The sequence below is a fragment of the Mobula birostris genome, chromosome 3, assembly GCF_030028105.1.
Source record: "Mobula birostris isolate sMobBir1 chromosome 3, sMobBir1.hap1, whole genome shotgun sequence".
Lineage (NCBI taxonomy): Eukaryota > Metazoa > Chordata > Chondrichthyes > Myliobatiformes > Myliobatidae > Mobula > Mobula birostris.
The window spans coordinates 143,289,387-143,433,565 of NC_092372.1; positions in this window are offsets into that span (position 1 = coordinate 143,289,387).

Consider the following 144,179-nt stretch of genomic DNA (forward strand, 5'->3'; position numbering starts at 1 on the left):
GAAAGGTAATTTAAGGTGTTTCCATCAGGTTTGCACTCAGCACTTTGGTGGAAAATTGAAATGTACACTATTTGTAAAGTCAAAGCATTGTATGCACTGAGAAAAGAACTTTTTTCTCTTGACGAACAGAGGCATGAAACAAATTTTAATCTACAGAGAATCATGTGGAAAGATTATTTAAGATGTTTCCATTAGGTTTGCACTGAGTACTTTGGTGAAAAATTGAAATGTACACTATTGGTAAAGACAGAGCATCGTATTCACTGAGAAAAGAACTTTTTTGTCCTGCTGAGCAAAGGCATGGTGCAAGTTCTAATCAACTCAGAATCATGTGGAAAGGTAATTTAAGGTGTTTCCATTAGGTTTGCAGTCAGTACTTTGGTGGAAGTTTAAAATGTATATTATTGTTAATGTCAAAGCTTTGTATGCACTGAGAAAAGAACTTTTTTCTCTTGATGAACAGAGGCATGAAAGAAATTATAGACAACTCAGTATCATGAGGAAAGATTATTTAAGATGTTTCCATTAGGTTTGCACTCAGTACTTTGGTGTAAGATTGAAATGTATACTATTGCTAATGTCAAAGCATTGTAAGCACTGAGAGAACAACGTTTTTGTCTTGCTGAGCAAAGGCATGGTACAAGTTCTAATCAACTCAGAATCATGTGGAAAGGTAACTTAAGGTGTTTCCATTAGGGATCCACTCTGCACTTTTGTGTAAAATCGAAATATATGCTATAGGTAATGTCAAAGCATTGTATGCACTGAGAAAAGAACTTTTTTGTCTTGATGAACAGAGACATGAAACAAATCGTAAACTACAGAGAATCATGTGGAAAGATTATTTAAGATGTTTCCATTAGGTTTGCACTCAGTACTTTGGTGGAAAATTGAAATGTACACTATTGTTAAAGACAGAGTATCGTATTCACAGAGAAATGAACTTTTTTGTCCTGCTGAGCAAGGGCATGGTACAAGTTCTAATCAACTCAGTATCATTTGGAAAGGTAACTTAAGGTGTTTCCATTCGGGATCCACTCTGTACTTTTGTGTAAAATTGAAATGTATACTATTGGTAATGTCAAAGCATTGTATGCACTGAGAAAACAACTTTTTTGTCTTGCTGAGCAAAGGCATGGTACAAGTTCTAATTAACACAGAATCATGTGGAAAGGTAATTTAAGATGTTGCCATCAGGTTTGCACGCAGTACTTTGGTGTAAGATTGAAATGTATACTATTGGTAATGTGAAAGCATTGTATGCACTGAGAAAACAACTTTTTTGTCTTCATGAACAGAGACATGAAACAAATCTTAAACTACACAGAATCATGTGGAAAGGTAACTTAAGGTGTTTCCATTAGGGATCCACTCTGTACTTTTGTGTAAAACTGAAATATATACTATTGGTAATGTCAAATCATTGTAGGCACTGAGAAAACAACGTTTTTGTCTTGCTGAACAACGGCATGGTACAAGTTCTAAACAACTCGAGATCATGGGGAAAGGTAATTTAGGGTGTTTCCATTCGGGATCCACTCTGTACTTTGGTGGAAAATTGGAAAGTACACTATTTGTAAAGTCAAAGCATTGTATGCACTGAGAAAACAACTATTTTGTCTTGATGAACAGAGGCATGAAACAAATTATAGACAACTCAGAATCATGAGGAAAGATTATTTAAGATGTTTCCATCAGGTTTGCACTCAGTACTTTGGTGGGAAATAAAAATGTATACTATTGGTAAAGTCAAAGCATTGTATGCACTGAGAAAACAACATTTTTGGCTTACTCAGCAAAGCCATGGTACAACTTCTAATCAACACAGAATCATGTGGAAAGATTATTTAAGATTTTCCATTATGTTTCCACTCTGTACTTTTGTGTAAATGATTACTACTGGCACTGTCAAAGGATTGTATGCATTGAGAAAACAACTTTTTTGTCTTGCTGAGCAAAGGCATGGTACAAGTTCTACTCAACTCAGAATCATGTGGAAAGGTAATTTAAGTTGTTTCCATTCGGTTTGCAGTTAGTACTTTAGTGGAAGTTTAAAATATATACTATTCGTAATGTCAAAGCTTTGTATGCACTGAGGAAACAACTTTTTTGTCTTGATGAACAGAGGCATGAAACAAATCATAAGCAACTCAGAATCATGAGGAAAGATTATTTAAAATATTTCCATTAGGTTTGCACTCAGTACTTTGGTGTAAGATTGAATTGTATACTATTGGTAATGTGAAAGCATTCTTTGCACTGAGAAAACAACTTTTTATCTTGCTGGGCAAAGGCATGGTACAAGTTCTAATCAACTCAGAATCATGTGCAAAGGTAATTTAAGGTGTTTCCATTAGGTTTTCAGTCAGTACTTTGGTGGAAGTTTAAAATGTATACGATTGGTAATGTCAAAGCTTTCTATGTACTGAGGAAACAACTTTTTTGTCTTGATGAACAGAGGCATGAAAGAAATTATAGACAACTCAGAATCATGAGGAAAGATTATTTAAGATGTTTCCATTAGGTTTGCACTCAGTACTTTGGTGGAAAATTGAAATGTACACTATTGGTAAAGACAGAGCATTGTATTCACTGAGAAAAGAACTTTTTTGTCTTGCTGAGCAAAGGCATGGTAGAAGTTCTAATCAACTCAGAATCATGTGGAAAGGTAACTTAAGGTGTTTCCATTAGGGATCCACTCTGTACTTATATGTAAAATTGAAATGTATACTATTGGTAAAGTCAAAGCATTGTATGCACTGAGAAAACAGCTTTTTTGTCTTGCTGAGCAAAGGCATGGTACAAGTTCTAATCAACACAGAATCATGTGGACAGGTAATTTAAGACGTTGCTATTAGGTTTGCACTCAGTACTTTGGTGGAAAATTCAAATGTATACTATTGGTAATGTCAAAACAGTGTATGCACTGAGAAATGAACTTTTTTGTCTTGATGAACAGAGGCATGAAACAAATTATAGACAAATCAGAATCATGAGGAAAGATCATTTAAGATGTTTCCATTAGGTTTGCGCTCAGTACTTTGGTGTAAGATTGAAATGTATACTATTGGTAATGTCAAAGCATTGTATGCACTGAGAAAACAACTTTTTTGTCTTGCTGAGCAAAGGCATGGTACAAGTTCTAATCAACTCAGAATCATGTGGAAAGGTAATTTAAGGTGTTTCCATTAGGTTTGCAGTCAGTACTTTGGTGGAAGTTTAAAATGTATACTATTGGTAATCTCAAAGCTTTGTATGCACTGAGGAAACAACTTTTTTGTCTTGATGAACAGAGGCATGAAACAAATTATAGAAAACTCAGAATCATGAGGAAAGATTATTTAATATGTTTCCATTAGGTTTACAGTCAGTATTTTGGTGTAAAATTGAAATGTTTTCTATTGGTAAAGTCAAAGCATTGTATGCATTGAGAAAACAACTTTTTTGTCTTGCTGAGCAAAGGTATGGTACATGTTCTAATCAACACAGAATCATGTGGAAAGGTAATTTCAGATGTTGCCATCAGGTTTGCACTCAGTACTTTGGTGGAAAATTGAAATGTACACTATTTGTAAAGTCAAAGCGTTAAGCACTGAGAAAAGAACTTTTTTCTCTTGATGAACAGAGGCATGAAACAAATTATAGACAACTCAGAATCATGAGGAAAGATTATTTCAGATGTTTCCATTAGGTTTGCACTCAGTACTTTGGTGTAAGATTGAAATGTATACTATTGCTAATGTCAAAGCATTGTATGCACTGAGAGAACAACGTTTTTGTCTTGCTGAGCAAAGGCATGGAACAAGTTCTAATCAACTCAGAATCATGTGGAAAGGTAACTTAAGGTGTTTCCATTAGGGATCCACTCTGCACTTTTGTGTAAAATCGAAATATATACTATTGGTATTGTGAAAGCATTGTATGCACTGAGAAAAGAACTTTTTTGTCTTGATGAACAGAGACATGAAACAAATCGTAAACTACAGAGAATCATGTGGAAAGATTATTTAAGATGTTTCCATTAGGTTTGCACTCAGTACTTTGGTGGAAAATTGAAATGTACACTATTGGTAAAGACAGAGCATCGTATTCACTGAGAAATGAACTTTTTTGTCCTGCTGAGCAAGGGCATGGTACAAGTTCTAATCAACTCAGAATCATGTGGAAAGGTAACTTAAGGTGTTTCCATTCGGGATCCACTCGGTACTTTTGTGTAAAATTGAAATGTATACTACTGGTAATGTCAAAGCATTGTATGCACTGAGAAAACAACTTTTTTGTCTTGCTGAGGAAAGGCATGGTACAAGCTCTAATCAACTCAGAATCATGTGGAAAGGTAATTTAAGTTGTTTCCATTAGGTTTGCAGTTAGTACTTTAGTGGAAGTTTAAAATGTATACTATTGGTAATGTGAAAGCATTCTATGCACTGAGAAAACAACTTTTTTATCTTGCTGGGCAAAGGCATGGTACAAGTTCTAATCAACTCAGAATCATTTGGAAAGGTAACTTAAGGTGTTTCCATTAAGGATCCACTCCGTACTTTTGTGTAAAATTGAAATGTATAATATTGGTAATGTCATAGCATTGTCTGCTCTGAGAAAACAACTTTTTTGTCTTGCTGAGCAAATGCATGGTACAAGTTCTAATCAACTCAGAATCATGTGCAAAGGTAATTTAAGGTGTTTCCATTAGGTTTTCAGTCAGTACTTTGGTGGAAGTTTAAAATGTATACTATTTGTAATGTCAAAGCTTTCTATGCACTGAGGAAACAACTTTTTTGTCTTGATGAACAGAGGCATGAAAGAAATTATAGACAACTCAGAATCATGAGGAAAGATTATTTAAGATGTTTCCATTAGGTTTGCACTCAGTACCTTGGTGGAAAATTGAAATGTACACTATTGGTTAAGACAGAGCATTGTATTCACTGAGAAAAGAACTTTTTTGTCTTGCTGAGCAAAGGCATGGTACAAGTTCTAATCAACTCAGAATCATGTGGAAAGGTAACTTAAGGTGTTTCCATTAGGGATCCACTCTGTACTTTTGTGTAAAATTGAGATGTATACTATTGGTAATGTCAAAGCATTGTATGCACTGAGAAAACAACTTCTTTGTCTTGCTGAGCAAAGGCATGGTACAAGTTCTAATTAACACAGAATCATGTGGAAAGGTAATTTAGGATGTTGCCATCAGGTTTGCACTCAGTACTTTGGTGGAAGTTTAAAATGTATACTATTGGTAATGTCAAAGCTTTGTATGCACTGAGAAAAGAACTTTTTTCTCTTGATGAACAGAGGCATGAAACAAATTATAGACAACTCAGAATCATGAGGAAAGATTATTTAAGATGTTTCCATTAGGTTTGCACTCAGTACTTTGGTGTAAGATTGAAATGTATACTATTGCTAATGTCAAAGCATTGTATGCACTGAGAGAACAATGTTTTTGTCTTGCTGAGCAAAGGCATGGTACAAGTTCTAATCAACTCAGAATCATGTGGAAAGGTAACTTAAGGTGTTTCCATTAGGGATCCACTCTGCACTTTTGTGTAAAATCGAAATATATACTATAGGTAATGTCAAAGCATTGTATGCACTGAGAAAAGAACTTTTTTGTCTTGATGAACAGAGACATGAAACAAATCGTAAACTACAGAGAATCATGTGGAAAGATTATTTAAGATATTTCCATTAGGTTTGCACTCAGTACTTTGGTGGAAAATTGAAATGTACACTATTGTTAAAGACAGAGCATCATATTCACAGAGAAATGAACTTTTTTGTCCTGCTGAGCAAGGGCATGGTACAAGTTCTAATCAACTCAGTATCATTTGGAAAGGTAACTTAAGGTGTTTCCATTCGGGATCCACTCTGTACTTTTGTGTAAAATTGAAATGTATACTATTGGTAATGTCAAAGCATTGTAGGCACTGAGAAAACAACGTTTTTGTCTTGCTGAACAACGGCATGGTACAAGTTCTAAACAACTCGAGATCATGGGGAAAGGTAATTTAGGGTGTTTCCATTAGGTTTGCAGTCAGTACTTTTGTGTAAAATTGTAATATATACCATTGGTAATGTCAAAGCATTGTATGCACTGCGAAAAGAACTTTTTTGTCTTGATGAACAGAGGCATGAAACAAATTATAGACAACTCAGAATCATGAGGAAAGATTATTTAAGATGTTTCCATCAGGTTTGCACTCAGTACTTTGGTGGGAAATAAAAATGTATACTATTGGTAAAGTCAAAGCATTGTATGCACTGAGAAAACAACATTTTTGGCTTGCTCAGCAAAGCCATGGTACAACTTCTAATCAACACAGAATCATGTGGAAAGATTATTTAAGATGTTTCCATTATGTTTCCACTCTGTACTTTTGTGTAAATGATTACTATTGGCACTGTCAAAGGATTGTATGCATTGAGAAAACAACTTTTTTGTCTTGCTGAGCAAAGGCATGGTACAAGTTCTACTCAACTCAGAATCATGTGGAAAGGTAATTTAAGTTGTTTCCATTAGGTTTGCAGTTAGTACTTTAGTGGAAGTTTAAAATGTATGCTATTGGTAATGTCAAAGCTTTGTATGCACTGAGGAAACAACTTTTTTGTCTTGATGAACAGAGGCATGAAACAAATCATAAACAACTCAGAATCATGAGGAAAGATTATTTAAAATATTTCCATTAGGTTTGCACTCAGTACTTTGGTGTAAGATTGAATTGTATACTATTGGTAATGTGAAAGCATTCTTTGCACTGAGAAAACAACTTTTTATCTTGCTGGGCAAAGGCATGGTACAAGTTCTAATCAACTCAGAATCATGTGGAAAGGTAATTTAAGGTGTTTCCATTAGGTTTTCAGTCAGTACTTTGGTGGAAGTTTAAAATGTATACTATTGGTAATGTCAAAGCTTTCTATGTACTGAGGAAACAACTTTTTTGTCTTGATGAACAGAGGCATGAAAGAAATTATAGACAACTCAGAATCATGAGGAAAGATTATTTAAGATGTTTCCATTAGGTTTGCACTCAGTACTTTGGTGGAAAATTGAAATGTACACTATTGGTAAAGACAGAGCATTGTATTCACTGAGAAAAGAACTTTTTTGTCTTGCTGAGCAAAGGCATGGTACAAGTTCTAATCAACTCAGAATCATGTGGAAAGGTAACTTAAGGTGTTTCCATTGGGGATCCACTCTGTACTTATATGTAAAATTGAAATGTATACTATTGGTAAAGTCAAAGCATTGTATGCACTGAGAAAACAGCTTTTTTGTCTTGCTGAGCAAAGGCATGGTACAAGTTCTAATCAACTCAGAATCATGTGGAAAGGTAATTTAAGGTGTTTCCATTAGGTTTGCAGTCAGTACTTTGGTGGAAAATTGAAATGTACACTATTTGTAAAGTCAAAGCGTGTATGCACTGAGAAAAGAACTTTTTTCTCTTGATGAACAGAGGCATGAAACAAATTATAGACACCTCAGAATCATGAGGAAAGATTATTTCAGATGTTTCCATTAGGTTTGCACTCAGTACTTTGGTGTAAGATTGAAATGTATACTATTGCTAATGTCAAAGCATTGTACGCACTGAGAGAACAACGTTTTTGTCTTGCTGAGCAAAGGCATGGTACAAGTTCTAATCAACTCAGAATCACGTGGAAAGGTAACTTAAGGTGTTTCCATTAGGGATCCACTCTGCACTTTTGTGTATAATCGAAATATATACTATTGGTAATGTCAAAGCATTGTATGCACTGAGAAAAGAACTTTTTTGTCTTGATGAACAGAGACATGAAACAAATCGTAAACTACAGAGAATCATGTGGAAAGATTATTTAAGATGTTTCCATTAGGTTTGCACTCAGTACTTTGGTGGAAAATTGAAATGTACACTATTGGTAAAGACAGAGCATCGTATTCACTGAGAAATGAACTTTTTTGTCCTGCTGAGCAAGGGCATGGTACAAGTTCTAATCAACTCAGAATCATGTGGAAAGGTAACTTAAGGTGTTTCCATTAGGGATCCACTCTGTACTTTTGTGTAAAATTGAAATGTATACTACTGGTAATGTCAAAGCATTGTATGAACTGAGAAAACAACTTTTTTGTCTTGCTGAGCAAAGGCATGGTACAAGTTCTAATCAACTCAGAATCATGTGGAAAGGGAATTTAAGTTGTTTCCATTAGGTTTGCAGTTAGTACTTTAGTGGAAGTTTAAAATGTATACTATTGGTAATGTGAAAGCATTCTATGCACTGAGAAAACAACTTTTTTATCTTGCTAGGCAAAGGCATGGTACAAGTTCTAATCAACTCAGAATCATTTGGAAAGGTAACTTAAGGTGTTTCCATTAAGGATCCACTCCGTACTTTTGTGTAAAATTGAAATGTATAATATTGGTAATGTCATAGCATTGTCTGCTCTGAGAAAACAACTTTTTTGTCTTGCTGAGCAAATGCATGGTACAAGTTCTTATCAACTCAGAATCATGTGGAAAGGTAACTTAAGGTGTTTCCATTAGGGATCCACTCTTTACTTTTGTGTAAAATTGAGATGTATACTATTGGTAATGTCAAAGCATTGTATGCACTGAGAAAACAACTTTTTTCTCTTGCTGAGCAAAGGCATGGTACAAGTTCTAATTAACACAGAATCATGTGGAAAGGTAATTTAGGATGTTGCCATCAGGTTTGCACTCAGTACTTTGTTGGAAAATTGAAATGTATACTATTTGTAAAGTCAAAGCATTGTATGCACTGAGAAAAGAACTTCTTTGTCTTGATGAACAGAGACATGAAACAAATCTTAAACTACACAGAATCATGTGGAAAGGTAACTTAAGGTGTTTCCATTAGGGATCCACTCTGTACTTGGTGTAAAATTGAAATTTATACTATTGGTAATGTGAAAGCACTGTATGCACTGAGAAAACAACTTTTTTGTCTTGCTGAACAACGGCATGGTACAAGTTCTAAACAGCTTGAAATCATGGGGAAAGGTAATGTAGGGTGTTTCCATTAGGTTTGCAGTCAGTAATTTGTTTTAAAATTGAAATGTATGCTATTGGTATAGTCAAAGCATTGTATGAACTGAGAAAACAGCTTTTTTGTCTTGCTGAGCAAAGGCATGGTACAAGTTCTAATCAACTCAGAATCATATGGAAAGGTAACTTAAGGTGTTTCCATTAAGGATCCACTCCATACTTTTGTGTAAAATTGAAATGTATACTATTGGTAATGTCAAAGCATTGTCTGCTCTGAAAAAACAACTTTTTTGTCTTGCTGAGCAAGTGCATGGTACAAGTTCTAATCAACTCAGAATCATGTGGAAAGGTAATTTAAGGTGTTTCCATTAGGTTTTCAGTCAGTCCTTTGGTGGAAAATTAAAATGTATACTATTGGTAATGTCAAAGGATTCTATCCACTGAGAAAACAACTTTTTTGTCTTGCTGAGCAAACACATGGTACAAGTTCTAATCAACTCAGAATCATGTGGAAAGGTAAATTAAGGTGTTTCCATTAGGTTTGCAGGCAGTAGTTTGGTGGAAGTTTAAAATGTATACTATTGGTAATGTCAAAGCTTTCTATGCACTGAGGAAACAACTTTTTTCTCTTGATGAACAGAGGCATGAAACAAATTATAGAGAACTCAGAATCATTTGGAAAGATTATTTACCATGTTTCCATTAGGTTTGCACTCAGTACTTTGGTGGAAAATTGAAATGTACACTATTGGTAAAGGCAGAGCATTGTATTCACTGAGAAAAGAACTTTTTTGTCTTGCTGAGCAATGGCATGGTACAAGTTCTACTCAACTCAGAATCATGTGGAAAAGTAATTTAAGGTGTTTCCATTAGGTTTGCAGTCTGTACTTTGGTGTAAAATTAAAATGTATACCATTGGTAAAGTCAAAGCATTGTAGGCACTGAGAAAACAACTTTTTTGTCTTACTGAGCAAAGCCATGGTACAACTGCTAATCAACACAGAATCATGTGGAAAGATTATTTAAGATGTTTCCATTAGGTTTCCACTCTGTACATTTGTGTAAATGATTACTATTGGCACTGTCAAAGGATTGTATGCATTGAGAAAAGAACTTTTTTGTCCTGCTGAGCAAAGGTATGTTACAATTTCTAATCAACAAAGAATCATGTGGAAAGGTAATTTAAGGTGTTTCCATTAGGTTTGGAGTCAGTACTTTGGTGGAAGTTTAAAATGTATACTATTGGTAATGTCAAAGCTTTGTATGCACTGAGGATGCAACTTTTTTGTCTTGATGAACAGAGGCATGAAACAAATTATAGACAACTCAGAATCATGAGGAAAGATCATTTAAGATGTTTCCATTAGGTTTGCAGTCAGTACTTTGGTGTAAAATTGAAATGTATACTATTGGTAAAGTCAAAGCATTGTACGCACTGAGAAAACAACTTTTTTGTCCTGCTGAGCAAAGGTATGTTACAAGTTCTAATCAACAAAGAATCATGTGGAAAGGTAATTTAAGGTGTTTCCATTAGGTTTGCAATCAGCACTTTGGTGGAAAATTGAAATGTACACTGTTTGTAAAGTCAAAACAGTGTATGCACTGAGAAAAGAACTTTTTTGTCTTTATGAACAGAGGCATGAAACAAATTATAGACAACTCAGAATCATGAGGAAAGATTATTTAAGATGTTTCCATTTGGTTTGCACTCAGTACTTTGGTGTAAAATTGAAATGTATACTATTGGTAAAGTCAAAGCATTGTATGCACTGAGAAAACAACTTTTTTGTCTTACTGAGCAAAGCCATGGTACAACTGCCAATCAACACAGAATCATGTGGAAAGGTAAATTAAGGTGTTTCCATTAGGTTTGGAGTCAGTACTTTGGTGGAAGTTTAAAATGTATACTATTGGTAATGTCAAAGCTTTGTATGCACTGAGGAAACAACTTTTTTGTCTTGCTGAGCAAAGGTATGGTACAAGTTCTAATCAACACAGAATCATGTGGAAAGGTAATTTAAGGTGTTTCCATTAGGTTTGCAATCAGCAGTTTGGTGGAAAATTAAAATGTATACCATTGGCAAAGTCAAAGCATTTTATGCTCTGAGAAAACAACTTTTTTATCTTGCTGGACAAAGGCATGGTACAAGTTCTAATAACACAGAATCATGTGGAAAGGTAATTTAAGGTGTTTCCATTAGGTTTGCACTCAGCACTTTGGTGGAAAATTGAAGTGTACACTGTTTGTAAAGTCAAAACAGTGTATGCACTGAGAAAAGAACTTTTTTGTCTTTATGAACAGAGGCATGAAACAAATTATAGACAACTCAGAATCATGAGGAAAGATTATTTAAGATGTTTCCATTAGGTTTGCACTCAGTACTTTGGTGGAAGATTGTTATGTATACTATTGGTAATGTCAAAGCATTGTATGCACTGAGAAAACAACTTTTTTGTCTTGCTGAGCAAAGGCATGGTACAAGTTCTAATCAACTCAGAATCATGTGGAAAGGTAATTTGAGATGTTGCCATCAGGTTTGCACTCAGTACTTTGGAGGAAAATTGAAATGTATACTATTGGTGAAGTCAAAGCATTGTATGCACTGAGAAAACAACTTTTTTTTCTTACTGAGCAAAGCCATGGTACAACTGCTAATCAACACAGAATCATGTGGAAAGATTATTTAAGATGTTTCCATTAGGTTTCCAGTCTGTACATTTGTGTAAATGATTACTATTGGCACTGTCAAAGGATTGTATGCTTTGAGAAAAGAACTTTTTTATCTTGCTGGGCAAAGGCATGGTACAAGTTCTAATCAACACAGAATCATGTGGAAAGGTAATTTAAGGTGTTTCCATTAGGTTTGCACTCAGCACTTTGGTGGAAAATTGAAATGTACACTATTTGTAAAGTCAAAACAGTGTATGCACTGAGAAAAGAACTTTTTTGTCTTGATGAACAGAGGCATGAAACAAATTATAGACAACTCAGAATCATGAGGAAAGATTATTTAAGATGTTTCCATTAGGTTTGCACTCCGTACTTTGGTGTAAGATTGAAATGTATACTATTGGTAATGTCAAAGCATTGTATGCACTGAGAAAACAACTTTTTTGTTTTGCTGAGCAAAGGCATGGTACGAGTTCTAATCAACTCAGAATCATGTGGAAAGGTAATTTAAGGTGTTTCCATTAGGTTTGCCGTCAGTACTTTGGTGGAAGTTTAAAATGTATACTATTGGTAATGTCAAAGCATTGCATGCACTGAGAAAAGAACTTTTTTCTCTTGATGAACAGAGGCATGAAACAAATTATAGACAACTCAGAATCATGAGGAAAGATTATTTAAGATGTTTCCATTAGGTTTGCACTCAGTACTTTGGTGTAAAATTGTAATGTATACTATTGGTAAAGTCAAAGCATTGTATGCACTGAGAAAACAACTCTTCTGTCTTACTGAGCAAAGCTATGGTTCAAGTTCGAAACAACTCAGAATGATGTGGAAATGTAAATTAAGGTGTTTCCATTAGGTTTGGAGTCAGTACTTTGGTTGAAGTTTAAAATGTATGCTATTGGTAATTTCAAAGCTTATATGCACTGAGGAAACAACTTTTTTGTCTTGATGAACAGAGGCATGAAACAAATTATAGACAACTCAGAATCATGAGGAAAGATTATTTAAGATGTTTCCATTAGGTTTGCACTCAGTACTTTGGGGTAAAATTGAAATGTATACTGTTGGTAAAGTCAAAGCATTGTATGCACTGAGAAAACAAGTTTTTTGTCTTGCTGAGCAAAGATATGGTACAAGTTCTAATCAACACAGAATCATGTGGAAAGGTAATTTAAGGTGTTTCCATTAGGTTTGCAATCAGCAGTTTGGTGGAAAATTAAAATGTATACCATTGGCAAAGTCAAAGCATTCTATGCTCTGAGAAAACAACTTTTTTATCTTGCTGGACAAAGGCATGGTACAAGTTCTAATAACACAGAATCATGTGGAAAGGTAATTTAAGGTGTTTCCATTAGGTTTGCAATCAGCACTTTGGTGGAAAATTAAAATGTATACCATTGGTAAAGTCAAAGCATTGTATGCTCTGAGAAAACAACTTTTTTATCTTGCTGGACAAAGGCATGGTACAAGTTCTAATCAACACAGAATCATGTGGAAAGGTAATTTAAGGTGTTTCCATTAGGTTTGCACTCAGCACTTTGGTGGAAAATTGAAATGTACACTGTTTGTAAAGTCAAAACAGTGTATGCACTGAGAAAAGAACTTTTTTGTCTTTATGAACAGAGCCATGAAAGAAATTATAGACAACTCAGAATCATGAGGAAAGATTATTTAAGATGTTTCCATTAGGTTTGCACTCAGTACTTTGGTGTAGATTGATATGTATTCTATTGGTAATGTCAAAGCATTGTATGCACTGAGAAAACAACTTTTTTGTTTTGCTGAGCAAAGGCATAGTACAAGTTCTAATCAACACAGAATCATGTGGAAAGGTAAATTAAGGTGTTTCCATTAGGTTTGGAGTCAGTACTTTGGTGGAAGTTTAAAATGTATACTATTGGTAATGTCAAAGCTTTGTATGCACTGAGGAAACAACTTTTTTGTCTTGCTGAGCAAAGATATGGTACAAGTTCTAATCAACACAGAATCATGTGGAAAGGTAATTTAAGGTGTTTCCATTAGGTTTGCAATCAGCAGTTTGGTGGAAAATTAAAATGTATACCATTGGCAAAGTCAAAGCATTCTATGCTCTGAGAAAACAACTTTTTTATCTTGCTGGACAAAGGCATGGTACAAGTTCTAATAACACAGAATCATGTGGAAAGGTAATTTAAGGTGTTTCCATTAGGTTTGCACTCAGCACTTTGGTGGAAAATTGAAATGTACACTGTTTGTAAAGTCAAAACAGTGTATGCACTGAGAAAAGAACTTTTTTGTCTTTATGAACAGAGCCATGAAACAAATTATAGACAACTCAGAATCATGAGGAAAGATTATTTAAGATGTTTCCATTAGGTTTGCACTCAGTACTTTGGTGTAGATTGATATGTATTCTATTGGTAATGTCAAAGCATTGTATGCACTGAGAAAACAACTTTTTTGTTTTGCTGAGCAAAGGCATAGTACAAGTTCTAATCAACTCAGAATCATGTGGAAAGGTAATTTAAGATGTTGCCATCAGGTTTGCACTCAGTACTTTGGTGGAAAATTGAAATGTATACTATTGGTAATGTCAAAGCCTTGTATGCTCTGAGAAAACAACTTTTTTATCTTGCTGAGCAAAGGCATGGTACAAGTTCTAATCAACTCAGAATCATGTGGAAAGGTAATTTACGGTGTTTCCATTAGGTTTGCCGTCAGTACTTTGGTGGAAGTTTAAAATGTATACTATTGGTAATGTCAAAGCTTTGTATGCACTGAGGAAGCAACTTTTTTGTCTTGATGAACAGAGGCATGAAACAAATTATAGACAACTCAGAATCATGAGGAAAGATCATTTAAGATGTTTCCATTAGGTTTGCAGTCAGTACTTTGGTGTAAAATTGAAATGTATACTATTGGTAAAGTCAAAGCATTGTACGCACTGAGGAAACAACTTTTTTGTCCTGCTGAGCAAAGGTATGTTACAAGTTCTAATCAACAAAGAATCATGTGGAAAGGTAATTTAAGGTGTTTCCATTAGGTTTGCAATCAGCACTTTGGTGGAAAATTGAAATGTACACTGTTTGTAAAGTCAAAACAGTGTATGCACTGAGAGAAGAACTTTTTTGTCTTTATGAACAGAGGCATGAAACAAATTATAGACAACTCAGAAACATGAGGAAAGATTATTTAAGATGTTTCCATTTGGTTTGCACTCAGTACTTTGGTGTAAAATTGAAATGTATACTATTGGTAAAGTCAAAGCATTGTATGCACTGAGAAAACAACTTTTTTGTCTTACTGAGCAAAGCCATGGTACAACTGCCAATCAACACAGAATCATGTGGAAAGGTAAATTAAGGTGTTTCCATTAGGTTTGGAGTCAGTACTTTGGTGGAAGTTTAAAATGTATACTATTGGTAATGTCAAAGCTTTGTATGCACTGAGGAAACAACTTTTTTGTCTTGCTGAGCAAAGGTATGGTACAAGTTCTAATCAACACAGAATCATGTGGAAAGGTAATTTAAGGTGTTTCCATTAGGTTTGCAATCAGCAGTTTGGTGGAAAATTAAAATGTATACCATTGGCAAAGTCAAAGCATTCTATGCTCTGAGAAAACAACTTTTTTATCTTGCTGGACAAAGGCATGGTACAAGTTCTAATAACACAGAATCATGTGGAAAGGTAATTTAAGGTGTTTCCATTAGGTTTGCAATCAGCACTTTGGTGGAAAATTAAAATGTATACCATTGGTAAAGTCAAAGCATTGTATGCTCTGAGAAAACAACTTTTTTATCTTGCTGGACAAAGGCATGGTACAAGTTCTAATCAACACTGAATCATGTGGAAAGGTAATTTAAGGTGTTTCCATTAGGTTTGCACTCAGCACTTTGGTGGAAAATTGAAATGTACACTGTTTGTAAAGTCAAAACAGTGTATGCACTGAGAAAAGAACTTTTTTGTCTTTATGAACAGAGCCATGAAAGAAATTATAGACAACTCAGAATCATGAGGAAAGATTATTTAAGATGTTTCCATTAGGTTTGCACTCAGTACTTTGGTGTAGATTGATATGTATTCTATTGGTAATGTCAAAGCATTGTATGCACTGAGAAAACAACTTTTTTGTTTTGCTGAGCAAAGGCATAGTACAAGTTCTAATCAACACAGAATCATGTGGAAAGGTAAATTAAGGTGTTTCCATTAGGTTTGGAGTCAGTACTTTGGTGGAAGTTTAAAATGTATACTATTGGTAATGTCAAAGCTTTGTATGCACTGAGGAAACAACTTTTTTGTCTTGCTGAGCAAAGATATGGTACAAGTTCTAATCAACACAGAATCATGTGGAAAGGTAATTTAAGGTGTTTCCATTAGGTTTGCAATCAGCAGTTTGGTGGAAAATTAAAATGTATACCATTGGTAAAGTCAAAGCATTGTATGCTCTGAGAAAACAACTTTTTTATCTTGCTGGACAAAGGCATGGTACAAGTTCTAATAACACAGAATCATGTGGAAAGGTAATTTAAGGTGTTTCCATTAGGTTTGCACTCAGCACTTTGGTGGAAAATTGAAATGTACACTGTTTGTAAAGTCAAAACAGTGTATGCACTGAGAAAAGAACTTTTTTGTCTTTATGAACAGAGCCATGAAACAAATTATGGACAACTCAGAATCATGAGGAAAGATTATTTAAGATGTTTCCATTAGGTTTGCACTCAGTACTTTGGTGTAGATTGATATGTATTCTATTGGTAATGTCAAAGCATTGTATGCACTGAGAAAACAACTTTTTTGTTTTGCTGAGCAAAGGCATAGTAGAAGTTCTAATCAACTCAGAATCATGTGGAAAGGTAATTTAAGATGTTGCCATCAGGTTTGCACTCAGTACTTTGGTGGAAAATTGAAATGTATACTATTGGTAATGTCAAAGCCTTGTATGCTCTGAGAAAACAACTTTTTTATCTTGCTGAGCAAAGGCATGGTACAAGTTCTAATCAACTCAGAATCATGTGGAAAGGTAATTTACGGTGTTTCCATTAGGTTTGCCGTCAGTACTTTGGTGGAAGTTTAAAATGTATACTATTGGTAATGTCAAAGCTTTGTATGCACTGAGGAAGCAACTTTTTTGTCTTGATGAACAGAGGCATGAAACAAATTATAGACAACTCAGAATCATGAGGAAAGATCATTTAAGATGTTTCCATTAGGTTTGCAGTCAGTACTTTGGTGTAAAAGTGAAATGTATACTATTGGTAAAGTCAAAGCATTGTACGCACTGAGGAAACAACTTTTTTGTCCTGCTGAGCAAAGGTATGTTACAAGTTCTAATCAACAAAGAATCATGTGGAAAGGTAATTTAAGGTGTTTCCATTAGGTTTGCAATCAGCACTTTGGTGGAAAATTGAAATGTACACTGTTTGTAAAGTCAATACAGTGTATGCACTGAGAAAAGAACTTTTTTGTCTTTATGAACAGAGGCATGAAACAAATTATAGACAACTCAGAAACATGAGGAAAGATTATTTAAGATGTTTCCATTTGGTTTGCACTCAGTACTTTGGTGTAAAATTGAAATGTATACTATTGGTAAAGTCAAAGCATTGTATGCACTGAGAAAACAACTTTTTTGTCTTACTGAGCAAAGCCATGGTACAACTGCCAATCAACACAGAATCATGTGGAAAGGTAAATTAAGGTGTTTCCATTAGGTTTGGAGTCAGTACTTTGGTGGAAGTTTAAAATGTATACTATTGGTAATGTCAAAGCTTTGTATGCACTGAGGAAACAACTTTTTTGTCTTGCTGAGCAAAGGTATGGTACAAGTTCTAATCAACACAGAATCATGTGGAAAGGTAATTTAAGGTGTTTCCATTAGGTTTGCAATCAGCAGTTTGGTGGAAAATTAAAATGTATACCATTGGCAAAGTCAAAGCATTCTATGCTCTGAGAAAACAACTTTTTTATCTTGCTGGACAAAGGCATGGTACAAGTTCTAATCAACACAGAATCATGTGGAAAGGTAATTTAAGGTGTTTCCATTAGGTTTGCACTCAGCACTTTGGTGGAAAATTGAAATGTACACTGTTTGTAAAGTCAAAACAGTGTATGCACTGAGAAAAGAACTTTTTTGTCTTTATGAACAGAGCCATGAAAGAAATTATAGACAACTCAGAATCATGAGGAAAGATTATTTAAGATGTTTCCATTAGGTTTGCACTCAGTACTTTGGTGTAGATTGATATGTATTCTATTGGTAATGTCAAAGCATTGTATGCACTGAGAAAACAACTTTTTTGTTTTGCTGAGCAAAGGCATAGTACAAGTTCTAATCAACACAGAATCATGTGGAAAGGTAAATTAAGGTGTTTCCATTAGGTTTGGAGTCAGTACTTTGGTGGAAGTTTAAAATGTATACTATTGGTAATGTCAAAGCTTTGTATGCACTGAGGAAACAACTTTTTTGTCTTGCTGAGCAAAGATATGGTACAAGTTCTAATCAACACAGAATCATGTGGAAAGGTAATTTAAGGTGTTTCCATTAGGTTTGCAATCAGCAGTTTGGTGGAAAATTAAAATGTATACCATTGGCAAAGTCAAAGCATTCTATGCTCTGAGAAAACAACTTTTTTATCTTGCTGGACAAAGGCATGGTACAAGTTCTAATAACACAGAATCATGTGGAAAGGTAATTTAAGGTGTTTCCATTAGGTTTGCACTCAGCACTTTGGTGGAAAATTGAAATGTACACTGTTTGTAAAGTCAAAACAGTGTATGCACTGAGAAAAGAACTTTTTTGTCTTTATGAACAGAGCCATGAAACAAATTATAGACAACTCAGAATCATGAGGAAAGATTATTTAAGATGTTTCCATTAGGTTTGCACTCAGTACTTTGGTGTAGATTGATATGTATTCTATTGGTAATGTCAAAGCATTGTATGCACTGAGAAAACAACTTTTTTGTTTTGCTGAGCAAAGGCATAGTACAAGTTCTAATCAACTCAGAATCATGTGGAAAGGTAATTTAAGATGTTGCCATCAGGTTTGCACTCAGTACTTTGGTGGAAAATTGAAATGTATACTATTGGTAATGTCAAAGCCTTGTATGCTCTGAGAAAACAACTTTTTTATCTTGCTGAGCAAAGGCATGGTACAAGTTCTAATCAACTCAGAATCATGTGGAAAGGTAATTTACGGTGTTTCCATTAGGTTTGCCGTCAGTACTTTGGTGGAAGTTTAAAATGTATACTATTGGTAATGTCAAAGCTTTGTATGCACTGAGGAAGCAACTTTTTTGTCTTGATGAACAGAGGCATGAAACAAATTATAGACAACTCAGAATCATGAGGAAAGATCATTTAAGATGTTTCCATTAGGTTTGCAGTCAGTACTTTGGTGTAAAATTGAAATGTATACTATTGGTAAAGTCAAAGCATTGTACGCACTGAGGAAACAACTTTTTTGTCCTGCTGAGCAAAGGTATGTTACAAGTTCTAATCAACAAAGAATCATGTGGAAAGGTAATTTAAGGTGTTTCCATTAGGTTTGCAATCAGCACTTTGGTGGAAAATTGAAATGTACACTGTTTGTAAAGTCAAAACAGTGTATGCACTGAGAGAAGAACTTTTTTGTCTTTATGAACAGAGGCATGAAACAAATTATAGACAACTCAGAAACATGAGGAAAGATTATTTAAGATGTTTCCATTTGGTTTGCACTCAGTACTTTGGTGTAAAATTGAAATGTATACTATTGGTAAAGTCAAAGCATTGTATGCACTGAGAAAACAACTTTTTTGTCTTACTGAGCAAAGCCATGGTACAACTGCCAATCAACACAGAATCATGTGGAAAGGTAAATTAAGGTGTTTCCATTAGGTTTGGAGTCAGTACTTTGGTGGAAGTTTAAAATGTATACTATTGGTAATGTCAAAGCTTTGTATGCACTGAGGAAACAACTTTTTTGTCTTGCTGAGCAAAGGTATGGTACAAGTTCTAATCAACACAGAATCATGTGGAAAGGTAATTTAAGGTGTTTCCATTAGGTTTGCAATCAGCAGTTTGGTGGAAAATTAAAATGTATACCATTGGCAAAGTCAAAGCATTCTATGCTCTGAGAAAACAACTTTTTTATCTTGCTGGACAAAGGCATGGTACAAGTTCTAATAACACAGAATCATGTGGAAAGGTAATTTAAGGTGTTTCCATTAGGTTTGCAATCAGCACTTTGGTGGAAAATTAAAATGTATACCATTGGTAAAGTCAAAGCATTGTATGCTCTGAGAAAACAACTTTTTTATCTTGCTGGACAAAGGCATGGTACAAGTTCTAATCAACACTGAATCATGTGGAAAGGTAATTTAAGGTGTTTCCATTAGGTTTGCACTCAGCACTTTGGTGGAAAATTGAAATGTACACTGTTTGTAAAGTCAAAACAGTGTATGCACTGAGAAAAGAACTTTTTTGTCTTTATGAACAGAGCCATGAAAGAAATTATAGACAACTCAGAATCATGAGGAAAGATTATTTAAGATGTTTCCATTAGGTTTGCACTCAGTACTTTGGTGTAGATTGATATGTATTCTATTGGTAATGTCAAAGCATTGTATGCACTGAGAAAACAACTTTTTTGTTTTGCTGAGCAAAGGCATAGTACAAGTTCTAATCAACACAGAATCATGTGGAAAGGTAAATTAAGGTGTTTCCATTAGGTTTGGAGTCAGTACTTTGGTGGAAGTTTAAAATGTATACTATTGGTAATGTCAAAGCTTTGTATGCACTGAGGAAACAACTTTTTTGTCTTGCTGAGCAAAGATATGGTACAAGTTCTAATCAACACAGAATCATGTGGAAAGGTAATTTAAGGTGTTTCCATTAGGTTTGCAATCAGCAGTTTGGTGGAAAATTAAAATGTATACCATTGGTAAAGTCAAAGCATTGTATGCTCTGAGAAAACAACTTTTTTATCTTGCTGGACAAAGGCATGGTACAAGTTCTAATAACACAGAATCATGTGGAAAGGTAATTTAAGGTGTTTCCATTAGGTTTGCACTCAGCACTTTGGTGGAAAATTGAAATGTACACTGTTTGTAAAGTCAAAACAGTGTATGCACTGAGAAAAGAACTTTTTTGTCTTTATGAACAGAGCCATGAAACAAATTATGGACAACTCAGAATCATGAGGAAAGATTATTTAAGATGTTTCCATTAGGTTTGCACTCAGTACTTTGGTGTAGATTGATATGTATTCTATTGGTAATGTCAAAGCATTGTATGCACTGAGAAAACAACTTTTTTGTTTTGCTGAGCAAAGGCATAGTAGAAGTTCTAATCAACTCAGAATCATGTGGAAAGGTAATTTAAGATGTTGCCATCAGGTTTGCACTCAGTACTTTGGTGGAAAATTGAAATGTATACTATTGGTAATGTCAAAGCCTTGTATGCTCTGAGAAAACAACTTTTTTATCTTGCTGAGCAAAGGCATGGTACAAGTTCTAATCAACTCAGAATCATGTGGAAAGGTAATTTACGGTGTTTCCATTAGGTTTGCCGTCAGTACTTTGGTGGAAGTTTAAAATGTATACTATTGGTAATGTCAAAGCTTTGTATGCACTGAGGAAGCAACTTTTTTGTCTTGATGAACAGAGGCATGAAACAAATTATAGACAACTCAGAATCATGAGGAAAGATCATTTAAGATGTTTCCATTAGGTTTGCAGTCAGTACTTTGGTGTAAAAGTGAAATGTATACTATTGGTAAAGTCAAAGCATTGTACGCACTGAGGAAACAACTTTTTTGTCCTGCTGAGCAAAGGTATGTTACAAGTTCTAATCAACAAAGAATCATGTGGAAAGGTAATTTAAGGTGTTTCCATTAGGTTTGCAATCAGCACTTTGGTGGAAAATTGAAATGTACACTGTTTGTAAAGTCAATACAGTGTATGCACTGAGAAAAGAACTTTTTTGTCTTTATGAACAGAGGCATGAAACAAATTATAGACAACTCAGAAACATGAGGAAAGATTATTTAAGATGTTTCCATTTGGTTTGCACTCAGTACTTTGGTGTAAAATTGAAATGTATACTATTGGTAAAGTCAAAGCATTGTATGCACTGAGAAAACAACTTTTTTGTCTTACTGAGCAAAGCCATGGTACAACTGCCAATCAACACAGAATCATGTGGAAAGGTAAATTAAGGTGTTTCCATTAGGTTTGGAGTCAGTACTTTGGTGGAAGTTTAAAATGTATACTATTGGTAATGTCAAAGCTTTGTATGCACTGAGGAAACAACTTTTTTGTCTTGCTGAGCAAAGGTATGGTACAAGTTCTAATCAACACAGAATCATGTGGAAAGGTAATTTAAGGTGTTTCCATTAGGTTTGCAATCAGCAGTTTGGTGGAAAATTAAAATGTATACCATTGGCAAAGTCAAAGCATTCTATGCTCTGAGAAAACAACTTTTTTATCTTGCTGGACAAAGGCATGGTACAAGTTCTAATCAACACAGAATCATGTGGAAAGGTAATTTAAGGTGTTTCCATTAGGTTTGCACTCAGCACTTTGGTGGAAAATTGAAATGTACACTGTTTGTAAAGTCAAAACAGTGTATGCACTGAGAAAAGAACTTTTTTGTCTTTATGAACAGAGCCATGAAAGAAATTATAGACAACTCAGAATCATGAGGAAAGATTATTTAAGATGTTTCCATTAGGTTTGCACTCAGTACTTTGGTGTAGATTGATATGTATTCTATTGGTAATGTCAAAGCATTGTATGCACTGAGAAAACAACTTTTTTGTTTTGCTGAGCAAAGGCATAGTACAAGTTCTAATCAACACAGAATCATGTGGAAAGGTAAATTAAGGTGTTTCCATTAGGTTTGGAGTCAGTACTTTGGTGGAAGTTTAAAATGTATACTATTGGTAATGTCAAAGCTTTGTATGCACTGAGGAAACAACTTTTTTGTCTTGCTGAGCAAAGATATGGTACAAGTTCTAATCAACACAGAATCATGTGGAAAGGTAATTTAAGGTGTTTCCATTAGGTTTGCAATCAGCAGTTTGGTGGAAAATTAAAATGTATACCATTGGCAAAGTCAAAGCATTCTATGCTCTGAGAAAACAACTTTTTTATCTTGCTGGACAAAGGCATGGTACAAGTTCTAATAACACAGAATCATGTGGAAAGGTAATTTAAGGTGTTTCCATTAGGTTTGCACTCAGCACTTTGGTGGAAAATTGAAATGTACACTGTTTGTAAAGTCAAAACAGTGTATGCACTGAGAAAAGAACTTTTTTGTCTTTATGAACAGAGCCATGAAACAAATTATAGACAACTCAGAATCATGAGGAAAGATTATTTAAGATGTTTCCATTAGGTTTGCACTCAGTACTTTGGTGTAGATTGATATGTATTCTATTGGTAATGTCAAAGCATTGTATGCACTGAGAAAACAACTTTTTTGTTTTGCTGAGCAAAGGCATAGTACAAGTTCTAATCAACTCAGAATCATGTGGAAAGGTAATTTAAGATGTTGCCATCAGGTTTGCACTCAGTACTTTGGTGGAAAATTGAAATGTATACTATTGGTAATGTCAAAGCCTTGTATGCTCTGAGAAAACAACTTTTTTATCTTGCTGAGCAAAGGCATGGTACAAGTTCTAATCAACTCAGAATCATGTGGAAAGGTAATTTACGGTGTTTCCATTAGGTTTGCCGTCAGTACTTTGGTGGAAGTTTAAAATGTATACTGTTGGTAATGTCAAAGCTTTGTATGCACTGAGGAAGCAACTTTTTTGTCTTGATGAACAGAGGCATGAAACAAATTATAGACAACTCAGAATCATGAGGAAAGATCATTTAAGATGTTTCCATTAGGTTTGCAGTCAGTACTTTGTTGTAAAATTGAAATGTATACTATTGGTAAAGTCAAAGCATTGTACGCACTGAGGAAACAACTTTTTTGTCCTGCTGAGCAAAGGTATGTTACAAGTTCTAATCAACAAAGAATCATGTGGAAAGGTAATTTAAGGTGTTTCCATTAGGTTTGCAATCAGCACTTTGGTGGAAAATTGAAATGTACACTGTTTGTAAAGTCAAAACAGTGTATGCACTGAGAGAAGAACTTTTTTGTCTTTATGAACAGAGGCATGAAACAAATTATAGACAACTCAGAAACATGAGGAAAGATTATTTAAGATGTTTCCATTTGGTTTGCACTCAGTACTTTGGTGTAAAATTGAAATGTATACTATTGGTAAAGTCAAAGCATTGTATGCACTGAGAAAACAACTTTTTTGTCTTACTGAGCAAAGCCATGGTACAACTGCCAATCAACACAGAATCATGTGGAAAGGTAAATTAAGGTGTTTCCATTAGGTTTGGAGTCAGTACTTTGGTGGAAGTTTAAAATGTATACTATTGGTAATGTCAAAGCTTTGTATGCACTGAGGAAACAACTTTTTTGTCTTGCTGAGCAAAGGTATGGTACAAGTTCTAATCAACACAGAATCATGTGGAAAGGTAATTTAAGGTGTTTCCATTAGGTTTGCAATCAGCAGTTTGGTGGAAAATTAAAATGTATACCATTGGCAAAGTCAAAGCATTCTATGCTCTGAGAAAACAACTTTTTTATCTTGCTGGACAAAGGCATGGTACAAGTTCTAATAACACAGAATCATGTGGAAAGGTAATTTAAGGTGTTTCCATTAGGTTTGCAATCAGCACTTTGGTGGAAAATTAAAATGTATACCATTGGTAAAGTCAAAGCATTGTATGCTCTGAGAAAACAACTTTTTTATCTTGCTGGACAAAGGCATGGTACAAGTTCTAATCAACACTGAATCATGTGGAAAGGTAATTTAAGGTGTTTCCATTAGGTTTGCACTCAGCACTTTGGTGGAAAATTGAAATGTACACTGTTTGTAAAGTCAAAACAGTGTATGCACTGAGAAAAGAACTTTTTTGTCTTTATGAACAGAGCCATGAAAGAAATTATAGACAACTCAGAATCATGAGGAAAGATTATTTAAGATGTTTCCATTAGGTTTGCACTCAGTACTTTGGTGTAGATTGATATGTATTCTATTGGTAATGTCAAAGCATTGTATGCACTGAGAAAACAACTTTTTTGTTTTGCTGAGCAAAGGCATAGTACAAGTTCTAATCAACACAGAATCATGTGGAAAGGTAAATTAAGGTGTTTCCATTAGGTTTGGAGTCAGTACTTTGGTGGAAGTTTAAAATGTATACTATTGGTAATGTCAAAGCTTTGTATGCACTGAGGAAACAACTTTTTTGTCTTGCTGAGCAAAGATATGGTACAAGTTCTAATCAACACAGAATCATGTGGAAAGGTAATTTAAGGTGTTTCCATTAGGTTTGCAATCAGCAGTTTGGTGAAAAATTAAAATGTATACCATTGGTAAAGTCAAAGCATTGTATGCTCTGAGAAAACAACTTTTTTATCTTGCTGGACAAAGGCATGGTACAAGTTCTAATAACACAGAATCATGTGGAAAGGTAATTTAAGGTGTTTCCATTAGGTTTGCACTCAGCACTTTGGTGGAAAATTGAAATGTACACTGTTTGTAAAGTCAAAACAGTGTATGCACTGAGAAAAGAACTTTTTTGTCTTTATGAACAGAGCCATGAAACAAATTATGGACAACTCAGAATCATGAGGAAAGATTATTTAAGATGTTTCCATTAGGTTTGCACTCAGTACTTTGGTGTAGATTGATATGTATTCTATTGGTAATGTCAAAGCATTGTATGCACTGAGAAAACAACTTTTTTGTTTTGCTGAGCAAAGGCATAGTAGAAGTTCTAATCAACTCAGAATCATGTGGAAAGGTAATTTAAGATGTTGCCATCAGGTTTGCACTCAGTACTTTGGTGGAAAATTGAAATGTATACTATTGGTAATGTCAAAGCCTTGTATGCTCTGAGAAAACAACTTTTTTATCTTGCTGAGCAAAGGCATGGTACAAGTTCTAATCAACTCAGAATCATGTGGAAAGGTAATTTACGGTGTTTCCATTAGGTTTGCCGTCAGTACTTTGGTGGAAGTTTAAAATGTATACTATTGGTAATGTCAAAGCTTTGTATGCACTGAGGAAGCAACTTTTTTGTCTTGATGAACAGAGGCATGAAACAAATTATAGACAACTCAGAATCATGAGGAAAGATCATTTAAGATGTTTCCATTAGGTTTGCAGTCAGTACTTTGGTGTAAAAGTGAAATGTATACTATTGGTAAAGTCAAAGCATTGTACGCACTGAGGAAACAACTTTTTTGTCCTGCTGAGCAAAGGTATGTTACAAGTTCTAATCAACAAAGAATCATGTGGAAAGGTAATTTAAGGTGTTTCCATTAGGTTTGCAATCAGCACTTTGGTGGAAAATTGAAATGTACACTGTTTGTAAAGTCAAAACAGTGTATGCACTGAGAAAAGAACTTTTTTGTCTTTATGAACAGAGGCATGAAACAAATTATAGACAACTCAGAAACATGAGGAAAGATTATTTAAGATGTTTCCATTAGGTTTGCACTCAGTACTTTGGTGTAAAATTGAAATGTATACTATTGGTAAAGTCAAAGCATTGTATGCACTGAGAAAACAACTTTTTTGTCTTACTGAGCAAAGCCATGGTACAACTGCCAATCAACACAGAATCATGTGGAAAGGTAAATTAAGGTGTTTCCATTAGGTTTGGAGTCAGTACTTTGGTGGAAGTTTAAAATGTATACTATTGGTAATGTCAAAGCTTTGTATGCACTGAGGAAACAACTTTTTTGTCTTGCTGAGCAAAGGTATGGTACAAGTTCTAATCAACACAGAATCATGTGGAAAGGTAATTTAAGGTGTTTCCATTAGGTTTGCAATCAGCAGTTTGGTGGAAAATTAAAATGTATACCATTGGCAAAGTCAAAGCATTCTATGCTCTGAGAAAACAACTTTTTTATCTTGCTGGACAAAGGCATGGTACAAGTTCTAATAACACAGAATCATGTGGAAAGGTAATTTAAGGTGTTTCCATTAGGTTTGCACTCAGCACTTTGGTGGAAAATTGAAGTGTACACTGTTTGTAAAGTCAAAACAGTGTATGCACTGAGAAAAGAACTTTTTTGTCTTTATGAACAGAGGCATGAAACAAATTATAGACAACTCAGAATCATGAGGAAAGATTATTTAAGATGTTTCCATTAGGTTTGCACTCAGTACTTTGGTGTAAGATTGATATGTATACTATTGGTAATGTCAAAGCATTGTATGCACTGAGAAAACAACTTTTTTGTCTTGCTGAGAAAAGGCATAGTACAAGTTCTAATCAACTCAGAATCATGTGGAAAGGTAATTTGAGATGTTGCCATCAGGTTTGCACTCAGTACTTTGGAGGAAAATTGAAATGTATACTATTGGTGAAGTCAAAGCATTGTATGCACTGAGAAAACAACTTTTTTGTCTTACTGAGCAAAGCCATGGTACAACTGCTAATCAACACAGAATCATGTGGAAAGATTATTTAAGATGTTTCCATTAGGTTTCCAGTCTGTACATTTGTGTAAATGATTACTATTGGCACTGTCAAAGGATTGTATGCATTGAGAAAAGAACTTTTTTATCTTGCCTGGCAAAGGCATGGTACAAGTTCTAATCAACACAGAATCATGTGGAAAGGTAATTTAAGGTGTTTCCATTAGGTTTGCACTCAGCACTTTGGTGGAAAATTGAAATGTACACTATTTGTAAAGTCAAAACAGTGTATGCACTGAGAAAAGAACTTTTTTGTCTTGATGAACAGAGGCATGAAACAAATTATAGACAACTCAGAATCATGAGGAAAGATTATTTAAGATGTTTCCATTAGGTTTGCACTCCGTACTTTGGTGTAAGATTGAAATGTATACTATTGGTAATGTCAAAGCATTGTATGCACTGAGAAAACAACTTTTTTGTTTTGCTGAGCAAAGGCATGGTACGAGTTCTAATCAACTCAGAATCATGTGGAAAGGTAATTTAAGGTGTTTCCATTAGGTTTGCCGTCAGTACTTTGGTGGAAGTTTAAAATGTATACTATTGGTAATGTCAAAGCATTGCATGCACTGAGAAAAGAACTTTTTTCTCTTGATGAACAGAGGCATGAAACAAATTATAGACAACTCAGAATCATGAGGAAAGATTATTTAAGATGTTTCCATTAGGTTTGCACTCAGTACTTTGGTGTAAAATTGTAATGTATACTATTGGTAAAGTCAAAGCATTGTATGCACTGAGAAAACAACTCTTCTGTCTTACTGAGCAAAGCTATGGTTCAAGTTCGAAACAACTCAGAATCATGTGGAAATGTAAATTAAGGTGTTTCCATTAGGTTTGGAGTCAGTACTTTGGTTGAAGTTTAAAATGTATGTTATTGGTAATGTCAAAGCTTATATGCACTGAGGAAACAACTTTTTTGTCTTGATGAACAGAGGCATGAAACAAATTATAGACAACTCAGAATCATGAGGAAAGATTATTTAAGATGTTTCCATTAGGTTTGCACTCAGTACTTTGGGGTAAAATTGAAATGTATACTGTTGGTAAAGTCAAAGCATTGACTGAGAAAACAAGTTTTTTGTCTTGCTGAGCAAAGGCATGGTACAAGTTCAAATCAACACAGAATCATGTGGAAAGGTAATTTAAGATGTTTCCATTAGGTTTGCACTCAGCACTTTGGTGGAAAATTGAAACGTACACTGTTTGTAAAGTCAAAACAGTGTATGCACTGAGAAAAGAACTTTTTTGTCTTTATGAACAGAGGCATGAAACAAATTATAGACAACTCAGAATCATGAGGAAAGATTATTTAAGATGTTTCCATTAGGTTTGCACTCAGTGCTTTGGTGTAAGATTGATATGTATTCTATTGGTAATGTCAAAGCATTGTATGCACTGAGAAAACAACTTTTCTGTTTTGCTGAGCAAAGGCATAGTACAAGTTCTAATCAACTCAGAATCATGTGGAAAGGTAATTTAAGATGTTGCCATCAGGTTTGCACTCAGTACTTTGGTGGAAAATTGAAATGTATACTATTGGTAATGTCAAAGCCTTGTATGCTCTGAGAAAACAACTTTTTTATCTTGCTGAGCAAAGGCATGGTACAAGTTCTAATCAACTCAGAATCATGTGGAAAGGTAATTTAAGGTGTTTCCATTAGGTTTGCCGTCAGTACTTTGGTGGAAGTTTAAAATGTATACTATTGGTAATGTCAAAGCTTTGTATGCACTGAGGAAGCAACTTTTTTGTCTTGATGAACAGAGGCATGAAATGTCTTTTAAGCAACTCAGAATAATGTGGAAAGTTAATTTAAGATGTTTCCATTAGGGATCCACTCTGTACTTTTGTGTAAATTAAAATGTATACTATTGGTAAAGTCAAAGCATTGTATGCCCTGAGAAAACAACTTTTTTGTCTTACTGAGCAAAGGCATGGTACAACTGCTAATCAACACAGAATCATGTGGAAATACTATTTAAGATGTTTCCATTAGGTTTCCACTCTGTACTTTTGTGCAAATGATTACTATTGGCACTGTCAAAGGATTGTATGCATTGAGAAAAGAACTTTTTTGTTTTGCTGAGCAAAGGCATGGTAGGAGTTCTAATCAACTCAGAATCATGTGGAAAGGTAATTTGAGGTGTTTCCATTAGGTTTGCCGTCAGTACTTTGGTGGAAGTTTAAAATGTATACTATTGGTAATGTCAAAGCATTGCATGCACTGAGAAAAGAACTTTTTTCTCTTGATGAACAGAGGCATGAAACAAATTATAGACAACTCAGAATCATGAGGAAAGATTATTTAAGATGTTTCCATTAGTTTTGCAGTCAGTACTTTGGTGTAAAATTGAAATGTATACTATTGGTAAAGTCAAAGCATTGTATGCACTGAGAAAACAACTTTTTTGTCTTACAGAGCAAAGCCATGGTACAACTGCTAATCAACACAGAATCATCTGAAAAGATTATTTAAGATGTTTCCATTAGGTTTCCAGTCTGTACATTTGTGTAAATGATTACTATTGGCATTGTCAAAGGATTGTATGCATTGAGAAAAGAACTTTTTTGTCCTGATGAGCAGAGGCATGAAATGTCTTTTAAGCAACTCAGAATAATGTGGAAAGTTAATTTATGATATATCCATTAGGGATCCACTCTGTGCTTTTGTGTAAATTAAAATGTATACTATTGGTAATGTCAAAGCATTCTATGCACTGAGAAAACAACTTTTTTGTCTTGCTGAGCAAAGGCATGGTGCAAGTTCTAATCAACTCAGAATCATGTGGAAAGGTAAATTAAGGTGTTTCCATTGGGTTTGGAGTCAGTACTTTGGTGGAAGTTTAAAATGTATACTATTGGTAATGTCAAAGCTTTGCATGCACTGAGGAAACAACTTTTTTGTCTTGCTGAGCAAAGGTATGCAACAAGTTCGAATCAACACAGAATCATGTGGAAAGGTAATTTAAGGTGTTTCCATTAGGTTTGCTATCAGCACTTTGGTGCAAAATTGAAATGTACACTGTTTGTAAAGTCAAAACAGTGTATGCACTGAGAAAAGAACTTTTTTGTCTTTATGAACAGAGCCATGAAACAAATTATAGACAACTCAGAATCATGAGGAAAGATTATTTAAGATGTTTCCATTAGGTTTGCACTCAGTACTTTGGTGTAGATTGATATGTATTCTATTGGTAATGTCAAAGCATTGTATGCACTGAGAAAACAACTTTTTTGTTTTGCTGAGCAAAGGCATAGTAGAAGTTCTAATCAACTCAGAATCATGTGGAAAGGTAATTTAAGATGTTGCCATCAGGTTTGCACTCAGTACTTTGGTGGAAAATTGAAATGTATACTATTGGTAATGTCAAAGCCTTGTATGCTCTGAGAAAACAACTTTTTTATCTTGCTGAGCAAAGGCATGGTACAAGTTCTAATCAACTCAGAATCATGTGGAAAGGTAATTTACGGTGTTTCCATTAGGTTTGCCGTCAGTACTTTGGTGGAAGTTTAAAATGTATACTATTGGTAATGTCAAAGCTTTCTATGCACTGAGGAAACAACTTTTTTCTCTTGATGAACAGAGGCATGAAACAAATTATAGAGAACTCAGAATCATTTGGAAAGATTATTTACCATGTTTCCATTAGGTTTGCACTCAGTACTTTGGTGGAAAATTGAAATGTACACTATTGGTAAAGGCAGAGCATTGTATTCACTGAGAAAAGAACTTTTTTGTCTTGCTGAGCAATGGCATGGTACAAGTTCTACTCAACTCAGAATCATGTGGAAAAGTAATTTAAGGTGTTTCCATTAGGTTTGCAGTCTGTACTTTGGTGTAAAATTAAAATGTATACCATTGGTAAAGTCAAAGCATTGTAGGCACTGAGAAAACAACTTTTTTGTCTTACTGAGCAAAGCCATGGTACAACTGCTAATCAACACAGAATCATGTGGAAAGATTATTTAAGATGTTTCCATTAGGTTTCCACTCTGTACATTTGTGTAAATGATTACTATTGGCACTGTCAAAGGATTGTATGCATTGAGAAAAGAACTTTTTTGTCCTGCTGAGCAAAGGTATGTTACAATTTCTAATCAACAAAGAATCATGTGGAAAGGTAATTTAAGGTGTTTCCATTAGGTTTGGAGTCAGTACTTTGGTGGAAGTTTAAAATGTATACTATTGGTAATGTCAAAGCTTTGTATGCACTGAGGATGCAACTTTTTTGTCTTGATGAACAGAGGCATGAAACAAATTATAGACAACTCAGAATCATGAGGAAAGATCATTTAAGATGTTTCCATTAGGTTTGCAGTCAGTACTTTGGTGTAAAATTGAAATGTATACTATTGGTAAAGTCAAAGCATTGTACGCACTGAGGAAACAACTTTTTTGTCCTGCTGAGCAAAGGTATGTTACAAGTTCTAATCAACAAAGAATCATGTGGAAAGGTAATTTAAGGTGTTTCCATTAGGTTTGCAATCAGCACTTTGGTGGAAAATTGAAATGTACACTGTTTGTAAAGTCAAAACAGTGTATGCACTGAGAAAAGAACTTTTTTGTCTTACTGAGCAAAGCCATGGTACAACTGCCAATCAACACAGAATCATGTGGAAAGGTAAATTAAGGTGTTTCCATTAGGTTTGGAGTCAGTACTTTGGTGGAAGTTTAAAATGTATACTATTGGTAATGTCAAAGCTTTGTATGCACTGAGGAAACAACTTTTTTGTCTTGCTGAGCAAAGGTATGGTACAAGTTCTAATCAACACAGAATCATGTGGAAAGGTAATTTAAGGTGTTTCCATTAGGTTTGCAATCAGCAGTTTGGTGGAAAATTAAAATGTATACCATTGGCAAAGTCAAAGCATTTTATGCTCTGAGAAAACAACTTTTTTATCTTGCTGGACAAAGGCATGGTACAAGTTCTAATAACACAGAATCATGTGGAAAGGTAATTTAAGGTGTTTCCATTAGGTTTGCACTCAGCACTTTGGTGGAAAATTGAAGTGTACACTGTTTGTAAAGTCAAAACAGTGTATGCACTGAGAAAAGAACTTTTTTGTCTTTATGAACAGAGGCATGAAACAAATTATAGACAACTCAGAATCATGAGGAAAGATTATTTAAGATGTTTCCATTAGGTTTGCACTCAGTACTTTGGTGGAAGATTGTTATGTATACTATTGGTAATGTCAAAGCATTGTATGCACTGAGAAAACAACTTTTTTGTCTTGCTGAGCAAAGGCATAGTACAAGTTCTAATCAACTCAGAATCATGTGGAAAGGTAATTTGAGATGTTGCCATCAGGTTTGCACTCAGTACTTTGGAGGAAAATTGAAATGTATACTATTGGTGAAGTCAAAGCATTGTATGCACTGAGAAAACAACTTTTTTGTCTTACTGAGCAAAGCCATGGTACAACTGCTAATCAACACAGAATCATGTGGAAAGATTATTTAAGATGTTTCCATTAGGTTTCCAGTCTGTACATTTGTGTAAATGATTACTATTGGCACTGTCAAAGGATTGTATGCTTTGAGAAAAGAACTTTTTTATCTTGCTGGGCAAAGGCATGGTACAAGTTCTAATCAACACAGAATCATGTGGAAAGGTAATTTAAGGTGTTTCCATTAGGTTTGCACTCAGCACTTTGGTGGAAAATTGAAATGTACACTATTTGTAAAGTCAAAACAGTGTATGCACTGAGAAAAGAACTTTTTTGTCTTGATGAACAGAGGCATGAAACAAATTATAGACAACTCAGAATCATGAGGAAAGATTATTTAAGATGTTTCCATTAGGTTTGCACTCCGTACTTTGGTGTAAGATTGAAAATGTATACTATTGGTAATGTCAAAGCATTGTATGCACTGAGAAAACAACTTTTTTGTTTTGCTGAGCAAAGGCATGGTACGAGTTCTAATCAACTCAGAATCATGTGGAAAGGTAATTTAAGGTGTTTCCATTAGGTTTGCCGTCAGTACTTTGGTGGAAGTTTAAAATGTATACTATTGGTAATGTCACAAAGCATTGCATGCACTGAGAAAAGAACTTTTTTCTCTTGATGAACAGAGGCATGAAACAAATTATAGACAACTCAGAATCATGAGGAAAGATTATTTAAGATGTTTCCATTAGGTTTGCACTCAGTACTTTGGTGTAAAATTGTAATGTATACTATTGGTAAAGTCAAAGCATTGTATGCACTGAGAAAACAACTCTTCTGTCTTACTGAGCAAAGCTATGGTTCAAGTTCGAAACAACTCAGAATGATGTGGAAATGTAAATTAAGGTGTTTCCATTAGGTTTTGGAGTCAGTACTTTGGTTGAAGTTTAAAATGTATGCTATTGGTAATTTCAAAGCTTATATGCACTGAGGAAACAACTTTTTTGTCTTGATGAACAGAGGCATGAACAAATTATAGACAACTCAGAATCATGAGGAAAGATTATTTAAGATGTTTCCATTAGGTTTGCACTCAGTACTTTGGGGTAAAATTGAAATGTATACTGTTGGTAAAGTCAAAGCATTGTATGCACTGAGAAAACAAGTTTTTTGTCTTGCTGAGCAAAGATATGGTACAAGTTCTAATCAACACAGAATCATGTGGAAAGGTAATTTAAGGTGTTTCCATTAGGTTTGCAATCAGCAGTTTGGTGGAAAATTAAAATGTATACCATTGGCAAAGTCAAAGCATTCTATGCTCTGAGAAAACAACTTTTTTATCTTGCTGGACAAAGGCATGGTACAAGTTCTAATAACACAGAATCATGTGGAAAGGTAATTTAAGGTGTTTCCATTAGGTTTGCAATCAGCACTTTGGTGGAAAATTAAAATGTATACCATTGGTAAAGTCAAAGCATTGTATGCTCTGAGAAAACAACTTTTTTATCTTGCTGGACAAAGGCATGGTACAAGTTCTAATCAACACAGAATCATGTGGAAAGGTAATTTAAGGTGTTTCCATTAGGTTTGCACTCAGCACTTTGGTGGAAAATTGAAATGTACACTGTTTGTAAAGTCAAAACAGTGTATGCACTGAGAAAAGAACTTTTTTGTCTTTATGAACAGAGCCATGAAAGAATTATAGACAACTCAGAATCATGAGGAAGATTATTTAAGATGTTTCCATTAGGTTTGCACTCAGTACTTGGTGTAGATTGATATGTATTCTATTGGTAATGTCAAAGCATTGTATGCACTGAGAAAACAACTTTTTTGTTTTGCTGAGCAAAGGCATAGTACAAGTTCTAATCAACACAGAATCATGTGGAAAGGTAAATTAAGGTGTTTCCATTAGGTTTGGAGTCAGTACTTTGGTGGAAGTTTAAAATGTATACTATTGGTAATGTCAAAGCTTTGTATGCACTGAGGAAACAACTTTTTTGTCTTGCTGAGCAAAGATATGGTACAAGTTCTAATCAACACAGAATCATGTGGAAAGGTAATTTAAGGTGTTTCCATTAGGTTTGCAATCAGCAGTTTGGTGGAAAATTAAAATGTATACCATTGGCAAAGTCAAAGCATTCTATGCTCTGAGAAAACAACTTTTTTATCTTGCTGGACAAAGGCATGGTACAAGTTCTAATAACACAGAATCATGTGGAAAGGTAATTTAAGGTGTTTCCATTAGGTTTGCACTCAGCACTTTGGTGGAAAATTGAAATGTACACTGTTTGTAAAGTCAAAACAGTGTATGCACTGAGAAAAGAACTTTTTTGTCTTTATGAACAGAGCCATGAAATAAATTATAGACAACTCAGAATCATGAGGAAAGATTATTTAAGATGTTTCCATTAGGTTTGCACTCAGTACTTTGGTGTAGATTGATATGTATTCTATTGGTAATGTCAAAGCATTGTATGCACTGAGAAAACAACTTTTTTGTTTTGCTGAGCAAAGGCATAGTACAAGTTCTAATCAACTCAGAATCATGTGGAAAGGTAATTTAAGATGTTGCCATCAGGTTTGCACTCAGTACTTTGGTGGAAAATTGAAATGTATACTATTGGTAATGTCAAAGCCTTGTATGCTCTGAGAAAACAACTTTTTTATCTTGCTGAGCAAAGGCATGGTACAAGTTCTAATCAACTCAGAATCATGTGGAAAGGTAATTTACGGTGTTTCCATTAGGTTTGCCGTCAGTACTTTGGTGGAAGTTTAAAATGTATACTATTGGTAATGTCAAAGCTTTGTATGCACTGAGGAAGCAACTTTTTTGTCTTGATGAACAGAGGCATGAAACAAATTATAGACAACTCAGAATCATGAGGAAAGATCATTTAAGATGTTTCCATTAGGTTTGCAGTCAGTACTTTGGTGTAAAATTGAAATGTATACTATTGGTAAAGTCAAAGCATTGTACGCACTGAGGAAACAACTTTTTTGTCCTGCTGAGCAAAGGTATGTTACAAGTTCTAATCAACAAAGAATCATGTGGAAAGGTAATTTAAGGTGTTTCCATTAGGTTTGCAATCAGCACTTTGGTGGAAAATTGAAATGTACACTGTTTGTAAAGTCAAAACAGTGTATGCACTGAGAGAAGAACTTTTTTGTCTTTATGAACAGAGGCATGAAACAAATTATAGACAACTCAGAAACATGAGGAAAGATTATTTAAGATGTTTCCATTTGGTTTGCACTCAGTACTTTGGTGTAAAATTGAAATGTATACTATTGGTAAAGTCAAAGCATTGTATGCACTGAGAAAACAACTTTTTTGTCTTACTGAGCAAAGCCATGGTACAACTGCCAATCAACACAGAATCATGTGGAAAGGTAAATTAAGGTGTTTCCATTAGGTTTGGAGTCAGTACTTTGGTGGAAGTTTAAAATGTATACTATTGGTAATGTCAAAGCTTTGTATGCACTGAGGAAACAACTTTTTTGTCTTGCTGAGCAAAGGTATGGTACAAGTTCTAATCAACACAGAATCATGTGGAAAGGTAATTTAAGGTGTTTCCATTAGGTTTGCAATCAGCAGTTTGGTGGAAAATTAAAATGTATACCATTGGCAAAGTCAAAGCATTCTATGCTCTGAGAAAACAACTTTTTTATCTTGCTGGACAAAGGCATGGTACAAGTTCTAATAACACAGAATCATGTGGAAAGGTAATTTAAGGTGTTTCCATTAGGTTTGCAATCAGCACTTTGGTGGAAAATTAAAATGTATACCATTGGTAAAGTCAAAGCATTGTATGCTCTGAGAAAACAACTTTTTTATCTTGCTGGACAAAGGCATGGTACAAGTTCTAATCAACACTGAATCATGTGGAAAGGTAATTTAAGGTGTTTCCATTAGGTTTGCACTCAGCACTTTGGTGGAAAATTGAAATGTACACTGTTTGTAAAGTCAAAACAGTGTATGCACTGAGAAAAGAACTTTTTTGTCTTTATGAACAGAGCCATGAAAGAAATTATAGACAACTCAGAATCATGAGGAAAGATTATTTAAGATGTTTCCATTAGGTTTGCACTCAGTACTTTGGTGTAGATTGATATGTATTCTATTGGTAATGTCAAAGCATTGTATGCACTGAGAAAACAACTTTTTTGTTTTGCTGAGCAAAGGCATAGTACAAGTTCTAATCAACACAGAATCATGTGGAAAGGTAAATTAAGGTGTTTCCATTAGGTTTGGAGTCAGTACTTTGGTGGAAGTTTAAAATGTATACTATTGGTAATGTCAAAGCTTTGTATGCACTGAGGAAACAACTTTTTTGTCTTGCTGAGCAAAGATATGGTACAAGTTCTAATCAACACAGAATCATGTGGAAAGGTAATTTAAGGTGTTTCCATTAGGTTTGCAATCAGCAGTTTGGTGGAAAATTAAAATGTATACCATTGGTAAAGTCAAAGCATTGTATGCTCTGAGAAAACAACTTTTTTATCTTGCTGGACAAAGGCATGGTACAAGTTCTAATAACACAGAATCATGTGGAAAGGTAATTTAAGGTGTTTCCATTAGGTTTGCACTCAGCACTTTGGTGGAAAATTGAAATGTACACTGTTTGTAAAGTCAAAACAGTGTATGCACTGAGAAAAGAACTTTTTTGTCTTTATGAACAGAGCCATGAAACAAATTATGGACAACTCAGAATCATGAGGAAAGATTATTTAAGATGTTTCCATTAGGTTTGCACTCAGTACTTTGGTGTAGATTGATATGTATTCTATTGGTAATGTCAAAGCATTGTATGCACTGAGAAAACAACTTTTTTGTTTTGCTGAGCAAAGGCATAGTAGAAGTTCTAATCAACTCAGAATCATGTGGAAAGGTAATTTAAGATGTTGCCATCAGGTTTGCACACAGTACTTTGGTGGAAAATTGAAATGTATACTATTGGTAATGTCAAAGCCTTGTATGCTCTGAGAAAACAACTTTTTTATCTTGCTGAGCAAAGGCATGGTACAAGTTCTAATCAACTCAGAATCATGTGGAAAGGTAATTTACGGTGTTTCCATTAGGTTTGCCGTCAGTACTTTGGTGGAAGTTTAAAATGTATACTATTGGTAATGTCAAAGCTTTGTATGCACTGAGGAAGCAACTTTTTTGTCTTGATGAACAGAGGCATGAAACAAATTATAGACAACTCAGAATCATGAGGAAAGATCATTTAAGATGTTTCCATTAGGTTTGCAGTCAGTACTTTGGTGTAAAAGTGAAATGTATACTATTGGTAAAGTCAAAGCATTGTACGCACTGAGGAAACAACTTTTTTGTCCTGCTGAGCAAAGGTATGTTACAAGTTCTAATCAACAAAGAATCATGTGGAAAGGTAATTTAAGGTGTTTCCATTAGGTTTGCAATCAGCACTTTGGTGGAAAATTGAAATGTACACTGTTTGTAAAGTCAAAACAGTGTATGCACTGAGAAAAGAACTTTTTTGTCTTTATGAACAGAGGCATGAAACAAATTATAGACAACTCAGAAACATGAGGAAAGATTATTTAAGATGTTTCCATTTGGTTTGCACTCAGTACTTTGGTGTAAAATTGAAATGTATACTATTGGTAAAGTCAAAGCATTGTATGCACTGAGAAAACAACTTTTTTGTCTTACTGAGCAAAGCCATGGTACAACTGCCAATCAACACAGAATCATGTGGAAAGGTAAATTAAGGTGTTTCCATTAGGTTTGGAGTCAGTACTTTGGTGGAAGTTTAAAATGTATACTATTGGTAATGTCAAAGCTTTGTATGCACTGAGGAAACAACTTTTTTGTCTTGCTGAGCAAAGGTATGGTACAAGTTCTAATCAACACAGAATCATGTGGAAAGGTAATTTAAGGTGTTTCCATTAGGTTTGCAATCAGCAGTTTGGTGGAAAATTAAAATGTATACCATTGGCAAAGTCAAAGCATTCTATGCTCTGAGAAAACAACTTTTTTATCTTGCTGGACAAAGGCATGGTACAAGTTCTAATAACACAGAATCATGTGGAAAGGTAATTTAAGGTGTTTCCATTAGGTTTGCACTCAGCACTTTGGTGGAAAATTGAAGTGTACACTGTTTGTAAAGTCAAAACAGTGTATGCACTGAGAAAAGAACTTTTTTGTCTTTATGAACAGAGGCATGAAACAAATTATAGACAACTCAGAATCATGAGGAAAGATTATTTAAGATGTTTCCATTAGGTTTGCACTCAGTACTTTGGTGTAAGATTGATATGTATACTATTGGTAATGTCAAAGCATTGTATGCACTGAGAAAACAACTTTTTTGTCTTGCTGAGAAAAGGCATAGTACAAGTTCTAATCAACTCAGAATCATGTGGAAAGGTAATTTGAGATGTTGCCATCAGGTTTGCACTCAGTACTTTGGAGGAAAATTGAAATGTATACTATTGGTGAAGTCAAAGCATTGTATGCACTGAGAAAACAACTTTTTTGTCTTACTGAGCAAAGCCATGGTACAACTGCTAATCAACACAGAATCATGTGGAAAGATTATTTAAGATGTTTCCATTAGGTTTCCAGTCTGTACATTTGTGTAAATGATTACTATTGGCACTGTCAAAGGATTGTATGCATTGAGAAAAGAACTTTTTTATCTTGCCTGGCAAAGGCATGGTACAAGTTCTAATCAACACAGAATCATGTGGAAAGGTAATTTAAGGTGTTTCCATTAGGTTTGCCGTCAGTACTTTGGTGGAAGTTTAAAATGTATACTATTGGTAATGTCAAAGCATTGCATGCACTGAGAAAAGAACTTTTTTCTCTTGATGAACAGAGGCATGAAACAAATTATAGACAACTCAGAATCATGAGGAAAGATTATTTAAGATGTTTCCATTAGGTTTGCACTCAGTACTTTGGTGTAAAATTGTAATGTATACTATTGGTAAAGTCAAAGCATTGTATGCACTGAGAAAACAACTCTTCTGTCTTACTGAGCAAAGTTATGGTTCAAGTTCGAAACAACTCAGAATCATGTGGAAATGTAAATTAAGGTGTTTCCATTAGGTTTGGAGTCAGTACTTTGGTTGAAGTTTAAAATGTATGCTATTGGTAATGTCAAAGCTTATATGCACTGAGGAAACAACTTTTTTGTCTTGATGAACAGAGGCATGAAACAAATTATAGACAACTCAGAATCATGAGGAAAGATTATTTAAGATGTTTCCATTAGGTTTGCACTCAGTACTTTGGGGTAAAATTGAAATGTATACTGTTGGTAAAGTCAAAGCATTGACTGAGAAAACAAGTTTTTTGTCTTGCTGAGCAAAGGCATGGTACAAGTTCAAATCAACACAGAATCATGTGGAAAGGTAATTTAAGATGTTTCCATTAGGTTTGCACTCAGCACTTTGGTGGAAAATTGAAACGTACACTGTTTGTAAAGTCAAAACAGTGTATGCACTGAGAAAAGAACTTTTTTGTCTTTATGAACAGAGGCATGAAACAAATTATAGACAACTCAGAATCATGAGGAAAGATTATTTAAGATGTTTCCATTAGGTTTGCACTCAGTGCTTTGGTGTAAGATTGATATGTATTCTATTGGTAATGTCAAAGCATTGTATGCACTGAGAAAACAACTTTTCTGTTTTGCTGAGCAAAGGCATAGTACAAGTTCTAATCAACTCAGAATCATGTGGAAAGGTAATTTAAGATGTTGCCATCAGGTTTGCACTCAGTACTTTGGTGGAAAATTGAAATGTATACTATTGGTAATGTCAAAGCCTTGTATGCTCTGAGAAAACAACTTTTTTATCTTGCTGAGCAAAGGCATGGTACAAGTTCTAATCAACTCAGAATCATGTGGAAAGGTAATTTAAGGTGTTTCCATTAGGTTTGCCGTCAGTACTTTGGTGGAAGTTTAAAATGTATACTATTGGTAATGTCAAAGCTTTGTATGCACTGAGGAAGCAACTTTTTTGTCTTGATGAACAGAGGCATGAAATGTCTTTTAAGCAACTCAGAATAATGTGGAAAGTTAATTTAAGATGTTTCCATTAGGGATCCACTCTGTACTTTTGTGTAAATTAAAATGTATACTATTGGTAATGTCAAAGCATTCTATGCACTGAGAAAACAACTTTTTTGTCTTGCTGAGCAAAGGCATGGTGCAAGTTCTAATCAACACAGAATCATGTGGAAAGGTAATTTAAGATGTTGCCATTAGGTTTGCACTCAGTTCTTTGGTGGAAAATTGAAATGTATACTATTGGTAAAGTCAAAGCATTGTATGCCCTGAGAAAACAACTTTTTTGTCTTACTGAGCAAAGGCATGGTACAACTGCTAATCAACACAGAATCATGTGGAAATACTATTTAAGATGTTTCCATTAGGTTTCCACTCTGTACTTTTGTGCAAATGATTACTATTGGCACTGTCAAAGGATTGTATGCATTGAGAAAAGAACTTTTTTGTTTTGCTGAGCAAAGGCATGGTACGAGTTCTAATCAACTCAGAATCATGTGGAAAGGTAATTTAAGGTGTTTCCATTAGGTTTGCCGTCAGTACTTTGGTGGAAGTTTAAAATGTATACTATTGGTAATGTCAAAGCATTGCATGCACTGAGAGAAGAACTTTTTTCTCTTGATGAACAGAGGCATGAAACAAATTATAGACAACTCAGAATCATGAGGAAAGATTATTTAAGATGTTTCCATTAGTTTTGCAGTCAGTACTTTGGTGTAAAATTGAAATGTATACTATTGGTAAAGTCAAAGCATTGTATGCACTGAGAAAACAACTTTTTTGTCTTACAGAGCAAAGCCATGGTACAACTGCTAATCAACACAGAATCATCTGAAAAGATTATTTAAGATGTTTCCATTAGGTTTCCAGTCTGTACATTTGTGTAAATGATTACTATTGGCATTGTCAAAGGATTGTATGCATTGAGAAAAGAACTTTTTTGTCCTGATGAGCAGAGGCATGAAATGTCTTTTAAGCAACTCAGAATAATGTGGAAAGTTAATTTATGATATATCCATTAGGGATCCACTCTGTGCTTTTGTGTAAATTAAAATGTATACTATTGGTAATGTCAAAGCATTCTATGCACTGAGAAAACAACTTTTTTGTCTTGCTGAGCAAAGGCATGGTGCAAGTTCTAATCAACTCAGAATCATGTGGAAAGGTAAATTAAGGTGTTTCCATTGGGTTTGGAGTCAGTACTTTGGTGGAAGTTTAAAATGTATACTATTGGTAATGTCAAAGCTTTGCATGCACTGAGGAAACAACTTTTTTGTCTTGCTGAGCAAAGGTATGCAACAAGTTCGAATCAACACAGAATCATGTGGAAAGGTAATTTAAGGTGTTTCCATTAGGTTTGCTATCAGCACTTTGGTGCAAAATTAAAATGTATACCATTGGTAAAGTCAAAGCATTGTATGCTCTGAGAAAACAACTTTTTTATCTTGCTGGACAAAGGCATGGTACAAGTTCTAATAACACAGAATCATGTGGAAAGGTAATTTAAGGTGTTTCCATTAGGTTTGCACTCAGCACTTTGGTGGAAAATTGAAATGTACACTGTTTGTAAAGTCAAAACAGTGTATGCACTGAGAAAAGAACTTTTTTGTCTTTATGAACAGAGCCATGAAACAAATTATAGACAACTCAGAATCATGAGGAAAGATTATTTAAGATGTTTCCATTAGGTTTGCACTCAGTACTTTGGTGTAGATTGATATGTATTCTATTGGTAATGTCAAAGCATTGTATGCACTGAGAAAACAACTTTTTTGTTTTGCTGAGCAAAGGCATAGTAGAAGTTCTAATCAACTCAGAATCATGTGGAAAGGTAATTTAAGATGTTGCCATCAGGTTTGCACTCAGTACTTTGGTGGAAAATTGAAATGTATACTATTGGTAATGTCAAAGCCTTGTATGCTCTGAGAAAACAACTTTTTTATCTTGCTGAGCAAAGGCATGGTACAAGTTCTAATCAACTCAGAATCATGTGGAAAGGTAATTTACGGTGTTTCCATTAGGTTTGCCGTCAGTACTTTGGTGGAAGTTTAAAATGTATACTATTGGTAATGTCAAAGCTTTGTATGCACTGAGGAAGCAACTTTTTTGTCTTGATGAACAGAGGCATGAAACAAATTATAGACAACTCAGAATCATGAGGAAAGATCATTTAAGATGTTTCCATTAGGTTTGCAGTCAGTACTTTGGTGTAAAATTGAAATGTATACTATTGGTAAAGTCAAAGCATTGTACGCACTGAGGAAACAACTTTTTTGTCCTGCTGAGCAAAGGTATGTTACAAGTTCTAATCAACAACGAATCATGTGGAAAGGTAATTTAAGGTGTTTCCATTAGGTTTGCAATCAGCACTTTGGTGGAAAATTGAAATGTACACTGTTTGTAAAGTCAAAACAGTGTATGCACTGAGAAAAGAACTTTTTTGTCTTTATGAACAGAGGCATGAAACAAATTATAGACAACTCAGAAACATGAGGAAAGATTATTTAAGATGTTTCCATTTGGTTTGCACTCAGTACTTTGGTGTAAAATTGAAATGTATACTATTGGTAAAGTCAAAGCATTGTATGCACTGAGAAAACAACTTTTTTGTCTTACTGAGCAAAGCCATGGTACAACTGCCAATCAACACAGAATCATGTGGAAAGGTAAATTAAGGTGTTTCCATTAGGTTTGGAGTCAGTACTTTGGTGGAAGTTTAAAATGTATACTATTGGTAATGTCAAAGCTTTGTATGCACTGAGGAAACAACTTTTTTGTCTTGCTGAGCAAAGGTATGGTACAAGTTCTAATCAACACAGAATCATGTGGAAAGGTAATTTAAGGTGTTTCCATTAGGTTTGCAATCAGCAGTTTGGTGGAAAATTAAAATGTATACCATTGGCAAAGTCAAAGCATTCTATGCTCTGAGAAAACAACTTTTTTATCTTGCTGGACAAAGGCATGGTACAAGTTCTAATAACACAGAATCATGTGGAAAGGTAATTTAAGGTGTTTCCATTAGGTTTGCACTCAGCACTTTGGTGGAAAATTGAAGTGTACACTGTTTGTAAAGTCAAAACAGTGTATGCACTGAGAAAAGAACTTTTTTGTCTTTATGAACAGAGGCATGAAACAAATTATAGACAACTCAGAATCATGAGGAAAGATTATTTAAGATGTTTCCATTAGGTTTGCACTCAGTACTTTGGTGTAAGATTGATATGTATACTATTGGTAATGTCAAAGCATTGTATGCACTGAGAAAACAACTTTTTTGTCTTGCTGAGAAAAGGCATAGTACAAGTTCTAATCAACTCAGAATCATGTGGAAAGGTAATTTGAGATGTTGCCATCAGGTTTGCACTCAGTACTTTGGAGGAAAATTGAAATGTATACTATTGGTGAAGTCAAAGCATTGTATGCACTGAGAAAACAACTTTTTTGTCTTACTGAGCAAAGCCATGGTACAACTGCTAATCAACACAGAATCATGTGGAAAGATTATTTAAGATGTTTCCATTAGGTTTCCAGTCTGTACATTTGTGTAAATGATTACTATTGGCACTGTCAAAGGATTGTATGCATTGAGAAAAGAACTTTTTTATCTTGCCTGGCAAAGGCATGGTACAAGTTCTAATCAACACAGAATCATGTGGAAAGGTAATTTAAGGTGTTTCCATTAGGTTTGCACTCAGCACTTTGGTGGAAAATTGAAATGTACACTATTTGTAAAGTCAAAACAGTGTATGCACTGAGAAAAGAACTTTTTTGTCTTGATGAACAGAGGCATGAAACAAATTATAGACAACTCAGAATCATGAGGAAAGATTATTTAAGATGTTTCCATTAGGTTTGCACTCCGTACTTTGGTGTAAGATTGAAATGTATACTATTGGTAATGTCAAAGCATTGTATGCACTGAGAAAACAACTTTTTTGTTTTGCTGAGCAAAGGCATGGTACGAGTTCTAATCAACTCAGAATCATGTGGAAAGGTAATTTAAGGTGTTTCCATTAGGTTTGCCGTCAGTACTTTGGTGGAAGTTTAAAATGTATACTATTGGTAATGTCAAAGCATTGCATGCACTGAGAAAAGAACTTTTTTCTCTTGATGAACAGAGGCATGAAACAAATTATAGACAACTCAGAATCATGAGGAAAGATTATTTAAGATGTTTCCATTAGGTTTGCACTCAGTACTTTGGTGTAAAATTGTAATGTATACTATTGGTAAAGTCAAAGCATTGTATGCACTGAGAAAACAACTCTTCTGTCTTACTGAGCAAAGCTATGGTTCAAGTTCGAAACAACTCAGAATCATGTGGAAATGTAAATTAAGGTGTTTCCATTAGGTTTGGAGTCAGTACTTTGGTTGAAGTTTAAAATGTATGCTATTGGTAATGTCAAAGCTTATATGCACTGAGGAAACAACTTTTTTGTCTTGATGAACAGAGGCATGAAACAAATTATAGACAACTCAGAATCATGAGGAAAGATTATTTAAGATGTTTCCATTAGGTTTGCACTCAGTACTTTGGGGTAAAATTGAAATGTATACTGTTGGTAAAGTCAAAACATTGACTGAGAAAACAAGTTTTTTGTCTTGCTGAGCAAAGGCATGGTACAAGTTCAAATCAACACAGAATCATGTGGAAAGGTAATTTAAGATGTTTCCATTAGGTTTGCACTCAGCACTTTGGTGGAAAATTGAAACGTACACTGTTTGTAAAGTCAAAACAGTGTATGCACTGAGAAAAGAACTTTTTTGTCTTTATGAACAGAGGCATGAAACAAATTATAGACAACTCAGAATCATGAGGAAAGATTATTTAAGATGTTTCCATTAGGTTTGCACTCAGTGCTTTGGTGTAAGATTGATATGTATTCTATTGGTAATGTCAAAGCATTGTATGCACTGAGAAAACAACTTTTCTGTTTTGCTGAGCAAAGGCATAGTACAAGTTCTAATCAACTCAGAATCATGTGGAAAGGTAATTTAAGATGTTGCCATCAGGTTTGCACTCAGTACTTTGGTGGAAAATTGAAATGTATACTATTGGTAATGTCAAAGCCTTGTATGCTCTGAGAAAACAACTTTTTTATCTTGCTGAGCAAAGGCATGGTACAAGTTCTAATCAACTCAGAATCATGTGGAAAGGTAATTTAAGGTGTTTCCATTAGGTTTGCCGTCAGTACTTTGGTGGAAGTTTAAAATGTATACTATTGGTAATGTCAAAGCATTCTATGCACTGAGAAAACAACTTTTTTGTCTTGCTGAGCAAAGGCATGGTGCAAGTTCTAATCAACACAGAATCATGTGGAAAGGTAATTTAAGATGTTGCCATTAGGTTTGCACTCAGTTCTTTGGTGGAAAATTGAAATGTGTACTATTGGTAAAGTCAAAGCATTGTATGCCCTGAGAAAACAACTTTTTTGTCTTACTGAGCAAAGGCATGGTACAACTGCTAATCAACACAGAGTCATGTGGAAATACTATTTAAGATGTTTCCATTAGGTTTCCACTCTGTACTTTTGTGCAAATGATTACTATTGGCACTGTCAAAGGATTGTATGCATTGAGAAAAGAACTTTTTTGTTTTGCTGAGCAAAGGCATGGTACGAGTTCTAATCAACTCAGAATCATGTGGAAAGGTAATTTAAGGTGTTTCCATTAGGTTTGCCGTCAGTACTTTGGTGGAAGTTTAAAATGTATACTATTGGAAATGTCAAAGCATTGCATGCACTGAGAAAAGAACTTTTTTCTCTTGATGAACAGAGGCATGAAACAAATTATAGACAACTCAGAATCATGAGGAAAGATTATTTAAGATGTTTCCATTAGGTTTGCACTCCGTACTTTGGTGTAAGATTGAAATGTATACTATTGGTAATGTCAAAGCATTGTATGCACTGAGAAAACAACTTTTTTGTTTTGCTGAGCAAAGGCATGGTACGAGTTCTAATCAACTCAGAATCATGTGGAAAGGTAATTTAAGATGTTGCCATTAGGTTTGCACTCAGTTCTTTGGTGGAAAATTGAAATGTATACTAATGGTAATATCAAAGCTTTGTATGCACTGAGGAAACAACCTTTTTTGTCTTGCTGAGCAAAGGCATGGTACAAGTTCTAATAAACACAGAATCATGTGGAAAGGTAATTTAAGATGTTGCCATTAGGTTTGCACTCAGTTCTTTGGTGGAAAATTGAAATGTATACTATTGGTAAAGTCAAAGCATTGTATGCACTGAGAAAACAACTTTTTTGTCTTACTGAGCAAAGGCATGGTACAACTGCTAATGAACACAGAATCATGTGGAAATATTATTTAAGATGTTTCCATTAGGTTTCCACTCTGTACTTTTGTGCAAATGATTACTATTGGCACTGTCAAAGGATTGTATGCATTGAGAAAAGAACTTTTTTGTCCTGATGAGCAGAGGCATGAAATGTCTTTTAAGCAACTCAGAATAATGTGGAAAGTTAATTTAAGATATTTCCATTAGGGATCCACTCTGTACTTCTGTGTAAATTAAAATGTATACTATTGGTAATGTCAAAGCATTCTATGCACTGAGAAAACAACTTTTTTGTCTTGCTGAGCAAAGCATGGTACAAGTTCTAATCAACTCAGAATCATGTGGTAAGGTAAATTAAGGTGTTTCCATTAGGTTTGGAGTCAGTACTTTGGTGGAAGTTTAAAATGTATACTATTGGTAATGTCAAAGCTTTGTATGCACTGAGGAAACAACTTTTTTGTCTTGCTGAGCAAAGGTATGGACCAAGTTCTAATCAACACAGAATCATGTGGAAAGGTAATTTAAGGTGTTTCCATCAGGTTTGCAATCAGCACTTTGGTGGAAAATTAAAATGTACACCATTGGTAAAGTCAAAGCATTGTATGCTCTGAGGAAACAACTCTTTTATCTTGCTGGACAAAGGCATGGAACAAGTTCTAATCAACACAGAATCATGTGGAAAGGTAATTTAAGGTGTTTCCATTAGGTTTGCAATCAGCACTTTGGTGGAAAATTAAAATGTACACCATTGGTAAAGTCAAAGCATTGTATGCTCTGAGGAAACAACTTTTTTATCTTGCTGGACAAAGGCATGGTACAAGTTCTAATCAACACAGAATCATGTGGAAAGGTAATTTAAGGTGTTTCCATTAGGTTTGCCGTCAGTACTTTGGTGGAAGTTTAAAATGTATACTATTGGTAATGTCAAAGCATTGCATGCACTGAGAAAAGAACTTTTTTCTCTTGATGAACAGAGGCATGAAACAAATTATAGACAACTGAGAATCATGAGGAAAGATTATTTAAGATGTTTCCATTAGGTTTGCACTCAGTACTTTGGTGTAAAATTGAAATGTATACTATTGGTAAAGTCAAAGCATTGTATGCACTGAGAAAACAACTTTTTTGTCTTACCGAGCAAAGCCATGGTACAACTGCTAATCAACACAGAATCATGTGAAAAGATTATTTAAGATGTTTCCATTAGGTTTCCAGTCTGTACATTTGTGTAAATGATTACTATTGGCACTGTCAAAGGATTGTATGCATTGAGAAAAGAACTTTTTTGTCCTGCTGAGCAAAGGTATGTTACAAGTTCTAATCAACAAAGAATCATGTGGAAAGGTAATTTAAGGTGTTTCCATTAGGTTTGGAGTCAGTACTTTGGTGGAAGTTTAAAATGTATACTATTGGTAATGTCAAAGCTTTGTATGCACTGAGGAAGCAACTTTTTTGTCTTGATGAACAGAGGCATGAAACAAATTATAGACAACTCAGAATCATGAGGAAAGATCATTTAAGATGTTTCCATTAGGTTTGCAGTCAGTACTTTGGTGTAAAATTGAAATGTATACTATTGGTAAAGTCAAAGCATTGTACGCACTGAGGAAACAACTTTTTTGTCCTGCTGAGCAAAGGTATGTTACAAGTTCTAATCAACAAAGAATCATGTGGAAAGGTAATTTAAGGTGTTTCCATTAGGTTTGCAATCAGCACTTTGGTGGAAAATTGAAATGTACACTGTTTGTAAAGTCAAAACATTGTATGCACTGAGAAAAGAACTTTTTTGTCTTTATGAACAGAGGCATGAAACAAATTATAGACAACTCAGAATCATGAGGAAAGATTATTTAAGATGTTTCCATTTGGTTTGCACTCAGTACTTTGGTGTAAAATTGAAATGTATACTATTGGTAAAGTCAAAGCATTGTATGCACTGAGAAAACAACTTTTTTGTCTTACTGAGCAAAGCCATGGTACAACTGCCAATCAACACAGAATCATGTGGAAAGGTAAATTAAGGTGTTTCCATTAGGTTTGGAGTCAGTACTTTGGTGGAAGTTTAAAATGTATACTATTGGTAATGTCAAAGCTTTGTATGCACTGAGGAAACAACTTTTTTGTCTTGCTGAGCAAAGGTATGGTACAAGTTCTAATCAACACAGAATCATGTGGAAAGGTAATTTAAGGTGTTTCCATTAGGTTTGCAATCAGCAGTTTGGTCGAAAATTAAAATGTATACCATTGGCAATGTCAAAGCATTTTATGCTCTGAGAAAACAACTTTTTTATCTTGCTGGACAAAGGCATGGTACAAGTTCTAATAACACAGAATCATGTGGAAAGGTAATTTAAGGTGTTTCCATTAGGTTTGCACTCAGCACTTTGGTGGAAAATTGAAGTGTACACTGTTTGTAAAGTCAAAACAGTGTATGCACTGAGAAAAGAACTTTTTTGTCTTTATGAACAGAGGCATGAAACAAATTATAGACAACTCAGAATCATGAGGAAAGATTATTTAAGATGTTTCCATTAGGTTTGCACTCAGTACTTTGGTGTAAGATTGATATGTATACTATTGGTAATGTCAAAGCATTGTATGCACTGAGAAAACAACTTTTTTGTCTTGCTGAGCAAAGGCATAGTACAAGTTCTAATCAACTCAGAATCATGTGGAAAGGTAATTTGAGATGTTGCCATCAGGTTTGCACTCAGTACTTTGGAGGAAAATTGAAATGTATACTATTGGTGAAGTCAAAGTATTGTATGCACTGAGAAAACAACTTTTTTGTCTTACTGAGCAAAGCCATGGTACAACTGCTAATCAACACAGAATCATGTGGAAAGATTATTTAAGATGTTTCCATTAGGTTTCCAGTCTGTACATTTGTGTAAATGATTACTATTGGCACTGTCAAACGATTGTATGCATTGAGAAAAGAACTTTTTTATCTTGCTGGGCAAAGGCATGGTACAAGTTCTAATCAACACAGAATCATGTGGAAAGGTAATTTAAGGTGTTTCCATTTGGTTTGCACTCAGCACTTTGGTGGAAAATTGAAATGTACACTATTTGTAAAGTCAAAACAGTGTATGCACTGAGAAAAGAACTTTTTTGTCTTGATGAACAGAGGCATGAAACAAATTATAGACAACTCAGAATCATGAGGAAAGATTATTTAAGATGTTTCCATTAGGTTTGCACTCCGTACTTTGGTGTAAGATTGAAATGTATACTATTGGTAATGTCAAAGCATTGTATGCACTGAGAAAACAACTTTTTTGTTTTGCTGAGCAAAGGCATGGTACGAGTTCTAATCAACTCAGAATCATGTGGAAAGGTAATTTAAGGTGTTTCCATTAGGTTTGCCGTCAGTACTTTGGTGGAAGTTTAAAATGTATACTATTGGTAATGTCAAAGCATTGCATGCACTGAGAAAAGAACTTTTTTCTCTTGATGAACAGAGGCATGAAACAAATTATAGACAACTCAGAATCATGAGGAAAGATTATTTAAGATGTTTCCATTAGGTTTGCACTCAGTACTTTGGTGTAAAATTGTAATGTATACTATTGGTAAAGTCAAAGCATTGTATGCACTGAGAAAACAACTCTTCTGTCTTACTGAGCAAAGCTATGGTTCAACTTCGAAACAACTCAGAATCATGTGGAAAGGTAATTTAAGGTGTTTCCATTAGGTTTGCCGTCAGTACTTTGGTGGAAGTTTAAAATGTATACTATTGGTAATGTCAAAGCTTTGTATGCACTGAGGAAGCAACTTTTTTGTCTTGATGAACAGAGGCATGAAATGTCTTTTAAGCAACTCAGAATAATGTGGAAAGTTAATTTAAGATGTTTCCATTAGGGATCCACTCTGTACTTTTGTGTAAATTAAAATGTATACTATTGGTAATGTCAAAGCATTCTATGCACTGAGAAAACAACTTTTTTGTCTTGCTGAGCAAAGGCATGGTGCAAGTTCTAATCAACACAGAATCATGTGGAAAGGTAATTTAAGATGTTGCCATTAGGTTTGCACTCAGTTCTTTGGTGGAAAATTGAAATGTATACTATTGGTAAAGTCAAAGCATTGTATGCACTGAGAAAACAACTTTTTTGTCTTACTGAGCAAAGGCATGGTACAACTGCTAATCAACACAGAATCATGTGGAAATACTATTTAAGATGTTTCCATTAGGTTTCCACTCTGTACTTTTGTGCAAATGATTACTATTGGCACTGTCAAAGGATTGTATGCATTGAGAAAAGAACTTTTTTGTTTTGCTGAGCAAAGGCATGGTAGGAGTTCTAATCAACTCAGAATCATGTGGAAAGGTAATTTAAGGTGTTTCCATTAGGTTTGCCGTCAGTACTTTGGTGGAAGTTTAAAATGTATACTATTGGTAATGTCAAAGCATTGCATGCACTGAGAAAAGAACTTTTTTCTCTTGATGAACAGAGGCATGAAACAAATTATAGACAACTCAGAATCATGAGGAAAGATTACTTAAGATGTTTCCATTAGTTTTGCAGTCAGTACTTTGGTGTAAAATTGAAATGTATACTATTGGTAAAGTCAAAGCATTGTATGCACTGAGAAAACAACTTTTTTGTCTTACAGAGCAAAGCCATGGTACAACTGCTGATCAACACAGAATCATCTGAAAAGATTATTTAAGATGTTTCCATTAGGTTTCCAGTCTGTACATTTGTGTAAATGATTACTATTGGCATTGTCAAAGGATTGTATGCATTGAGAAAAGAACTTTTTTGTCCTGATGAGCAGAGGCATGAAATGTCTTTTAAGCAACTCAGAATAATGTGGAAAGTTAATTTATGATATATCCATTAGGGATCCACTCTGTGCTTTTGTGTAAATTAAAATGTATACTATTGGTAATGTCAAAACATTCTATGCACTGAGAAAGCAACTTTTTTGTCTTGCTGAGCAAAGGCATGGTGCAAGTTCTAATCAACTCAGAATCATGTGGAAAGGTAAATTAAGGTGTTTCCATTGGGTTTGGAGTCAGTACTTTGGTGGAAGTTTAAAATGTATACTATTGGTAATGTCAAAGCTTTGCATGCACTGAGGAAACAACTTTTTTGTCTTGCTGAGCAAAGGTATGCAACAAGTTCTAATCAACACAGAATCATGTGGAAACGTAATTTAAGGTGTTTCCATTAGGTTTGCTATCAGCACTTTGGTGGAAAATTAAAATGTATACCATTGGTAAAGTCAAAGCATTGTATGCTCTGAGAAAACAACTTTTTTATCTTGCTGGACAAAGGCATGGTACAAGTTCTAATCAACACAGAATCATGTGGAAAGGTAATTTAAGGTGTTTCCATTAGGTTTGCACTCAGCACTTTGGTGGAAAATTGAAATGTACACTGTTTGTAAAGTCAAAACAGTGTATGCACTGAGAAAACAACTTTTTTGTCTTGATGAACAGAGGCATGAAACAAATTATAGACAACTCAGAAACATGAGGAAAGATTATTTAAGATGTTTGCATTAGGTTTGCACTCAGTACTTTGGTGTAAAATTGAAATGTATACTGTTGGTAAAGTCAAAGCATTGTATGCACTGAGAAAACAACTTTTTTGTCTTGCTGAGCAAAGGCATGGTACAAGTTCTAATTAACACAGAATCATGTGGAAAGGTAATTTAAGATGTTGCCATTAGGTTTGCACTCAGTTCTTTGGTGGAAAATTGAAATGTATACTAATGGTAATATCAAAGCTTTCTATGCACTGAGGAAACAACCTTTTTTGTCTTGCTGAGCAAAGGCATGGTACAAGTTCTAATAAACACAGAATCATGTGGAAAGGTAATTTAAGATGTTGCCATTAAGTTTGCACTCAGTTCTTTGGTGGAAAATTGAAATGTATACTATTGGTAAAGTCAAAGCATTGTATGCACTGAGAAAACAACTTTTTTGTCTTACTGAGCAAAGGCATGGTACAACTGCTAATGAACACAGAATCATGTGGAAATATTATTTAAGATGTTTCCATTAGGTTTCCACTCTGTACTTTTGTGCAAATGATTACTATTGGTAATGTCAAATCATTGTATGCACTGAGAAAACAACTTTTTTGTTTTGCTGAGCAAAGGCATGGTACGAGTTCTAATCAACTCAGAATCATGTGGAAAGGTAATTTAAGGTGTTTCCATTAGGTTTGCCGTCAGTACTTTGGTGGAAGTTTAAAATGTATACTATTGGTAATGTCAAAGCATTGCATGCACTGAGAAAAGAACTTTTTTCTCTTGATGAACAGAGGCATGAAACAAATTATAGACAACTCAGAATCATGAGGAAAGATTATTTAAGATGTTTCCATTAGGTTTGCACTCAGTACTTTGGTGTAAAATTGTAATGTATACTACTGGTAAAGTCAAAGCTTTGTATGCACTGAGAAAACAACTCTTCTGTCTTACTGAGCAAAGCTATGGTTCAAGTTCGAAACAACTCAGAATCATGTGGAAATGTAAATTAAAGTGTTTCCATTAGGTTTGGAGTCAGTACTTTGGTTGAAGTTTAAAATGTATGCTATTGGTAATGTCAAAGCTCATATGCACTGAGGAAACAACTTTTTTGTCTTGATGAACAGAGGCATGAAACAAATTATAGACAACTCAGAATCATCAGGAAAGATTATTTAAGATGTTTCCATTAGGTTTGCACTCAGTACTTTGGGGTAAAATTGAAATGTATACTGTTGGTAAAGTCAAAGCATTGTATGCACTGAGAAAACAAGTTTTTTGTCTTGCTGAGCAAAGGCATGGTACAAGTTCTAATCAACTCAGAATCATGTGGAAAGGTAATTTAAGGTGTTTCCATTAGGTTTGCACTCAGCACTTTGGTGGAAAATTGAAATGTACACTGTTTGTAAAGTCAAAACAGTGTATGCACTGAGAAAAGAACTTTTTTGTCTTTATGAACAGAGGCATGAAACAAATTATAGACAACTCAGAATCATGAGGAAAGATTATTTAAGATGTTTCCATTAGGTTTGCACTCAGTACTTTGGTGTAAGATTGATATGTATTCTATTGGTAATGTCAAAGCATTGTATGCACTGAGAAAACAACTTTTCTGTTTTGCTGAGCAAAGGCATAGTACAAGTTCTAATCAACTCAGAATCATGTGGAAAGGTAATTTAAGATGTTGCCATCAGGTTTGCACTCAGTACTTTGGTGGAAAATTGAAATGTATACTATTGGTAATGTCAAAGCCTTGTATGCTCTGAGAAAACAACTTTTTTATCTTCCTGAGCAAAGGCATGGTACAAGTTCTAATCAACTCAGAATCATGTGGAAAGGTAATTTAAGGTGTTTCCATTAGGTTTGCCGTCAGTACTTTGGTGGAAGTTTAAAATGTATACTATTGGTAATGTCAAAGCTTTGTATGCACTGAGGAAGCAACTTTTTTGTCTTGATGAACAGAGGCATGAAATGTCTTTTAAGCAACTGAGAATAATGTGGAAAGTTAATTTAAGATGTTTCCATTAGGGATCCACTGTGTACTTTTGTGTAAATTAAAATGTATACTATTGGTAATTTCAAAGCATTCTATGCACTGAGAAAACAACATTTTTGTCTTGCTGAGCAAAGGCATGGTGCAAGTTCTAATCAACACAGAATCATGTGGAAAGGTAATTTAAGATGTTGCCATTAGGTTTGCACTCAGTTCTTTGGTGGAAAATTGAAATGTATACTATTGGTAAAGTCAAAGCATTGTATGCCCTGAGAAAACAACTTTTTTGTCTTACTGAGCAAAGGCATGGTACAACTGCTAATCAACACAGAATCATGTGGAAATATTATTTAAGATGTTTCCATTAGGTTTCCACTCTGTACTTTTGTGCAAATGATTACTATTGGCACTGTCAAAGGATTGTATGCATTGAGAAAAGAACTTTTTTGTTTTGCTGAGCAAAGGCATGGTACGAGTTCTAATCAACTCAGAATCATGTGGAAAGGTAATTTAAGGTGTTTCCATTAGGTTTGCCGTCAGTACTTTGGTGGAAGTTTAAAATGTATACTATTGGTAATGTCAAAGCATTGCATGCACTGAGAAAAGAACTTTTTTCTCTTGATGAACAGAGGCATGAAACAAATTATAGACAACTCAGAATCATGAGGAAAGATTATTTAAGATGTTTCCATTAGTTTTGCAGTCAGTACTTTGGTGTAAAATTGAAATGTATACTATTGGTAAAGTCAATGCATTGAGAAAACAACTTTTTTGTCTTACAGAGCAAAGCCATGGTACAACTGCTAATCAACACAGAATCATCTGAAAAGATTATTTAAGATGTTTCCATTAGGTTTCCAGTCTGTACATTTGTGTAAATGATTACTTTTGGCATTGTCAAAGGATTGTATGCATTGAGAAAAGAACTTTTTTGTCCTGATGAGCAGAGGCATGAAATGTCTTTTAAGCAACTCAGAATAATGTGGAAAGTTAATTTATGATATATCCATTAGGGATCCACTCTGTGCTTTTCTGTAAATTAAAATGAATACTATTGGTAATGTCAAAGCATTCTATGCACTGAGAAAACAACTTTTTTGTCTTGCTGAGCAAAGGCATGGTACAAGTTCTAATCAACTCAGAATCATGTGGAATGGTAAATTAAGGTGTTTCCATTGGGTTTGGAGTCAGTACTTTGGTGGAAGTTTAAAATGTATACTATTGGTAATGTCAAAGCTTTGCATGCACTGAGGAAACAACTTTTTTGTCTTGCTGAGCAAAGGTATGCAACAAGTTCTAATCAACACAGAATCATGTGGAAAGGTAATTTAAGGTGTTTCCATTAGGTTTGCTATCAGCACTTTGGTGGAAAATTAAAAAGTATACCATTGGTAAAGTCAAAGCATTGTATGCTCTGAGAAAACAACTTTTTTATCTTGCTGGACAAAGGCATGGTACAAGTTCTAATCAACACAGAATCATGTGGAAAGGTAATTTGAGATGTTGCCATCAGGTTTGCACTCAGTACTTTGGTGGAAAATTGAAATGTATACTATTGGTAAAGTCAAAGCATTGTATGCACTGAGAAAACAACTTTTTTGTCTTACTGAGCAAAGCCATGGTACAACTGCTAATCAACACAGAATCATGTGGAAAGATTATTTAAGATGTTTCCATTAGGTTTCCAGTCTGTACATTTGTGTAAATGATTACTATTGGCACTGTCAAAGGATTGTATGCATTGAGAAAAGAACTTTTTTATCTTGCTGGGCAAAGGCATGGTACAAGTTCTAATCAACACAGAATCATGTGGAAAGGTAATTTAAGGTGTTTCCATTAGGTTTGCACTCAGCACTTTGGTGGAAAATTGAAATGTACACTATTTGTAAAGTCAAAGCAGTGTATGCACTGAGAAAAGAACTTTTTTGTCTTGATGAATAGAGGCATGAAACAAATTATAGACAACTCAGAATCATGAGGAAAGATTATTTAAGATGTTTCCATTAGGTTTGCACTCCGTACTTTGGTGTAAGATTGAAATGTATACTATTGGTAATGTCAAAGCATTGTATGCACTGAGAAAACAACTTTTTTGTTTTGCTGAGCAAAGGCATGGTACGAGTTCTAATCAACTCAGAATCATGTGGAAAGGTAATTTAAGATGTTGCCATTAGGTTTGCACTCAGTTCTTTGGTGGAAAATTGAAATGTATACTAATGGTAATATCAAAGCTTTGTATGCACTGAGGAAACAACCTTTTTTGTCTTGCTGAGCAAAGGCATGGTACAAGTTCTAATAAACACAGAATCATGTGGAAAGGTAATTTAAGATGTTGCCATTAGGTTTGCACTCAGTTCTTTGGTGGAAAATTGAAATGTATACTATTGGTAAAGTCAAAGCATTGTATGCACTGAGAAAACAACTTTTTTGTCTTACTGAGCAAAGGCATGGTACAACTGCTAATGAACACAGAATCATGTGGAAATATTATTTAAGATGTTTCCATTAGGTTTCCACTCTGTACTTTTGTGCAAATGATTACCATTGGCACTGTCAAAGGATTGTATGCATTGAGAAAAGAACTTTTTTGTCCTGATGAGCAGAGGCATGAAATGTCTTTTAAGCAACTCAGAATAATGTGGAAAGTTAATTTAAGATATTTCCATTAGGGATCCACTCTGTACTTCTGTGTAAATTAAAATGTATACTATTGGTAATGTCAAAGCATTCTATGCACTGAGAAAACAACTTTTTTGTCTTGCTGAGCAAAGGCATGGTACAAGTTCTAATCAACTCAGAATCATGTGGTAAGGTAAATTAAGGTGTTTCCATTAGGTTTGGAGTCAGTACTTTGGTGGAAGTTTAAAATGTATACTATTGGTAATGTCAAAGCTTTGTATGCACTGAGGAAACAACTCTTTTATCTTGCTGGACAAAGGCATGGAACAAGTTCTAATCAACACAGAATCATGTGGAAAGGTAATTTAAGGTGTTTCCATTAGGTTTGCAATCAGCACTTTGGTGGAAAATTAAAATGTACACCATTGGTAAAGTCAAAGCATTGTATGCTCTGAGGAAACAACTTTTTTATCTTGCTGGACAAAGGCATGGTACAAGTTCTAATCAACACAGAATCATGTGGAAAGGTAATTTAAGGTGTTTCCATTAGGTTTGCCGTCAGTACTTTGGTGGAAGTTTAAAATGTATACTATTGGTAATGTCAAAGCATTGCATGCACTGAGAAAAGAACTTTTTTCTCTTGATGAACAGAGGCATGAAACAAATTATAGACAACTCAGAATCATGAGGAAAGATCATTTAAGATGTTTCCATTAGGTTTGCAGTCAGTACTTTGGTGGAAAATTGAAATGTATACTATTGGTAAAGTCAAAGCATTGTATGCACTGAGAAAACAACTTTTTTGTCTTACAGAGCAAAGCCATGGTACAACTGCTAATCAACACAGAATCATGTGAAAAGATTATTTAAGATGTTTCCATTAGGTTTCCAGTCTGTACATTTGTGTAAATGATTACTATTGGCACTGTCAAAGGATTGTATGCATTGAGAAAAGAACTTTTTTGTCCTGCTGAGCAAAGGTATGTTACAAGTTCTAATCAACAAAGAATCATGTGGAAAGGTAATTTAAGGTGTTTCCATTAGGTTTGGAGTCAGTACTTTGGCGGAAGTTTAAAATGTATACTATTGGTAATGTCAAAGCTTTGTATGCACTGAGGAAGCAACTTTTTTGTCTTGATGAACAGAGGCATGAAACAAATTATAGACAACTCAGAATCATGAGGAAAGATCATTTAAGATGTTTCCATTAGGTTTGCAGTCAGTACTTTGGTGTAAAATTGAAATGTATACTATTGGTAAAGTCAAAGCATTGTACGCACTGAGGAAACAACTTTTTTGTCCTGCTGAGCAAAGGTATGTTACAAGTTCTAATCAACTCAGAATCATGTGGCAAGGTAATTTAAGGTGTTTCCATTAGGTTTGCCGTCAGTACTTTGGTGGAAGTTTAAAATGTATACTATTGGTAATGTCAAAGCATTGCATGCACTGAGAAAAGAACTTTTTTCTCTTGATGAACAGAGGCATGAAACAAATTATAGACAACTCAGAATCATGAGGAAAGATTATTTAAGATGTTTCCATTAGGTTTGCACTCAGTACTTTGGTGTAAAATTGTAATGTATACTATTGGTAAAGTCAAAGCATTGTATGCACTGAGAAAACAACTCTTCTGTCTTACTGAGCAAAGCTATGGTTCAACTTCGAAACAACTCAGAATCATGTGGAAAGGTAATTTAAGGTGTTTCCATTAGGTTTGCCGTCAGTACTTTGGTGGAAGTTTAAAATGTATACTATTGGTAATGTCAAAGCTTTGTATGCACTGAGGAAGCAACTTTTTTGTCTTGATGAACAGAGGCATGAAATGTCTTTTAAGCAACTCAGAATAATGTGGAAAGTTAATTTAAGATGTTTCCATTAGGGATCCACTCTGTACTTTTGTGTAAATTAAAATGTATACTATTGGTAATGTCAAAGCATTCTATGCACTGAGAAAACAACTTTTTTGTCTTGCTGAGCAAAGGCATGGTGCAAGTTCTAATCAACACAGAATCATGTGGAAAGGTAATTTAAGATGTTGCCATTAGGTTTGCACTCAGTTCTTTGGTGGAAAATTGAAATGTATACTATTGGTAAAGTCAAAGCATTGTATGCACTGAGAAAACAACTTTTTTGTCTTACTGAGCAAAGGCATGGTACAACTGCTAATCAACACAGAATCATGTGGAAATACTATTTAAGATGTTTCCATTAGGTTTCCCCTCTGTACTTTTGTGCAAATGATTACTATTGGCACTGTCAAAGGATTGTATGCATTGAGAAAAGAACTTTTTTGTTTTGCTGAGCAAAGGCATGGTAGGAGTTCTAATCAACTCAGAATCATCTGGAAAGGTAATTTAAGGTGTTTCCATTAGGTTTGCCGTCAGTACTTTGGTGGAAGTTTAAAATGTATACTATTGGTAATGTCAAAGCATTGCATGCACTGAGAAAAGAACTTTTTTCTCTTGATGAACAGAGGCATGAAACAAATTATAGACAACTCAGAATCATGAGGAAAGATTATTTAAGATGTTTCCATTAGTTTTGCAGTCAGTACTTTGGTGTAAAATTGAAATGTATACTATTGGTAAAGTCAAAGCATTGAGAAAACAACTTTTTTGTCTTACAGAGCAAAGCCATGGTACAACTGCTAATCAACACAGAATCATCTGAAAAGATTATTTAAGATGTTTCCATTAGGTTTCCAGTCTGTACATTTGTGTAAATGATTACTTTTGGCATTGTCAAAGGATTGTATGCATTGAGAAAAGAACTTTTTTGTCCTGATGAGCAGAGGCATGAAATGTCTTTTAAGCAACTCAGAATAATGTGGAAAGTTAATTTATGATATATCCATTAGGGATCCACTCTGTGCTTTTCTGTAAATTAAAATGTATACTATTGGTAATGTCAAAGCATTCTATGCACTGAGAAAACAACTTTTTTGTCTTGCTGAGCAAAGGCATGGTACAAGTTCTAATCAACTCAGAATCATGTGGAAAGGTAAATTAAGGTGTTTCCATTGGGTTTGGAGTCAGTACTTTGGTGGAAGTTTAAAATGTATACTATTGGTAATGTCAAAGCTTTGCATGCACTGAGGAAACAACTTTTTTGTCTTGCTGAGCAAAGGTATGCAACAAGTTCTAATCAACACAGAATCATGTGGAAAGGTAATTTAAGGTGTTTCCATTCGGTTTGCTATCAGCACTTTGGTGGAAAATTAAAAAGTATACCATTGGTAAAGTCAAAGCATTGTAAGCTCTGAGAAAACAACTTTTTTATCTTGCTGGACAAAGGCATGGTACAAGTTCTAATCAACACAGAATCATGTGGAAAGGTAATTTGAGATGTTGCCATCAGGTTTGCACTCAGTACTTTGGTGGAAAATTGAAATGTATACTATTGGTAAAGTCAAAGCATTGTATGCACTGAGAAAACAACTTTTTTGTCTTACTGAGCAAAGCCATGGTACAACTGCTAATCAACACAGAATCATGTGGAAAGATTATTTAAGATGTTTCCATTAGGTTTCCAGTCTGTACATTTGTGTAAATGATTACTATTGGCACTGTCAAAGGATTGTATGCATTGAGAAAAGAACTTTTTTATCTTGCTGGGCAAAGGCATGGTACAAGTTCTAATCAACACAGAATCATGTGGAAAGGTAATTTAAGGTGTTTCCATTAGGTTTGCACTCAGCACTTTGGTGGAAAATTGAAATGTACACTATTTGTAAAGTCAAAGCAGTGTATGCACTGAGAAAAGAACTTTTTTGTCTTGATGAATAGAGGCATGAAACAAATTATAGACAACTCAGAATCATGAGGAAAGATTATTTAAGATGTTTCCATTAGGTTTGCACTCCGTACTTTGGTGTAAGATTGAAATGTATACTATTGGTAATGTCAAAGCATTGTATGCACTGAGAAAACAACTTTTTTGTTTTGCTGAGCAAAGGCATGGTACGAGTTCTAATCAACTCAGAATCATGTGGAAAGGTAATTTAAGATGTTGCCATTAGGTTTGCACTCAGTTCTTTGGTGGAAAATTGAAATGTATACTAATGGTAATATCAAAGCTTTGTATGCACTGAGGAAACAACCTTTTTTGTCTTGCTGAGCAAAGGCATGGTACAAGTTCTAATAAACACAGAATCATGTGGAAAGGTAATTTAAGATGTTGCCATTAGGTTTGCACTCAGTTCTTTGGTGGAAAATTGAAATGTATACTATTGGTAAAGTCAAAGCATTGTATGCACTGAGAAAACAACTTTTTTGTCTTACTGAGCAAAGGCATGGTACAACTGCTAATGAACACAGAATCATGTGGAAATATTATTTAAGATGTTTCCATTAGGTTTCCACTCTGTACTTTTGTGCAAATGATTACTATTGGCACTGTCAAAGGATTGTATGCATTGAGAAAAGAACTTTTTTGTCCTGATGAGCAGAGGCATGAAATGTCTTTTAAGCAACTCAGAATAATGTGGAAAGTTAATTTAAGATATTTCCATTAGGGATCCACTCTGTACTTCTGTGTAAATTAAAATGTATACTATTGGTAATGTCAAAGCATTCTATGCACTGAGAAAACAACTTTTTTGTCTTGCTGAGCAAAGGCATGGTACAAGTTCTAATCAACTCAGAATCATGTGGTAAGGTAAATTAAGGTGTTTCCATTAGGTTTGGAGTCAGTACTTTGGTGGAAGTTTAAAATGTATACTATTGGTAATGTCAAAGCTTTGTATGCACTGAGGAAACAACTTTTTTATCTTGCTGAGCAAAGGTATGGACCAAGTTCTAATCAACACAGAATCATGTGGAAAGGTAATTTAAGGTGTTTCCATCAGGTTTGCAATCAGCACTTTGGTGGAAAATTAAAATGTACACCATTGGTAAAGTCAAAGCATTGTATGCTCTGAGGAAACAACCCTTTTATCTTGCTGGACAAAGGCATGGAACAAGTTCTAATCAACACAGAATCATGTGGAAAGGTAATTTAAGGTGTTTCCATTAGGTTTGCAATCAGCACTTTGGTGGAAAATTAAAATGTACACCATTGGTAAAGTCAAAGCATTGTATGCTCTGAGGAAACAACTTTTTTATCTTGCTGGACAAAGGCATGGTACAAGTTCTAATCAACACAGAATCATGTGGAAAGGTAATTTAAGGTGTTTCCATTAGGTTTGCCGTCAGTACTTTGGTGGAAGTTTAAAATGTATACTATTGGTAATGTCAAAGCATTGCACGCACTGAGAAAAGAACTTTTTTCTCTTGATGAACAGAGGCATGAAACAAATTATAGACAACTGAGAATCATGAGGAAAGATTATTTAAGATGTTTCCATTAGGTTTGCACTCAGTACTTTAGTGTAAAATTGAAATGTATACTATTGGTAAAGTCAAAGCATTGTATGCACTGAGAAAACAACTTTTTTGTCTTACAGAGCAAAGCCATGGTACAACTGCTAATCAACACAGAATCATGTGAAAAGATTATTTAAGATGTTTCCATTAGGTTTCCAGTCTGTACATTTGTGTAAATGATTACTATTGGCACTGTCAAAGGATTGTATGCATTGAGAAAAGAACTTTTTTGTCCTGCTGAGCAAAGGTATGTTACAAGTTCTAATCAACAAAGAATCATGTGGAAAGGTAATTTAAGGTGTTTCCATTAGGTTTGGAGTCAGTACTTTCGTGGAAGTTTAAAATGTATACTATTGGTAATGTCAAAGCTTTGTATGCACTGAGGAAGCAACTTTTTTGTCTTGATGAACAGAGGCATGAAACAAATTATAGACAACTCAGAATCATGAGGAAAGATCATTTAAGATGTTTCCATTAGGTTTGCAGTCAGTACTTTGGTGTAAAATTGAAATGTATACTATTGGTAAAGTCAAAGCATTGTACGCACTGAGGAAACAACTTTTTTGTCCTGCTGAGCAAAGGTATGTTACAAGTTCTAATCAACAAAGAATCATGTGGAAAGGTAATTTAAGGTGTTTCCATTAGGTTTGCAATCAGCACTTTGGTGGAAAATTGAAATGTACACTGTTTGTAAAGTCAAAACAGTGTATGCACTGAGAAAAGAACTTTTTTGTCTTTATGAACAGAGGCATGAAACAAATTATAGACAACTCAGAATCATGAGGAAATATTATTTAAGATGTTTCCATTTGGTTTGCACTCAGTACTTTGGTGTAAAATTGAAATGTATACTATTGGTAAAGTCAAAGCATTGTATGCACTGAGAAAACAACTTTTTTGTCTTACTGAGCAAAGCCATGGTACAACTGCCAATCAACACAGAATCATGTGGAAAGGTAAATTAAGGTGTTTCCATTAGGTTTGCAATCAGCAGTTTGGTGGAAAATTAAAATGTATACCATTGGCAATGTCAAAGCATTTTATGCTCTGAGAAAACAACTTTTTTATCTTACTGGACAAAGGCATGGTAGAAGTTCTAATAACACAGAATCATGTGGAAAGGTAATTTAAGGTGTTTCCATTAGGTTTGCACTCAGCACTTTGGTGGAAAATTGAAGTGTACACTGTTTGTAAAGTCAAAACAGTGTATGCACTGAGAAAAGAACTTTTTTGTCTTTATGAACAGAGGCATGAAACAAATTATAGACAACTCAGAATCATGAGGAAAGATTATTTGAGATGTTTCCATTAGGTTTGCACTCAGTACTTTGGTGTAAGATTGATATGTATACTATTGGTAATGTCAAAGCATTGTATGCACTGAGAAAACAACTTCTTTGTCTTGCTGAGCAAAGGCATAGTACAAGTTCTAATCAACTCAGAATCATGTGGAAAGGTAATTTGAGATGTTGCCATCAGGTTTGCACTCAGTACTTTGGAGGAAAATTGAAATGTATACTATTGGTGAAGTCAAAGCATTGTATGCACTGAGAAAACAACTTTTTTGTCTTACTGAGCAAAGCCATGGTACAACTGCTAATCAACACAGAATCATGTGGAAAGATTATTTAAGATGTTTCCATTAGGTTTCCAGTCTGTACATTTGTGTAAATGCTTACTATTGGCACTGTCAAAGGATTGTATGCATTGAGAAAAGAACTTTTTTATCTTGCTGGGCAAAGGCATGGTACAAGTTCTAATCAACACAGAATCATGTGGAAAGGTAATTTAAGGTGTTTCCATTAGGTTTGCACTCAGCACTTTGGTGGAAAATTGAAATGTACACTATTTGTAAAGTCAAAACAGTGTATGCACTGAGAAAAGAACTTTTTTGTCTTGATGAACAGAGGCATGAAACAAATTATAGACAACTCAGAATCATGAGGAAAGATTATTTAAGATGTTTCCATTAGGTTTGCACTCCGTACTTTGGTGTAAGATTGAAATGTATACTATTGGTAATGTCAAAGCATTGTATGCACTGAGAAAACAACTTTTTTGTTTTGCTGAGCAAAGGCATGGTACGAGTTCTAATCAACTCAGAATCATGTGGAAAGGTAATTTAAGGTGTTTCCATTAGGTTTGCCGTCAGTACTTTGGTGGAAGTTTAAAATGTATACTATTGGTAATGTCAAAGCATTGCATGCACTGAGAAAAGAACTTTTTTCTCTTGATGAACAGAGGCATGAAACAAATTATAGACAACTCAGAATCATGAGGAAAGATTATTTAAGATGTTTCCATTAGGTTTGCACTCAGTACTTTGGTGTAAAATTGTAATGTATACTATTGGTAAAGTCAAAGCATTGTATGCACTGAGACAACAACTCTTCTGTCTTACTGAGCAAAGCTATGGTTCAAGTTCGAAACAACTCAGAATCATGTGGAAATGTAAATTAAGGTGTTTCCATTAGGTTTGGAGTCAGTACTTTGGTTGAAGTTTAAAATGTATGCTATTGGTAATTTCAAAGCTTATATGCACTGAGGAAACAACTTTTTTGTCTTGATGAACAGAGGCATGAAACAAATTATAGACAACTCAGAATCATGAGGAAAGATTATTTAAGATGTTTCCATTAGGTTTGCACTCAGTACTTTGGGGTAAAATTGAAATGTATACTGTTGGTAAAGTCAAAGCATTGTATGCACTGAGAAAACAAGTTTTTTGTCTTGCTGAGCAAAGGCATGGTACAAGTTCTAATCAACACAGAATCATGTGGAAAGGTAATTTAAGATGTTTCCATTAGGTTTGCACTCAGCACTTTGGTGGAAAATTGAAATGTACACTGTCTGTAAAGTCAAAACAGTGTATGCACTGAGAAAAGAACTTTTTTGTCTTTATGAACAGAGGCATGAAACAAATTATAGACAACTCAGAATCATGAGGAAAGATTATTTAAGATGTTTCCATTAGGTTTGCACTCAGTACTTTGGTGTAAGTTTGATATGTATTCTATTGGTAATGTCAAAGCATTGTATGCACTGAGAAAACAACTTTTCTGTTTTGCTGAGCAAAGGCATAGTACAAGTTCTAATCAACTCAGAATCATGTGGAAAGGTAATTTAAGATGTTGCCATCAGGTTTGCACTCAGTACTTTGGTGGAAAATTGAAATGTATACTATTGGTAATGTCAAAGCCTTGTATGCTCTGAGAAAACAACTTTTTTATCTTGCTGAGCAAAGGCATGGTACAAGTTCTAATCAACTCAGAATCATGTGGAAAGGTAATTTAAGGTGTTTCCATTAGGTTTGCCGTCAGTACTTTGGTGGAAGTTTAAAATGTATACTATTGGTAATGTCAAAGCTTTGTATGCACTGAGAAAAGAACTTTTTTGTCTTTATGAACAGAGGCATGAAACAAATTATAGACAACTCAGAATCATGAGGAAAGATTATTTAAGATGTTTCCATCAGGTTTGCACTCAGTACTTTGGTGTAAAATTGAAATGTATACTATTGGTAAAGTCAAAGCATTGTATGCACTGAGAAAACAACTTTTTTGTCTTACTGAGCAAAGCCATGGTACAACTGCCAATCAACACAGAATCATGTGGAAAGGTAAATTAAGGTGTTTCCATTAGGTTTGGAGTCAGTACTTTGGTGGAAGTTTAAAATGTATACTATTGGTAATGTCAAAGCTTTGTATGCACTGAGGAAACAACTTTTTTGTCTTGCTGAGCAAAGATATGGTACAAGTTCTAATCAACACAGAATCATGTGGAAAGGTAATTTAAGGTGTTTCCATTAGGTTTGCAATCAGCAGTTTGGTGGAAAATTAAAATGTATACCATTGGCAAAGTCAAAGCATTCTATGCTCTGAGAAAACAACTTTTTTATCTTGCTGGACAAAGGCATGGTACAAGTTCTAATAACACAGAATCATGTGGAAAGGTAATTTAAGGTGTTTCCATTAGGTTTGCCGTCAGTACTTTGGTGGAAGTTTAAAATGTATACTATTGGTAATGTCAAAGCTTTGTATGCACTGAGGAAGCAACTTTTTTGTCTTGATGAACAGAGGTATGAAATGCCTTTTAAGCAACTCAGAATAATGTGGAAAGTTAATTTAAGATGTTTCCATTAGGGATCCACTCTGTACTTTTGTGTAAATGATTACTATTGGCACTGTCAAAGGATTGTATGCATTGAGAAAAGAACTTTTTTGTCCTGCTGAGCAAAGGTATGTTACAAGTTCTAATCAACAAAGAATCATGTGGAAAGGTAATTTAAGGTGTTTCCATTAGGTTTGCAATCAGCACTTTGGTGGAAAATTGAAATGTACACTGTTTGTAAAGTCAAAACAGTGTATGCACTGAGAAAAGAACTTTTTTGTCTTTATGAACAGAGGCATGAAGCAAATTATAGACAACTCAGAATCATGAAGAAAGATTATTTAAGATGTTTCCATTAGGTTTGCACTCAGTACTTTGGTGTAAAATTGAAATGTATACTATTGGTAAAGTCAAAGCATTGTATGCACTGAGAAAACAACTTTTTTGTCTTACTGAGCAAAGCCATGGTACAACTGCTAATCAACACAGAATCATGTGGAAAGGTAAATTAAGGTGTTTCCATTAGGTTTGGAGTCAGTACTTTGGTGGAAGTTTAAAATGTATACTATTGGTAATGTCAAAGCTTTGTATGCACTGAGGAAACAACTTTTTTGTCTTGCTGAGCAAAGATATGGTACAAGTTCTAATCAACACAGAATCATGTGGAAAGGTAATTTAAGGTGTTTCCATTAGGTTTGCAATCAGCAGTTTGGTGGAAAATTAAAATGTATACCATTGGCAAAGTCAAAGCATTCTATCCTCTGAGAAAACAACTTTTTTATCTTGCTGGACAAAGGCATGGTACAAGTTCTAATAACACAGAATCATGTGGAAAGGTAATTTAAGGTGTTTCCATTAGGTTTGCAATCAGCACTTTGGTGGAAAATTAAAATGTATACCATTGGTAAAGTCAAAGCATTGTATGCTCTGAGAAAACAACTTTTTTATCTTGCTGGACAAAGGCATGGTACAAGTTCTAATCAACACAGAATCATGTGGAAAGGTAATTTAAGGTGTTTCCATCAGGTTTGCACTCAGCACTTTGGTGGAAAATTGAAATGTACACTGTTTGTAAAGTCAAAACAGTGTATGCACTGAGAAAAGAACTTTTTTGTCTTTATGAACAGAGCCATGAAACAAATTATAGACAACTCAGAATCATGAGGAAAGATTATTTAAGATGTTTCCATCAGGTTTGCACTCAGTACTTTGGTGTAAAATTGAAATGTATACTATTGGTAAAGTCAAAGCATTGTATGCACTGAGAAAACAACTTTTTTGTCTTACTGAGCAAAGCCATGGTACAAGTGCCAATCAACACAGAATCATGTGGAAAGGTAAATTAAGGTGTTTCCATTAGGTTTGGAGTCAGTACTTTGGTGGAAGTTTAAAATGTATACTATTGGTAATGTCAAAGCTTTGTATGCACTGAGGAAACAACTTTTTTGTCTTGCTGAGCAAAGATATGGTACAAGTTCTAATCAACACAGAATCATGTGGAAAGGTAATTTAAGGTGTTTCCATTAGGTTTGCAATCAGCAGTTTGGTGGAAAATTAAAATGTATACCATTGGCAAAGTCAAAGCATTCTATGCTCTGAGAAAACAACTTTTTTATCTTGCTGGACAAAGGCATGGTACAAGTTCTAATAACACAGAATCATGTGGAAAGGTAATTTAAGGTGTTTCCATTAGGTTTGCCGTCAGTACTTTGGTGGAAGTTTAAAATGTATACTATTGGTAATGTCAAAGCTTTGGTGCACTGAGGAAGCAACTTTTTTGTCTTGATGAACAGAGGCATGAAATGTCTTTTAAGCAACTCAGAATAATGTGGAAAGTTAATTTAAGATGTTTCCATTAGGGATCCACTCTGTACTTTTGTGTAAATGATTACTATTGGCACTGTCAAAGGATTGTATGCATTGAGAAAAGAACTTTTTTGTCCTGCTGAGCAAAGGTATGTTACAAGTTCTAATCAACAAAGAATCATGTGGAAAGGTAATTTAAGGTGTTTCCATTAGGTTTGCAATCAGCACTTTGGTGGAAAATTGAAATGTACACTGTTTGTAAAGTCAAAACAGTGTATGCACTGAGAAAAGAACTTTTTTGTCTTTATGAACAGAGGCATGAAGCAAATTATAGGCAACTCAGAATCATGAAGAAAGATTATTTAAGATGTTTCCATTAGGTTTGCACTCAGTACTTTGGTGTAAAATTGAAATGTATACTATTGGTAAAGTCAAAGCATTGTATGCACTGAGAAAACAACTTTTTTGTCTTACTGAGCAAAGCCATGGTACAACTGCTAATCAACACAGAATCATGTGGAAAGGTAAATTAAGGTGTTTCCATTAGGTTTGGAGTCAGTACTTTGGTGGAAGTTTAAAATGTATACTATTGGTAATGTCAAAGCTTTGTATGCACTGAGGAAACAACTTTTTTGTCTTGCTGAGCAAAGATATGGTACAAGTTCTAATCAACACAGAATCATGTGGAAAGGTAATTTAAGGTGTTTCCATTAGGTTTGCAATCAGCAGTTTGGTGGAAAATTAAAATGTATACCATTGGCAAAGTCAAAGCATTCTATCCTCTGAGAAAACAACTTTTTTATCTTGCTGGACAAAGGCATGGTACAAGTTCTAATAACACAGAATCATGTGGAAAGGTAATTTAAGGTGTTTCCATTAGGTTTGCAATCAGCACTTTGGTGGAAAATTAAAATGTATACCATTGGTAAAGTCAAAGCATTGTATGCTCTGAGAAAACAACTTTTTTATCTTGCTGGACAAAGGCATGGTACAAGTTCTAATCAACACAGAATCATGTGGAAAAGTAATTTAAGGTGATTCCATCAGGTTTGCACTCAGCACTTTGGTGGAAAATTGAAATGTACACTGTTTGTAAAGTCAAAACAGTGTATGCACTGAGAAAAGAACTTTTTTGTCTTTATGAACAGAGCCATGAAACAAATTATAGACAACTCAGAATCATGAGGAAAGATTATTTAAGATGTTTCCATCAGGTTTGCACTCAGTACTTTGGTGTAAAATTGAAATGTATACTATTGGTAAAGTCAAAGCATTGTATGCACTGAGAAAACAACTTTTTTGTCTTACTGAGCAAAGCCATGGTACAACTGCCAATCAACACAGAATCATGTGGAAAGGTAAATTAAGGTGTTTCCATTAGGTTTGGAGTCAGTACTTTGGTGGAAGTTTAAAATGTATACTATTGGTAATGTCAAAGCTTTGTATGCACTGAGGAAACAACTTTTTTGTCTTGCTGAGCAAAGATATGGTACAAGTTCTAATCAACACAGAATCATGTGGAAAGGTAATTTAAGGTGTTTCCATTAGGTTTGCAATCAGCAGTTTGGTGGAAAATTAAAATGTATACCATTGGCAAAGTCAAAGCATTCTATGCTCTGAGAAAACAACTTTTTTATCTTGCTGGACAAAGGCATGGTACAAGTTCTAATAACACAGAATCATGTGGAAAGGTAATTTAAGGTGTTTCCATTAGGTTTGCCGTCAGTACTTTGGTGGAAGTTTAAAATGTATACTATTGGTAATGTCAAAGCTTTGGTGCACTGAGGAAGCAACTTTTTTGTCTTGATGAACAGAGGCATGAAATGTCTTTTAAGCAACTCAGAATAATGTGGAAAGTTAATTTAAGATGTTTCCATTAGGGATCCACTCTGTACTTTTGTGTAAATGATTACTATTGGCACTGTCAAAGGATTGTATGCATTGAGAAAAGAACTTTTTTGTCCTGCTGAGCAAAGGTATGTTACAAGTTCTAATCAACAAAGAATCATGTGGAAAGGTAATTTAAGGTGTTTCCATTAGGTTTGCAATCAGCACTTTGGTGGAAAATTGAAATGTACACTGTTTGTAAAGTCAAAACAGTGTATGCACTGAGAAAAGAACTTTTTTGTCTTTATGAACAGAGGCATGAAGCAAATTATAGGCAACTCAGAATCATGAAGAAAGATTATTTAAGATGTTTCCATTAGGTTTGCACTCAGTACTTTGGTGTAAAATTGAAATGTATACTATTGGTAAAGTCAAAGCATTGTATGCACTGAGAAAACAACTTTTTTGTCTTACTGAGCAAAGCCATGGTACAACTGCTAATCAACACAGAATCATGTGGAAAGGTAAATTAAGGTGTTTCCATTAGGTTTGGAGTCAGTACTTTGGTGGAAGTTTAAAATGTATACTATTGGTAATGTCAAAGCTTTGTATGCACTGAGGAAACAACTTTTTTGTCTTGCTGAGCAAAGATATGGTACAAGTTCTAATCAACACAGAATCATGTGGAAAGGTAATTTAAGGTGTTTCCATTAGGTTTGCAATCAGCAGTTTGGTGGAAAATTAAAATGTATACCATTGGCAAAGTCAAAGCATTCTATCCTCTGAGAAAACAACTTTTTTATCTTGCTGGACAAAGGCATGGTACAAGTTCTAATAACACAGAATCATGTGCAAAGGTAATTTAAGGTGTTTCCATTAGGTTTGCAATCAGCACTTTGGTGGAAAATTAAAATGTATACCATTGGTAAAGTCAAAGCATTGTATGCTCTGAGAAAACAACTTTTTTATCTTGCTGGACAAAGGCATGGTACAAGTTCTAATCAACACAGAATCATGTGGAAAGGTAATTTAAGGTGTTTCCATCAGGTTTGCACTCAGCACTTTGGTGGAAAATTGAAATGTACACTGTTTGTAAAGTCAAAACAGTGTATGCACTGAGAAAAGAACTTTTTTGTCTTTATGAACAGAGCCATGAAACAAATTATAGACAACTCAGAATCATGAGGAAAGATTATTTAAGATGTTTCCATCAGGTTTGCACTCAGTACTTTGGTGTAAAATTGAAATGTATACTATTGGTAAAGTCAAAGCATTGTATGCACTGAGAAAACAACTTTTTTGTCTTACTGAGCAAAGCCATGGTACAACTGCCAATCAACACAGAATCATGTGGAAAGGTAAATTAAGGTGTTTCCATTAGGTTTGGAGTCAGTACTTTGGTGGAAGTTTAAAATGTATACTATTGGTAATGTCAAAGCTTTGTATGCACTGAGGAAACAACTTTTTTGTCTTGCTGAGCAAAGATATGGTACAAGTTCTAATCAACACAGAATCATGTGGAAAGGTAATTTAAGGTGTTTCCATTAGGTTTGCAATCAGCAGTTTGGTGGAAAATTAAAATGTATACCATTGGCAAAGTCAAAGCATTCTATGCTCTGAGAAAACAACTTTTTTATCTTGCTGGACAAAGGCATGGTACAAGTTCTAATAACACAGAATCATGTGGAAAGGTAATTTAAGGTGTTTCCATTCGGTTTGCCGTCAGTACTTTGGTGGAAGTTTAAAATGTATACTATTGGTAATGTCAAAGCTTTGGTGCACTGAGGAAGCAACTTTTTTGTCTTGATGAACAGAGGCATGAAATGTCTTTTAAGCAACTCAGAATAATGTGGAAAGTTAATTTAAGATGTTTCCATTAGGGATCCACTCTGTACTTTTGTGTAAATGATTACTATTGGCACTGTCAAAGGATTGTATGCATTGAGAAAAGAACTTTTTTGTCCTGCTGAGCAAAGGTATGTTACAAGTTCTAATCAACAAAGAATCATGTGGAAAGGTAATTTAAGGTGTTTCCATTAGGTTTGCAATCAGCACTTTGGTGGAAAATTGAAATGTACACTGTTTGTAAAGTCAAAACAGTGTATGCACTGAGAAAAGAACTTTTTTGTCTTTATGAACAGAGGCATGAAGCAAATTATAGGCAACTCAGAATCATGAAGAAAGATTATTTAAGATGTTTCCATTAGGTTTGCACTCAGTACTTTGGTGTAAAATTGAAATGTATACTATTGGTAAAGTCAAAGCATTGTATGCACTGAGAAAACAACTTTTTTGTCTTACTGAGCAAAGCCATGGTACAACTGCTAATCAACACAGAATCATGTGGAAAGGTAAATTAAGGTGTTTCCATTAGGTTTGGAGTCAGTACTTTGGTGGAAGTTTAAAATGTATACTATTGGTAATGTCAAAGCTTTGTATGCACTGAGGAAACAACTTTTTTGTCTTGCTGAGCAAAGATATGGTACAAGTTCTAATCAACACAGAATCATGTGGAAAGGTAATTTAAGGTGTTTCCATTAGGTTTGCAATCAGCACTTTGGTGGAAAATTAAAATGTATACCATTGGTAAAGTCAAAGCATTGTATGCTCTGAGAAAACAACTTTTTTATCTTGCTGGACAAAGGCATGGTACAAGTTCTAATCAACACAGAATCATGTGGAAAGGTAATTTAAGGTGTTTCCATCAGGTTTGCACTCAGCACTTTGGTGGAAAATTGAAATGTACACTGTTTGTAAAGTCAAAACAGTGTATGCACTGAGAAAAGAACTTTTTTGTCTTTATGAACAGAGCCATGAAACAAATTATAGACAACTCAGAATCATGAGGAAAGATTATTTAAGATGTTTCCATCAGGTTTGCACTCAGTACTTTGGTGTAAAATTGAAATGTATACTATTGGTAAAGTCAAAGCATTGTATGCACTGAGAAAACAACTTTTTTGTCTTACTGAGCAAAGCCATGGTACAACTGCCAATCAACACAGAATCATGTGGAAAGGTAAATTAAGGTGTTTCCATTAGGTTTGGAGTCAGTACTTTGGTGGAAGTTTAAAATGTATACTATTGGTAATGTCAAAGCTTTGTATGCACTGAGGAAACAACTTTTTTGTCTTGCTGAGCAAAGATATGGTACAAGTTCTAATCAACACAGAATCATGTGGAAAGGTAATTTAAGGTGTTTCCATTAGGTTTGCAATCAGCAGTTTGGTGGAAAATTAAAATGTATACCATTGGCAAAGTCAAAGCATTCTATGCTCTGAGAAAACAACTTTTTTATCTTGCTGGACAAAGGCATGGTACAAGTTCTAATAACACAGAATCATGTGGAAAGGTAATTTAAGGTGTTTCCATTAGGTTTGCCGTCAGTACTTTGGTGGAAGTTTAAAATGTATACTATTGGTAATGTCAAAGCTTTGGTGCACTGAGGAAGCAACTTTTTTGTCTTGATGAACAGAGGCATGAAATGTCTTTTAAGCAACTCAGAATAATGTGGAAAGTTAATTTAAGATGTTTCCATTAGGGATCCACTCTGTACTTTTGTGTAAATGATTACTATTGGCACTGTCAAAGGATTGTATGCATTGAGAAAAGAACTTTTTTGTCCTGCTGAGCAAAGGTATGTTACAAGTTCTAATCAACAAAGAATCATGTGGAAAGGTAATTTAAGGTGTTTCCATTAGGTTTGCAATCAGCACTTTGGTGGAAAATTGAAATGTACACTGTTTGTAAAGTCAAAACAGTGTATGCACTGAGAAAAGAACTTTTTTGTCTTTATGAACAGAGGCATGAAGCAAATTATAGACAACTCAGAATCATGAAGAAAGATTATTTAAGATGTTTCCATTAGGTTTGCACTCAGTACTTTGGTGTAAAATTGAAATGTATACTATTGGTAAAGTCAAAGCATTGTATGCACTGAGAAAACAACTTTTTTGTCTTACTGAGCAAAGCCATGGTACAACTGCTAATCAACACAGAATCATGTGGAAAGGTAAATTAAGGTGTTTCCATTAGGTTTGGAGTTAGTACTTTGGTGGAAGTTTAAAATGTATACTATTGGTAATGTCAAAGCTTTGTATGCACTGAGGAAACAACTTTTTTGTCTTGCTGAGCAAAGATATGGTACAAGTTCTAATCAACACAGAATCATGTGGAAAGGTAATTTAAGGTGTTTCCATTAGGTTTGCAATCAGCAGTTTGGTGGAAAATTAAAATGTATACCATTGGCAAAGTCAAAGCATTCTATGCTCTGAGAAAACAACTTTTTTATCTTGCTGGACAAAGGCATGGTACAAGTTCTAATAACACAGAATCATGTGGAAAGGTAATTTAAGGTGTTTCCATTAGTTTTGCAATCAGCACTTTGGTGGAAAATTAAAATGTATACCATTGGTAAAGTCAAAGCATTGTATGCTCTGAGAAAAGAACTTTTTTGTCTTTATGAACAGAGCCATGAAACAAATTATAGACAACTCAGAATCATGAGGAAAGATTATTTAAGATGTTTCCATTAGGTTTGCACTCAGTACTTTGGTGTAGATTGATATGTATTCTATTGGTAATGTCAAAGCATTGTATGCACTGAGAAAACAACTTTTTTGTTTTGCTGAGCAAAGGCATAGTACAAGGTCTAATCAACACAGAATCATGTGGAAAGGTAAATTAAGGTGTTTCCATTAGGTTTGGAGTCAGTACTTTGGTGGAAGTTTAAAATGTATACTATTGGTAATGTCAAAGCCTTGAATGCTCTGAGAAAACAACTTTTTTATCTTGCTGGGCAAAGGCATGGTACAAGTTCTAATCAACAAAGAATCATGTGGAAAGGTAATTTAAGGTGTTTCCATTAGGTTTGCCGTCAGTACTTTGGTGGAAGTTTAAAATGTATACTATTGGTAATGTCAAAGCATTGCATGCACTGAGAAAAGAACTTTTTTCTCTTGATGAACAGAGGCATGAAACAAATTATAGACAACTGAGAATCATGAGGAAAGATTATTTAAGATGTTTCCATTAGGTTTGCACTCAGTACTTTGGTGTAAAATTGAAATGTATACTATTGGTAAAGTCAAAGCATTGTATGCACTGAGAAAACAACTTTTTTGTCTTACAGAGCAAAGCCATGGTACAACTGCTAATCAACACAGAATCATGTGAAAAGATTATTTAAGATGTTTCCATTAGGTTTCCAGTCTGTACATTTGTGTAAATGATTACTATTGGCACTGTCAAAGGATTGTATGCATTGAGAAAAGAACTTTTTTGTCCTGCTGAGCAAAGGTATGTTACAACTTCTAATCAACACAGAATCATGTGGAAAGGTAATTTAAGGTGTTTCCATTAGGTTTGGAGTCAGTACTTTGGTGGAAGTTTAAAATGTATACTATTGGTAATGTCAAAGCTTTGTATGCACTGAGGAAACAACTTTTTTGTCTTGCTGAGCAAAGGTATGGTACAAGTTCTAATCAACACAGAATCATGTGGAAAGGTAATTTAAGGTGTTTCCATTAGGTTTGCAATCAGCAGTTTGGTGGAAAATTAAAATGTATACCATTGGCAATGTCAAAGCATTTTATGCTCTGAGAAAACAACTTTTTTATCTTACTGGACAAAGGCATGGTACAAGTTCTAATAACACAGAATCATGTGGAAAGGTAATTTAAGGTGTTTCCATTAGGTTTGCACTCAGCACTTTGGTGGAAAATTGAAGTGTACACTGTTTGTAAAGTCAAAACAGTGTATGCACTGAGAAAAGAACTTTTTTGTCTTTATGAACAGAGGCATGAAACAAATTATAGACAACTCAGAATCATGAGGAAAGATTATTTGAGATGTTTCCATTAGGTTTGCACTCAGTACTTTGGTGTAAGATTGATATGTATACTATTGGTAATGTCAAAGCATTGTATGCACTGAGAAAACAACTTTTTTGTCTTGCTGAGCAAAGGCATAGTACAAGTTCTAATCAACTCAGAATCATGTGGAAAGGTAATTTGAGATGTTGCCATCAGGTTTGCACTCAGTACTTTGGAGGAAAATTGAAATGTATACTATTGGTGAAGTCAAAGCATTGTATGCACTGAGAAAACAACTTTTTTGTCTTACTGAGCAAAGCCATGCTACAACTGCTAATCAACACAGAATCATGTGGAAAGATTATTTAAGATGTTTCCATTAGGTTTCCAGTCTGTACATTTGTGTAAATGATTACTATTGGCACTGTCAAAGGATTGTATGCATTGAGAAAAGAACTTTTTTATCTTGCTGGGCAAAGGCATGGTACAAGTTCTAATCAACACAGAATCATGTGGAAAGGTAATTTAAGGTGTTTCCATTTGGTTTGCACTCAGCACTTTGGTGGAAAATTGAAATGTACACTATTTGTAAAGTCAAAACAGTGTATGCACTGAGAAAAGAACTTTTTTGTCTTGATGAACAGAGGCATGAAACAAATTATAGACAACTCAGAATCATGAGGAAAGATTATTTAAGATGTTTCCATTAGGTTTGCACTCCGTACTTTGGTGTAAGATTGAAATGTATACTATTGGTAATGTCAAAGCATTGTATGCACTGAGAAAACAACTTTTTTGTTTTGCTGAGCAAAGGCATGGTACGAGTTCTAATCAACTCAGAATCATGTGGAAAGGTAATTTAAGGTGTTTCCATTAGGTTTGCCGTCAGTACTTTGGTGGAAGTTTAAAATGTATACTATTGGTAATGTCAAAGCATTGCATGCACTGAGAAAAGAACTTTTTTCTCTTGATGAACAGAGGCATGAAACAAATTATAGACAACTCAGAATCATGAGGAAAGATTATTTAAGATGTTTCCATTAGGTTTGCACTCAGTACTTTGGTGTAAAATTGTAATGTATACTATTGGTAAAGTCAAAGCATTGTATGCACTGAGAAAACAACTCTTCTGTCTTACTGAGCAAAGCTATGGTTCAAGTTCGAAACAACTCAGAATCATGTGGAAATGTAAATTAAGGTGTTTCCATTAGGTTTGGAGTCAGTACTTTGGTTGAAGTTTAAAATGTATGCTATTGGTAATTTCAAAGCTTATATGCACTGAGGAAACAACTTTTTTGTCTTGATGAACAGAGGCATGAAACAAATTATAGACAACTCAGAATCATGAGGAAAGATTATTTAAGATGTTTCCATTAGGTTTGCACTCAGTACTTTGGGGTAAAATTGAAATGTATACTGTTGGTAAAGTCAAAGCATTGTATGCACTGAGAAAACAAGTTTTTTGTCTTGCTGAGCAAAGGCATGGTACAAGTTCTAATCAACACAGAATCATGTGGAAAGGTAACTTAAGATGTTTCCATTAGGTTTGCACTCAGCACTTTGGTGGAAAATTGAAATGTACACTGTCTGTAAAGTCAAAACAGTGTATGCACTGAGAAAAGAACTTTTTTGTCTTTATGAACAGAGGCATGAAACAAATTATAGACAACTCAGAATCATGAGGAAAGATTATTTAAGATGTTTCCATTAGGTTTGCACTCAGTACTTTGGTGTAAGATTGATATGTATTCTATTGGTAATGTCAAAGCATTGTATGCACTGAGAAAACAACTTTTCTGTTTTGCTGAGCAAAGGCATAGTACAAGTTCTAATCAACTCAGAATCATGTGGAAAGGTAATTTAAGATGTTGCCATCAGGTTTGCACTCAGTACTTTGGTGGAAAATTGAAATGTATACTATTGGTAATGTCAAAGCCTTGCATGCTCTGAGAAAACAACTTTTTTATCTTGCTGAGCAAAGGCATGGTACAAGTTCTAATCAACACAGAATCATGTGGAAAGGTAATTTAAGGTGTTTCCATTAGGTTTGCACTCAGCACTTTGGTGGAAAATTGAAATGTACACTGTTTGTAAAGTCAAAACAGTGTATGCACTGAGAAAAGAACTTTTTTGTCTTTATGAACAGAGCCATGAAACAAATTATAGACAACTCAGAATCCTGAGGAAAGATTATTTAAGATGTTTCCATTAGGTTTGCACTCAGTACTTTGGTGTAGATTGATATGTATTCTATTGGTAATGTCAAAGCATTGTATGCTCTGAGAAAGCAACTTTTTTATCTTGCTGAGCAAAGGCATGGTACAAGTTCTAATCAACTCAGAATCATGTGGAAAGGTAATTTAAGATGTTGCCATCAGGTTTGCACTCAGTACTTTGGTGGAAAATTGAAATGTATACTATTGGTAATGTCAAAGCCTTGTATGCTCTGAGAAAACAACTTTTTTATCTTGCTGGGCAAAGGCATGGTACAAGTTCTAATCAACACAGAATCATGTGGAAAGGTAATTTAAGGTGTTTCCATTAGGTTTGCCGTCAGTACTTTGGTGGAAGTTTAAAATGTATACTATTGGTAATGTCAAAGCATTGCATGCACTGAGAAAAGAACTTTTTTCTCTTGATGAACAGAGGCATGAAACAAATTATAGACAACTGAGAATCATGAGGAAAGATTATTTAAGATGTTTCCATTAGGTTTGCACTCAGTACTTTGGTGTAAAATTGAAATGTATACTATTGGTAAAGTCAAAGCATTGTATGCACTGAGAAAACAACTTTTCTGTCTTACAGAGCAAAGCCATGGTACAACTGCTAATCAACACAGAATCATGTGAAAAGATTATTTAAGATGTTTCCATTAGGTTTCCAGTCTGTACATTTGTGTAAATGATTACTATTGGCACTGTCAAAGGATTATATGCATTGAGAAAAGAACTTTTTTGTCCTGCTGAGCAAAGGTATGTTACAAGTTCTAATCAACAAAGAATCATGTGGAAAGGTAATTTAAGGTGTTTCCATTAGGTTTGGAGTCAGTACTTTGGTGGAAGTTTAAAATGTATACTATTGGTAATGTCAAAGCTTTGTATGCACTGAGGATGCAACTTTTTTGTCTTGATGAACAGAGGCATGAAACAAATTATAGACAACTCAGAATCATGAGGAAAGATCATTTAAGATGTTTCCATTAGGTTTGCAGTCAGTACTTTGGTGTAAAATTGAAATGTATACTATTGGTAAAGTCAAAGCATTGTACGCACTGAGGAAACAACTTTTTTGTCCTGCTGAGCAAAGGTATGTTACAAGTTCTAATCAACAAAGAATCATGTGGAAAGGTAATTTAAGGTGTTTCCATTAGGTTTGCAATCAGCACTTTGGTGGAAAATTGAAATGTACACTGTTTGTAAAGTCAAAACAGTGTATGCACTGAGAAAAGAACTTTTTTGTCTTTATGAACAGAGGCATGAAACAAATTATAGACAACTCAGAATCATGAGGAAAGATTATTTAAGATGTTTCCATTTGGTTTGCACTCAGTACTTTGGTGTAAAATTGAAATGTATACTATTGGTAAAGTCAAAGCATTGTATGCACTGAGAAAACAACCTGTTTGTCTTACTGAGTAAAGCCATGGTACAACTGCCAATCAACACAGAATCATGTGGAAAGGTAAATTAAGGTGTTTCCATTAGGTTTGGAGTCAGTACTTTGGTGGAAGTTTAAAATGTATACTATTGGTAATGTCAAAGCTTTGTATGCACTGAGGAAACAACTTTTTTGTCTTGCTGAGCAAAGGTATGGTACAAGTTCTAATCAACACAGAATCATGTGGAAAGGTAATTTAAGGTGTTTCCATTCGGTTTGCAATCAGCAGTTTGGTGGAAAATTAAAATGTATACCATTGGCAAAGTCAAAGCATTTTATGCTCTGAGAAAACAACTTTTTTATCTTGCTGGACAAAGGCATGGTACAAGTTCTAATAACACAGAATCATGTGGAAAGGTAATTTAAGGTGTTTCCATTAGGTTTGCACTCAGCACTTTGGTGGAAAATTGAAGTGTACACTGTTTGTAAAGCCAAAACAGTGTATGCACTGAGAAAAGAACTTTTTTGTCTTTATGAACAGAGGCATGAAACAAATTATAGACAACTCAGAATCATGAGGAAAGATTATTTAAGATGTTTCCATTAGATTTGCACTCAGTACTTTGGTGGAAGATTGTTATGTATACTATTGGTAATGTCAAAGCATTGCATGCACTGAGAAAACAACTTTTTTGTCTTGCTGAGCAAAGGCATAGTACAAGTTCTAATCAACTCAGAATCATGTGGAAAGGTAATTTGAGATGTTGCCATCAGGTTTGCACTCAGTACTTTGGAGGAAAATTGAAATGTATACTATTGGTGAAGTCAAAGCATTGTATGCACTGAGAAAACAACTTTTTTGTCTTACTGAGCAAAGCCATGGTACAACTGCTAATCAACACAGAATCATGTGGAAAGATTATTTAAGATGTTTCCATTAGGTTTCCAGTCTGTACATTTGTGTAAATGATTACTATTGGCACTGTCAAAGGATTGTATGCTTTGAGAAAAGAACTTTTTTATCTTGCTGGGCAAAGGCATGGTACAAGTTCTAATCAACACAGAATCATGTGGAAAGGTAATTTAAGGTGTTTCCATTAGGTTTGCACTCAGCACTTTGGTGGAAAATTGAAATGTACACTATTTGTAAAGTCAAAACAGTGTATGCACTGAGAAAAGAACTTTTTTGTCTTGATGAACAGAGGCATGAAACAAATTATAGACAACTCAGAATCATGAGGAAAGATTATTTAAGATGTTTCCATTAGGTTTGCACTCCGTACTTTGGTGTAAGATTGAAATGTATACTATTGGTAATGTCAAAGCATTGTATGCACTGAGAAAACAACTTTTTTGTTTTGCTGAGCAAAGGCATGGTACGAGTTCTAATCAACTCAGAATCATGTGGAAACGTAATTTAAGGTGTTTCCATTAGGTTTGCCATCAGTACTTTGGTGGAAGTTTAAAATGTATACTATTGGTAATGTCAAAGCATTGCATGCACTGAGAAAAGAACTTTTTTCTCTTGATGAACAGAGGCTTGAAACAAATTATAGACAACTCAGAATCATGAGGAAAGATTATTTAAGATGTTTCCATTAGGTTTGCACTCAGTACTTTGGTGTAAAATTGTAATGTATACTATTGGTATAGTCAAAGCATTGTATGCACTGAGAAAACAACTCTTCTGTCTTACTGAGCAAAGCTATGGTTCAAGTTCGAAACAACTCAGAATCATGTGGAAATGTAAATTAAGGTGTTTCCATTAGGTTTGGAGTCAGTACTTTGGTTGAAGTTTAAAATGTATGCTATTGGTAATTTCAAAGCTTATATGCACTGAGGAAACAACTTTTTTGTCTTGATGAACAGAGGCATGAAACAAATTATAGACAACTCAGAATCATGAGGAAAGATTATTTAAGATGTTTCCATTAGGTTTGCACTCAGTACTTTGGTGTAAAATTGAAATGTATACTGTTGGTAAAGTCAAAGCATTGTATGCACTGAGAAAACAAGTTTTTTGTCTTGCTGAGCAAAGGCATGGTACAAGTTCTAATCAACTCAGAATCATGTGGAAAGGTAATTTAAGATGTTTCCATTAGGTTTGCACTCAGCACTTTGGTGGAAAATTGAAATGTACACTGTCTGTAAAGTCAAAACAGTGTATGCACTGAGAAAAGAACTTTTTTGTCTTTATGAACAGAGGCATGAAACAAATTATAGACAACTCAGAATCATGAGGAAAGATTATTTAAGATGTTTCCATTAGGTTTGCACTCAGTACTTTGGTGTAAGATTGATATGTATTCTATTGGTAATGTCAAAGCATTGTATGCACTGAGAAAACAACTTTTCTATTTTGCTGAGCAAATGCATAGTACAAGTTCTAATCAACTCAGAATCATGTGGAAAGGTAATTTAAGATGTTGCCATCAGGTTTGCACTCAGTACTTTGGTGGAAAATTGAAATGTATACTATTGGTAATGTCAAAGCCTTGTATGCTCTGAGAAAACAACTTTTTTATCTTGCTGAGCAAAGGCATGGTACAAGTTCTAATCAACTCAGAATCATGTGGAAAGGTAATTTAAGGTGTTTCCATTAGGTTTGCCGTCAGTACTTTGGTGGAAGTTTAAAATGTATACTATTGGTAATGTCAAAGCTTTGTATGCACTGAGAAAAGAACTTTTTTGTCTTTATGAACAGAGGCATGAAACAAATTATAGACAACTCAGAAACATGAGGAAAGATTATTTAAGATGTTTCCATTAGGTTTGCACTCAGTACTTTGGTGTAAAATTGAAATGTATACTATTGGTAAAGTCAAAGCATTGTATGCACTGAGAAAACAACTTTTTTGTCTTACTGAGCAAAGCCATGGTACAACTGCCAATCAACACAGAATCATGTGGAAAGGTAAATTAAGGTGTTTCCATTAGGTTTGGAGTCAGTACTTTGGTGGAAGTTTAAAATGTATACTATTGGTAATGTCAAAGCTTTGTATGCACTGAGGAAACAACTTTTTTGTCTTGCTGAGCAAAGATATGGTACAAGTTCTAATCAACACAGAATCATGTGGAAAGGTAATTTAAGGTGTTTCCATTAGGTTTGCAATCAGCAGTTTGGTGGAAAATTAAAATGTATACCATTGGCAAAGTCAAAGCATTCTATGCTCTGAGAAAACAACTTTTTTATCTTGCTGGACAAAGGCATGGTACAAGTTCTAATAACACAGAATCATGTGGAAAGGTAATTTAAGGTGTTTCCATTAGGTTTGCCGTCAGTACTTTGGTGGAAGTTTAAAATGTATACTATTGGTAATGTCAAAGCTTTGTATGCACTGAGGAAGCAACTTTTTTGTCTTGATGAACAGAGGTATGAAATGTCTTTTAAGCAACTCAGAATAATGTGGAAAGTTAATTTAAGATGTTTCCATTAGGGATCCACTCTGTACTTTTGTGTAAATGATTACTATTGGCACTGTCAAAGGATTGTTATCATTGAGAAAAGAACTTTTTTGTCCTGCTGAGCAAAGGTATGTTACAAGTTCTAATCAACAAAGAATCATGTGGAAAGGTAATTTAAGGTGTTTCCATTAGGTTTGCAATCAGCACTTTGGTGGAAAATTGAAATGTACACTGTTTGTAAAGTCAAAACAGTGTATGCACTGAGAAAAGAACTTTTTTGTCTTTATGAACAGAGGCATGAAGCAAATTATAGACAACTCAGAATCATGAAGAAAGATTATTTAAGATGTTTCCATTAGGTTTGCACTCAGTACTTTGGTGTAAAATTGAAATGTATACTATTGGTAAAGTCAAAGCATTGTATGCACTGAGAAAACAACTTTTTTGTCTTACTGAGCAAAGCCATGGTACAACTGCTAATCAACACAGAATCATGTGGAAAGGTAAATTAAGGTGTTTCCATTAGGTTTGGAGTCAGTACTTTGGTGGAAGTTTAAAATGTATACTATTGGTAATGTCAAAGCTTTGTATGCACTGAGGAAACAACTTTTTTGTCTTGCTGAGCAAAGATATGGTACAAGTTCTAATCAACACAGAATCATGTGGAAAGGTAATTTAAGGTGTTTCCATTAGGTTTGCAATCAGCAGTTTGGTGGAAAATTAAAATGTATACCATTGGCAAAGTCAAAGCATTCTATGCTCTGAGAAAACAACTTTTTTATCTTGCTGGACAAAGGCATGGTACAAGTTCTAATAACACAGAATCATGTGGAAAGGTAATTTAAGGTGTTTCCATTAGGTTTGCAATCAGCACTTTGGTGGAAAATTAAAATGTATACCATTGGTAAAGTCAAAGCATTGTATGCTCTGAGAAAACAACTTTTTTATCTTGCTGGACAAAGGCATGGTACAAGTTCTAATCAACACAGAATCATGTGGAAAGGTAATTTAAGGTGTTTCCATCAGGTTTGCACTCAGCACTTTGGTGGAAAATTGAAATGTACACTGTTTGTAAAGTCAAAACAGTGTATGCACTGAGAAAAGAACTTTTTTGTCTTTATGAACAGAGCCATGAAACAAATTATAGACAACTCAGAATCATGAGGAAAGATTATTTAAGATGTTTCCATTAGGTTTGCACTCAGTACTTTGGTGTAAAATTGAAATGTATACTATTGGTAAAGTCAAAGCATTGTATGCACTGAGAAAACAACTTTTTTGTCTTACTGAGCAAAGCCATGGTACAACTGCCAATCAACACAGAATCATGTGGAAAGGTAAATTAAGGTGTTTCCATTAGGTTTGGAGTCAGTACTTTGGTGGAAGTTTAAAATGTATACTATTGGTAATGTCAAAGCTTTGTATGCACTGAGGAAACAACTTTTTTGTCTTGCTGAGCAAAGATATGGTACAAGTTCTAATCAACACAGAATCATGTGGAAAGGTAATTTAAGGTGTTTCCATTAGGTTTGCAATCAGCAGTTTGGTGGAAAATTAAAATGTATACCATTGGCAAAGTCAAAGCATTCTATGCTCTGAGAAAACAACTTTTTTATCTTGCTGGACAAAGGCATGGTACAAGTTCTAATAACACAGAATCATGTGGAAAGGTAATTTAAGGTGTTTCCATTAGGTTTGCCGTCAGTACTTTGGTGGAAGTTTAAAATGTATACTATTGGTAATGTCAAAGCTTTGTATGCACTGAGGAAGCAACTTTTTTGTCTTGATGAACAGAGGCATGAAATGTCTTTTAAGCAACTCAGAATAATGTGGAAAGTTAATTTAAGATGTTTCCATTAGGGATCCACTCTGTACTTTTGTGTAAATGATTACTATTGGCACTGTCAAAGGATTGTATGCATTGAGAAAAGAACTTTTTTGCCCTGCTGAGCAAAGGTATGTTACAAGTTCTAATCAACAAAGAATCATGTGGAAAGGTAATTTAAGGTGTTTCCATTAGGTTTGCAATCAGCACTTTGGTGGAAAATTGAAATGTACACTGTTTGTAAAGTCAAAACAGTGTATGCACTGAGAAAAGAACTTTTTTGTCTTTATGAACAGAGGCATGAAGCAAATTATAGGCAACTCAGAATCATGAAGAAAGATTATTTAAGATGTTTCCATTAGGTTTGCACTCAGTACTTTGGTGTAAAATTGAAATGTATATTATTGGTAACGTCAAAGCATTGTATGCACTGAGAAAACAACTTTTTTGTCTTACTGAGCAAAGCCATGGTACAACTGCTAATCAACACAGAATCATGTGGAAAGGTAAATTAAGGTGTTTCCATTAGGTTTGGAGTCAGTACTTTGGTGGAAGTTTAAAATGTATACTATTGGTAATGTCAAAGCTTTGTATGCACTGAGGAAACAACTTTTTTGTCTTGCTGAGCAAAGATATGGTACAAGTTCTAATCAACACAGAATCATGTGGAAAGGTAATTTAAGGTGTTTCCATTAGGTTTGCAATCAGCAGTTTGGTGGAAAATTAAAATGTATACCATTGGCAAAGTCAAAGCATTCTATGCTCTGAGAAAACAACTTTTTTATCTTGCTGGACAAAGGCATGGTACAAGTTCTAATAACACAGAATCATGTGGAAAGGTAATTTAAGGTGTTTCCATTAGGTTTGCAATCAGCACTTTGGTGGAAAATTAAAATGTATACCATTGGTAAAGTCAAAGCATTGTATGCTCTGAGAAAACAACCTTTTTTATCTTGCTGGACAAAGGCATGGTACAAGTTCTAATCAACACAGAATCATGTGGAAAGGTAATTTAAGGTGTTTCCATTAGGTTTGCACTCAGCACTTTGGTGGAAAATTGAAATGTACACTGTTTGTAAAGTCAAAACAGTGTATGCACTGAGAAAAGAACTTTTTTGTCTTTATGAACAGAGCCATGAAACAAATTATAGACAACTCAGAATCATGAGGAAAGATTATTTAAGATGTTTCCATTAGGTTTGCACTCAGTACTTTGGTGTAGATTGATATGTATTCTATTGGAAATGTCAAAGCATTGTATGCACTGAGAAAACAACTTTTTTGTTTTGCTGAGCAAAGGCATAGTACAAGGTCTAATCAACACAGAATCATGTGGAAAGGTAAATTAAGGTGTTTCCATTAGGTTTGGAGTCAGTACTTTGGTGGAAGTTTAAAATGTATACTATTGGTAATGTCAAAGCTTTGTATGCACTGAGGAAACAACTTTTTTGTCTTGCTGAGCAAAGATATGGTACAAGTTCTAATCAACACAGAATCATGTGGAAAGGTAATTTAAGGTGTTTCCATTAGGTTTGCAATCAGCAGTTTGGTGGAAAATTAAAATGTATACCATTGGCAAAGTCAAAGCATTCTATGCTCTGAGAAAACAACTTTTTTATCTTGCTGGACAAAGGCATGGTACAAGTTCTAATAACACAGAATCATGTGGAAAGGTAATTTAAGGTGTTTCCATTAGGTTTGCAATCAGCACTTTGGTGGATAATTAAAATGTATACCATTGGTAAAGTCAAAGCATTGTATGCTCTGAGAAAACAACTTTTTTATCTTGCTGGACAAAGGCATGGTACAAGTTCTAATCAACACAGAATCATGTGGAAAGGTAATTTAAGGTGTTTCCATTAGGTTTGCACTCAGCACTTTGGTGGAAAATTGAAATGTACACTGTTTGTAAAGTCAAAACAGTGTATGCACTGAGAAAAGAACTTTTTTGTCTTTATGAACAGAGCCATGAAACAAATTATAGACAACTCAGAATCATGAGGAAAGATTATTTAAGATGTTTCCATTAGGTTTGCACTCAGTACTTTGGTGTAGATTGATATGTATTCTATTGGTAATGTCAAAGCATTGTATGCACTGAGAAAACAACTTTTTTGTTTTGCTGAGCAAAGGCATAGTACAAGTTCTAAGCAGCTCAGAATCATGTGGAAAGGTAATTTAAGATGTTGCCATCAGGTTTGCACTCAGTACTTTGGTGGAAGTTTAAAATGTATACTATTGGTAATGTCAAAGCATTGCATGCACTGAGAAAAGAACTTTTTTCTCTTGATGAACAGAGGCATGAAACAAATTATAGACAACTGAGAATCATGAGGAAAGATTATTTAAGATGTTTCCATTGGGTTTGCACTCAGTACTTTGGTGTAAAATTGAAATGTATACTATTGGTAAAGTCAAAGCATTGTATGCACTGAGGAAAACAACTTTTTTGTCTAACAGAGCAAAGCCATGGTACAACTGCTAATCAACACAGAATCATGTGAAAAGATTATTTAAGATGTTTCCATTAGGTTTCCAGTCTGTACATTTGTGTAAATGATTACTATTGGCACTGTCAAAGGATTGTATGCATTGAGAAAAGAACTTTTTTGTCCTGCTGAGCAAAGGTATGTTACAAGTTCTAATCAACAAAGAATCATGTGGAAAGGTAATTTAAGGTGTTTCCATTAGGTTTGGAGTCAGTACATTGGTGGAAGTTTAAAATGTATACTATTGGTAATGTCAAAGCTTTGTATGCACTGAGGATGCAACTTTTTTGTCTTGATGAACAGAGGCATGAAACAAATTATAGACAACTCAGAATCATGAGGAAAGATCATTTAAGATGTTTCCATTAGGTTTGCAGTCAGTACTTTGGTGTAAAATTGAAATGTATACTATTGGTAAAGTCAAAGCATTGTACGCACTGAGGAAACAACTTTTTTGTCCTGCTGAGCAAAGGTATGTTACAAGTTCTAATCAACAAAGAATCATGTGGAAAGGTAATTTAAGGTGTTTCCATTAGGTTTGCAATCAGCACTTTGGTGGAAAATTGAAATGTACACTGTTTGTAAAGTCAAAACAGTGTATGCACTGAGAAAAGAACTTTTTTGTCTTTATGAACAGAGGCATGAAACAAATTATAGACAACTCAGAATCATGAGGAAAGATTATTTAAGATGTTTCCATTTGGTTTGCACTCAGTACTTTGGTGTAAAATTGAAATGTATACTATTGGTAAAGTCAAAGCATTGTATGCACTGAGAAAACAACTTTTTTGTCTTACTGAGCAAAGCCATGGTACAACTGCCAATCAACACAGAATCATGTGGAAAGGTAAATTAAGGTGTTTCCATTAGGTTTGGAGTCAGTACTTTGGTGGAAAATTAAAATGTATACTATTGGTGAAGTCAAAGCATTCTATGCTCTGAGAAAACAACTTTTTTATCTTGCTGGACAAAGGCATGGTACAAGTTCTAATAACACAGAATCATGTGGAAAGGTAATTTAAGGTGTTTCCATTAGGTTTGCACTCAGCACTTTGGTGGAAAATTGAAGTGTACACTGTTTGTAAAGTCAAAACAGTGTATGCACTGAGAAAAGAACTTTTTTGTCTTTATGAACAGAGGCATGAAACAAATTATAGACAACTCAGAATCATGAGGAAAGATTATTTAAGATGTTTCCATTAGGTTTGCACTCAGTACTTTGGTGGAAGATTGTTATGTATACTATTGGTAATGTCAAAGCATTGTATGCACTGAGAAAACAACTTTTTTGTCTTGCTGAGCAAAGGCATAGCACAAGTTCTAATCAACTCAGAATCATGTGGAAAGGTAATTTGAGATGTTGCCATCAGGTTTGCACTCAGTACTTTGGAGGAAAATTGAAATGTATACTATTGGTGAAGTCAAAGCATCGTATGCACTGAGAAAACAACTTTTTTGTCTTACTGAGCAAAGCCATGGTACAACTGCTAATCAACACAGAATCATGTGGAAAGATTATTTAAGATGTTTCCATTAGGTTTCCAGTCTGTACATTTGTGTAAATGATTACTATTGGCACTGTCAAAGGATTGTATGCTTTGAGAAAAGAACTTTTTTATCTTGCTGGGCAAAGGCATGGTACAAGTTCTAATCAACACAGAATCATGTGGAAAGGTAATTTAAGGTGTTTCCATTAGGTTTGCACTCAGCACTTTGGTGGAAAATTGAAATGTACACTATTTGTAAAGTCAAAACAGTGTATGCACTGAGAAAAGAACTTTTTTGCCTTGATGAACAGAGGCATGAAACAAATTATAGACAACTCAGAATCATGAGGAAAGATTATTTAAGATGTTTCCATTAGGTTTGCACTCCGTAGTTTGGTGTAAGATTGAAATGTATACTATTGGTAATGTCAAAGCATTGTATGCACTGAGAAAACAACTTTTTTGTTTTGCTGAGCAAAGGCATGGTACGAGTTCTAATCAACTCAGAATCATGTGGAAAGGTAATTTAAGGTGTTTCCATTAGGTTTGCCGTCAGTACTTTGGTGGAAGTTTAAAATGTATACTATTGGTAATGTCAAAGCTTTGCATGCACTGAGAAAAGAACTTTTTTCTCTTGATGAACAGAGGCATGAAACAAATTATAGACAACTCAGAATCATGAGGAAAGATTATTTAAGATGTTTCCATTAGGTTTGCACTCAGTACTTTGGTGTAAAATTGTAATGTATACTATTTGTAAAGTCAAAGCATTGTATGCACTGAGAAAACAACTCTTCTGTCTTACTGAGCAAAGCTATGGTTCAAGTTCGAAACAACTCAGAATCATGTGGAAATGTAAATTAAGGTGTTTCCATTAGGTTTGGAGTCAGTACTTTGGTTGAAGTTTAAAATGTATGCTATTGGTAATTTCAAAGCTTATATGCACTGAGGAAACAACTTTTTTGTCTTGATGAACAGAGGCATGAAACAAATTATAGACAACTCAGAATCATGAGGAAAGATTATTTAAGATGTTTCCATTAGGTTTGCTCTCAGTACTTTTGGGGTAAAATTGAAATGTATACTGTTGGTAAAGTCAAAGCATTGTATGCACTGAGAAAACAAGTTTTTTGTCTTGCTGAGCAAAGGCATGGTACAAGTTCTAATCAACACAGAATCATGTGGAAAGGTAATTTAAGATGTTTCCATTAGGTTTGCACTCAGCACTTTGGTGGAAAATTGAAATGTACACTGTCTGTAAAGTCAAAACAGTGTATGCACTGAGAAAAGAACTTTTTTGTCTTTATGAACAGAGGCATGTAACAAATTATAGACAACTCAGAATCATGAGGAAAGATTATTTAAGATGTTTCCATTAGGTTTGCACTCAGTACTTTGTGTAAGATTGATATGTATTCTATTGGTAATGTCAAAGCATTGTATGCACTGAGAAAACAACTTTTCTGTTTTGCTGAGCAAAGGCATAGTACAAGTTCTAATCAACTCAGAATCATGTGGAAAGGTAATTTAAGATGTTGCCATTAGGTTTGCACTCTGTACTTTGGTGGAAAATTGAAATGTATACTATTGGTAATGTCAAAGCCTTGTATGCTCTGAGAAAACAACTTTTTTATCTTGCTGAGCAAAGGCATGGTACAAGTTCTAATCAACTCAGAATCATGTGGAAAGGTAATTTAAGGTGTTTCCATTAGGTTTGCCGTCAGTACTTTGGTGGAAGTTTAAAATGTATACTATTGGTAATGTCAAAGCTTTGTATGCACTGAGGAAGCAACTTTTTTGTCTTGATGAACAGAGGCATGAAATGTCTTTTAAGCAACTCAGAATAATGTGGAAAGTTAATTTAAGATGTCTCCATTAGGGATCCACTCTGTACTTTTGTGTAAATGATTACTATTGGCACTGTCAAAGGATTGTATGCATTGAGAAAAGAACTTTTTTGTCCTGCTGAGCAAAGGTATGTTACAAGTTCTAATCAACAAAGAATCATGTGGAAAGGTAATTTAAGGTGTTTCCATTAGGTTTGCAATCAGCACTTTGGTGGAAAATTGAAATGTACACTGTTTGTAAAGTCAAAACAGTGTATGCACTGAGAAAAGAACTTTTTTGTCTTTATGAACAGAGGCATGAAGCAAATTATAGACAACTCAGAATCATGAAGAAAGATTATTTAAGATGTTTCCATTAGGTTTGCACTCAGTACTTTGGTGTAAAATTGAAATGTATACTATTGGTAAAGTCAAAGCATTGTATGCACTGAGAAAACAACTTTTTTGTCCAACTGAGCAAAGCCATGGTACAACTGCTAATCAACACAGAATCATGTGGAAAGGTAAATTAAGGTGTTTCCATTAGGTTTGGAGTCAGTACTTTGGTGGAAGTTTAAAATGTATACTATTGGTAATGTCAAAGCTTTGTATGCACTGAGGAAACAACTTTTTTGTCTTGCTGAGCAAAGATATGGTACAAGTTCTAATCAACACAGAATCATGTGGAAAGGTAATTTAAGGTGTTTCCATTAGGTTTGCAATCAGCAGTTTGGTGGAAAATTAAAATGTATACCATTGGCAAAGTCAAAGCATTCTATGCTCTGAGAAAACAACTTTTTTATCTTGCTGGACAAAGGCATGGTACAAGTTCTAATAACACAGAATCATGTGGAAAGGTAATTTAAGGTGTTTCCATTAGGTTTGCAATCAGCACTTTGGTGGAAAATTAAAATGTATACCATTGGTAAGGTCAAAGCATTGTATGCTCTGAGAAAACAACTTTTTTATCTTGCTGGACAAAGGCATGGTACAAGTTCTAATCAACACAGAATCATGTGGAAAGGTAATTTAAGGTGTTTCCATTAGGTTTGCACTCAGCACTTTGGTGGAAAATTGAAATGTACACTGTTTGTAAAGTCAAAACAGTGTATGCACTGAGAAAAGAACTTTTTTGTCTTTATGAACAGAGCCATGAAACAAATTATAGACAACTCAGAATCATGAGGAAAGATTATTTAAGATGTTTCCATTAGGTTTGCACTCAGTACTTTGGTGTAGATTGATATGTATTCTATTGGTAATGTCAAAGCATTGTATGCACTGAGAAAACAACTTTTTTGTTTTGCTGAGCAAAGGCATAGTACAAGTTCTAATCAACACAGAATCATGTGGAAAGGTAAATTAAGGTGTTTCCATTAGGTTTGGAGTCAGTACTTTGGTGGAAGTTTAAAATGTATACTATTGGTAATGTCAAAGCTTTGTATGCACTGAGGAAACAACTTTTTGTCTTGCTGAGCAAAGATATGGTACAAGTTCTAATCAACACAGAATCATGTGGAAAGGTAATTTAAGGTGTTTCCATTAGGGTTTGCAATCAGCACTTTGGTGGAAAATTGAAATGTACACTGTTTGTAAAGTCAAAACAGTGTATGCACTGAGAAAAGAACTTTTTTGTCTTTATGAACAGAGCCATGAAACAAATTATAGACAACTCAGAATCATGAGGAAAGATTATTTAAGATGTTTCCATTAGGTTTGCACTCAGTACTTTGGTGTAGATTGATATGTATTCTATTGGTAATGTCAAAGCATTGTATGCACTGAGAAAACAACTTTTTCGTTTTGCTGAGCAAAGGCATAGTACAAGTTCTAATCAACTCAGAATCATGTGGAAAGGTAATTTAAGATGTTGCCATCAGGTTTGCACTCAGTACTTTGGTGGAAAATTGAAATGTATACTATTGGTAATGTCAAAGCCTTGTATGCTCTGAGAAAACAACTTTTTTATCTTGCTGAGCAAAGGCATGGTACAAGTTCTAATCAACTCAGAATCATATGGAAAGGTAATTTACGGTGTTTCCATTAGGTTTGCCGTCAGTACTTTGGTGGAAGTTTAAAATGTATACTATTGGTAATGTCAAAGCTTTGTATGCACTGAGGAAGCAACTTTTTTGTCTTGATGAACAGAGGCATGAAACAAATTATAGACAACTCAGAATCATGAGGAAAGATCATTTAAGATGTTTCCATTAGGTTTGCAGTCAGTACTTTGGTGTAAAATTGAAATGTATACTATTGGTAAAGTCAAAGCATTGTACGCACTGAGGAAACAACTTTTTTGTCCTGCTGTGCAAAGGTATGTTACAAGTTCTAATCAACAAAGAATCATGTGGAAAGGTAATTTAAGGTGTTTCCATTAGGTTTGCAATCAGCACTTTGGTGGAAAATTGAAATGTACACTGTTTGTAAAGTCAAAACAGTGTATGCACTGAGAAAAGAACTTTTTTGTCTTTATGAACAGAGGCATGAAACAAATTATAGACAACTCAGAAACATGAGGAAAGATTATTTAAGATGTTTCCATTAGGTTTGCACTCAGTACTTTGGTGTAAAATTGAAATGTATACTATTGGTAAAGTCAAAGCATTGTATGCACTGAGAAAACAACTTTTTTGTCTTACTGAGCAAAGCCATGGTACAACTGCCAATCAACACAGAATCATGTGGAAAGGTAAATTAAGGTGTTTCCATTAGGTTTGGAGTCAGTACTTTGGTGGAAGTTTAAAATGTATACTATTGGTAATGTCAAAGCTTTGTATGCACTGAGGAAACAACTTTTTTGTCTTGCTGAGCAAAGGTATGGTACAAGTTCTAATCAACACAGAATCATGTGGAAAGGTAATTTAAGGTGTTTCCATTAGGTTTGCACTCAGCACTTTGGTGGAAAATTGAAATGTACACTGTTTGTAAAGTCAAAACAGTGTATGCACTGAGAAAAGAACTTTTTTTGTCTTTATGAACAGAGCCATGAAAGAAATTATAGACAACTCAGAATCATGAGGAAAGATTATTTAAGATGTTTCCATTAGGTTTGCACTCAGTACTTTGGTGTAGATTGATATGTATTCTATTGGTAATGTCAAAGCATTGTATGCACTGAGAAAACAACTTTTTTGTTTTGCTGAGCAAAGGCATAGTACAAGTTCTAATCAACACAGAATCATGTGGAAAGGTAAATTAAGGTGTTTCCATTAGGTTTGGAGTCAGTACTTTGGTGGAAGTTTAAAATGTATACTATTGGTAATGTCAAAGCTTTGTATGCACTGAGGAAACAACTTTTTTGTCTTGCTGAGCAAAGATATGGTACAAGTTCTAATCAACACAGAATCATGTGGAAAGGTAATTTAAGTTGTTTCCATTAGGTTTGCAATCAGCAGTTTGGTGGAAAATTAAAATGTATACCATTGGCAAAGTCAAAGCATTCTATGCTCTGAGAAAACAACTTTTTTATCTTGCTGGACAAAGGCATGGTACAAGTTCTAATAACACAGAATCATGTGGAAAGGTAATTTAAGGTGTTTCCATTAGGTTTGCACTCAGCACTTTGGTGGAAAATTGAAATGTACACTGTTTGTAAAGTCAAAACAGTGTATGCACTGAGAAAAGAACTTTTTTGTCTTTATGAACAGAGCCATGAAACAAATTATAGACAACTCAGAATCATGAGGAAAGATTATTTAAGATGTTTCCATTAGGTTTGCACTCAGTACTTTGGTGTAGATTGATATGTATTCTATTGGTAATGTCAAAGCATTGTATGCACTGAGAAAACAACTTTTTTGTTTTGCTGAGCAAAGGCATAGTACAAGTTCTAATCAACTCAGAATCATGTGGAAAGGTAATTTAAGATGTTGCCATCAGGTTTGCACTCAGTACTTTGGTGGAAAATTGAAATGTATACTATTGGTAATGTCAAAGCCTTGTATGCTCTGAGAAAACAACTTTTTTATCTTGCTGAGCAAAGGCATGGTACAAGTTCTAATCAACTCAGAATCATGTGGAAAGGTAATTTACGGTGTTTCCATTAGGTTTGCCGTCAGCACTTTGGTGGAAGTTTAAAATGTATACTATTGGTAATGTCAAAGCTTTGTATGCACTGAGGAAGCAACTTTTTTGTCTTGATGAACAGAGGCATGAAACAAATTATAGACAACTCAGAATCATGAGGAAAGATCATTTAAGATGTTTCCATTAGGTTTGCAGTCAGTACTTTGGTGTAAAATTGAAATGTATACTATTGGTAAAGTCAAAGCATTGTACGCACTGAGGAAACAACTTTTTTGTCCTGCTGAGCAAAGGTATGTTACAAGTTCTAATCAACAAAGAATCATGTGGAAAGGTAATTTAAGGTGTTTCCATTAGGTTTGCAATCAGCACTTTGGTGGAAAATTGAAATGTACACTGTTTGTAAAGTCAAAACAGTGTATGCACTGAGAAAAGAACTTTTTTGTCTTTATGAACAGAGGCATGAAACAAATTATAGACAACTCAGAAACATGAGGAAAGATTATTTAAGATGTTTCCATTTGGTTTGCACTCAGTACTTTGGTGTAAAATTTAAATGTATACTATTGGTAAAGTCAAAGCATTGTATGCACTGAGAAAACAACTTTTTTGTCTTACTGAGCAAAGCCATGGTACAACTGCCAATCAACACAGAATCATGTGGAAAGGTAAATTAAGGTGTTTCCATTAGGTTTGGAGTCAGTACTTTGGTGGAAGTTTAAAATGTATACTATTGGTAATGTCAAAGCTTTGTATGCACTGAGGAAACAACTTTTTTGTCTTGCTGAGCAAAGGTATGGTACAAGTTCTAATCAACACAGAATCATGTGGAAAGGTAATTTAAGGTGTTTCCATTAGGTTTGCAATCAGCAGTTTGGTGGAAAATTAAAATGTATACCATTGGCAAAGTCAAAGCATTCTATGCTCTGAGAAAACAACTTTTTTATCTTGCTGGACAAAGGCATGGTACAAGTTCTAATAACACAGAATCATGTGGAAAGGTAATTTAAGGTGTTTCCATTAGGTTTGCAATCAGCACTTTCGTGGAAAATTAAAATGTATACCATTGGTAAAGTCAAAGCATTGTATGCTCTGAGAAAACAACTTTTTTATCTTGCTGGACAAAGGCATGGTACAAGTTCTAATCAACACAGAATCATGTGGAAAGATAATTTAAGGTGTTTCCATTAGGTTTGCACTCAGCACTTTGGTGGAAAATTGAAATGTACACTGTTTGTAAAGTCAAAACAGTGTATGCACTGAGAAAAGAACTTTTTTGTCTTTATGAACAGAGCCATGAAAGAAATTATAGACAACTCAGAATCATGAGGAAAGATTATTTAAGATGTTTCCATTAGGTTTGCACTCAGTACTTTGGTGTAGATTTTTTATGTATTCTATTGGTAATGTCAAAGCATTGTATGCACTGAGAAAACAACTTTTTTGTTTTGCTGAGCAAAGGCATAGTACAAGTTCTAATCAACACAGAATCATGTGGAAAGGTAAATTAAGGTGTTTCCATTAGGTTTGGAGTCAGTACTTTGGTGGAAGTTTAAAATGTATACTATTGGTAATGTCAAAGCTTTGTATGCACTGAGGAAACAACTTTTTTGTCTTGCTGAGCAAATATATGGTACAAGTTCTAATCAACACAGAATCATGTGGAAAGGTAATTTATGGTGTTTCCATTAGGTTTGCAATCAGCAGTTTGGTGGAAAATTAAAATGTATACCATTGCCAAAGTCAAAGCGTTCTATGCTCTGAGAAAACAACTTTTTTATCTTGCTGGACAAAGGCATGGTACAAGTTCTAATAACACAGAATCATGTGGAAAGGTAATTTAAGGTGTTTCCATTAGGTTTGCAATCAGCACTTTGGTGGAAAATTGAAATGTACACTGTTTGTAAAGTCAAAACAGTGTATGCACTGAGAAAAGAACTTTTTTGTCTTTATGAACAGAGGCATGAAACAAATTATAGACAACTCAGAAACATGAGGAAAGATTATTTAAGATGTTTCCATTTGGTTTGCACTCAGTACTTTGGTGTAAAATTGAAATGTATACTATTGGTAAAGTCAAAGCATTGTATGCACTGAGAAAACAACTTTTTTGTCTTACTGAGCAAAGCCATGGTACAACTGCCAATCAACACAGAATCATGTGGAAAGGTAAATTAAGGTGTTTCCATTAGGTTTGGAGTCAGTACTTTGGTGGAAGTTTAAAATGTATGCTATTGGTAATGTCAAAGCTTTGTATGCACTGAGGAAACAACTTTTTTGTCTTGCTGAGCAAAGGTATGGTACAAGTTCTAATCAACACAGAATCATGTGGAAAGGTAATTTAAGGTGTTTCCATTAGGTTTGCACTCAGCACTTTGGTGGAAAATTGAAATGTACACTGTTTGTAAAGTCAAAACAGTGTATGCACTGAGAAAAGAACTTTTTTGTCTTTATGAACAGAGCCATGAAACAAATTATAGACAACTCAGAATCATGAGGAAAGATTATTTAAGATGTTTCCATTAGGTTTGCACTCAGTACTTTGGTGTAGATTGATATGTATTCTATTGGTAATGTCAAAGCATTGTATGCACTGAGAAAACAACTTTTTTGTTTTGCTGAGCAAAGGCATAGTACAAGTTCTAATCAACTCAGAATCATGTGGAAAGGTAATTTAAGATGTTGCCATCAGGTTTGCACTCAGTACTTTGGTGGAAAATTGAAATGTATACTATTGGTAATGTCAAAGCCTTGTATGCTCTGAGAAAACAACTTTTTTATCTTGCTGAGCAAAGGCATGGTACAAGTTCTAATCAACTCAGAATCATGTGGAAAGGTAATTTACGGTGTTTCCATTAGGTTTGCCGTCAGCACTTTGGTGGAAGTTTAAAATGTATACTATTGGTAATGTCAAAGCTTTGTATGCACTGAGGAAGCAACTTTTTTGTCTTGATGAACAGAGGCATGAAACAAATTATAGACAACTCAGAATCATGAGGAAAGATCATTTAAGATGTTTCCATTAGGTTTGCAGTCAGTACTTTGGTGTAAAATTGAAATGTATACTATTGGTAAAGTCAAAGCATTGTACGCACTGAGGAAACAACTTTTTTGTCCTGCTGAGCAAAGGTATGTTACAAGTTCTAATCAACAAAGAATCATGTGGAAAGGTAATTTAAGGTGTTTCCATTAGGTTTGCAATCAGCACTTTGGTGGAAAATTGAAATGTACACTGTTTGTAAAGTCAAAACAGTGTATGCACTGAGAAAAGAACTTTTTTGTCTTTATGAACAGAGGCATGAAACAAATTATAGACAACTCAGAAACATGAGGAAAGATTATTTAAGATGTTTCCATTTGGTTTGCACTCAGTACTTTGGTGTAAAATTGAAATGTATACTATTGGTAAAGTCAAAGCATTGTATGCACTGAGAAAACAACTTTTTTGTCTTACTGAGCAAAGCCATGGTACAACTGCCAATCAACACAGAATCATGTGGAAAGGTAAATTAAGGTGTTTCCATTAGGTTTGGAGTCAGTACTTTGGTGGAAGTTTAAAATGTATACTATTGGTAATGTCAAAGCTTTGTATGCACTGAGGAAACAACTTTTTTGTCTTGCTGAGCAAAGGTATGGTACAAGTTCTAATCAACACAGAATCATGTGGAAAGGTAATTTAAGGTGTTTCCATTAGGTTTGCAATCAGCAGTTTGGTGGAAAATTAAAATGTATACCATTGGCAAAGTCAAAGCATTCTATGCTCTGAGAAAACAACTTTTTTATCTTGCTGGACAAAGGCATGGTACAAGTTCTAATAACACAGAATCATGTGGAAAGGTAATTTAAGGTGTTTCCATTAGGTTTGCAATCAGCACTTTCGTGGAAAATTAAAATGTATACCATTGGTAAAGTCAAAGCATTGTATGCTCTGAGAAAACAACTTTTTTATCTTGCTGGACAAAGGCATGGTACAAGTTCTAATCAACACAGAATCATGTGGAAAGATAATTTAAGGTGTTTCCATTAGGTTTGCACTCAGCACTTTGGTGGAAAATTGAAATGTACACTGTTTGTAAAGTCAAAACAGTGTATGCACTGAGAAAAGAACTTTTTTGTCTTTATGAACAGAGCCATGAAAGAAATTATAGACAACTCAGAATCATGAGGAAAGATTATTTAAGATGTTTCCATTAGGTTTGCACTCAGTACTTTGGTGTAGATTGATATGTATTCTATTGGTAATGTCAAAGCATTGTATGCACTGAGAAAACAACTTTTTTGTTTTGCTGAGCAAAGGCATAGTACAAGTTCTAATCAACACAGAATCATGTGGAAAGGTAAATTAAGGTGTTTCCATTAGGTTTGGAGTCAGTACTTTGGTGGAAGTTTAAAATGTATACTATTGGTAATGTCAAAGCTTTGTATGCACTGAGGAAACAACTTTTTTGTCTTGCTGAGCAAAGATATGGTACAAGTTCTAATCAACACAGAATCATGTGGAAAGGTAATTTAAGGTGTTTCCATTAGGTTTGCAATCAGCAGTTTGGTGGAAAATTAAAATGTATACCATTGCCAAAGTCAAAGCGTTCTATGCTCTGAGAAAACAACTTTTTTATCTTGCTGGACAAAGGCATGGTACAAGTTCTAATAACACAGAATCATGTGGAAAGGTAATTTAAGGTGTTTCCATTAGGTTTGCAATCAGCACTTTGGTGGAAAATTGAAATGTATACTCTTGGTAAAGTCAAAGCATTGTACGCACTGAGGAAACAACTTTTTTGTCCTGCTGAGCAAAGGTATGTTACAAGTTCTAATCAACAAAGAATCATGTGGAAAGGTAATTTAAGGTGTTTCCATTAGGTTTGCAATCAGCACTTTGGTGGAAAATTGAAATGTACACTGTTTGTAAAGTCAAAACAGTGTATGCACTGAGAAAAGAACTTTTTTGTCTTTATGAACAGAGGCATGAAACAAATTATAGACAACTCAGAAACATGAGGAAAGATTATTTAAGATGTTTCCATTTGGTTTCCACTCAGTACTTTGGTGTAAAATTGAAATGTATACTATTGGTAAAGTCAAAGCATTGTATGCACTGAGAAAACAACTTTTTTGTCTTACTGAGCAAAGCCATGGTACAACTGCCAATCAACACAGAATCATGTGGAAAGGTAAATTAAGGTGTTTCCATTAGGTTTGGAGTCAGTACTTTGGTGGAAGTTTAAAATGTATACTATTGGTAATGTCAAAGCTTTGTATGCACTGAGGAAACAACTTTTTTGTCTTGCTGAGCAAAGGTATGGTACAAGTTCTAATCAACACAGAATCATGTGGAAAGGTAATTTAAGGTGTTTCCATTAGGTTTGCAATCAGCAGTTTGGTGGAAAATTAAAATGTATACCATTGGCAAAGTCAAAGCATTCTATGGTCTGAGAAAACAACTTTTTTATCTTGCTGGACAAAGGCATGGTACAAGTTCTAATAACACAGAATCATGTGGAAAGGTAATTTAAGGTGTTTCCATTAGGTTTGCACTCAGCACTTTGGTGGAAAATTGAAGTGTACACTGTTTGTAAAGTCAAAACAGTGTATGCACTGAGAAAAGAACTTTTTTGTCTTTATGAACAGAGGCATGAAACAAATTATAGACAACTCAGAATCATGAGGAAAGATTATTTAAGATGTTTCCATTAGGTTTGCACTCAGTACTTTGGTGTAAGATTGATATGTATACTATTGGTAATGTCAAAGCATTGTATGCACTGAGAAAACAACTTTTTTGTCTTGCTGAGAAAAGGCATAGTACAAGTTCTAATCAACTCAGAATCATGTGGAAAGGTAATTTGAGATGTTGCCATCAGGTTTGCACTCAGTACTTTGGAGGAAAATTGAAATGTATACTATTGGTGAAGTCAAAGCATTGTATGCACTGAGAAAACAACTTTTTTGTCTTACTGAGCAAAGCCATGGTACAACTGCTAATCAACACAGAATCATGTGGAAAGATTATTTAAGATGTTTCCATTAGGTTTCCAGTCTGTACATTTGTGTAAATGATTACTATTGGCACTGTCAAAGGATTGTATGCATTGAGAAAAGAACTTTTTTATCTTGCCTGGCAAAGGCATGGTACAAGTTCTAATCAACACAGAATCATGTGGAAAGGTAATTTAAGGTGTTTCCATTAGGTTTGCACTCAGCACTTTGGTGGAAAATTGAAATGTACACTATTTGTAAAGTCAAAACAGTGTATGCACTGAGAAAAGAACTTTTTTGTCTTGATGAACAGAGGCATGAAACAAATTATAGACAACTCAGAATCATGAGGAAAGATTATTTAAGATGTTTCCATTAGGTTTGCACTCCGTAGTTTGGTGTAAGATTGAAATGTATACTATTGGTAATGTCAAAGCATTGTATGCACTGAGAAAACAACTTTTTTGTTTTGCTGAGCAAAGGCATGGTACGAGTTCTAATCAACTCAGAATCATGTGGAAAGGTAATTTAAGGTGTTTCCATTAGGTTTGCCGTCAGTACTTTGGTGGAAGTTTAAAATGTATACTATTGGTAATGTCAAAGCATTGCATGCACTGAGAAAAGAACTTTTTTCTCTTGATGAACAGAGGCATGAAACAAATTATAGACAACTCAGAATCATGAGGAAAGATTATTTAAGATGTTTCCATTAGGTTTGCACTCAGTACTTTGGGGTAAAATTGAAATGTATACTGTTGGAAAAGTCAAAGCATTGACTGAGAAAACAAGTTTTTTGTCTTGCTGAGCAAAGGCATGGTACAAGTTCAAATCAACACAGAATCATGTGGAAAGGTAATTTAAGATGTTTCCATTAGGTTTGCACTCAGCACTTTGGTGGAAAATTGAAATGTACACTGTTTGTAAAGTCAAAACAGTGTATGCACTGAGAAAAGAACTTTTTTGTCTTTATGAACAGAGGCATGAAACAAATTATAGACAACTCAGAATCATGAGGAAAGATTATTTAAGATGTTTCCATTAGGTTTGCACTCAGTGCTTTGGTGTAAGATTGATATGTATTCTATTGGTAATGTCAAAGCATTGTATGCACTGAGAAAACAACTTTTCTGTTTTGCTGAGCAAAGGCATAGTACAAGTTCTAATCAACTCAGAATCATGTGGAAAGGTAATTTAAGATGTTGCCATCAGGTTTGCACTCAGTACTTTGGTGGAAAATTGAAATGTATACTATTGGTAATGTCAAAGCCTTGTATGCTCTGAGAAAACAACTTTTTTATCTTGCTGAGCAAAGGCATGGTACAAGTTCTAATCAACTCAGAATCATGTGGAAAGGTAATTTAAGGTGTTTCCATTAGGTTTGCCGTCAGTACTTTGGTGGAAGTTTAAAATGTATACTATTGGTAATGTCAAAGCTTTGTATGCACTGAGGAAGCAACTTTTTTGTCTTGATGAACAGAGGCATGAAACAAATTATAGACAACTCAGAATCATGAGGAAAGATTATTTAAGATGTTTCCATTAGGTTTGCACTCCGTACTTTGGTGTAAGATTGAAATGTATACTATTGGTAATGTCAAAGCATTGTATGCACTGAGAAAACAACTTTTTTGTTTTGCTGAGCAAAGGCATGGTACGAGTTCTAATCAACTCAGAATCATGTGGAAAGGTAATTTAAGGTGTTTCCATTAGGTTTGCCGTCAGTACTTTGGTGGAAGTTTAAAATGTATACTATTGGTAATGTCAAAGCATTGCATGCACTGAGAAAAGAACTTTTTTCTCTTGATGAACAGAGGCATGAAACAAATTATAGACAACTCAGAATGATGAGGAAAGATTATTTAAGATGTTTCCATTAGTTTTGCAGTCAGTACTTTGGTGTAAAATTGAAATGTATACTATTGGTAAAGTCAAAGCATTGTATGCACTGAGAAAACAACTTTTTTGTCTTACAGAGCAAAGCCATGGTACAACTGCTAATCAACACAGAATCATCTGAAAAGATTATTTAAGATGTTTCCATTAGGTTTCCAGTCTGTACATTTGTGTAAATGATTACTATTGGCATTGTCAAAGGATTGTATGCATTGAGAAAAGAACTTTTTTGTCCTGATGAGCAGAGGCATGAAATGTCTTTTAAGCAACTCAGAATAATGTGGAAAGTTAATTTATGATATATCCATTAGGGATCCACTCTGTGCTTTTGTGTAAATTAAAATGTATACTATTGGTAATGTCAAAGCATTCTATGCACTGAGAAAACAACTTTTTTGTCTTGCTGAGCAAAGGCATGGTGCAAGTTCTAATCAACTCAGAATCATGTGGAAAGGTAAATTAAGGTGTTTCCATTGGGTTTGGAGTCAGTACTTTGGTGGAAGTTTAAAATGTATACTATTGGTAATGTCAAAGCTTTGCATGCACTGAGGAAACAACTTTTTTGTCTTGCTGAGCAAAGGTATGCAACAAGTTCTAATCAACACAGAATCATGTGGAAAGGTAATTTAAGGTGTTTCCATTAGGTTTGCTATCAGCACTTTGGTGGAAAATTAAATTGTATACCATTGGTAAAGTCAAAGCATTGTATGCTCTGAGAAAACAACTTTTTTATCTTGCTGGACAAAGGCATGGTACAAGTTCTAATCAACACAGAATCATTTGGAAAGGTAATTTAAGGTGTTTCCATTAGGTTTGCAATCAGCACTTTGGTGGAAAATTGAAATGTACACTGTTTGTAAAGTCAAAACAGTGTATGCACTGAGAAAAGAACTTTTTTGTCTTGATGAACAGAGGCATGAAACAAATTATAGACAACTCAGAAACATGAGGAAAGATTATTTAAGATGTTTGCATTAGGTTTGCACTCAGTACTTTGGTGTAAAATTGAAATGTATACTGTTGGTAAAGTCAAAGCATTGTATGCACTGAGAAAACAACTTTTTTGTCTTGCTGAGCAAAGGCATGGTACAAGTTCTAATTAACACAGAATCATGTGGAAAGGTAATTTAAGATGTTGCCATTAGGTTTGCACTCAGTTCTTTGGTGGAAAATTGAAATGTATACTAATGGTAATATCAAAGCTTTGTATGCACTGAGGAAACAACCTTTTTTGTCTTGCTGAGCAAAGGCATGGTACAAGTTCTAATAAACACAGAATCATGTGGAAAGGTAATTTAAGATGTTGCCATTAGGTTTGCACTCAGTTCTTTGGTGGAAAATTGAAATGTATACTATTGGTAAAGTCAAAGCATTGTATGCACTGAGAAAACAACTTTTTTGTCTTACTGAGCAAAGGCATGGTACAACTGCTAATGAACACAGAATCATGTGGAAATATTATTTAAGATGTTTCCATTAGGTTTGCACTCAGCACTTTGGTGGAAAATTGAAGTGTACACTGTTTGTAAAGTCAAAACAGTGTATGCACTGAGAAAAGAACTTTTTTGTCTTTATGAACAGAGGCATGAAACAAATTATAGACAACTCAGAATCATGAGGAAAGATTATTTGAGATGTTTCCATTAGGTTTGCACTCAGTACTTTGGTGTAAGATTGATATGTATACTATTGGTAATGTCAAAGCATTGTATGCACTGAGAAAACAACTTTTTTGTCTTGCTGAGCAAAGGCATAGTACAAGTTCTAATCAACTCAGAATCATGTGGAAAGGTAATTTGAGATGTTGCCATCAGGTTTGCACTCAGTACTTTGGAGGAAAATTGAAATGTATACTATTGGTGAAGTCAAAGCATTGTATGCACTGAGAAAACAACTTTTTTGTCTTACTGAGCAAAGCCATGGTACAACTGCTAATCAACACAGAATCATGTGGAAAGATTATTTAAGATGTTTCCATTAGGTTTCCAGTCTGTACATTTGTGTAAATGCTTACTATTGGCACTGTCAAAGGATTGTATGCATTGAGAAAAGAACTTTTTTATCTTGCTGGGCAAAGGCATGGTACAAGTTCTAATCAACACAGAATCATGTGGAAAGGTAATTTAAGGTGTTTCCATTAGGTTTGCACTCAGCACTTTGGTGGAAAATTGAAATGTACACTATTTGTAAAGTCAAAACAGTGTATGCACTGAGAAAAGAACTTTTTTGTCTTGATGAACAGAGGCATGAAACAAATTATAGACAACTCAGAATCATGAGGAAAGATTATTTAAGATGTTTCCATTAGGTTTGCACTCCGTACTTTGGTGTAAGATTGAAATGTATACTATTGGTAATGTCAAAGCATTGTATGCACTGAGAAAACAACTTTTTTGTTTTGCTGAGCAAAGGCATGGTACGAGTTCTAATCAACTCAGAATCATGTGGAAAGGTAATTTAAGGTGTTTCCATTAGGTTTGCCGTCAGTACTTTGGTGGAAGTTTAAAATGTATACTATTGGTAATGTCAAAGCATTGCATGCACTGAGAAAAGAACTTTTTTCTCTTGATGAACAGAGGCATGAAACAAATTATAGACAACTCAGAATCATGAGGAAAGATTATTTAAGATGTTTCCATTAGGTTTGCACTCAGTACTTTGGTGTAAAATTGTAATGTATACTATTGGTAAAGTCAAAGCATTGTATGCACTGAGACAACAACTCTTCTGTCTTACTGAGCAAAGCTATGGTTCAAGTTCGAAACAACTCAGAATCATGTGGAAATGTAAATTAAGGTGTTTCCATTAGGTTTGGAGTCAGTACTTTGGTTGAAGTTTAAAATGTATGCTATTGGTAATTTCAAAGCTTATATGCACTGAGGAAACAACTTTTTTGTCTTGATGAACAGAGGCATGAAACAAATTATAGACAACTCAGAATCATGAGGAAAGATTATTTAAGATGTTTCCATTAGGTTTGCACTCAGTACTTTGGGGTAAAATTGAAATGTATACTGTTGGTAAAGTCAAAGCATTGTATGCACTGAGAAAACAAGTTTTTTGTCTTGCTGAGCAAAGGCATGGTACAAATTCTAATCAACACAGAATCATGTGGAAAGGTAATTTAAGATGTTTCCATTAGGTTTGCACTCAGCACTTTGATGGAAAATTGAAATGTACACTGTCTGTAAAGTCAAAACAGTGTATGCACTGAGAAAAGAACTTTTTTGTCTTGATGAACAGAGGCATGAAACAAATTATAGACAACTCAGAATCATGAGGAAAGATTATTTAAGATGTTTCCATTAGGTTTGCACTCCGTAGTTTGGTGTAAGATTGAAATGTATACTATTGGTAATGTCAAAGCATTGTATGCACTGAGAAAACAACTTTTTTGTTTTGCTGAGCAAAGGCATGGTACGAGTTCTAATCAACTCAGAATCATGTGGAAAGGTAATTTAAGGTGTTTCCATTAGGTTTGCCGTCAGTACTTTGGTGGAAGTTTAAAATGTATACTATTGGTAATGTCAAAGCATTGCATGCACTGAGAAAAGAACTTTTTTCTCTTGATGAACAGAGGCATGAAACAAATTATAGACAACTCAGAATCATGAGGAAAGATTATTTAAGATGTTTCCATTAGGTTTGCACTCAGTACTTTGGGGTAAAATTGAAATGTATACTGTTGGAAAAGTCAAAGCATTGACTGAGAAAACAAGTTTTTTGTCTTGCTGAGCAAAGGCATGGTACAAGTTCAAATCAACACAGAATCATGTGGAAAGGTAATTTAAGATGTTTCCATTAGGTTTGCACTCAGCACTTTGGTGGAAAATTGAAATGTACACTGTTTGTAAAGTCAAAACAGTGTATGCACTGAGAAAAGAACTTTTTTGTCTTTATGAACAGAGGCATGAAACAAATTATAGACAACTCAGAATCATGAGGAAAGATTATTTAAGATGTTTCCATTAGGTTTGCACTCAGTGCTTTGGTGTAAGATTGATATGTATTCTATTGGTAATGTCAAAGCATTGTATGCACTGAGAAAACAACTTTTCTGTTTTGCTGAGCAAAGGCATAGTACAAGTTCTAATCAACTCAGAATCATGTGGAAAGGTAATTTAAGATGTTGCCATCAGGTTTGCACTCAGTACTTTGGTGGAAAATTGAAATGTATACTATTGGTAATGTCAAAGCCTTGTATGCTCTGAGAAAACAACTTTTTTATCTTGCTGAGCAAAGGCATGGTACAAGTTCTAATCAACTCAGAATCATGTGGAAAGGTAATTTAAGGTGTTTCCATTAGGTTTGCCGTCAGTACTTTGGTGGAAGTTTAAAATGTATACTATTGGTAATGTCAAAGCTTTGTATGCACTGAGGAAGCAACTTTTTTGTCTTGATGAACAGAGGCATGAAATGTCTTTTAAGCAACTCAGAATAATGTGGAAAGTTAATTTAAGATGTTTCCATTAGGGATCCACTCTGTACTTTTGTGTAAATTAAAATGTATACTATTGGTAATGTCAAAGCATTCTATGCACTGAGAAAACAACTTTTTTGTCTTGCTGAGCAAAGGCATGGTGCAAGTTCTAATCAACACAGAATCATGTGGAAAGGTAATTTAAGATGTTGCCATTAGGTTTGCACTCAGTTCTTTGGTGGAAAATTGAAATGTATACTATTGGTAAAGTCAAAGCATTGTATGCCCTGAGAAAACAACTTTTTTGTCTTACTGAGCAAAGGCATGGTACAACTGCTAATCAACACAGAATCATGTGGAAATACTATTTAAGATGTTTCCATTAGGTTTCCACTCTGTACTTTTGTGCAAATGATTACTATTGGCACTGTCAAAGGATTGTATGCATTGAGAAAAGAACTTTTTTGTTTTGCTGAGCAAAGGCATGGTAGGAGTTCTAATCAACTCAGAATCATGTGGAAAGGTAATTTAAGGTGTTTCCATTAGGTTTGCCGTCAGTACTTTGGTGGAAGTTTAAAATGTATACTATTGGTAATGTCAAAGCATTGCATGCACTGAGAAAAGAACTTTTTTCTCTTGATGAACAGAGGCATGAAACAAATTATAGACAACTCAGAATGATGAGGAAAGATTATTTAAGATGTTTCCATTAGTTTTGCAGTCAGTACTTTGGTGTAAAATTGAAATGTATACTATTGGTAAAGTCAAAGCATTGTATGCACTGAGAAAACAACTTTTTTGTCTTACAGAGCAAAGCCATGGTACAACTGCTAATCAACACAGAATCATCTGAAAAGATTATTTAAGATGTTTCCATTAGGTTTCCAGTCTGTACATTTGTGTAAATGATTACTATTGGCATTGTCAAAGGATTGTATGCATTGAGAAAAGAACTTTTTTGTCCTGATGAGCAGAGGCATGAAATGTCTTTTAAGCAACTCAGAATAATGTGGAAAGTTAATTTATGATATATCCATTAGGGATCCACTCTGTGCTTTTGTGTAAATTAAAATGTATACTATTGGTAATGTCAAAGCATTCTATGCACTGAGAAAACAACTTTTTTGTCTTGCTGAGCAAAGGCATGGTGCAAGTTCTAATCAACTCAGAATCATGTGGAAAGGTAAATTAAGGTGTTTCCATTGGGTTTGGAGTCAGTACTTTGGTGGAAGTTTAAAATGTATACTATTGGTAATGTCAAAGCTTTGCATGCACTGAGGAAACAACTTTTTTGTCTTGCTGAGCAAAGGTATGCAACAAGTTCTAATCAACACAGAATCATGTGGAAAGGTAATTTAAGGTGTTTCCATTAGGTTTGCTATCAGCACTTTGGTGGAAAATTAAATTGTATACCATTGGTAAAGTCAAAGCATTGTATGCTCTGAGAAAACAACTTTTTTATCTTGCTGGACAAAGGCATGGTACAAGTTCTAATCAACACAGAATCATTTGGAAAGGTAATTTAAGGTGTTTCCATTAGGTTTGCAATCAGCACTTTGGTGGAAAATTGAAATGTACACTGTTTGTAAAGTCAAAACAGTGTATGCACTGAGAAAAGAACTTTTTTGTCTTGATGAACAGAGGCATGAAACAAATTATAGACAACTCAGAAACATGAGGAAAGGTAATTTAAGATGTTGCCATTAGGTTTGCACTCAGTTCTTTGGTGGAAAATTGAAATGTATACTAATGGTAATATCAAAGCTTTGTATGCACTGAGGAAACAACCTTTTTTGTCTTGCTGAGCAAAGGCATGGTACAAGTTCTAATAAACACAGAATCATGTGGAAAGGTAATTTAAGATGTTGCCATTAGGTTTGCACTCAGTTCTTTGGTGGAAAATTGAAATGTATACTATTGGTAAAGTCAAAGCATTGTATGCACTGAGAAAACAACTTTTTTGTCTTACTGAGCAAAGGCATGGTACAACTGCTAATGAACACAGAATCATGTGGAAATATTATTTAAGATGTTTCCATTAGGTTTGCACTCAGCACTTTGGTGGAAAATTGAAGTGTACACTGTTTGTAAAGTCAAAACAGTGTATGCACTGAGAAAAGAACTTTTTTGTCTTTATGAACAGAGGCATGAAACAAATTATAGACAACTCAGAATCATGAGGAAAGATTATTTGAGATGTTTCCATTAGGTTTGCACTCAGTACTTTGGTGTAAGATTGATATGTATACTATTGGTAATGTCAAAGCATTGTATGCACTGAGAAAACAACTTTTTTGTCTTGCTGAGCAAAGGCATAGTACAAGTTCTAATCAACTCAGAATCATGTGGAAAGGTAATTTGAGATGTTGCCATCAGGTTTGCACTCAGTACTTTGGAGGAAAATTGAAATGTATACTATTGGTGAAGTCAAAGCATTGTATGCACTGAGAAAACAACTTTTTTGTCTTACTGAGCAAAGCCATGGTACAACTGCTAATCAACACAGAATCATGTGGAAAGATTATTTAAGATGTTTCCATTAGGTTTCCAGTCTGTACATTTGTGTAAATGCTTACTATTGGCACTGTCAAAGGATTGTATGCATTGAGAAAAGAACTTTTTTATCTTGCTGGGCAAAGGCATGGTACAAGTTCTAATCAACACAGAATCATGTGGAAAGGTAATTTAAGGTGTTTCCATTAGGTTTGCACTCAGCACTTTGGTGGAAAATTGAAATGTACACTATTTGTAAAGTCAAAACAGTGTATGCACTGAGAAAAGAACTTTTTTGTCTTGATGAACAGAGGCATGAAACAAATTATAGACAACTCAGAATCATGAGGAAAGATTATTTAAGATGTTTCCATTAGGTTTGCACTCCGTACTTTGGTGTAAGATTGAAATGTATACTATTGGTAATGTCAAAGCATTGTATGCACTGAGAAAACAACTTTTTTGTTTTGCTGAGCAAAGGCATGGTACGAGTTCTAATCAACTCAGAATCATGTGGAAAGGTAATTTAAGGTGTTTCCATTAGGTTTGCCGTCAGTACTTTGGTGGAAGTTTAAAATGTATACTATTGGTAATGTCAAAGCATTGCATGCACTGAGAAAAGAACTTTTTTCTCTTGATGAACAGAGGCATGAAACAAATTATAGACAACTCAGAATCATGAGGAAAGATTATTTAAGATGTTTCCATTAGGTTTGCACTCAGTACTTTGGTGTAAAATTGTAATGTATACTATTGGTAAAGTCAAAGCATTGTATGCACTGAGACAACAACTCTTCTGTCTTACTGAGCAAAGCTATGGTTCAAGTTCGAAACAACTCAGAATCATGTGGAAATGTAAATTAAGGTGTTTCCATTAGGTTTGGAGTCAGTACTTTGGTTGAAGTTTAAAATGTATGCTATTGGTAATTTCAAAGCTTATATGCACTGAGGAAACAACTTTTTTGTCTTGATGAACAGAGGCATGAAACAAATTATAGACAACTCAGAATCATGAGGAAAGATTATTTAAGATGTTTCCATTAGGTTTGCACTCAGTACTTTGGGGTAAAATTGAAATGTATACTGTTGGTAAAGTCAAAGCATTGTATGCACTGAGAAAACAAGTTTTTTGTCTTGCTGAGCAAAGGCATGGTACAAATTCTAATCAACACAGAATCATGTGGAAAGGTAATTTAAGGTGTTTCCATTAGGTTTGCAATCAGCAGTTTGGTGGAAAATTAAAATGTATACCATTGGCAAAGTCAAAGCATTCTATGCTCTGAGAAAACAACTTTTTTATCTTGCTGGACAAAGGCATGGTACAAGTTCTAATAACACAGAATCATGTGGAAAGGTAATTTAAGGTGTTTCCATTAGGTTTGCCGTCAGTACTTTGGTGGAAGTTTAAAATGTATACTATTGGTAATGTCAAAGCTTTGGTGCACTGAGGAAGCAACTTTTTTGTCTTGATGAACAGAGGCATGAAATGTCTTTTAAGCAACTCAGAATAATGTGGAAAGTTAATTGAAGATGTTTCCATTAGGGATCCACTCTGTACTTTTGTGTAAATGATTACTATTGGCACTGTCAAAGGATTGTATGCATTGAGAAAAGAACTTTTTTGTCCTGCTGAGCAAAGGTATGTTACAAGTTCTAATCAACAAAGAATTATGTGGAAAGGTAATTTAAGGTGTTTCCATTAGGTTTGCAATCAGCACTTTGGTGGAAAATTGAAATGTACACTGTTTGTAAAGTCAAAACAGTGTATGCACTGAGAAAAGAACTTTTTTGTCTTTATGAACAGAGGCATGAAGCAAATTATAGGCAACTCAGAATCATGAAGAAAGATTATTTAAGATGTTTCCATTAGGTTTGCACTCAGTACTTTGGTGTAAAATTGAAATGTATATTATTGGTAACGTCAAAGCATTGTATGCACTGAGAAAACAACTTTTTTGTCTTACTGAGCAAAGCCATGGTACAACTGCTAATCAACACAGAATCATGTGGAAAGGTAAATTAAGGTGTTTCCATTAGGTTTGGAGTCAGTACTTTGGTGGAAGTTTAAAATGTATACTATTGGTAATGTCAAAGCTTTGTATGCACTGAGGAAACAACTTTTTTGTCTTGCTGAGCAAAGATATGGTACAAGTTCTAATCAACACAGAATCATGTGGAAAGGTAATTTAAGGTGTTTCCATTAGGTTTGCAATCAGCACTTTGGTGGAAAATTAAAATGTATACCATTGGTAAAGTCAAAGCATTGTATGCTCTGAGAAAACAACTTTTTTATCTTGCTGGACAAAGGCATGGTACAAGTTCTAATCAACACAGAATCATGTGGAAAGGTAATTTAAGGTGTTTCCATCAGGTTTGCACTCAGCACTTTGGTGGAAAATTGAAATGTACACTGTTTGTAAAGTCAAAACAGTGTATGCACTGAGAAAAGAACTTTTTTGTCTTTATGAACAGAGCCATGAAACAAATTATAGACAACTCAGAATCATGAGGAAAGATTATTTAAGATGTTTCCATCTGGTTTGCTCTCAGTACTTTGGTGTAAAATTGAAATGTATACTATTGGTAAAGTCAAAGCATTGTATGCACTGAGAAAACAACTTTTTTGTCTTACTGAGCAAAGCCATGGTACAACTGCCAATCAACACAGAATCATGTGGAAAGGTAAATTAAGGTGTTTCCATTAGGTTTGGAGTCAGTACTTTGGTGGAAGTTTAAAATGTATACTATTGGTAATGTCAAAGCTTTGTATGCACTGAGGAAACAACTTTTTTGTCTTGCTGAGCAAAGATATGGTACAAGTTCTAATCAACACAGAATCATGTGGAAAGGTAATTTAAGGTGTTTCCATTAGGTTTGCAATCAGCAGTTTGGTGGAAAATTAAAATGTATACCATTGGCAAAGTCAAAGCATTCTATGCTCTGAGAAAACAACTTTTTTATCTTGCTGGACAAAGGCATGGTACAAGTTCTAATAACACAGAATCATGTGGAAAGGTAATTTAAGGTGTTTCCATTAGGTTTGCCGTCAGTACTTTGGTGGAAGTTTAAAATGTATACTATTGGTAATGTCAAAGCTTTGGTGCACTGAGGAAGCAACTTTTTTGTCTTGATGAACAGAGGCATGAAATGTCTTTTAAGCAACTCAGAATAATGTGGAAAGTTAATTTAAGATGTTTCCATTAGGGATCCACTCTGTACTTTTGTGTAAATGATTACTATTGGCACTGTCAAAGGATTGTATGCATTGAGAAAAGAACTTTTTTGTCCTGCTGAGCAAAGGTATGTTACAAGTTCTAATCAACAAAGAATCATGTGGAAAGGTAATTTAAGGTGTTTCCATTAGGTTTGCAATCAGCACTTTGGTGGAAAATTGAAATGTACACTGTTTGTAAAGTCAAAACAGTGTATGCACTGAGAAAAGAACTTTTTTGTCTTTATGAACAGAGGCATGAAGCAAATTATAGGCAACTCAGAATCATGAAGAAAGATTATTTAAGATGTTTCCATTAGGTTTGCACTCAGTACTTTGGTGTAAAATTGAAATGTATACTATTGGTAAAGTCAAAGCATTGTATGCACTGAGAAAACAACTTTTTTGTCTTACTGAGCAAAGCCATGGTACAAGTTCTAATAACACAGAATCATGTGGAAAGGTAATTTAAGGTGTTTCCATTAGGTTTGCAATCAGCACTTTGGTGGAAAATTAAAATGTATACCATTGGTAAAGTCAAAGCATTGTATGCTCTGAGAAAACAACTTTTTTATCTTGCTGGACAAAGGCATGGTACAAGTTCTAATCAACACAGAATCATGTGGAAAGGTAATTTAAGGTGTTTCCATTAGGTTTGCACTCAGCACTTTGGTGGAAAATTGAAATGTACACTGTTTGTAAAGTCAAAACAGTGTATGCACTGAGAAAAGAACTTTTTTGTCTTTATGAACAGAGCCATGAAACAAATTATAGACAACTCAGAATCATGAGGAAAGATTATTTAAGATGTTTCCATTAGGTTTGCACTCAGTACTTTGGTGTAGATTGATATGTATTCTATTGGTAATGTCAAAGCATTGTATGCACTGAGAAAACAACTTTTTTGTCTTACTGAGCAAAGCCATGGTACAACTGCCAATCAACACAGAATCATGTGGAAAGGTAAATTAAGGTGTTTCCATTAGGTTTGGAGTCAGTACTTTGGTGGAAGTTTAAAATGTATACTATTGGTAATGTCAAAGCTTTGTATGCACTGAGGAAACAACTTTTTTGTCTTGCTGAGCAAAGATATGGTACAAGTTCTAATCAACACAGAATCATGTGGAAAGGTAATTTAAGGTGTTTCCATTAGGTTTGCAATCAGCAGTTTGGTGGAAAATTAAAATGTATACCATTGGCAAAGTCAAAGCATTCTATGCTCTGAGAAAACAACTTTTTTATCTTGCTGGACAAAGGCATGGTACAAGTTCTAATAACACAGAATCATGTGGAAAGGTAATTTAAGGTGTTTCCATTAGGTTTGCAATCAGCACTTTGGTGGATAATTAAAATGTATACCATTGGTAAAGTCAAAGCATTGTATGCTCTGAGAAAACAACTTTTTTATCTTGCTGGACAAAGGCATGGTACAAGTTCTAATCAACACAGAATCATGTGGAAAGGTAATTTAAGGTGTTTCCATTAGGTTTGCACTCAGCACTTTGGTGGAAAATTGAAATGTACACTGTTTGTAAAGTCAAAACAGTGTATGCACTGAGAAAAGAACTTTTTTGTCTTTATGAACAGAGCCATGAAACAAATTATAGACAACTCAGAATCCTGAGGAAAGATTATTTAAGATGTTTCCATTAGGTTTGCACTCAGTACTTTGGTGTAGATTGATATGTATTCTATTGGTAATGTCAAAGCATTGTATGCTCTGAGAAAGCAACTTTTTTATCTTGCTGAGCAAAGGCATGGTACAAGTTCTAATCAACTCAGAATCATGTGGAAAGGTAATTTAAGATGTTGCCATCAGGTTTGCACTCAGTACTTTGGTGGAAAATTGAAATGTATACTATTGGTAATGTCAAAGCCTTGTATGCTCTGAGAAAACAACTTTTTTATCTTGCTGGGCAAAGGCATGGTACAAGTTCTAATCAACACAGAATCATGTGGAAAGGTAATTTAAGGTGTTTCCATTAGGTTTGCCGTCAGTACTTTGGTGGAAGTTTAAAATGTATACTATTGGTAATGTCAAAGCATTGCATGCACTGAGAAAAGAACTTTTTTCTCTTGATGAACAGAGGCATGAAACAAATTATAGACAACTGAGAATCATGAGGAAAGATTATTTAAGATGTTTCCATTAGGTTTGCACTCAGTACTTTGGTGTAAAATTGAAATGTATACTATTGGTAAAGTCAAAGCATTGTATGCACTGAGAAAACAACTTTTTTGTCTTACAGAGCAAAGCCATGGTACAACTGCTAATCAACACAGAATCATGTGAAAAGATTATTTAAGATGTTTCCATTAGGTTTCCAGTCTGTACATTTGTGTAAATGATTACTATTGGCACTGTCAAAGGATTATATGCATTGAGAAAAGAACTTTTTTGTCCTGCTGAGCAAAGGTATGTTACAAGTTCTAATCAACAAAGAATCATGTGGAAAGGTAATTTAAGGTGTTTCCATTAGGTTTGGAGTCAGTACTTTGGTGGAAGTTTAAAATGTATACTATTGGTAATGTCAAAGCTTTGTATGCACTGAGGATGCAACTTTTTTGTCTTGATGAACAGAGGCATGAAACAAATTATAGACAACTCAGAATCATGAAGAAAGATCATTTAAGATGTTTCCATTAGGTTTGCAGTCAGTACTTTGGTGTAAAATTGAAATGTATACTATTGGTAAAGTCAAAGCATTGTACGCACTGAGGAAACAACTTTTTTGTCCTGCTGAGCAAAGGTATGTTACAAGTTCTAATCAACAAAGAATCATGTGGAAAGGTAATTTAAGGTGTTTCCATTAGGTTTGCAATCAGCACTTTGGTGGAAAATTGAAATGTACACTGTTTGTAAAGTCAAAACAGTGTATGCACTGAGAAAAGAACTTTTTTGTCTTTATGAACAGAGGCATGAAACAAATTATAGACAACTCAGAATCATGAGGAAAGATTATTTAAGATGTTTCCATTTGGTTTGCACTCAGTACTTTGGTGTAAAATTGAAATGTATACTATTGGTAAAGTCAAAGCATTGTATGCACTGAGAAAACAACTTTTTTGTCTTACTGAGCAAAGCCATGGTACAACTGCCAATCAACACAGAATCATGTGGAAAGGTAAATTAAGGTGTTTCCATTAGGTTTGGAGTCAGTACTTTGGTGGAAGTTTAAAATGTATACTATTGGTAATGTCAAAGCTTTGTATGCACTGAGGAAACAACTTTTTTGTCTTGCTGAGCAAAGGTATGGTACAAGTTCTAATCAACACAGAATCATGTGGAAAGGTAATTTAAGGTGTTTCCATTCGGTTTGCAATCAGCAGTTTGGTGGAAAATTAAAATGTATACCATTGGCAAAGTCAAAGCATTTTATGCTCTGAGAAAACAACTTTTTTATCTTGCTGGACAAAGGCATGGTACAAGTTCTAATAACACAGAATCATGTGGAAAGGTAATTTAAGGTGTTTCCATTAGGTTTGCACTCAGCACTTTGGTGGAAAATTGAAGTGTACACTGTTTGTAAAGCCAAAACAGTGTATGCACTGAGAAAAGAACTATTTTGTCTTTATGAACAGAGGCATGAAACAAATTATAGACAACTCAGAATCATGAGGAAAGATTATTTAAGATGTTTCCATTAGATTTGCACTCAGTACTTTGGTGGAAGATTGTTATGTATACTATTGGTAATGTCAAAGCATTGTATGCACTGAGAAAACAACTTTTTTGTCTTGCTGAGCAAAGGCATAGTACAAGTTCTAATCAACTCAGAATCATGTGGAAAGGTAATTTGAGATGTTGCCATCAGGTTTGCACTCAGTACTTTGGAGGAAAATTGAAATGTATACTATTGGTGAAGTCAAAGCATTGTATGCACTGAGAAAACAACTTTTTTGTCTTACTGAGCAAAGCCATGGTACAACTGCTAATCAACATAGAATCATGTGGAAAGATTATTTAAGATGTTTCCATTAGGTTTCCAGTCTGTACATTTGTGTAAATGATTACTATTGGCACTGTCAAAGGATTGTATGCTTTGAGAAAAGAACTTTTTTATCTTGCTGGGCAAAGGCATGGTACAAGTTCTAATCAACACAGAATCATGTGGAAAGGTAATTTAAGGTGTTTCCATTAGGTTTGCACTCAGCACTTTGGTGGAAAATTGAAATGTACACTATTTGTAAAGTCAAAACAGTGTATGCACTGAGAAAAGAACTTTTTTGTCTTGATGAACAGAGGCATGAAACAAATTATAGACAACTCAGAATCATGAGGAAAGATTATTTAAGATGTTTCCATTAGGTTTGCACTCCGTACTTTGGTGTAAGATTGAAATGTATACTATTGGTAATGTCAAAGCATTGTATGCACTGAGAAAACAACTTTTTTGTTTTGCTGAGCAAAGGCATGGTACGAGTTCTAATCAACTCAGAATCATGTGGAAAGGTAATTTAAGGTGTTTCCATTAGGTTTGCCGTCAGTACTTTGGTGGAAGTTTAAAATGTATACTATTGGTAATGTCAAAGCATTGCATGCACTGAGAAAAGAACTTTTTTCTCTTGATGAACAGAGGCTTGAAACAAATTATAGACAACTCAGAATCATGAGGAAAGATTATTTAAGATGTTTCCATTAGGTTTGCACTCAGTACTTTGGTGTAAAATTGTAATGTATACTATTGGTAAAGTCAAAGCATTGTATGCACTGAGAAAACAACTCTTCTGTCTTACTGAGCAAAGCTATGGTTCAAGTTCGAAACAACTCAGAATCATGTGGAAATGTAAATTAAGGTGTTTCCATTAGGTTTGGAGTCAGTACTTTGGTTGAAGTTTAAAATGTATGCTATTGGTAATTTCAAAGCTTATATGCACTGAGGAAACAACTTTTTTGTCTTGATGAACAGAGGCATGAAACAAATTATAGACAACTCAGAATCATGAGGAAAGATTATTTAAGATGTTTCCATTAGGTTTGCACTCAGTACTTTGGTGTAAAATTGAAATGTATACTGTTGGTAAAGTCAAAGCATTGTATGCACTGAGAAAACAAGTTTTTTGTCTTGCTGAGCAAAGGCATGGTACAAGTTCTAATCAACTCAGAATCATGTGGAAAGGTAATTTAAGATGTTTCCATTAGGTTTGCACTCAGCACTTTGGTGGAAAATTGAAATGTACACTGTCTGTAAAGTCAAAACAGTGTATGCACTGAGAAAAGAACTTTTTTGTCTTTATGAACAGAGGCATGAAACAAATTATAGACAACTCAGAATCATGAGGAAAGATTATTTAAGATGTTTCCATTAGGTTTGCACTCAGTACTGGTGTAAGATTGGTATGTATTCTATTGGTAATGTCAAAGCATTGTATGCACTGAGAAAACAACTTTTCTATTTTGCTGAGCAAATGCATAGTACAAGTTCTAATCAACTCAGAATCATGTGGAAAGGTAATTTAAGATGTTGCCATCAGGTTTGCACTCAGTACTTTGGTGGAAAATTGAAATGTATACTATTGGTAATGTCAAAGCCTTGTATGCTCTGAGAAAACAACTTTTTTATCTTGCTGAGCAAAGGCATGGTACAAGTTCTAATCAACTCAGAATCATGTGGAAAGGTAATTTAAGGTGTTTCCATTAGGTTTGCCGTCAGTACTTTGGTGGAAGTTTAAAATGTATACTATTGGTAATGTCAAAGCTTTGTATGCACTGAGAAAAGAACTTTTTTGTCTTTATGAACAGAGGCATGAAACAAATTATAGACAACTCAGAAACATGAGGAAAGATTATTTAAGATGTTTCCATTAGGTTTGCACTCAGTACTTTGGTGTAAAATTGAAATGTATACTATTGGTAAAGTCAAAGCATTGTATGCACTGAGAAAACAACTTTTTTGTCTTACTGAGCAAAGCCATGGTACAACTGCCAATCAACACAGAATCATGTGGAAAGGTAAATTAAGGTGTTTCCATTAGGTTTGGAGTCAGTACTTTGGTGGAAGTTTAAAATGTATACTATTGGTAATGTCAAAGCTTTGTATGCACTGAGGAAACAACTTTTTTGTCTTGCTGAGCAAAGATATGGTACAAGTTCTAATCAACACAGAATCATGTGGAAAGGTAATTTAAGGTGTTTCCATTAGGTTTGCAATCAGCAGTTTGGTGGAAAATTAAAATGTATACCATTGGCAAAGTCAAAGCATTCTATGCTCTGAGAAAACAACTTTTTTATCTTGCTGGACAAAGGCATGGTACAAGTTCTAATAACACAGAATCATGTGGAAAGGTAATTTAAGGTGTTTCCATTAGGTTTGCCGTCAGTACTTTGGTGGAAGTTTAAAATGTATACTATTGGTAATGTCAAAGCTTTGTATGCACTGAGGAAGCAACTTTTTTGTCTTGATGAACAGAGGTATGAAATGTCTTTTAAGCAACTCAGAATAATGTGGAAAGTTAATTTAAGATGTTTCCATTAGGGATCCACTCTGTACTTTTGTGTAAATGATTACTATTGGCACTGTCAAAGGATTGTATGCATTGAGAAAAGAACTTTTTTGTCCTGCTGAGCAAAGGTATGTTACAAGTTCTAATCAACAAAGAATCATGTGGAAAGGTAATTTAAGGTGTTTCCATTAGGTTTGCAATCAGCACTTTGGTGGAAAATTGAAATGTACACTGTTTGTAAAGTCAAAACAGTGTATGCACTGAGAAAAGAACTTTTTTGTCTTTATGAACAGAGGCATGAAGCAAATTATAGACAACTCAGAATCATGAAGAAAGATTATTTAAGATGTTTCCATTAGGTTTGCACTCAGTACTTTGGTGTAAAATTGAAATGTATACTATTGGTAAAGTCAAAGCATTGTATGCACTGAGAAAACAACTTTTTTGTCTTACTGAGCAAAGCCATGGTACAACTGCTAATCAACACAGAATCATGTGGAAAGGTAAATTAAGGTGTTTCCATTAGGTTTGGAGTCAGTACTTTGGTGGAAGTTTAAAATGTATACTATTGGTAATGTCAAAGCTTTGTATGCACTGAGGAAACAACTTTTTTGTCTTGCTGAGCAAAGATATGGTACAAGTTCTAATCAACACAGAATCATGTGGAAAGGTAATTTAAGGTGTTTCCATTAGGTTTGCAATCAGCAGTTTGGTGGAAAATTAAAATGTATACCATTGGCAAAGTCAAAGCATTCTATGCTCTGAGAAAACAACTTTTTTATCTTGCTGGACAAAGGCATGGTACAAGTTCTAATAACACAGAATCATGTGGAAAGGTAATTTAAGGTGTTTCCATTAGGTTTGCAATCAGCACTTTGGTGGAAAATTAAAATGTATACCATTGGTAAAGTCAAAGCATTGTATGCTCTGAGAAAACAACTTTTTTATCTTGCTGGACAAAGGCATGGTACAAGTTCTAATCAACACAGAATCATGTGGAAAGGTAATTTAAGGTGTTTCCATCAGGTTTGCACTCAGCACTTTGGTGGAAAATTGAAATGTACACTGTTTGTAAAGTCAAAACAGTGTATGCACTGAGAAAAGAACTTTTTTGTCTTTATGAACAGAGCCATGAAACAAATTATAGACAACTCAGAATCATGAGGAAAGATTATTTAAGATGTTTCCATTAGGTTTGCACTCAGTACTTTGGTGTAAAATTGAAATGTATACTATTGGTAAAGTCAAAGCATTGTATGCACTGAGAAAACAACTTTTTTGTCTTACTGAGCAAAGCCATGGTACAACTGCCAATCAACACAGAATCATGTGGAAAGGTAAATTAAGGTGTTTCCATTAGGTTTGGAGTCAGTACTTTGGTGGAAGTTTAAAATGTATACTATTGGTAATGTCAAAGCTTTGTATGCACTGAGGAAACAACTTTTTTGTCTTGCTGAGCAAAGATATGGTACAAGTTCTAATCAACACAGAATCATGTGGAAAGGTAATTTAAGGTGTTTCCATTAGGTTTGCAATCAGCAGTTTGGTGGAAAATTAAAATGTATACCATTGGCAAAGTCAAAGCATTCTATGCTCTGAGAAAACAACTTTTTTATCTTGCTGGACAAAGGCATGGTACAAGTTCTAATAACACAGAATCATGTGGAAAGGTAATTTAAGGTGTTTCCATTAGGTTTGCCGTCAGTACTTTGGTGGAAGTTTAAAATGTATACTATTGGTAATGTCAAAGCTTTGTATGCACTGAGGAAGCAACTTTTTTGTCTTGATGAACAGAGGCATGAAATGTCTTTTAAGCAACTCAGAATAATGTGGAAAGTTAATTTAAGATGTTTCCATTAGGGATCCACTCTGTACTTTTGTGTAAATGATTACTATTGGCACTGTCAAAGGATTGTATGCATTGAGAAAAGAACTTTTTTGTCCTGCTGAGCAAAGGTATGTTACAAGTTCTAATCAACAAAGAATCATGTGGAAAGGTAATTTAAGGTGTTTCCATTAGGTTTGCAATCAGCACTTTGGTGGAAAATTGAAATGTACACTGTTTGTAAAGTCAAAACAGTGTATGCACTGAGAAAAGAACTTTTTTGTCTTTATGAACAGAGGCATGAAGCAAATTATAGGCAACTCAGAATCATGAAGAAAGATTATTTAAGATGTTTCCATTAGGTTTGCACTCAGTACTTTGGTGTAAAATTGAAATGTATATTATTGGTAAAGTCAAAGCATTGTATGCACTGAGAAAACAACTTTTTTGTCTTACTGAGCAAAGCCATGGTACAACTGCTAATCAACACAGAATCATGTGGAAAGGTAAATTAAGGTGTTTCCATTAGGTTTGGAGTCAGTACTTTGGTGGAAGTTTAAAATGTATACTATTGGTAATGTCAAAGCTTTGTATGCACTGAGGAAACAACTTTTTTGTCTTGCTGAGCAAAGATATGGTACAAGTTCTAATCAACACAGAATCATGTGGAAAGGTAATTTAAGGTGTTTCCATTAGGTTTGCAATCAGCAGTTTGGTGGAAAATTAAAATGTATACCATTGGCAAAGTCAAAGCATTCTATGCTCTGAGAAAACAACTTTTTTATCTTGCTGGACAAAGGCATGGTACAAGTTCTAATAACACAGAATCATGTGGAAAGGTAATTTAAGGTGTTTCCATTAGGTTTGCAATCAGCACTTTGGTGGAAAATTAAAATGTATACCATTGGTAAAGTCAAAGCATTGTATGCTCTGAGAAAACAACTTTTTTATCTTGCTGGACAAAGGCATGGTACAAGTTCTAATAACACAGAATCATGTGGAAAGGTAATTTAAGGTGTTTCCATTAGGTTTGCACTCAGCACTTTGGTGGAAAATTGAAATGTACACTGTTTGTAAAGTCAAAACAGTGTATGCACTGAGAAAAGAACTTTTTTGTCTTTATGAACAGAGCCATGAAACAAATTATAGACAACTCAGAATCATGAGGAAAGATTATTTAAGATGTTTCCATTAGGTTTGCACTCAGTACTTTGGTGTAGATTGATATGTATTCTATTGGAAATGTCAAAGCATTGTATGCACTGAGAAAACAACTTTTTTGTTTTGCTGAGCAAAGGCATAGTACAAGGTCTAATCAACACAGAATCATGTGGAAAGGTAAATTAAGGTGTTTCCATTAGGTTTGGAGTCAGTACTTTGGTGGAAGTTTAAAATGTATACTATTGGTAATGTCAAAGCTTTGTATGCACTGAGGAAACAACTTTTTTGTCTTGCTGAGCAAAGATATGGTACAAGTTCTAATCAACACAGAATCATGTGGAAAGGTAATTTAAGGTGTTTCCATTAGGTTTGCAATCAGCAGTTTGGTGGAAAATTAAAATGTATACCATTGGCAAAGTCAAAGCACTCTATGCTCTGAGAAAACAACTTTTTTATCTTGCTGGACAAAGGCATGGTACAAGTTCTAATAACACAGAATCATGTGGAAAGGTAATTTAAGGTGTTTCCATTAGGTTTGCAATCAGCACTTTGGTGGATAATTAAAATGTATACCATTGGTAAAGTCAAAGCATTGTATGCTCTGAGAAAACAACTTTTTTATCTTGCTGCACAAAGGCATGGTACAAGTTCTAATCAACACAGAATCATGTGGAAAGGTAATTTAAGGTGTTTCCATTAGGTTTGCACTCAGCACTTTGGTGGAAAATTGAAATGTACACTGTTTGTAAAGTCAAAACAGTGTATGCACTGAGAAAAGAACTTTTTTGTCTTTATGAACAGAGCCATGAAACAAATTATAGACAACTCAGAATCATGAGGAAAGATTATTTAAGATGTTTCCATTAGGTTTGCACTCAGTACTTTGGTGTAGATTGATATGTATTCTATTGGTAATGTCAAAGCATTGTATGCACTGAGAAAACAACTTTTTTGTTTTGCTGAGCAAAGGCATAGTACAAGTTCTAATCAGCTCAGAATCATGTGGAAAGGTAATTTAAGATGTTGCCATCAGGTTTGGAGTCAGTACTTTGGTGGAAGTTTAAAATGTATACTATTGGTAATGTCAAAGCATTGCATGCACTGAGAAAAGAACTTTTTTCTCTTGATGAACAGAGGCATGAAACAAATTATAGACAACTGAGAATCATGAGGAAAGATTATTTAAGATGTTTCCATTGGGTTTGCACTCAGTACTTTGGTGTAAAATTGAAATGTATACTATTGGTAAAGTCAAAGCATTGTATGCACTGAGAAAAAAACTTTTTTGTCTTACACAGCAAAGCCATGGTACAACTGCTAATCAACACAGAATCATGTGAAAAGATTATTTAAGATGTTTCCATTAGGTTTCCAGTCTGTACATTTGTGTAAATGATTACTATTGGCACTGTCAAAGGATTGTATGCATTGAGAAAAGAACTTTTTTGTCCTGCTGAGCAAAGGTATGTTACAAGTTCTAATCAACAAAGAATCATGTGGAAAGGTAATTTAAGGTGTTTCCATTAGGTTTGGAGTCAGTACTTTGGTGGAAGTTTAAAATGTATACTATTGGTAATGTCAAAGCTTTGTATGCACTGAGGATGCAACTTTTTTGTCTTGATGAACAGAGGCATGAAACAAATTATAGACAACTCAGAATCATGAGGAAAGATCATTTAAGATGTTTCCATTAGGTTTGCAGTCAGTACTTTGGTGTAAAATTGAAATGTATACTATTGGTAAAGTCAAAGCATTGTACGCACTGAGGAAACAACTTTTTTGTCCTGCTGAGCAAAGGTATGTTACAAGTTCTAATCAACAAAGAATCATGTGGAAAGGTAATTTAAGGTGTTTCCATTAGGTTTGCAATCAGCACTTTGGTGGAAAATTGAAATGTACACTGTTTGTAAAGTCAAAACAGTGTATGCACTGAGAAAAGAACTTTTTTGTCTTTATGAACAGAGGCATGAAACAAATTATAGACAACTCAGAATCATGAGGAAAGATTATTTAAGATGTTTCCATTTGGTTTGCACTCAGTACTTTGGTGTAAAATTGAAATGTATACTATTGGTAAAGTCAAAGCATTGTATGCACTGAGAAAACAACTTTTTTGTCTTACTGAGCAAAGCCATGGTACAACTGCCAATCAACACAGAATCATGTGGAAAGGTAAATTAAGGTGTTTCCATTAGGTTTGGAGTCAGTACTTTGGTGGAAGTTTAAAATGTATACTATTGGTAATGTCAAAGCTTTGTATGCACTGAGGAAACAACTTTTTTGTCTTGCTGAGCAAAGGTATGGTACAAGTTCTAATCAACACAGAATCATGTGGAAAGGTAATTTAAGGTGTTTCCATTAGGTTTGCAATCAGCAGTTTGGTGGAAAATTAAAATGTATACCATTGGCAAAGTCAAAGCATTTTATGCTCTGAGAAAACAACTTTTTTATCTTGCTGGACAAAGGCATGGTACAAGTTCTAATAACACAGAATCATGTGGAAAGGTAATTTAAGGTGTTTCCATTAGGTTTGCACTCAGCACTTTGGTGGAAAATTGAAGTGTACACTGTTTGTAAAGTCAAAACAGTGTATGCACTCAGAAAAGAACTTTTTTGTCTTTATGAACAGAGGCATGAAACAAATTATAGACAACTCAGAATCATGAGGAAAGATTATTTAAGATGTTTCCATTAGGTTTGCACTCAGTACTTTGGTGGAAGATTGTTATGTATACTATTGGTAATGTCAAAGCATTGTATGCACTGAGAAAACAACTTTTTTGTCTTGCTGAGCAAAGGCATAGCACAAGTTCTAATCAACTCAGAATCATGTGGAAAGGTAATTTGAGATGTTGCCATCAGGTTTGCACTCAGTACTTTGGAGGAAAATTGAAATGTATACTATTGGTGAAGTCAAAGCATTGTATGCACTGAGAAAACAACTTTTTTGTCTTACTGAGCAAAGCCATGGTACAACTGCTAATCAACACAGAATCATGTGGAAAGATTATTTAAGATGTTTCCATTAGGTTTCCAGTCTGTACATTTGTGTAAATGATTACTATTGGCACTGTCAAAGGATTGTATGCTTTGAGAAAAGAACTTTTTTATCTTGCTGGGCAAAGGCATGGTACAAGTTCTAATCAACACAGAATCATGTGGAAAGGTAATTTAAGGTGTTTCCATTAGGTTTGCACTCAGCACTTTGGTGGAAAATTGAAATGTACACTATTTGTAAAGTCAAAACAGTGTATGCACTGAGAAAAGAACTTTTTTGTCTTGATGAACAGAGGCATGAAACAAATTATAGACAACTCAGAATCATGAGGAAAGATTATTTAAGATGTTTCCATTAGGTTTGCACTCCGTACTTTGGTGTAAGATTGAAATGTATACTATTGGTAATGTCAAAGCATTGTATGCACTGAGAAAACAACTTTTTTGTTTTGCTGAGCAAAGGCATGGTACGAGTTCTAATCAACTCAGAATCATGTGGAAAGGTAATTTAAGGTGTTTCCATTAGGTTTGCCGTCAGTACTTTGGTGGAAGTTTAAAATGTATACTATTGGTAATGTCAAAGCATTGCATGCACTGAGAAAAGAACTTTTTTCTCTTGATGAACAGAGGCATGAAACAAATTATAGACAACTCAGAATCATGAGGAAAGATTATTTAAGATGTTTCCATTAGGTTTGCACTCAGTACTTTGGGGTAAAATTGAAATGTATACTGTTGGTAAAGTCAAAGCATTGTATGCACTGAGAAAACAAGTTTTTTGTCTTGCTGAGCAAAGGCATGGTACAAGTTCTAATCAACACAGAATCATGTGGAAAGGTAATTTAAGATGTTTCCATTAGGTTTGCACTCAGCACTTTGGTGGAAAATTGAAATGTACACTGTCTGTAAAGTCAAAACAGTGTATGCACTGAGAAAAGAACTTTTTTGTCTTTATGAACAGAGGCATGTAACAAATTATAGACAACTCAGAATCATGAGGAAAGATTATTTAAGATGTTTCCATTAGGTTTGCACTCAGTACTTTGGTGTAAGATTGATATGTATTCTATTGGTAATGTCAAAGCATTGTATGCACTGAGAAAACAACTTTTCTGTTTTGCTGAGCAAAGGCATAGTACAAGTTCTAATCAACTCAGAATCATGTGGAAAGGTAATTTAAGATGTTGCCATTAGGTTTGCACTCAGTACTTTGGTGGAAAATTGAAATGTATACTATTGGTAATGTCAAAGCCTTGTGTGCTCTGAGAAAACAACTTTTTTATCTTGCTGAGCAAAGGCATGGTACAAGTTCTAATCAACTCAGAATCATGTGGAAAGGTAATTTAAGGTGTTTCCATTAGGTTTGCCGTCAGTACTTTGGTGGAAGTTTAAAATGTATACTATTGGTAATGTCAAAGCTTTGTATGCACTGAGGAAGCAACTTTTTTGTCTTGATGAGCAGAGGCATGAAATGTCTTTTAAGCAACTCAGAATAATGTGGAAAGTTAATTTAAGATGTTTCCATTAGGGATCCACTCTGTACTTTTGTGTAAATGATTACTATTGGCACTGTCAAAGGATTGTATGCTCTGAGAAAACAACTTTTTTATCTTGCTGGACAAAGGCATGGTACAAGTTCTAATAACACAGAATCATGTGGAAAGGTAATTTAAGGTGTTTCCATTAGGTTTGCAATCAGCACTTTGGTGGAAAATTAAAATGTATACCATTGGTAAAGTCAAAGCATTGTATGCTCTGAGAAAACAACTTTTTTATCTTGCTGGACAAAGGCATGGTACAAGTTCTAATCAACACAGAATCATGTGGAAAGGTAATTTAAGGTGTTTCCATTAGGTTTGCACTCAGCACTTTGGTGGAAAATTGAAATGTACACTGTTTGTAAAGTCAAAACAGTGTATGCACTGAGAAAAGAACTTTTTTGTCTTTATGAACAGAGCCATGAAACAAATTATAGACAACTCAGAATCATGAGGAAAGATTATTTAAGATGTTTCCATTAGGTTTGCACTCAGTACTTTGGTGTAGATTGATATGTATTCTATTGGTAATGTCAAAGCATTGTATGCACTGAGAAAACAACTTTTTTGTTTTGCTGAGCAAAGGCATAGTACAAGTTCTAATCAACACAGAATCATGTGGAAAGGTAAATTAAGGTGTTTCCATTAGGTTTGGAGTCAGTACTTTGGTGGAAGTTTAAAATGTATACTATTGGTAATGTCAAAGCTTTGTATGCACTGAGGAAACAACTTTTTTGTCTTGCTGAGCAAAGATATGGTACAAGTTCTAATCAACACAGAATCATGTGGAAAGGTAATTTAAGGTGTTTCCATTAGGTTTGCAATCAGCACTTTGGTGGAAAATTGAAATGTACACTGTTTGTAAAGTCAAAACAGTGTATGCACTGAGAAAAGAACTTTTTTGTCTTTATGAACAGAGCCATGAAACAAATTATAGACAACTCAGAATCATGAGGAAAGATTATTTAAGATGTTTCCATTAGGTTTGCACTCAGTACTTTGGTGTAGATTGATATGTATTCTATTGGTAATGTCAAAGCATTGTATGCACTGAGAAAACAACTTTTTTGTTTTGCTGAGCAAAGGCATAGTACAAGTTCTAATCAACTCAGAATCATGTGGAAAGGTAATTTAAGATGTTGCCATCAGGTTTGTACTCAGTACTTTGGTGGAAAATTGAAATGTATACTATTGGTAATGTCAAAGCCTTGTATGCTCTGAGAAAACAACTTTTTTATCTTGCTGAGCAAAGGCATGGTACAAGTTCTAATCAACTCAGAATCATGTGGAAAGGTAATTTACGGTGTTTCCATTAGGTTTGCCGTCAGTACTTTGGTGGAAGTTTAAAATGTATACTATTGGTAATGTCAAAGCTTTGTATGCACTGAGGAAGCAACTTTTTTGTCTTGATGAACAGAGGCATGAAACAAATTATAGACAACTCAGAATCATGAGGAAAGATCATTTAAGATGTTTCCATTAGGTTTGCAGTCAGTACTTTGGTGTAAAATTGAAATGTATACTATTGGTAAAGTCAAAGCATTGTACGCACTGAGGAAACAACTTTTTTGTCCTGCTGAGCAAAGGTATGTTACAAGTTCTAATCAACAAAGAATCATGTGGAAAGGTAATTTAAGGTGTTTCCATTAGGTTTGCAATCAGCACTTTGGTGGAAAATTGAAATGTACACTGTTTGTAAAGTCAAAACAGTGTATGCACTGAGAAAAGAACTTTTTTGTCTTTATGAACAGAGGCATGAAACAAATTATAGACAACTCAGAAACATGAGGAAAGATTATTTAAGATGTTTCCATTAGGTTTGCACTCAGTACTTTGGTGTAAAATTGAAATGTATACTATTGGTAAAGTCAAAGCATTGTATGCACTGAGAAAACAACTTTTTTGTCATACTGAGCAAAGCCATGGTACAACTGCCAATCAACACAGAATCATGTGGAAAGGTAAATTAAGGTGTTTCCATTAGGTTTGGAGTCAGTACTTTGGTGGAAGTTTAAAATGTATACTATTGGTAATGTCAAAGCTTTGTATGCACTGAGGAAACAACTTTTTTGTCTTGCTGAGCAAAGGTATGGTACAAGTTCTAATCAACACAGAATCATGTGGAAAGGTAATTTAAGGTGTTTCCATTAGGTTTGCACTCAGCACTTTGGTGGAAAATTGAAATGTACACTGTTTGTAAAGTCAAAACAGTGTATGCACTGAGAAAAGAACTTTTTTGTCTTTATGAACAGAGCCATGAAAGAAATTATAGACAACTCAGAATCATGAGGAAAGATTATTTAAGATGTTTCCATTAGGTTTGCACTCAGTACTTTGGTGTAGATTGATATGTATTCTATTGGTAATGTCAAAGCATTGTATGCACTGAGAAAACAACTTTTTTGTTTTGCTGAGCAAAGGCATAGTACAAGTTCTAATCAACACAGAATCATGTGGAAAGGTAAATTAAGGTGTTTCCATTAGGTTTGGAGTCAGTACTTTGGTGGAAGTTTAAAATGTATACTATTGGTAATGTCAAAGCTTTGTATGCACTGAGGAAACAACTTTTTTGTCTTGCTAAGCAAAGATATGGTACAAGTTCTAATCAACACAGAATCATGTGGAAAGGTAATTTAAGGTGTTTCCATTAGGTTTGCAATCAGCAGTTTGGTGGAAAATTAAAATGTATACCATTGGCAAAGTCAAAGCATTCTATGCTCTGAGAAAACAACTTTTTTATCTTGCTGGACAAAGGCATGGTACAAGTTCTAATAACACAGAATCCTGTGGAAAGGTAATTTAAGGTGTTTCCATTAGGTTTGCACTCAGCACTTTGGTGGAAAATTGAAATGTACACTGTTTGTAAAGTCAAAACAGTGTATGCACTGAGAAAAGAACTTTTTTGTCTTTATGAACAGAGCCATGAAACAAATTATAGACAACTCAGAATCATGAGGAAAGATTATTTAAGATGTTTCCATTAGGTTTGCACTCAGTACTTTGGTGTAGATTGATATGTATTCTATTGGTAATGTCAAAGCATTGTATGCACTGAGAAAACAACTTTTTTGTTTTGCTGAGCAAAGGCATAGTACAAGTTCTAATCAACTCAGAATCATGTGGAAAGGTAATTTAAGATGTTGCCATCAGGTTTGCACTCAGTACTTTGGTGGAAAATTGAAATGTATACTATTGGTAATGTCAAAGCCTTGTATGCTCTGAGAAAACAACTTTTTTATCTTGCTGAGCAAAGGCACGGTACAAGTTCTAATCAACTCAGAATCATGTGGAAAGGTAATTTACGGTGTTTCCATTAGGTTTGCCGTCAGCACTTTGGTGGAAGTTTAAAATGTATACTATTGGTAATGTCAAAGCTTTGTATGCACTGAGGAAGCAACTTTTTTGTCTTGATGAACAGAGGCATGAAACAAATTATAGACAACTCAGAATCATGAGGAAAGATCATTTAAGATGTTTCCATTAGGTTTGCAGTCAGTACTTTGGTGTAAAATTGAAATGTATACTATTGGTAAAGTCAAAGCATTGTAGGCACTGAGGAAACAACTTTTTTGTCCTGCTGAGCAAAGGTATGTTACAAGTTCTAATCAACAAAGAATCATGTGGAAAGGTAATTTAAGGTGTTTCCATTAGGTTTGCAATCAGCACTTTGGTGGAAAATTGAAATGTACACTGTTTGTAAAGTCAAAACAGTGTATGCACTGAGAAAAGAACTTTTTTGTCTTTATGAACAGAGGCATGAAACAAATTATAGACAACTCAGAAACATGAGGAAAGATTATTTAAGATGTTTCCATTTGGTTTGCACTCAGTACTTTGGTGTAAAATTGAAATGTATACTATTGGTAAAGTCAAAGCATTGTATGCACTGAGAAAACAACTTTTTTGTCTTACTGAGCAAAGCCATGGTACAACTGCCAATCAACACAGAATCATGTGGAAAGGTAAATTAAGGTGTTTCCATTAGGTTTGGAGTCAGTACTTTGGTGGAAGTTTAAAATGTATACTATTGGTAATGTCAAAGCTTTGCATGCACTGAGGAAACAACTTTTTTGTCTTGCTGAGCAAAGGTATGGTACAAGTTCTAATCAACACAGAATCATGTGGAAAGGTAATTTAAGGTGTTTCCATTAGGTTTGCAATCAGCAGTTTGGTGGAAAATTAAAATGTATACCATTGGCAAAGTCAAAGCATTCTATGCTCTGAGAAAACAACTTTTTTATCTTGCTGGACAAAGGCATGGTACAAGTTCTAATAACACAGAATCATGTGGAAAGGTAATTTAAGGTGTTTCCATTAGGTTTGCAATCAGCACTTTCGTGGAAAATTAAAATGTATACCATTGGTAAAGTCAAAGCATTGTATGCTCTGAGAAAACAACTTTTTTATCTTGCTGGACAAAGGCATGGTACAAGTTCTAATCAACACAGAATCATGTGGAAAGATAATTTAAGGTGTTTCCATTAGGTTTGCACTCAGCACTTTGGTGGAAAATTGAAATGTACACTGTTTGTAAAGTCAAAACAGTGTATGCACTGAGAAAAGAACTTTTTTGTCTTTATGAACAGAGCCATGAAAGAAATTATAGACAACTCAGAATCATGAGGAAAGATTATTTAAGATGTTTCCATTAGGTTTGCACTCAGTACTTTGGTGTAGATTGATATGTATTCTATTGGTAATGTCAAAGCATTGTATGCACTGAGAAAACAACTTTTTTGTTTTGCTGAGCAAAGGCATAGTACAAGTTCTAATCAACACAGAATCATGTGGAAAGGTAAATTAAGGTGTTTCCATTAGGTTTGGAGTCAGTACTTTGGTGGAAGTTTAAAATGTATACTATTGGTAATGTCAAAGCTTTGTATGCACTGAGGAAACAACTTTTTTGTCTTGCTGAGCAAAGATATGGTACAAGTTCTAATCAACACAGAATCATGTGGAAAGGTAATTTAAGGTGTTTCCATTAGGTTTGCAATCAGCAGTTTGGTGGAAAATTAAAATGTATACCATTGCCAAAGTCAAAGCATTCTATGCTCTGAGAAAACAACTTTTTTATCTTGCTGGACAAAGGCATGGTACAAGTTCTAATAACACAGAATCATGTGGAAAGGTAATTTAAGGTGTTTCCATTAGGTTTGCAATCAGCACTTTGGTGGAAAATTGAAATGTATACTCTTGGTAAAGTCAAAGCATTGTACGCACTGAGGAAACAACTTTTTTGTCCTGCTGAGCAAAGGTATGTTACAAGTTCTAATCAACAAAGAATCATGTGGAAAGGTAATTTAAGGTGTTTCCATTAGGTTTGCAATCAGCACTTTGGTGGAAAATTGAAATGTACACTGTTTGTAAAGTCAAAACAGTGTATGCACTGAGAAAAGAACTTTTTTGTCTTTATGAACAGAGGCATGAAACAAATTATAGACAACTCAGAAACATGAGGAAAGATTATTTAAGATGTTTCCATTTGGTTTGCACTCAGTACTTTGGTGTAAAATTGAAATGTATACTATTGGTAAAGTCAAAGCATTGTATGCACTGAGAAAACAACTTTTTTGTCTTACTGAGCAAAGCCATGGTACAACTGCCAATCAACACAGAATCATGTGGAAAGGTAAATTAAGGTGTTTCCATTAGGTTTGGAGTCAGTACTTTGGTGGAAGTTTAAAATGTATACTATTGGTAATGTCAAAGCTTTGTATGCACTGAGGAAACAACTTTTTTGTCTTGCTGAGCAAAGGTATGGTACAAGTTCTAATCAACACAGAATCATGTGGAAAGGTAATTTAAGGTGTTTCCATTAGGTTTGCAATCAGCAGTTTGGTGGAAAATTAAAATGTATACCATTGGCAAAGTCAAAGCATTGTATGCACTGAGAAAACAACTTTTTTGTTTTGCTGAGCAAAGGCATGGTACGAGTTCTAATCAACTCAGAATCATGTGGAAAGGTAATTTAAGGTGTTTCCATTAGGTTTGCCGTCAGTACTTTGGTGGAAGTTTAAAATGTATACTATTGGTAATGTCAAAGCATTGCATGCACTGAGAAAAGAACTTTTTTCTCTTGATGAACAGAGGCATGAAACAAATTATAGACAACTCAGAATCATGAGGAAAGATTATTTAAGATGTTTCCATTAGGTTTGCACTCAGTACTTTGGTGTAAAATTGTAATGTATACTATTGGTAAAGTCAAAGCATTCTATGCACTGAGAAAACAACTCTTCTGTCTTACTGAGCAAAGCTATGGTTCAAGTTCGAAACAACTCAGAATCATGTGGAAATGTAAATTAAGGTGTTTCCATTAGGTTTGGAGTCAGTACTTTGGTTGAAGTTTAAAATGTATGCTATTGGTAATGTCAAAGCTTATATGCACTGAGGAAACAACTTTTTTGTCTTGATGAACAGAGGCATGAAACAAATTATAGACAACTCAGAATCATGAGGAAAGATTATTTAAGATGTTTCCATTAGGTTTGCACTCAGTACTTTGGGGTAAAATTGAAATGTATACTGTTGGTAAAGTCAAAGCATTGACTGAGAAAACAAGTTTTTTGTCTTGCTGAGCAAAGGCATGGTACAAGTTCAAATCAACACAGAATCATGTGGAAAGGTAATTTAAGATGTTTCCATTAGGTTTGCACTCAGCACTTTGGTGGAAAATTGAAATGTACACTGTTTGTAAAGTCAAAACAGTGTATGCACTGAGAAAAGAACTTTTTTGTCTTTATGAACAGAGGCATGAAACAAATTATAGACAACTCAGAATCATGAGGAAAGATTATTTAAGATGTTTCCATTAGGTTTGCACTCAGTGCTTTGGTGTAAGATTGATATGTATTCTATTGGTAATGTCAAAGCATTGTATGCACTGAGAAAACAACTTTTCTGTTTTGCTGAGCAAAGGCATAGTACAAGTTCTAATCAACTCAGAATCATGTGGAAAGGTAATTTAAGATGTTGCCATCAGGTTTGCACTCAGTACTTTGGTGGAAAATTGAAATGTATACTATTGGTAATGTCAAAGCTTTGTATGCACTGAGGAAGCAACCTTTTTTGTCTTGATGAACAGAGGCATGAAATGTCTTTTAAGCAACTCAGAATAATGTGGAAAGTTAATTTAAGATGTTTCCATTAGGGATCCACTCTGTACTTTTGTGTAAATTAAAATGTATACTATTGGTAATGTCAAAGCATTCTATGCACTGAGAAAACAACTTTTTTGTCTTGCTGAGCAAAGGCATGGTGCAAGTTCTAATCAACACAGAATCATGTGGAAAGGTAATTTAAGATGTTGCCATTAGGTTTGCACTCAGTTCTTTGGTGGAAAATTGAAATGTATACTATTGGTAAAGTCAAAGCATTGTATGCCCTGAGAAAACAACTTTTTTGTCTTACTGAGCAAAGGCATGGTACAACTGCTAATCAACACAGAATCATGTGGAAATACTATTTAAGATGTTTCCATTAGGTTTCCACTCTGTACTTTTGTGCAAATGATTACTATTGGCACTGTCAAAGGATTGTATGCATTGAGAAAAGAACTTTTTTGTTTTGCTGAGCAAAGGCATGGTAGGAGTTCTAATCAACTCAGAATCATGTGGAAAGGTAATTTAAGGTGTTTCCATTAGGTTTGCCGTCAGTACTTTGGTGGAAGTTTAAAATGTATACTATTGGTAATGTCAAAGCATTGCATGCACTGAGAAAAGAACTTTTTTCTCTTCATGAACAGAGGCATGAAACAAATTATAGACAACTCAGAATGATGAGGAAAGATTATTTAAGATGTTTCCATTAGTTTTGCAGTCAGTACTTTGGTGTAAAATTGAAATGTATACTATTGGTAAAGTCAAAGCATTGTATGCACTGAGAAAACAACTTTTTTGTCTTACAGAGCAAAGCCATGGTACAACTGCTAATCAACACAGAATCATCTGAAAAGATTATTTAAGATGTTTCCATTAGGTTTCCAGTCTGTACATTTGTGTAAATGATTACTATTGGCATTGTCAAAGGATTGTATGCATTGAGAAAAGAACTTTTTTGTCCTGATGAGCAGAGGCATGAAATGTCTTTTAAGCAACTCAGAATAATGTGGAAAGTTAATTTATGATATATCCATTAGGGATCCACTCTGTGCTTTTGTGTAAATTAAAATGTATACTATTGGTAATGTCAAAGCATTCTATGCACTGAGAAAACAACTTTTTTGTCTTGCTGAGCAAAGGCATGGTGCAAGTTCTAATCAACTCAGAATCATGTGGAAAGGTAAATTAAGGTGTTTCCATTGGGTTTGGAGTCAGTACTTTGGTGGAAGTTTAAAATGTATACTATTGGTAATGTCAAAGCTTTGCATGCACTGAGGAAACAACTTTTTTGTCTTGCTGAGCAAAGGTATGCAACAAGTTCTAATCAACACAGAATCATGTGGAAAGGTAATTTAAGGTGTTTCCATTAGGTTTGCTATCAGCACTTTGGTGGAAAATTAAATTGTATACCATTGGTAAAGTCAAAGCATTGTATGCTCTGAGAAAACAACTTTTTTATCTTGCTGGACAAAGGCATGGTACAAGTTCTAATCAACACAGAATCATTTGGAAAGGTAATTTAAGGTGTTTCCATTAGGTTTGCACTCAGCACTTTGGTGGAAAATTGAAATGTACACTGTTTGTAAAGTCAAAACAGTGTATGCACTGAGAAAACAACTCTTCTGTCTTACTGAGCAAAGCTATGGTTCAAGTTCGAAACAACTCAGAATCATGTGGAAATGTAAATTAAGGTGTTTCCATTAGGTTTGGAGTCAGTACTTTGGTTGAAGTTTAAAATGTATGCTATTGGTAATGTCAAACCTTATATGCACTGAGGAAACAACTTTTTTGTCTTGATGAACAGAGGCATGAAATGTCTTTTAAGCAACTGAGAATAATGTGGAAAGTTAATTTAAGATGTTTCCATTAGGGATCCACTGTGTACTTTTGTGTAAATTAAAATATATACTATTGGTAATGTCAAAGCATTCTATGCACTGAGAAAACAACTTTTTTGTCTTGCTGAGCAAAGGCATGGTGCAAGTTCTAATCAACACAGAATCATGTGGAAAGGTAATTTAAGATGTTGCCATTAGGTTTGCACTCAGTTCTTTGGTGGAAAATTGAAATGTATACTATTGGTAAAGTCAAAGCATTGTATGCCCTGAGAAAACAACTTTTTTGTCTTACTGAGCAAAGGCATGGTACAACTGCTAATCAACACAGAATCATGTGGAACTATTATTTAAGATGTTTCCATTAGGTTTCCACTCTGTACTTTTGTGCAAATGATTACTATTGGCACTGTCAAAGGATTGTATGCATTGAGAAAAGAACTTTTTTGTTTTGCTGAGCAAAGGCATGGTACGAGTTCTAATCAACTCAGAATCATGTGGAAAGGTAATTTAAGGTGTTTCCATTAGGTTTGCCGTCAGTACTTTGGTGGAAGTTTAAAATGTATACTATTGGTAATGTCAAAGCATTGCATGCACTGAGAAAAGAACTTTTTTCTCTTGATGAACAGAGGCATGAAACAAATTATAGACAACTCAGAATCATGAGGAAAGATTATTTAAGATGTTTCCATTAGTTTTGCAGTCAGTACTTTGGTGTAAAATTGAAATGTATACTATTGGTAAAGTCAAAGCATTGTATGCACTGAGAAAACAACTTTTTTGTCTTACAGAGCAAAGCCATGGTACAACTGCTAATCAACACAGAATCATCTGAAAAGATTATTTAAGATGTTTCCATTAGGTTTCCAGTCTGCACATTTGTGTAAATGATTACTTTTGGCATTGTCAAAGGATTGTATGCATTGAGAAAAGAACTTTTTTGTCCTGATGAGCAGAGGAATGAAATGTCTTTTAAGCAACTCAGAATAATGTGGAAAGTTAATTTATGATATATCCATTAGGGATCCACTCTGTGCTTTTCTGTAAATTAAAATGTATACTATTGGTAATGTCAAAGCATTCTATGCACTGAGAAAACAACTTTTTTGTCTTGCTGAGCAAAGGCATGGTACAAGTTCTAATCAACTCAGAATCATGTGGAAAGGTAAATTAAGGTGTTTCCATTGGGTTTGGAGTCAGTACTTTGGTGGAAGTTTAAAATGTATACTATTGGTAATGTCAAAGCTTTGCATGCACTGAGGAAACAACTTTTTTGTCTTGCTGAGCAAAGGTATGCAACAAGTTCTAATCAACACAGAATCATGTGGAAAGGTAATTTAAGGTGTTTCCATTAGGTTTGCTATCAGCACTTTGGTGGAAAATTAAAATGTATACCATTGGTAAAGTCAAAGCATTGTATGCTCTGAGAAAACAACTTTTTTATCTTGCTGGACAAAGGCATGGTACAAGTTCTAATCAACACAGAATCATGTGGAAAGGTAATTTGAGATGTTGCCATCAGGTTTGCACTCAGTACTTTGGTGGAAAATTGAAATGTATACTATTGGTAAAGTCAAAGCATTGTATGCACTGAGAAAACAACTTTTTTGTCTTACTGAGCAAAGCCATGGTACAACTGCTAATCAACACAGAATCATGTGGAAAGATTATTTAAGATGTTTCCATTAGGTTTCCAGTCTGTACATTTGTGTAAATGATTACTATTGGCACTGTCAAAGGATTGTATGCATTGAGAAAAGAACTTTTTTATCTTGCTGGGCAAAGGCATGGTACAAGTTCTAATCAACACAGAATCATGTGGAAAGGTAATTTAAGGTGTTTCCATTAGGTTTGCACTCAGCACTTTGGTGGAAAATTGAAATGTACACTATTTGTAAAGTCAAAGCAGTGCAGGCACTGAGAAAAGAACTTTTTTGTCTTGATGAATAGAGGCATGAAACAAATTATAGACAACTCAGAATCATGAGGAAAGATTACTTAAGATGTTTCCATTAGGTTTGCACTCCGTAGTTTGGTGTAAGATTGAAATGTATACTATTGGTAATGTCAAAGCATTGTATGCACTGAGAAAACAACTTTTTTGTTTTGCTGAGCAAAGGCATGGTACGAGTTCTAATCAACTCAGAATCATGTGGAAAGGTAATTTAAGATGTTGCCATTAGGTTTGCACTCAGTTCTTTGGTGGAAAATTGAAATGTATACTAATGGTAATATCAAAGCTTTGTATGCACTAAGGAAACAACCTTTTTTGTCTTGCTGAGCAAAGGCATGGTACAAGTTCTAATAAACACAGAATCATGTGGAAAGGTAATTTAAGATGTTGCCATTAGGTTTGCACTCAGTTCTCTGGTGGAAAATTGAAATGTATACTATTGGTAAAGTCAAAGCATTGTATGCACTGAGAAAACAACTTTTTTGTCTTACTGAGCAAAGGCATGGTACAACTGCTAATGAACACAGAATCATGTGGAAATATTATTTAAGATGTTTCCATTAGGTTTCCACTCTGTACTTTTGTGCAAATGATTACTATTGGCACTGTCAAAGGATTGTATGCATTGAGAAAAGAACTTTTTTGTCCTGATGAGCAGAGGCATGAAATGTCTTTTAAGCAACTCAGAATAATGTGGAAAGTTAATTTAAGATATTTCCATTAGGGATCCACTCTGTACTTCTGTGTAAATTAAAATGTATACTATTGGTAATGTCAAAGCATTCTATGCACTGAGAAAACAACTTTTTTGTCTTGCTGAGCAAAGGCATGGTACAAGTTCTAATAAACTCAGAATCATGTGGTAAGGTAAATTAAGGTGTTTCCATTAGGTTTGGAGTCAGTACTTTGGTGGAAGTTTAAAATGTATACTATTGGTAATGTCAAAGCTTTGTATGCACTGAGGAAACAACTTTTTTGTCTTGCTGAGCAAAGGTATGGACCAAGTTCTAATCAACACAGAATCATGTGGAAAGGTAATTTAAGGTGTTTCCATTAGGTTTGCAATCAGCACTTTGGTGGAAAATTAAAATGAATACCATTGGTAAAGTCAAAGCATTCTATGCACTGAGAAAACAACTTTTTTGTCTTACTGAGCAAAGCCATGGTACAACTGCTAATCAACACAGAATCATGTGGAAAGATTATTTAAGCTGTTTCCATTAGGTTTCCACTCTGTACTTTTGTGTAAATGATTACTATTGGCACTGTCAGAGGATTGTATGCATTGAGATAAGAACTTTTTTGTCCTGATGAGCAGAGGCATGAAATGTCTTTTAAGCAACTCAGAATAATGTGGAAAGTGAATTTAAGAGGTTTCCATTAGGGACCACTCTGTACTTTTGTGTAAATTAAAATGTATACTATTGGTAATGTGAAAGCATTCTATGCACTGAGAAAACAACTTTTTTGTCTTGCTGAGCAAAGGCATGGTTCAAGTTCTAATCAACTCAGAGTCATGTGGAAATGTAAATTAAGGTGTTTCCATTAGGTTTGGAGTCAGTACTTTGGTTGAAGTTTAAAATGTATGCTATTGGTACTGTCAAAGCTTTGTATGCACTGAGGAAATAACTTTTTTGTCTTGATGAACAGAGGCATGAAACAAATTACAGACAACTCAGAATCATGAGGAAAGATCTTTTAAGATGTTTCCATTAGGTTTGCAGTCAGTACTTTGGTGTAAAATTGAAATGTATACTATTGGTAAAGTCAAAGCATTGTACGCACTGAGGAAACAACTTTTTTGTCCTGCTGAGCAAAGGTATGTTACAAGTTCTAATCAACACAGAATCATGTGGAAAGGTAATTTAAGGTGTTTCCATCAGGTTTGCAATCAGCACTTTGGTGGAAAATTGAAATGTACACTGTTTGTAAAGTCAAAACAGTGTATGCACTGAGAAAAGAACTTTTTTGTCTTTATGAACAGAGGCATGAAACAAATTATAGACAACTCAGAATCATGAGGAAAGATTATTTAAGATGTTTCCATTAGGTTTGCACTCAGTACTTTGGTGTAAGATTGATATGTATTCTACTGGTAATGTCACAGCATTGTATGCACTGAGAAACAACTTTTTTGTCTTGCTGAGCAAAGGCATAGTACAAGTTCTAATCAACTCAGAATCACGTGGAAAGGTAATTTAAGATATTGCCATCAGGTTTGCACTCAGTACTTTGGTGGAAAATTGAAATGTATACTATTGGTAATGTCAAAGCCTTGTATGCTCTGAGAAAACAACTTTTTTATCTTGCTGGGCAAAGGCATGGTACAAGTTCTAATCAACACAGAATCATGTGGAAAGGTAATTTAAGGTGTTTCCATTAGGTTTGCACTCAGCACTTTGGTGGAAAATTGAAATGTACACTATTTGTAAAGTCAAAGCATTGCATGCACTGAGAAAAGAACTTTTTTTCTCTTGATGAACAGAGGCATGAAACAAATTATAGACAACTCAGAATCATGAGGAAAGATTATTTAAGATATTTCCATTAGGTTTGCACTCAGTACTTTGGTGTAAGATTGATATGTACACTATTGGTAATGTCAAAGCATTGTATGCACTGAGAAAACAACTATTTTGTCTTGCTGAGCAAAGGCATAGTACAAGTTCTAATCAACTCAGAATCATGTGGAAAGGTAATTTGAGATGTTGCCATCAGGTTTGCACTCAGTACTTTGGTGGAAAATTGAAATGTATACTATTGGTAAAGTCAAAGCATTGTATGCACTGAGAAAACAACTTTTTTGTCTTACTGAGCAAAGCCATGGTACAACTGCTAATCAATACAGAATCATGTGGAAAGATTATTTAAGATGTTTCCATTAGGTTTCCAGTCTGTACATTTGTGTAAATGATTACTATTGGCACTGTCAAAGGATTGTATGCATTGAGAAAAGAACTTTTTTGTCCTGATAAGCAGAGGCATGAAATGTCTTTTAAGCAACTCAGAATAATGTGGAAAGTTAATTTAAGATATTTCCATTAGGGATCCACTCTGTACTTCTGTGTAAATTAAAATGTATACTATTGGTAATGTCAAAGCATTCTATGCACTGAGAAAACAAAATTTTTGTCTTGCTGAGCAAAGCATGGTACAAGTTCTAATCAACTCAGAATCATGTGGAAAGGTAAATTAAGGTGTTTCCATTAGGTTTGGAGTCAGTACTTTGGTGGAAGTTTAAAATGTATACTATTGGTAATGTCAAAGCTTTGTATGCACTGAGGAAACAACTTTTTTGTCTTGCTGAACAAAGGTATGGTACAAGTTCTAATCAACACAGAATCATGTGGAAAGGTAATTTAAGGTGTTTCCATTAGGTTTGCAATCAGCACTTTGGTGGAAAATTAAAATGAATACCATTGGTAAAGTCAAAGCATTGTATGCTCTGAGAAAACAACTTTTTTATCTTGCTGGGCAAAGGCATGGTACAAGTTCTAATCAACACAGAATCATGTGGAAAGGTAATTTAAGGTGTTTCCATTAGGTTTGCCGTCAGTACTTTGGTGGAAGTTTAAAATGTATACTATTGGTAATGTCAAAGCTTTGTATGCACTGAGGAAGCAACTTTTTTGTCTTGATGAACAGAGGCATGAAACAAATTATGGACAACTCAGAATCATGAGGAAAGATCATTTAAGATGTTTCCATTAGGTTTGCACTCAGTACTTTGGTGTAAAATTGAAATGTATACTATTGGTAAAGTCAAAGCATTGTATGCACTGAGAAAACAACTTTTTTGTCTTACAGAGCAAAGCCATGGTACAACTGCTAATCAACACAGAATCATGTGAAAAGATTATTTAAGATGTTTCCATTAGGTTTCCAGTCTGTACATTTGTGTAAATGATTACTATTGGCACTGAGAAAAGAAATTTTTTGTCCTGCTGAGCAAAGGTATGTTACAAGTTCTAATCAACAAAGAATCATGTGGAAAGGTAATTTAAGGTGTTTCCATTAGGTTTGCAATCAGCACTTTGGTGGAAAATTGAAATGTACACTGTTTGTAAAGTCAAAACAGTGTATGCACTGAGAGAAGAACTTTTTTGTCTTTATGAACAGAGGCATGAAGCAAATTATAGACAACTCAGAATCATGAGGAAAGATTATTTAAGATGTTTCCATTAGGTTTGCACTCAGTACTTTGGTGTAAAATTGAAATGTATACTATTGGTAAAGTCAAAGCATTGTATGCACTGAGAAAACAACTTTTTTGTCTTACTGAGCAAAGCCATGGTACAACTGCTAATCAACACAGAATCATGTGGAAAGGTAATTTAAGGTGTTTCCATTAGGTTTGCAATCAGCAGTTTGGTGGAAAATTAAAATGTATACCATTGGCAAAGTCAAAGCATTCTATGCTCTGAGAAAACAACTTTTTTATCTTGCTGGACAAAGGCATGGTACAAGTTCTAATAACACAGAATCATGTGGAAAGGTAATTTAAGGTGTTTCCATTAGGTTTGCAATCAGCACTTTGGTGGAAAATTAAAATGTATACCATTGGTAAAGTCAAAGCATTGTATGCTCTGAGAAAACAACTTTTTTATCTTGCTGGACAAAGGCATGGTACAAGTTCTAATCAACACAGAATCATGTGGAAAGGTAATTTAAGGTGTTTCCATTAAGTTTGCACTCAGCACTTTGGTGGAAAATTGAAATGTACACTGTTTGTAAAGTCAAAACAGTGTATGCACTGAGAAAAGAACTTTTTTGTCTTTATGAACAGAGCCATGAAACAAATTATAGACAACTCAGAATCATGAGGAAAGATTATTTAAGATGTTTCCATTAGGTTTGCACTCAGTACTTTGGTGTAAAATTGAAATGTATACTATTGGTAAAGTCAAAGCATTGTATGCACTGAGAAAACAACTTTTTTGTCTTACTGAGCAAAGCCATGGTACAACTGCCAATCAACACAGAATCATGTGGAAAGGTAAATTAAGGTGTTTCCATTAGGTTTGAGTCAGTACTTTGGTGGAAGTTTAAAATGTATACTATTGGTAATGTCAAAGCTTTGTATGCACTGAGGAAACAACTTTTTTGTCTTGCTGAGCAAAGATATGGTACAAGTTCTAATCAACACAGAATCATGTGGAAAGGTAATTTAAGGTGTTTCCATTAGGTTTGCAATCAGCAGTTTGGTGGAAAATTAAAATGTATACCATTGGCAAAGTCAAAGCATTCTATGCTCTGAGAAAACAACTTTTTTATCTTGCTGGACAAAGGCATGGTACAAGTTCTAATAACACAGAATCATGTGGAAAGGTAATTTAAGGTGTTTCCATTAGGTTTGCCGTCAGTACTTTGGTGGAAGTTTAAAATGTATACTATTGGTAATGTCAAAGCTTTGTATGCACTGAGGAAGCAACTTTTTTGTCTTGATGAACAGAGGCATGAAATGTCTTTTAAGCAACTCAGAATAATGTGGAAAGTTAATTTAAGATGTTTTCCATTAGGGATCCACTCTGTACTTTTGTGTAAATGATTACTATTGGCACTGTCAAAGGATTGTATGCATTGAGAAAAGAACTTTTTTGTCCTGCTGAGCAAAGGTATGTTACAAGTTCTAATCAACAAAGAATCATGTGGAAAGGTAATTTAAGGTGTTTCCATTAGGTTTGCAATCAGCACTTTGGTGGAAAATTGAAATGTACACTGTTTGCAAAGTCAAAACAGTGTATGCACTGAGAAAAGAACTTTTTTGTCTTTATGAACAGAGGCATGAAGCAAATTATAGACAACTCAGAATCATGAAGAAAGATTATTTAAGATGTTTCCATTAGGTTTGCACTCAGTACTTTGGTGTAAAATTGAAATGTATACTATTGGTAAAGTCAAAGCATTGTATGCACTGAGAAAACAACTTTTTTGTCTTACTGAGCAAAGCCATGGTACAACTGCTAATCAACACAGAATCATGTGGAAAGGTAAATTAAGGTGTTTCCATTAGGTTTGGAGTCAGTACTTTGGTGGAAGTTTAAAATGTATACTATTGGTAATGTCAAAGCTTTGTATGCACTGAGGAAACAACTTTTTTGTCTTGCTGAGCAAAGGTATGGACCAAGTTCTAATCAACACAGAATCATGTGGAAAGGTAATTTAAGGTGTTTCCATTAGGTTTGCAATCAGCACTTTGGTGGAAAATTAAAATGAATACCATTGGTAAAGTCAAAGCATTCTATGCACTGAGAAAACAACTTTTTTGTCTTACTGAGCAAAGCCATGGTACAACTGCTAATCAACACAGAATCATGTGGAAAGATTATTTAAGCTGTTTCCATTAGGTTTCCACTCTGTACTTTTGTGTAAATGATTACTATTGGCACTGTCAGAGGATTGTATGCATTGAGATAAGAACTTTTTTGTCCTGATGAGCAGAGGCATGAAATGTCTTTTAAGCAACTCAGAATAATGTGGAAAGTGAATTTAAGAGGTTTCCATTAGGGACCACTCTGTACTTTTGTGTAAATTAAAATGTATACTATTGGTAATGTGAAAGCATTCTATGCACTGAGAAAACAACTTTTTTGTCTTGCTGAGCAAAGGCATGGTTCAAGTTCTAATCAACTCAGAGTCATGTGGAAATGTAAATTAAGGTGTTTCCATTAGGTTTGGAGTCAGTACTTTGGTGGAAAATTGAAATGTATACTATTGGTAATGTCAAAGCCTTGTATGCTCTGAGAA